The 116,570-nt window shown below is 37.1% G+C and overlaps 2 protein-coding genes across 3 annotated transcripts; one reads left to right on the top strand and one right to left on the bottom strand.

The window, feature by feature from the left end:
* Positions 1–7,651: 7,651 nt before the first annotated feature.
* BDP1 (BDP1 general transcription factor IIIB subunit) lies at positions 7,652–95,759 on the bottom strand. Of its 2 annotated transcripts, none has more exons than XM_082650246.1 (39): positions 95,342–95,759; positions 92,601–92,877; positions 90,834–90,943; positions 89,547–89,606; positions 87,710–87,838; positions 85,856–85,989; positions 84,773–84,867; positions 76,051–76,105; positions 73,246–73,389; positions 70,574–70,852; positions 69,326–69,473; positions 65,532–65,690; positions 62,292–62,451; positions 60,524–60,615; positions 58,311–58,506; positions 57,256–57,389; positions 53,890–54,934; positions 53,000–53,187; positions 52,325–52,547; positions 49,970–50,148; positions 49,046–49,250; positions 47,613–47,749; positions 45,563–45,764; positions 45,115–45,305; positions 43,896–44,283; positions 39,346–39,471; positions 34,751–34,787; positions 34,175–34,267; positions 32,642–32,864; positions 32,138–32,289; positions 26,552–26,702; positions 26,163–26,343; positions 23,955–24,009; positions 23,386–23,563; positions 22,431–22,635; positions 17,704–17,743; positions 15,971–16,235; positions 13,979–14,225; positions 7,652–10,350 (listed from the first exon to the last, which is right to left on the bottom strand). In XM_082650246.1, the coding sequence occupies exons 1-39, from the start codon at positions 95,551–95,553 to the stop codon at positions 10,219–10,221; spliced, it is 7,227 nt and encodes a 2,408-aa protein (XP_082506372.1). In that variant the 5' UTR covers positions 95,554–95,759; the 3' UTR covers positions 7,652–10,218. The 2 variants fall into 2 exon arrangements, with proteins under 2 accessions (XP_082506372.1, XP_082506373.1); XM_082650247.1 differs by having other exon boundaries at positions 32,642–32,804.
* A 79-nt stretch (positions 95,760–95,838) lies between these two features.
* On the top strand, positions 95,839–103,911 carry LOC309819824 (uncharacterized protein; the record flags this gene model as incomplete). The annotated part of the gene is made up of 5 exons (XM_082650291.1): positions 95,839–95,894; positions 98,499–98,596; positions 99,992–100,234; positions 101,032–101,140; positions 103,399–103,911. 5 exons carry the CDS (start codon positions 95,839–95,841, stop codon positions 103,469–103,471), a joined length of 579 nt encoding a protein of 192 aa, XP_082506417.1. The 3' UTR covers positions 103,472–103,911.
* Between the last annotated feature and the right edge of the window lie 12,659 nt (positions 103,912–116,570).

Below are 116,570 nucleotides of genomic sequence, written 5' to 3'. Positions count from 1 at the left end.
GCTTCCTCACAATTTCTCATCCACTGGACAGTCAGAAAAAAATTAATCTTCTTTTGGTCCACTTAAGTCTTAGATTTAATTTTTGTATATGGTGTTAGGTAAGGGTGTGGCTTCATTCTTTTGTATATAGATATCCAGTTTTCCCAATATCATTTGTTGTAAAGACTGTCCTTTTCCCATTGAATAGTCTTGGCACCCTTGTGAAAAATTATTTCATAAGCAATGATTTATTTCTGGACTCTGTATTCTGTTCCATTGGTCTGTATGTCTGTCTTTATGCCAGTACCACACAGTTTTTTGATTACTGTAGGTTTGTAGTAAGTTTTGAAATCATTAAGTGTGAGTCTTCCAGCTTTGTTCTTTTTCAAGATTTTTTTAGCTATCCAGGATCCCTTGAGATTCCATCTTAATTTTAGGGTAGGTTTTTCTATTTCTGCAAAAAATCCCAGAATTTTTATAGGGGCGGCATTGAATCTGTTGATCATGTTGGGTAGCATTGACATCTTAACAATATTAAGTCTTCCAATCCATGAACATGGGATGTGTTTCCATTTATTTATGTCTTCTTTAATTTCTTTCAGCAGTGTTTTTTCGTTTCCATTGCGCAAGTCTTTCACCTCCTTGGTTAATTCCTATTTTATTCTTTTTGATGCTATTGTAAATGGAATTGTTTTCATAATTTCCTTTTCAGTTTGTTCATTATTAGTGTATAGAAATGCAACTGATTTTTGCATGCTAAGTTAGTATACTGCCAATTTGCTGAATTCATTTATTAATTCTAACAGGTTTTGTGTGTGTGTGTGTGTGTGTGTGTGTGTAATCTTTAGGGCTTTGTAAAAGCCATCTGTGAATAGAGATAATTTTACTTTTTCCTTTCTAATTTAAATGTCTTTTATTTCTCATTCTTACTTAATTGCTCCAGCTAAAACTTCTAGTACTATGTTGAATTGAAGTGGTGAAAGTGAACATCCTTGCCTTTTTCCTGGTCTTAGAGGAACACTTTTCAGCCTTTCACCATTGAGTGTAATGTTTGCTGTGAGTTTTTCACATGTGACTTTTTTTTTTGGCTGCATTGGGTCTTCATTGCTGCGCGCAGGCTTTCTCTAGTTGTGGTGAGCGGGGGCTACTCTTCGTTGCGGTGCACAGGCTTCTCATTGTGGTGGTTTCTCGTTGCGGAGCACGGGCTCCAGGCGCGCGGGCTTCAGTAGTTGCGGAGAGCTGGTTTCAGTAGTTGTGGCTTGCGGGCTCTAGAGCACAGGCTCACTAGTTGTGGCATACAGGCTTAGTTGCTCCGCGGCCTGTGGGATCTTCCTGGACCAGGGCTCGAACCCATGTCCCCTGCGTTGGCAGGGGGATTCTTAACCACTGCGCCACCAGGGAAGTCTCTCACATGTGGCTTTTATGATGTTAAGGAGGTTTCCTTCTATTCCTAGTTTGTTGAATATTTTTATCATGAAAAAGTTTGAATTTTGTCATCTACTTTTTCTGCATCAATTGAGATGATCATGTGAAGTTTGTTCCTTCATTCTGTTAATGTTGTGAACTACATTGATCATTTTTTTCTATGTTGTACCATCCTTGCATTTCAGGAATAAACCTCACTTGGTCATGATATATAATCCTTTTAGTATGCCGCTGAATTCAGTTGCCAGTATTTTATTAAGGATATTTGTATCAGTGTTCATAAGGGATATTGGTCTATAGTTTTTTGGGGGTTTTTTTGTTTTGTTTTGTTTTTTTGTAGCGTCTTTGTCCTGCTTTCACGTCAGGATAATGCTGGCCTTATAGAATGAGTTAGGGAGTGTTCCCTCCTCTCCAAGTTTTTGGAAAAGTTTGAGAAAGATTGGTATTTGTTCTTCTTCAAATGTTTGGTAGAATTCACCAGTGAAGCCGTCATATTCAGTGCTTTTCTTTGTGGGGAGATTTTTTGATTACTGTTTAGTCTTCTTACTAGTTATAGGTCTATTCAGGTTATCTATTTCTTTGTGATGTAGTCTTGGTAGGTTTTGTTTCTAAGAATTTGTCCATTTCATCTAGATAATCCAATTTGTTGGTGTTCAGTTGTCCGTAGTATTCAGATTTACTTTTTACATTTTTCTTTATTAATTTTCATTTTTAAGGGAATACAATAATTCAACTTTTATCATGAAAATAAAGGTATTTTTTACCTCCTTCTCTCAGAAATGATCCCAGAGCAACAAAGGAACACAAAAAATAATTCATATCCCACCTTCAATTAAACTAGGGGATATATAAAGACAATAGGCAAAAATTGGAATAATAAATTTGGCAAAATAAAGGAAGTTGAAATCTAAGTGCTTGCAGTGGAAAATACAAACAAGTAACAAGTCAATTTGCCTCTCAGAATTGGTGGTACCAGGAATTGGTGGTACCAGGTACAGAGAAATATGTGCATAGAAGTGGAGAAAGGTGGTAGAGACCAAGAAATGGTGGAACTACTTGAAAATTTGCAGAAGAAGTAGTTAAAACCCCAGGTTTCCACCCCCCAGTCTGTCCAGGAGATATATATTCCCTGGAGAAACTGAATCTGAAATGTTCCAAATTTAGGGACACTAGGCACTGGTGAAGTGCCAAATTGAGACCAGAGAGATTAAGTGACAGTCTGAAGGCCAAATCAAGAGAGCCCCTCCCCTCAAGTCTCTTTTCCCACCCAGTTCCAAAATGCTGGCTACCAGATTTATATAGAAGGGAGTCTAGAGAAACCTTACCATTTTACAGAAAAGATCTACAAAGTGACATTTGAGGTTCTCCAGTGAAAAAACTCCCTGGAAGATTGATCTACAGGGATTTCCCTGGGGGTCCAGTGGTTAAGACTCCCTGCTCCCAATGCAGGGGGCCCAGGTTCGATCCCAGGCCAGGGAAATAGATACTGCATGCTGCAACTAAGACCCAGTGCAGCCAATTAAAAAAAAAAAAAAGCAACATTTAAAAAAGAAAATTGGGGCTTCCCTGGTGGCGCAGTGGTTGAGAGTCCGCCTGCAGATGCAGGGGACACGGGTTCATACCCCGATCCGGGAAGATCCCACATGCCGCGGAGTGGCTGGGCCCATGAGCCATGGCTGCTGGGCCTGCGCGTCCGGAGCCTGTGCTCCGCAACGGGAGAGGCCACAACGGTGAGAGGCTCCCATACCGCAAAAAAAAAAAAAGAAAAGAAAAAAAACAAAAAAGAAGAAAATTGACCTACAGTGTAACCTACAAACTGACATATCCTACCTACCCTCCAATAAGCTTGTAAAAAGCTCCTAATCAGCTTTTTTAGACTTTCTCTAACATATGCATGGATAGCCAAGGATCAATGGGCATTTGAAGAAAGCTTTCTGTTGCAGTTCCATAATGGTTAACACTCTGGACTCTGAAGAAAGCTTTCAATACGAAAAAAACAAAAAAACAGAAAGGAAGAAATGTTTAAAAGGAAAAGAAAAAGACACCCACTACCACCAAGAAAACAAAAACAAACAAACAAAAAAGAAACCATAAGGGCAAGGAACAGAAGAAACTATAACATCCTTGGAGAAATGAAAATATATTGCATCCATCAAAGACCAGGATTATGAAAAAATTTTAAAAAGCTTTTGAAAAAAATATAAAATCAAGAATTCCTTGGCTGGGGGACTTCCCTGGTGGTAGTGGTTAAGAAAGAGCCTTCCAATGCAGGGGACGCAGGTTCGATCCCTGGTTGGGGAACTAAGATCCCACATGCCACGGGGCAACTAAGCTCGTGTGCCACAACTAAGAAGCTTGTGTGCCACAACTACGGAGACCATGCGCTCTAGAGCCCGCATGCTGCAACGAAGAACCCCATGTGCCGCAACAAAAATCACGTGTGCTGCAACTAAGGCCCAACACAGCCAAATAAATAAATAAATAAATAAGAATTCCTTGTCTAGAAAATGTAGCAAAAGCTAGAAGTTACAGAGTTTAATTAGCCATTTAATGAGAAAGTTCTTTTTCTTTTTTTGGCTGTGCCACGCGGGATGCAGAATCTTAGTTTCCTAACCAAGGACTGAACGTGTGCCCTTTGCAGTGGAAGCAGGGAGTCCTAACCACTGGACTGCCAGGGAATTCCCTAGGGAGAAATTATTAAAAGGATGGGAAAACAGATGTTCTAAGGAGATAAGATACTCTACTAGCCTTTAAATTTATTAAATAAATGAGAGGTTAGCAAATATTTCCCATTGGCATTACATTTTATACTTATTTAATGTTATAGTTACTTAAATTTTTACTTGTTTATATTTATCCTGTTTATCTTATCATCATAATTCAGTTTCTAAGTCTGTTTGCTAAGAACAAAGAGCATTCCTATAATACTTTAAAAAAAAATCTTGCTTTAATAGCTCCAAGGGCCAGGCTGTGAGAGGATGCTAGAGAAAGTACATTTGCGGACTTCCCTGGTGGCACAGTGGTTAAGAATCCTCCTGCCAATGCAGGGAACGTGGGTTGAGCCCTGGTACGGGAAGATAGCACGTGCCGCGGAGCAACCAAGCCCGCAGGCCACAACTACTGAGGCTGCGCTCTAGAGCCCGTGAGCCACAACTACTGAAGCCTGTGCTGCACAATAAGAGAAGCCACCACAATGAGAAGCACGCACACCGCAACAAAGAGTAGCCCCCGCTCGCTGCAACTACAGAAAGCCACGTGCAGCAACGAAGACCCAACGCAGCCAAAAATAAATTAATTTTAAAAAAAGAAAGTATAGGGCTTCCCTGGTGGCACAGTGGTTGAGAGTCCGCCTGCTGATGCAGGGGACACGGGTTCGTGCCCTGGTCCGGGAGGATCCCACATGCCGCGGGGCGGCTGCGCCCGTGAGCCAGGGCTGCTGAGCCTGCGCATCCAGAGCCTGTGCTCCGCAACGGGAGAGGCCACAACAGTGAGAGGCCCGCGTACCGCAAAAAAAAAAAAAAAAGAAGAAGAAGAAGAAAGTACATTTGTTAATTTTTTTTTTTTTTTTTGGCCATGCCGCACGACCTCGGCAGTGAAAGCGTGTGGAGTCCTAACCACTAGACTGCCAGGGCATTCCCCATTTGTTAAAATCTTAACTGCAATACAAAAATCAACTGTTTTTCTATGTTCCATCAATAAACATACAAATGAAAATAAGCATTTAAAAAACACCATTTATAAAGGCATCAGAGAACATCAAGTACTTAAAAAATAAATCTAAAAGATGTGCCTCTCCTAGGCATTTACACAAGAGAAATAAGAACATGTCTACAAAAAGATTTGTACAACAATATTTATAGTATCTTTATTCAAAAGAGCCAAAATTCGGAAACAATCAGTAGGAAAATAGATAGCAATTATGGTATATTCATATGTGGTATATGGATAAAATGGAATACAGCTTAGCAACAAGGAACTACTGATACGCTACGAAAATGGATGAATCCCAAAAATGTGTTGAGCAAAAGTAAACAGATACAAAAGTATACATAATATAAAGTTCATATACTGCATATATATATAAAGCTCAAGATCAGGCAAAACTAATCTGTGGGTGGCAGTGGGGAAAGGGCTTAAAGGAACTTTCTGGGATGATGGAAATGTCTATTTGTCTTGTGGGGTGGTACACAGGTGTATACATTGTCAGTAATCAAACTGAAAGCTTAAGATCTGTGTACTTTATTAAATGTAAATTATGCCTTAAAAACGTTCATTGCAGAAAACTGTGTTGATTTAAAATTATGAACTAAGTCAAAGGATGATTCACATTCTGTGACTTTGATTCTGCACATTTGTTAATCAGAAGCATCAAGATTCTTAGCCTGGGCTTCCCTGGTGGTGCAGTGGCTGGGAGTCCGCCTGCCGATGCAGGGGACACGGGTTCGTGCCCCGGTCCGGGAAGATCCCACATGCCGCGGAGCGGCTGGGCCCGTGAGCCATGGCCGCTGAGCCTGCGCGTCCGGAGCCTGTGCTCCGCAACGGGAGAGGCCACAACAGTGAGAGGCCCGCGTACCGCAAAAAAAAAAAAAAAAAAAAAAAAAAAAAAAAAGATTCTTAGCCTTCTCTCTACGGCTTTTGACTAACAGTTACTTCTAAAAAAGAATTGACACTTGATTTTTCTCCAACAGAAGTAAAAATTGAGAAAATCTCACCCCCGCAAAAAAAGGGGCAAACAAAAAAATGAGGAGAGAGAGAAGGGGGTGGAGAAATGGAAAATAGCAGAGAAAAGATAACTTAGGGAACAAGTAAAGGAGATTTAAAAATCTGATTAATAGGAATTCCAGATATAAGAACAGTGAAAGTGAAAGAGAGAAATTATCAAAGGAATAATGCAAGGACATTTCCCAGAAGGGAAGGAAATGAGTTTCCATATTTAAAAATGCCCATGACATGCCCAGCAGCATGAATGTAGGGGCAGGAAAGGGTGGGTGCACATTACTGAGCAGAATACCAGGGTCAAAGAATATGTAAATAGGCCACATTCGAAGGATAGAGAATCAGAATGGCAAAAGATTTTTAAACACTGAAAACCAGAATATAACCAGAGCATGACTTTGAAATGAAGTGGAAATTATTTTCAAATTATTCAAGAATTCTATTCAGAGCCCAACTAAGTGAGAGAATAGAATAAAGAACTCTCAGACATGTAAAGTCTCAAGTTATGTTATCATTCATGCACCTTTTGCAGTAAACAGTGGAAGATGTGCTTCTCCTCAAGAAAGACAATGACACTGGCTCCAGAATAGGGAATCCAAACCAGAAAAGATGGGTAGGGAATTCAGAGACGTCCCAGCATGGCAGCTGCACTGCACATGGAGACCTGTGAAGCCTCAGTCCAGATTAAAGCAGGAAGGAAGAGCTCCATAAAGTTTTCCAGGAAAAAAGGAGAAGGAAACAGTTTATCTGACAGCTTGACCACGTGAAAAGTATAAACAGAGCATTTATAACTAAGTATAAACAGACTTGCCAGAGGATGTTGAAAGTTAAGCCACAGGTTCAAAAACAAACCCAAAGCAAATGAAAAAGTGAAACACTTCTTAATTCCAAGAAAAACCAAAAGTTGTACCAGAAAGGAAATGTCATCTTAGTTCATTAGGTGGTACAGCAGTGAAAAATTACAATTAAAACAGTACAAATACTGAATATGGATTAACCCCAAATTGTGATTAACATTGGGAGAAAGCAGGAAAAGAGTGAGGAGGAGAATTGTAAGAAAGTAAAATCCTTATATACCATAATAAAAGGTCAACTGACCATATAAAAAGTCCAGGTTTATAGTATATCCATAACTAAAGTTTCCCATTTGTCTTTCTCTACAGAGAAAAAAAAAGTGGGAAGAAAAAAAAGAGTAAAAGAGATTGAGTTCTTTTAGCCAAAAATTCATTGCATAAGGAGCAAATAAACAAAAAAGTAAGCGACTCTTCTTATGTCCCAAATGTGGGGGAAAGTCTATTTTTATTCTTGCAAAATCAAAGTAATATCCTTCAGAGCATGCACGTAAGAAAAAAATTAATTCTCCCAAATATACTATACTCTCATGGAAGGAGGGAAGGAAGGAAGGGTAAGCTGTACTTAAAAAACTATTTTTTGCTCACTAACACATTAATATCTTTATTAAGTCAATTTGAAAAAAAAGGACACAACAGAAATAATATAAAATAACTTTTATTTACATAATTTACATCTATAGAATATAACTGCTTTCTTTAGAACAAGAAAATTTACAATGACAGATATTGCTTTTTGTCAAAGACTTCTTCAAGCAAGATAGTATACATGGTCACTTCTATTTCAAAAAACATGGTGGTAAACAGTGGATATTCATATTTTTATGTGCCTCAATCATTTACCAACAATTAGGCTTTGAAGCCATCATGTTGATCACTTGCTAAGACGTAAGTGTTCAGGAGGAAAAGTCAAGAAAAAAATAAAGACCTTTAATCATATCTCTTTTAAGATTTATAAAATACAAATTCTTCACAACATCATCTTTACATGAGTCAGATTAAACACAGGTGTGAACAAGTCTTTCCACCTTGTAAGGTAAATACACTGATTAAGTTTCTTTTTCCAAGAGTAGTTTTAAGGACATAATAGTAGGATAATATAGTTGTCTGACTTGATTCTCTAACACAATGAATGCCCAAAGACAAAATTATCCTTCATACAGTAAGAAGTTACATCTTCCATAAAATTAGCTCATTGTAGATGAACAAGAGATAGATGTTAACAAAGTTAAAAAGTAATATTAAACAAGGGATAAAATAATAGTTTAGCTATGACAACCAAACACCCAAACTAACATGAACTAAATGAAAGAAGCCTTTTCAGAACATGAGATTTTTAAAATTTATAAAAACAGGGCATTAAAATAGCTATGTGATTTGCTACTATGATTTCTGTGACATATTAACCCCATGAAATAAATAAATGCATATCTATAGAGAATTTCCTTATAGATCCTCCTTTATGACAAAAAAGTTTAAACTGCAAATTTCACTATAAGGCAATGAATAAGAAATGCTCTAATATCAATTGTTTTCATAAATTAGGATTACTGTTATACTCGCCAAGCCAAATCCAATTTTACTAATGAACTTGAAAACTGGCCACCATTTTTTTCAAATTACAAACAGAATTAGACATTAAAATACCTTCCCAACTGAAATACTGATTTCATAATGCAATCAAGGGTTTAAGTGTTAGGCACAACTCACAACTCCAGTGACAAATATCTCATAGGTAATGACATCGGCACCTTAAGGTAAGAAAACTACTCTCTAATGTATGGGTCAAACTAAAAACCCAACCCATCCATGTCCATCATTTAAGTATTGCCTGTAGCTGTTTTCATACTGAAGTGGCAGAGTTAAGTAGTTACCACAGAGGGCATCTGGCCCACAAACTCGAAAATATTTTCCAGAAAATGTTTCTGACTCCTGATCTAATCAACCCAGAAGGCTTTTCAAATAAAAGAGTAAATCTGTTCTTTCAGAAGTTTAATTTGAACCACCAAAGATTTGCTTGGGTGGGTAACAGAATTACCTATGTAAATCACAAAATCTCAAAATTAAAACCAACCCTTAAATTCATATTGATGATAATCACTGACTTAATAAAGTCTTATTATTTTATTTTCTGTTTTTAACATCACAATTATGTTCTGTGCATAAAGGTCTAAGTACTTAGTTCCTCATGGAGAATTTAATGGGGGGAAAAAAAAACTACCAAGAAATTGTTTTTTAAAAAAGGAATGTGTGTATGTGAGCATATGTGTGTGTAATGGAGATGGAGTTTTGTATGGAAATTTGCCTCGTAAATAAATTTAAGGATTTTTTTCCCATACAAATCCTGAGATTATCCAAGAAATAAGAAAACAAAAAATTCACAGTACAAAGTCAATATACTAAACTATGAGAAAAAAATGTATTCAAAAAGTATATACTATCCAAACAATTTAGTTTTATCACTTTAAATACCTTTAAAATTAAAGAGGGGAAGGAGACAAACATAAATTTGTTAATGCTTTCTTTACCCATAATCTCAGGGGTAGAAATAATTAAAACTGAATATTCTTTTAAATAAAAAATTTAAAAATAAATAAGCTTTTTGATGTTTTATCTTTATAAATAGTAAGTTTAAATACTAGTTCTTCAATTAGGACTAATGTTACATCAACATGAATTAGAAAAATACACATTTTTCAGTCAAATAGCTGATAATAGAAAAGTTTTTAACATTTATCATACTAAAGTGGAGTTTCACAATTTCCTTTCACACACTTAGAGGCAACTGAAAAGGCCTTCACCATCCAAAAAAACAAAAAACAAAACCAAAAAACACTAAACAAACAGAAAAAAACCTTCACGAAAGGTTTGCTAAATGTTAACTACAATCCATCTCCAAATACGTCGGCACTGTGATTTATACAGAGACATTTATCCACAACATTCCAAGATGTCCATGTGTATTCAACACAGGAAGAGTCAAAATGTAAACAAGAGCTGTTACTTCTGTCTGAGAAAGCAGTCTTAATTGCTTGGTATTTCCAAAATGCTGAATCAATCAGAAGGAAAGGAACCTCAGCAATGTTTTTCACTGATTACAAAAGCTTCAAATCAAGCCTATTAAATATTCAAAATCAACCTAAAGAAAAATTGCCAGTGAGGCTTTTTGCCAGATACTGCTTTGTTGATATAACTGACTGTGGAAATCCTAGCCTTAGAAAAAATAAAAGAAAAAAAGAGAAGACTTTTATTCTGTTTCATCCACTTCAATAAAGATATCACTAAAGAAATATTCAGAGACTGTCATTGGCTCCTCTTCCGGTAGCCGGTTTTGGACATCTTTACATTCTCCTTTCGGTAAGGGATGATTACAAGAAACCTAAAAAGATAATAAAAATAAGTATGCAGTATAACATTTATATATTGATAGTGGTATTCTAAATCGATATCTGTTTGAAAAGCAATATAGCAATAAATATTAAGAGTTTTAAATGTTTATACTCACTGACCCAATAATTTCATTTCTATGCTGTTATATTAAGGAAATAATCCTAAACATACTAAGAGATAAAATTGTAGCATTCGTTATAATAAAATTAAAATCAACAAATATACAACACAAAACATGATTAGGTTGACTGTAGTGTACACATGATTACTTCACCCTAATTTCTGTGAAAAAAAATAAATACTGAAAAACATAACATTATTAAATCGATAATGAAAACATTTTAATGACCAGAATAGAAGGACCCATGAAACAGAACAGTACGTAAGGAAATAACAGAAATTAAAGCAATCCTATCAAAAATTAGCATACTGGGCTTCCTTGGTGGAGCAGTGGTTGAGAGTCCGCCTGCCGATGCACGGGACGCGGGTTCATGCCCCGGTCCGGGAAGATCCCACATGCCGCGGTGCGGCTGGGCCCGTGAGCCATGGCCGCTGAGCCTGCGCGTCTGGAGCCTGTGCTCCGCAACGGGAGAGGCCACAACAGTGAGAGGCCCACGTACCGCAAAAAAAAAAAAAAATTAGCATACTTATAAATCTAGAAAAAATGAAGACAGCATGGTATTGGCAAAGGAACAGACATACATATCAATGAAATAGAAGACTAGAAATATCCCTAACACATATGGATGGAAATTTAGTATCTGATAAAAGTGATATTTCCAAAAAAATTTGAGAAAAGTTGGATGATCCAATAAATTATGTTGGACAACTGTATAACTATCTCACATAAAGGAAAAGTCAGACCTATACTTCACCAATATATAATAAATTCTAGATGAATCAATAAACTTAAATGTAAAAACATTTTTTAAAAATCTACTATAAAATACCATGGGAAAATGTTTTTATAATCCTAGAGTTGGGGAGAGAGAGTGTGAAGCAATGACATGAAAGCCAGAAGCCATAAAAGATTGATAAATTCACATACGTAAAAATAAAAAATGTCTGCATGGCACAAACCACCATACACAAAATCAAAAGATAAATGCCATAGAGGAAAAAAAATTTACAACCTGTATCACAGACATTATGTGTTCATTAAGTCTATGAAGGATGTCAAAAATGAACACTGATAATACGCTAATGTAAGGAAAAAGGCCCTCTCATATACTGCTGATAAGAATAGAAACTTATATAATCCCTACGCAGGACAATCAGGCAGTGTCTGGCAAAAGAATAATCATTCCTTTAGAACAGCAATTCTATTTCCAGGAATTTAACCTATAAATGTGAAAAATCGTCCATTTATAAGTTAGCTGTTACCACATTATTTGTAGTAAGTAGGAATAACCTAAATGCCTACCAGTGGGAGGCCAGTATCACTCTATGGTACATCCAAACAATGGAATATTATGTAGTCATTAAAAATAATGAGGGCACTTAGTCCTGAAAATAGGAAAATTTATGTCCACGCAAAATGCTGTATACAAAAGTTCACAGCTTTATTCATAAAAGCAAGCACTAGATGTCCTTTGGTGGGTAAATGAATAAACAAAACTGGTACATCCATACTATGGAATACTATTCAGAAATAAAAAGAAACAAACTATTTGATACATAAAATCATCTGGATGACTGTCTAGGGAACTACCGTTGAGTGAAAAGACGCCAATCCCAAATATATGATTCCATTCATATAACATTCTTGCAATGACGAATTTAATGGCAACCAGCTTGCCAGAAGATAGAGAGAGAGTGGGGAGCGGGAGGGAAGTAGGTGTGTCTATAAAAGGGCAACACAAAGGATCTCTGTGGTGATGGAACTGTTCTGTATGTTGACTGCAGCAATGCAATATAGTGGTTGTGATATTACAGGAGAGTTTTGTAAGATGTTACCACTGGGGAAAACTGGGTAAAGGGTAGATGGGATCTCTCTGTATAGTTGTTTACAACTGCATGTGAATCTACAGTTATCTCAAAATAAGAAGTTAATAATTTAAATTTTTTAAAGAGAGCAAGAGAGAGGAGGAAGCCCTTTATCTACTGTTTTGCAAGGTCTCCAAGACATACTATTAGGTGAAAAAAGCAAAGCAGAGACTGATACACTATTATTTATGTAAAAAAGAAGAAAAATGTTTATATTTGTGTATATTAAAATGTCTCTGGAAAAGTAAACCAAAATCTGATAATACCATATACCTGTGGAAAGGAGGAACTAGGAAGCTAAGGGACAGATGTGGGAAACTTTTTCCTATAAACTCTCTTTTGTAGGTTATGAATTTTAAGACATGTGGAATATATTGCTTACTCAAAAAACTGAAGAAGCAATTTGAGGGTAACATTTAGTTTAAATTCTTCCCTCACACTACATACCAAAGTCAATAACCATGAACAGAGTTAAAGTTTTAAAATTTTATACCTCTGGAGAAAAACTTTTCATCATAAAAGCAATTTAACAAATTGCAAAGAAACAAGTAATGGATTTGACTAAACATTTAAAAGTTATGTATAACAAAAATTCCCCCAAATTTAAAAAAGTAAATAAACTTGGAAAAAATACTTGCAGTAAAGAGCTAAAAGGTACGTGGCTTATTTACATACGTAAGGATCTCATACAAATTGGTAAGAAAACCACTAAGATCCCCAAACCTATAAATCAGCAGAAGATGCGAACAAAAAAGAAAAAAAGAAAAAAAATCAGAAAATCTAGTAAATATATGGGAAAGAACACAACTCACCAATAACTGAAGAAATGCAAATTTTAAAAATGAAATGACATTTCCAACACCCCACCACCATTATATTAAATAAGAAAAACAAATGTATTTTAAAGAGTAATATCTCAGACTGGCAAGAATGTGATTAAACCGCACTGTTACACTGCTGGTAATTACAACTATTCTCCAAAGTAATTTGGCAAATAATAATAAAGACTCATAAAATCCTGGTCTCAGAATATAGTTGTAGGAAATAATTTAAAATATTTTTAAAACGTTAAAAATGTTCTTTACAAAAGGACTCCTTCCTTTGAGGCTCATGCTATCCAATAGATGGTCACCAGCCTTTTCCTTGTTGAGATCTGAAGTCACCCCAATGTTCTTCCAAAGTCTTTGATACAAGTTCACAAAATTTTCTGCCCCAGTACCTGCTATTACAGCTTCAGAGTGCACAGAAATGAAACATGCAAACGAATTCTAATTTTACTGTTCCTTGAATTTTTGTAGGTGTCATGACATTTGTCCCAAAGGAAATAAAATGCAAGCACTGCTTTGTTTTGCTTCCACAGGTCAGAAGGGTCTCTGCAGTAAAGGAATGGCAATTAAGTGTCCATTTATGGTTAGTTCAAGGGCTCTATATTAAACTAGCTGTAACTTTCTAATTCAACACCTTATCTTCTTCCAGTACAGTGGGGTAGGATAGGGAGGAGATGGAGTGGAGTTGCTCTGCAATAATTTCTGATATTCAGATGAAAATACAATTGCCATGTTTTTCCAAGTTGAGTCTGATATCCAACCCATTCTACACAAATAAACAAACAAAGAGTAGTTATCACATACCTGAGTTGCTGAACTATCAATATTTTTAGGTTGAGTATTAACAACAACACTTGGAGATGGAAGATCAGAGGACTCTTGAGTTTTTTTCTGGCTTGTATTGAGCGGATTAGATCTTTTCAGATTCTGTCTTGATACAGGTATAAGAGGTTTCAGGCGTTTCTTGCTACGAACCTGAGTAGGTTCATCAGACTCCAAACTATTCTTTGAACATATTAAAGACAAAAATCCCAGGGGTCTTCTGCCAGGTCTAGAAATGCAAATGTAAAGATATTCAACAATATCCAGGAAGACACATTCTTTTTTTTTTTTTTAATATTTATTCACTAAATTTTTCATAGGCAGGATATTGCAGCAAAGAAGCTGAAAGCAGGAATGTGCCAAGTTCTATAGGACATCTATATCTGTATAAACTTTTTTTTTTTTTTTTGGCCACGCCGCCCAGCATGTGGGATCTTAGTTCCCCGACCAGGGATCAAACCCATGCCCCCTGCGTTGGAAGCACACAGTCTTAACCACTGGGCCACCAGGGAAGTCCCAGGAAGACACATTCTTAATGCCAACTTCTTTCCATGAATGCTAAAATGGCAGGTATGATACCACAGGAGTGGCACACCTACTAAATACTGATATACTAAGTACTGATATCACTCTGCCATGACGTATATTTGTGACAAAGGTCAAAGCTTACTCTAGAGCAATACTTCTCAAGCCTGAAAGGCACACAAATCACGTGGGGATCTTATCAAAATGAAGATTCTGACTGAGTTGGTGGGGAAGTGGGGCCTAAGTCCTGTATTTCTACTGAGTTCTCAAATGATGTCCCTGCTGCTGGTGCCAGGACCACACTTTGAGTAGAAGGGCTCTAGAGCAGGGGTCAGCAAGCTATGATCCACAGGCCAAGTGAAGTCCACCACCTGATTCTATAAATAAGTTTACTAGAACACAGCATGCTCATCTGTTTACACATATGGTTACATATTACATATGTGGTATATTATATATATACATACCACATATGTAATATGTAACCATATATGTAAAAAGATGTGATTACATATCTGTTGAGTAGCTGAGTAGTTGCAACAGAGATATATGGCCCACAAAGCCTAAAATATATACTACATGATCTTTTGCCCCCAAAATTTGCTGACCCTTGTTCTAGAATACTGCTTCTCAACTATTTTAACCCAAACCCCCATGATGCTACCCTCATTCTATTTTCAGCACATCTCTATGCCAGAAAAGATGTAGTTTATATAACAAAAACACAGGTTCGTTAAATATGCCTTTTCAAGTTATACATGTCATTTCCCCCCACTTTCCTTTAGTGGAGACTAGTACATGTCCTCCCTCTCCAACTCACCAACTCCACGTTAATGATTTGAATGCTGCCAACAAGCCAATAGTTATCCATAACCCAGAAGACTCACTTCTAGAGTATGAGGAAATAATGTGGGAGAGGCTGGCTTTGGGCTTAAGTTCCACACTTAGTGTTATAGGGAGAAAGCCAGGGTTTACCTCTCTGGTATGCCACAAGAGATAAAAACGCACACAGTATTTGGGACTTCAATAAAACAACCTCCAGAGCTACTTCTGATGTTAGCCCTATGTCTCAGACCATCTACGTCTGCACTGGCAGCTACTGTATGGTAGAATAAATAATTATTAAAATAATAACCATGAACAATCTGGAAAAGAAAGTGTGCAATACTAAATTCTAAAGATTTTCTATCTAAAATCAAAGTTTCAGCACTTAAAGTTAAGCTCTAGTCATATGCAATGTCCTCCAAAAGTGTCTGACCTTACTGTATTTCCTTTGGTGACACCCCATCCCTTTACATTTCTGACAGAGGGGTATGATTATAAAACACCATCCTTAGTACTGGACTTAGTCGTTGTACATGTTACACCTATTCCATATAGGTTATATTTATATACTGAGAGAGAAAAATGGAGAGAGAGAAACATTTATTAAAGATTTTCTCATGATACCTGGATAGTGGGGTTTTTGAAGACGATGTGATGCTATCCATTTGTTCAGACTTAGAAGCAGCACAAGTTCTTTTTTCCTTATCAGACACCCCTATCTCATCCTGAGGTAACTGAGATGTATTCTTTTCTTGTGTATCTGTTATTTTATCAAGAGGTTTAGATCTGATACTCTGAAAAGTTGGTTCAAGTTGCTCTTTCTGAGGTTCTGGAATTGTATGTGTGTTTCCTGAGGTAGGGAAGATACCTCGTCCCTTGTAAGACTCTCCTTCAAAAAAGAAAATAAATGGTAAGCACACATATGGAAATTAATACATCCAATTAAATTGCAATATTTGAAGAAGAAAACCCATGATATTCTATCATGAATCTACCCTAGTAAGAGTAAGCTAAATTAAAAATTAGTGGACTATTAGGAATATTATAATGGGTAAAAGCTATGGTAACAGCTTCTACCTTCAGATGTAAAATAGTCGTATCAATATATTTTGACTTAGAAAAGCTTTCTCCATAAATATTTCTTGAACTAGCAAAATGAAAAAGTGATCACTTTCTAATTAAGGGTAAAGCTAAGGTCAGAATGGCCATCATCACAAAATCTACAGTCAATAAAAGCTGGAGAGGGTGTGGAGAAAAGGGAACCCTCCTGCACTGTTGGTGGGAATATAAATTGACACAGCCACTATGGAGAACAGTATGGAGGTTCCTTAAAAAAAACTAAAAACAGAGCTACCATATGATCCAGCAATACCACTCCTGGGCACCTAACTGGAGAAAACAATAATTCGAAAAGATACATGTACCCCAATGTTCATTGCAGCACTATTTACAGTAGCCGTGACACGGAAGCAACCTCAATATCCATCAACGGAGGAATGGATAAAGAAGATGTGGTACATATATACAATGAAATATTACTCAGCCATAAGAAAGAACGAAAAACGGCGTTTGCAGCAACATGGATGGACCTAGAGATTGTCATACTGAGTGAAGTTAAGTCAGACAAAGAAAAACAAATATCACATGATATCGTTTATATGTGGAATCTAAAAAAATGGTGCAAATGAACCTATTTACAAAACAGAAATAGAGTCACAGATATAGAAAACAAACTTATGGTTACCAAGGGGGAAAGGGCGGGGGTTAGGGAGAGGGATAAATTGGGAGATTGGGATTGACATATACACACTACTATATATAAAATAGATAACTAATAAGAACCTACTGCATAGCACAGGGAGCTCTACTCAATACTCTGTAATGACCTATATGGGAATAAAATCTTAAAAAGAGTGGAGTTATACATATACATATGTATCAGTTATACATATATATAACTGATTCACTTTGCCGTACAGCAGAAACTAACACAACATTGTAAATCAACTATACTCCAACAAAAATTAATTAAAAACAAAAAAGGATAAAGCTAAGGACCTATAAAAACTCCTTAATACCCAGCTTTCTAATTCCTTAAATGTAGTTGTTGAGCTTTTACAGGAAATCCTGGAGCTATATGATTTTCTATTAAATACAGGATGAAAGTAGCTTTTCATGGCCACCAAAGTGCCAAATCTAAGATCTCAGAAGGGAAGAAAAACCTCTAATAATAAAGGCGTGATTCTTAGAGAAAAATGAGCAAGACTCTGCTTCAATCCCAAATTTAAACAAGATACATCAAAAATAATCAGGGGTACTTAGCAAAATGCAACCACATTAAAATTTATTTTACTCACCTGTTTTCTCCAAAACATTTATTAATTCCTTTGAACACACCTGTTTTAAGAAAATTTACAAAAAAAAATTAGAAATCTATTTGTCAAATAAAATTAATTTTATTTCCTTCTTTCCTTCTTAATTTTATTTCCTTCTTTCTTTTTTAAGTAAAGAAAACCTGTGTTTTCCAGAAAGCTAGGGAATTCTACCAAACATTTATGAAAAAGACACTGCAACTATTATTTAAATTATTCCACAGCATAGCAGAAGAGGGAAAGCTTCCAAATGCCTTTTATAAATCAAGCATCATATTGATACCAACTAACCAGTCTCAAATCAGTGCAAAAATATCAAATGAAATATGACAAGCATAATTTAGCAGCACATCGAAAGACTAAAACATCACAATCAAATAGAGTTTGTTTGGGAACTCCCTGGCGGTCCAGTGGTTAGGACTCCACGCTTTCACTGTTGAGGGTGCGGGTTCAATCCCTGGTCAGGGAACTAAGACCCACAAGCTTGGAGGCACAGCCAAAGGAAAAAAAAAAAAAGTTTGTTTCAGGAATACAAAGATGATTTAATATTATAAAACATATTAATAAAAATCAACAGATTTGAGGAGAAAAATAATATCATCTCTCTATTTGCAGGAAAAGTGTCCAATAATATCATTCTTAAAAAAAACCCGTAAAATTGGACAGGCATTTTCTTAACACCGTAAAATACAACTATTGCAATCCGAAAGGCAGCATCCCACTTCATAAACACTGGAAGTATTCCCATTAAAGTCAGGAATAAGAAAAAGTTGTCCACTATCAGGACTATTCTCTGATTTTTTTAAAGTTATATTACCCAATATAATTAGAAAAGAAAGAAATTAAAGGTGTAAAAAGTAGAAGAGAATAATTAAAATTATATTTGCAGATGATATGACTGTTTACTAAGAAAACTCAAGAGAACCAACTGAAAAATTACTACACACAATGAGGGTAATTCAGTAAAGCTCTCTAGATTAAAAAGAACTCAATGATAATAGCAACAAAAAAGATAAAATTCTTAGATATAATCCAATAAGAAATGTACCAGATTTATATGAAGAAGAACTTAAAATACCCCTGAGAGACAGACACAAAAGAAGTCTTAAACAATTGGAAAGACACACTGTGTTTCTGGACAGGAAGATTCAACATCGCATTTATGATGTCAATTTTCTCTATGTTCATCTGTCAACTTAGTATGATCCTAACACAAGTACCAATAGGGTTTTTTTTTTAAGCTCTGAATAAGCTAATTCTGAAATTAATATAAACTTTAAAACACATAAGCAGACTTCTCTGGTGGCACAGTGGTTAAGAATCCGCCTGCCAATGCAGGGGACACAGGTTCTAGCCCTGGTCCAGGAAGATCCCACATGCTGCTGAGCAACTAAGCCCATGTGCCACAACTACTGAGCCTGCGCTCTAGAGCCTGCGAGCCACAGTTACTGAAGCCTGCGCGCCTAGAGCCCGTGCTCCGCAACAAGAGAAGCCACTGTAATGAGAAGCCCGTGCACCACAATGAAGAGTAGCCCCCGCTCGATGCAACTAGAGAAAGTCTGCGCACAGCAACGAAGACCCAACACAGCCAAGAAAAAACGTAAGTGACTAGGAAAAACTTGGAAAAAGAAGAAAATTGTATTGGGGGTTGGGGAGAGGGACAGACTATCCCTTTTTTTTTTTTAATTAATTTACTTTTGGATGCGTTGGGTCTTCGTTGCTGTGCGCGGGCTTTCTCTATTTGTGGAGAGTGGGGGCTACTCTTCTTGCAGAGCACGGGCTCTAGGCATGAGGGCTTCAGTAGTTGTGGCTCGCGGGCTCTAGAACACAGGCTCAGTAGTTGTGGTGCACAGGCTCAGTTGCTCCGCGGCATGTGGGATCTTCCTGGACCAGGGCTTGAACCCGTGTCCCCTGCATTGGCAGGCGGATTCTTAACCACTGCGCCACCAGGGAAACCCCCAGACTATCCCTTTTTAAGATAGTAAAGCACTTAAAAGCTACAATAATTAAAACAGTGTGATACTGGCCCCAGAACAAATAGGTAAATCAATGAAGAAGAAAGGAAAGTTCAGGAATATGCCCAAATATGTATGGGAATTTAATATCTGACAAAAGTGGAATTTCATTTTATTTTTTTAAAAATACACCTTTATTTTATTTTTTGGCCACACCGTGCAGCATGCAGGATCTTAGTTCCCTGACCAGGGATTGAGCCCTTGCCCCCTGTGGTGGAAGCTCTGAGCCTTAACCACTGGACCACCAGGGAAGTCCCCAAAAGTAGAATTTTAAATCAGCGGACAAAAGATGAATTATTCAATAAATGGTGCTGGGACAAACGAATAGGCATCTGGTGAAAATTAAGTTGGTTCCACTGTTCTTAAAACCAAAATAAATTCTATACAAATCAATAATATTAATTAAAAGAATTTATATTAAATTCAAGGTAGACCTTCAATGTATAACACACTCCATAAGCTATACATAAAAAGACTAATAGGGACTTCCCTGGTGGCGCAGTGGTTAAGAATCCGCCTGCCAATGCAGGGGACACGGGTTCGAGCCCTGGTCCAGGAAGATCCCACATGCCGCGGAGCAACTAAGCCTGTGCGCCACAACTACTGAGCCCACGTGCCACAACTGCTGAAGCCCGTGTGCCTAGAGCCCGTGCTCCGCAGCAGGAGAGGCCACCGCAATGAGAGGCCCGTGCGCCACAAGGAGGAGTTGCCCCCGCTCACTGCAACTAGAAAAAGCCCGCGTGCAGCAATGAAGACCCAACGCAGCCAAAAATAAATTAATTTTAAAAAAAAGGCTAATAAAAAAAAATTTTCTTTTTTGGCCATGCTGCACGGCTTGCGAGATCTTAGTTCCCCTACCAGGGATCGAACCCAGGTCCCAGCAGTGAGAGCACCCGAGTCCTAACCACTGGAATGCCAGGGAATTCCCCAAAAGACTGATATATCTGATTACAGAAAAAAAGTATTTGCATGTCTATCTGAGTACAGTGTATATACATTCTAGAATTTAAAATTATAACTTCGGCTATTTATAAGCAATTTTTTATCGTTAAAATGCTGAAAACAGTTTAGAAAATAAAAGCCACAAACAGGCCCAAGAGACACTATACATACTTTTCTTATATATTCAGTCACACCAATGTATATCTATCATTTTTTAAATGGTCTATTTTAAACTGGTGACCTAGTTTTGCATATAATGATGTACTCTGATCTTTTTTCCATGTCATTAAATATACTTTTAAAATAAAATGAAACAGTGTCTGCACGGAATGCTGACAAAATTTTGAAACAGGATGACTGATACATAGGGATACATTATACGTGCCAGTCTACCTTTTTAAATGTTTGAAAACTTTCACATTAAAAAGTTTAGCAAAAAAAGTCTGTATGAGAAAATCACAAAAAGTAGAATTAAAAGACAACAATCCGAGAAAAAAAAATTTGCAACTCATATCACAGACATACAAAACAGAGAGTTCCTCCAAATCTACAAGACAAAGATCAACAAACCCAACTGAAAAATGGGTAAAGAGTATAGAGTCACGTCAAAGGAAATACAACTGGTTCTTAAGCATATGAAAAGATGTTCAACCTTACTCATAATAAGAGAAATTAAAAACTATTCCAGGATACCACTTTTTAACCTATCAGATATGGCAGAATACACCGCCTCTGTTGTCTACTATCATCTAAGGACTATTGGTCTTCAACTGTCCCTTTGAGAATATAGATTCTAATTTTTCCATAGTGTTGTTCTATAGTGTAGTAACTTATGATGATTACCAGAAACAAAAACAAGAGGGTGCTTAAGAAACTTACAACACAGTGGCTGGTAACTGAATCTGCACTGTATTGTCAGGCGTCCCTGAGGTAGTGATGAATGAGCTAAAGAAGTATGTGTTTTGCAAGGGAATGTTTCATAAATGAAGAGACAGCAAAAGAAAAGCCTGGGACATGAGGAATTCGGTCCATTTGAGAAACTGAAAGATGGTCAATATGGCTAGCGGGGCAGAGACCAGCACAAGATGAGATTAGACACAGAAAACAGCCAAACAAAAACAGTGCCTTAGAGGTTCTGGTTTTATTCCTAAGAGCAACGGGAAACTAAGCATTATGATAATGGTAGTGATGATATCACTATTACCATTTTACACAGCAGGGAACTCATTCAGAGAAGTGAAGAATCTTGCCTAAGATCCCACAGCTGTTAAGTGGTACAGCCAAGATCCACATCTGTATGATGCTTTCAGCTTAATTTTTAGCCAATGACACTGAGCTGGGAATGGGTTTTCTGATTAATATCCATCAATTTTCACCTAAAACTGGTTGAAAGTAAAAATCCAAAACTGGTTTTATCTGGATTATTTATGGTAAAACGTATTAGAGCTATCTTTTTTTTTTTTTTTTTTTGCGGTACACGGGCCTCTCACTGTTGTGGCCTCTCCCGTTGCGGAGCACAGGCTCCGGACGCGCAGGCTCAGCGGCCATGGCTCACGGGCCCAGCTGCTCCGCGGCATGTGGGATCTTCCCAGACCGGGGCACGAACCCGTGTCCCCTGCATCGGCAGATGGACTCTCAACCACTACGCCACCAGGGAAGCCCCTAGAGCTATCTTTATATAAAGAGTCTAAAGGAAAAAGAAAAATAGATCCGTTGCAATATGGCCGTCTTACTTGCTTAATGATTCCATCTTACCTCAGAGGTATATTTTTGACAATCATCTCTTAAAGTGAGTGAACTTTTTTTGGCAGGAGGAACATGGTCACTTTCGTCAAGCCTACAATGAAATCTCTTCCTAGATACAAGATCCAAATTAGCAGGAGGCTTTTCGGAATCATCTCTTCCAGAATTAGATAAACACATGTCATCCTGAGCAGCTGAAGTTACTGGAAAACTGATACTGCATAGAAAATACACACACATTAAATTAGTTATTTTATGAGGTTAAAGCCTGAGCTATTCCAATGAAAACTGCCAAAAAACTTCAAAGTAACTAATATATACATGGCCATGGCCACAAAAATGTTAGTTTTGAGCTCCATTCATACTTAAAAACTCACAACTTAAGTTTCATAATATTGAATTAAATCTGAGGCATAAAAATAATGTTTTCTTTGTCAGTAAAGCTAAATTTTAGTCTAAAATGTCTCTTCCTAATATAAAAGGCTTCAATTTCTAATGTTACTTGATAGACAATAAAGCATCTTAACCAATGACTATTAAAATACAACTTAAGAATTCTACAGCAAAGAATTAAAATAAATATCAAAAATATTTTTAAATGTATCCTTTGTACTATTTTTGCAACTTTCTGTGAATGTATATTTATTTCAGAATTTTAAAAATATATAAATGTATACAAAGTAACCTTTAACAGATGCTATTTTATGATTCAGATTGCTAAATTTTTTTAGCTTTCAAAATACTTAAAATACCAAAAGTTTCATACAAAAGTATTATATTATACATTTAAATGGCATCTTTATCAGATATAAAATCAGTAATTTCTTCTCTAATTTACCACATAATTACTAAATAAGATCTCCATGACAATTACAAATAATGTTGGTGAATGGCTTGTTCAATCAACATTATTCAATTCATAAAGCACCCCTTCCCCGTAGCAAAAACAGTTTAGTTGATTCATTACCTCATGTCCCCCCTTTCTTCTGTATTCACTGATTTGACCAATATGGGGGCTGGCAGTAAAGGGTTTGGCATTAACTGCATAGTGGTATCAGCAAATTCTTCTACTGCATTGGTTGGGATTTCCACCAGAGTTAAAATGAATGCTTGTTCATCCTCACCTTCTTGATGTACATTATCAACTAGATTCATTATCAAAGTTTAAAAGTTAGTAATGAAAAGCTGAACCATGAAATGACAGAAAATCATTAATTTATTTCACTTCTAAAAAGTCTCATGACAACTTATCCCGAAGAATAAAAAACTAAATTATACCCCACAAGAAACAAATAAATAAAAATTTTGTAAAGGATAAAGATGATTCACTATGGAGAAGATTTATAATTCCTTTTTTTTTTAAGATTTATAATTCTGAATAACAAAACTTATATACAAAATACTTCAAGTTTTTTTGTTTTTTTAAATATAAGGCCATCATAGACCAACAAAAACTGCTTTGTTTTTCCATAGTCAAATGGGCAATAAAAAACATAATATTAGGTTCTAAGACTCTACTGAAGCAGATTATCATACCTGTTAGGTCTTGAGGATTGTTTATATTCTCTTGTTGGACTTCTGGAATACTACACTGCCATAAAAAAAATAAAATGAAAGAGTGAGGTTGACCAAATCTCAGTTTTAAAAAGTTTTCCTGACAATGTGATACTGTGAACAGTTATTGTTTCAAAAGTCAACAACTTATCTAACCTATATACAGAATTTTTCAAGTGTTTTGAAACTTTTAGTTGTACCAATAGAATTTTGATTCCTTTAAATAAACACATATATATACACAAGGGAATTATGACTAAATTGTTAAATACGTGTAGGCTATGAAATGATTTTTGAAGTAACAGAAAAGGGAGATCCAAACACTTCAACCTTCTCTCTATCCCCATCACAGCAGCCACTGTACCATTAGTAGGTGACATGTATATGGAAGCAAACTGGTCTCCTTGCCCCCAGCATGGCTCCCTCCAATCTGTTTTCCACAAAACTGTAAACATTGTTTTCTCTAAAATGCAATTCCAATTGTAATTCTCTACTACTTAAGATCTTAAAACTTTCACTTTGCAACCAACAATGTCAGTAATTGACTCAGGCAAGAATCATCAATGCATACTAAATTACTTACTAAGTGGAAAAGATGCAATTATAATGGAGAAAACTGGTAGGTACCATTCTACCCAAGTGATCAGTCAGCAACACCAATAATGGGACAAACCAACATTATGTGTCCCCTGATATGATGCAAAAGAAGAGCAAAACATCACCTATGTAGTACTCTTGCAAAAAAACATTTAACCTGAATCTAATAAGGAGGAAGCAGTAAAAGAAATCCAGATTATAGACTAACTTGGACTCTTCTAAAATGTCAAGTACAGAAAAGAGGAAAAAGGGCAAGAGGACTACTCAAGATTAAAAAAGTAAGAAGAAATGACAGTTAAATGCACTGTAAGAGGTTTGATTGCAACTGTATATTACACATTATTATTAAATCAATGCTAGGTAGTATGGTAATACTGAGTGTGGTAATAGTATTGTCATTTTTCTGTAAGAGAACGTCCTTGGTCTTAGATACAAGCTGGAGTATTTGTGGGTGAAGACTCATGTCTACAACTTACTTTCAGATGGTTTAGTTGTTTTAAAGTACCTACCAAGATGGAGAGCAACACAGAGAGAAAATAATGTTTAGAGCTAGGTATGCACGCAAATGAGGCAAAATGTTAACAGATTTCTATGTAAGATTCTTGCAACTTTTCTCTAAATTTGAAATTATTTCAAAATAAAAAGTCAAAATTAAAAAGTTGGGTGGTAGGGGAAAATCCCATAACTTTGGATGTAACCCAAACTCCTTAGCACGCCATAAAAATTCATTTTATGATCTGTCCCCAGGTTACCTAACTTCATCTCTAAGCACTTTCTTCATTTATATTCCACTCATAGCTACTTATACAGTCCCTGAGCATGTCATACTGTTTCACACTTGTTCTTTGTACATGTTCCTCTCCCGGTAACTGGCTAATTCATACTTGTTCTTCCAGATCAAGGATTTGCTCAGTGCTGGATGCACATTAGAATAAGCTGGGGAACTTTAAAAAAAAAAAAAAAAAAAAAAGCTAATGCCTGGGCTCCGCCCACTGCCCCCACCAGATTAGTTTCGCTGGAGTGGGTTGAGGGCCACTCCAACTGAGTCTCACACAACTCTCTTTCATAACACCTATCAGACTGAGTTTAACCATTCATTTACTCACCTGTTCCTCACAAGGTTGTGTTCCAAGTATCTCACATAGTATTGCACACACAACATCTCAATAAACACTTGCTCTGAGAATGAACTTCTCAGATCCAGGGGCTAAGAAGCAAGAGTTCTCTCTGTACAAAACACTTCCTTTTTCAAAGCTTTTACAGCAAAGCTAGGTATTGGTTATTTTATCTCTATGTTCCAGAGAATAAAAACATATTCAATACATTCTTGCAAAGGCAAAATTATAGGGAAAGAAAAAAGATCAATGGTTGTCAGGGGTGGGGGGTGGAGAGAAGGAGTAACTAAAAAGGACCCTGGAAAAGTTGGGGAGTGATGGAATTGTTCATGTATTGGTTATATGATTATAAATGTTTATGAAAATCTGTAGAACTGAACACTAAAAAGGATAAAGTTTATTGTGTGTAAATTAGAACTTAACGTTTTAAATAAGGAATGAACAGCTGGCCACCCCGTTATATTTTACATTCTTTTACCTCTGGCACATGAAGTATAAGCACACTGTCTCCGTTAGAGTCCTTTCCCAGGGGCTCTTCGACAGAACTCTCACCAAGACCCACACCCAAATCAAGTGTGTGGGGCCTTGACTCAGAGGAAACGACAGGAGCAACTGAAGACAGCTGAACCTCTGCAGACCTCCCTTCTTCATCTTCATCTCTGAAAAACAGATTAGTATGCATCTGAAATCAAGGAGACAACCACAGAACTATGTTTAGAGCTAGGTATGTCAAAGTTCATCTAATTTAATGGTTTTCAAACTTTTAAGATAGATTTAATGCAACCGAACAAATTCTTACAGCTACTGCTTATGCCTATAGTTGACAAAGAATATAAATCAAATCCCAGAATATCTTTGCTCTTTTACCTTCCAGTTAGGCGTGCTTCTTGTGAAATACTGGTTTCTTCAATACCGTGTACAGATGCCAATTTGCTCTGCTCCTTACTCTCTGCTGTTGTAACTGATTCAAGGTTTTTATCTTCTAATTCTCTCCCTTTAGAAGCATTTTTCTCAGTTTCTTAAATAAAAAATACATTTAAAATATAGCCCAAAATAGTAAAGTCAAAATCTCCATATTAGAAACATATTCTGTTTTCAAAGATCACTACATAGTGGCTCTTCCAAACTTCCCTTAATCCAAAAAGCAAGCTTATTCACATGGCAAAAAGGTGGTCTGGGTCAATTACACTTTTTAACATAAATGAGATAATTAACGAGTCTGCACTGCACATATTTCACTCCTGGCAGCCACAGCTATTGTATCTCTACTTCACTGTAATAGCAGTATAATCAGAAACCCATATACAGAAGAGGTTTAGAGGTGGGTACACATGAGGCCTGGCTGGTTCCACCTTGGGGGAAGTGTTGGGGAGGGAGCTGTTCTGTAATGAATAATGTCAAAAAGCGGAAGAAAATGACGTCTGTATAAAAGAGGTAACTGGGGTCTGCACACTGAGAGACTTTCCGGGTACCGATCAAGCCAAAGTAATGAATTAACTAATTGAACCACAGGAATTGTTGGCTAAAAGAAAATCCCAGAGATCAAGAACCCCAAAACTGGGAAAAGACGATGCTAACCATCCAGATCTTCTACATATGGGGTTGAATATAATCTAGGCAGCCTACCACTTACACTGCTTTTCCTGCTCCCACTAGTACCCTTGGGACCTTGGCAGGGAGGGGACATGGAAAATATAGTGAGGCTATTGAAAAAATGAAGAGCACTATGCAATCATATGGAAAGATTTTTTTTCAATATAGTAATCTTTAAAAACAGCACTAACATATAAAGAACTCAATAATAAAAAGACAAATAACTCAATTCTAAAATGAGCATAGGGACTTCCCTTGCGGTTCAGTGGTTAAGACTCCGCCTTCTAACACAGGGAGTGCGGGTTTGATCCCTGGTCGGGGAGCTAAGATCCCACATGCCTCACAGCCAAAAAAAAAAAAAAACCAAAACAGAAGCAATACTGTAACAAATTCAATAAAGACTTTTTTTTTTTTTTTTTTTTTTTGCGGTATGCAGGCCTCTCACTGTTGTGGCCTCTCCCGTTGCGGAGCACAGGCTCTGGACACGCAGGCTCAGCGGCCATGGCTCACGGGCCCAGCCGCTCCGTGGCATGCGGGATCCTCCCGGACCGGGGCGAACCCGGGTCCCCTGCATCGGCAGGCGGACTCTCAACCACTGCGCCACCAGGAAAGCCCTCAATAAAGACTTTAAAAATGATCCACATCAAAAAAAAAAAATCTTAAAAAATAAAATAAAATGAGCATAGATCTTGAGAGTCATTTCTCTAAAGAAGATATGCAAATAAGCACATAAAAAGATACTTAACATCATTAGTGAACAGGGAAATGCAAATCAAAACCACAATGAGACACGGCAGAAATACAAAGGATCATAAGAGACTACTACAAACAACTATATGCCAATAAAATGGACAACTTGGAAGAAATGGACAAATTCTTAGAAAGGTACAACCTTCCAAGACTGAACCAGGAAGAAACAGAAAATATAAATAGCCCAATCACAAGTAATGAAATTGAAACTTCAATTAAAAATCTTCCAACAAACAAAAGTCCAGGACCACATGGTTTCACAGGCAAATTCTATCAAACATTTGGAGAAGAGCTAACACCCATCCTTCTCAAACTCTTCCAAAAAATTGCAGAGGAAGGAACACTCCCAAGCTCATTCTACAAAGCCACCATCACCCTGATACTAAAACCAGACAAAGATATCACAAAAAAAGAAAATTACAGGCCAGTATCACTGATGAACATAGACGCAAAAATCCTCAACAAAATACTAGCAGACAGAATCCAACAACACATTAAAAGGATCATCCACCATGATCAGGTGGGATTTATCCCAGGGATGCAAGGATTCTTCAATATATGCAAATAAATCAATGTGATACACCATATTAACAAACTGAAGAATAAAAACCATATGATCATCTCATGAGATACAGAAAAAGCTTTTGACAAAATTCAACACCCATTTATGATAAAAACTCTCCAGAAAGTGGGCATAGAGGGAACCTACCTCAACATAATAAAGGCCATATATGAAAACCCACAGCAAACATCATTCTCAATGAAAAACTGAAAGCATTTCCTCTAAGATCAGGAACAAGACAAGGATGTCCACTCTCACCACTACTATTCAACATAGTTTTGGAAGTCCTAGCCATGGCAATCAGAGAAGAAAAAGAAAGAGAAGGAATCCAAATTGGAAAAGAAGAAGTAAAACTGTCACTGTTTGCAGATGACATGATACTATACATAGAGCATCCTAAAGATGCCACCAGAAAACTACTAGAGCTAATCAATGAATGTGGTAAAGCTGCAGGATACAAAATTAATGCACAGAAATCTCTTGCATTCCTATACACTAACAACAAAAGATCAGAAAGAGAAATTAAGGAAACAATCCCATTTACCACTGCAACGAAAAGAATAAAATACCTAGGAATAAGCCTACCTAAGGAGGTAAAGACCTGTACTCAGAAAACTATTAAGACACTGATGAAAGAAATCAAAAATGACACAAACAGAGAGATATACCATGTTCTTGGATTGGAAGAATAAATATTGTCAAAATAACTATACTACCCAAAGCAATCTACAGATTCAATGCAATCCCTAGCAAATTACCAATGGCATTTTTCAGAGAATTAGAACAAAACATTTTACAATTTATATGGTAACACAAAAGACCCCGAATAGTCAAAGCAATCTTGAAAAAGAAAAACGGAGCTGGAAGAAACAGGCTCCCTGACTTCCGACTATACTACAAAGCTACAATAATCAAGACAGTATGGTACTGGCACAAAAACAGAAATATAGATCAATGGTACAGGATAGAAAGCCCAGAGATGAACCAACACACCTATGGTTACCTAATCTATGACAAAGTAGGCGAGACTATACAATGCAGAAAAGACAGTCTCCTCAATAAGTGGTGCTGGGAAAACTGGACAGATACATGTAAAAGAATGAAATTAGAATACTCCCTAACACCATACACAAAAATAAACTCAAAATGGATTAAAGTCCTAAATGTAAAACCAGACACTATAAAACTCTTAGAGGAAAACACAGGAAGAACACTCTTTGACATAAATCACAGCAAGATCTTTTTTGACCCACCTCCTAGAGTAATGACTATAAAAACAAAAATAAACAAATGGGACCTAATTAAACTTAAAGGCTTTTGCACAGCAAAGGAAACCATAAATGAGACAGAAAGACAACCCTCTGAAAGGGAGAAAATATTTGCAAATGAAGCAACTGACAAGGGATTAATCTCCAAAATATACTAACAGCTCATAAAGCTCAGTATCAAAAAAAAACAAACAACCCAATCAAAAAATGGGCGGAAGACCTAAATAGGCATTTCTCCAAAGAAGACATACAATGGCCAAGAGGCACATAAAAAGATGCTCAACATCACTAATTATTAGAGAAATGCAGATCAAAACTACAATGGGGTATCACCTCACACCGGTCAGAATGGCCATTATCAAAAAATCTACAGACAGTAAATGCTGGAGAGGGTGTGGAGAAAAGGGAACTCTCTTGCTCTGTTGGTGGGAATGTAAATTGATACAGCCACTATGAAGAACAGTATGGAGGTTCCCTAAAAAACTAAAAATAGAACTACAGTACAACCCAACAATCCCACTACTGGACATATACCCTGAGAAAACCATAATCCAAAAAGACACATGCACCCCAATGTTCATTGCAGCACTATTTACAATAGACAGGGCATGGAAGTAACATAAATGCCCATGAACAGATGCATGGATAAAGAAGATGTGGTACATATATACAGTGGAATATTACTCAGCCATAAAAAGGAACGAAATTGGGTCATTTGTAGAGATGTGGGTGGACCCAGAATCTGTCATACAGAGTGAAGTAAGTCAGAAAGAGAAAAATATTGTATAATTTAATGCATATACATGGAATCTAGAAAAATGGTACTGATGAACCTATTTGCAGGGCAGGAATGGAGACACAGATGTAGAGAATGGACGGACGTGTGGACATGGACGGGGGGGCAAGGGGGAGTAGGATGAATTGGGAGATTGGGACTGACATATATACACTACCATGTGTAAAACAGATAGCTAGTGGGAACCTGCTATATAGTGCAGGGAGCTCAGCTCGGTGCTCTGTGGTGACCTAGATGGGTGGGATGGGGGTGGGTGGGTGGGAGGGAGGTCCAAGAGGAAGGGGATATATGTATACATATAGCTGATTCACTTCGTTGTACAACAAAAACTAACACAACATTGTAAAGCAATTATACCCCAATTAAAACACACACACACACACACACACACACACACACAATGAGATAGCACTTCACACCCACTAGGATAGCTATACTCAAAGAGACAAATAATAACAAGTGTCTGGGAGGATGCAGAGAAACTGAAACCCTCACCGATTGTTGGTGAAAATATAAAATGGTGCAGCCACTTTTGTAACAGTTTGGCAGTTCCTCAAAAGGTTAAACACAGAATTACCACATGACCCAACAATTCTACTTGTAGGTATAAACTCAAGAGAAATAAAAATATATGTCCAAACAAAAACTTATAATGACTGTTCTTAGCAGCATTATTTATAATACTCAAAAGTTGAATATACTAACCATTGAATTGTACACTTTTTTTTTCCTTTTTTTTTGGCCACTCAGTACAGTTTATGGGATCTTAGTTCCCTGACCAGGGATCGAACCCGTTTCCCTGCAGTGGAAGCGCGGAGTCCTAACCACCGGACCACCAGGGAAATCCTGATTTGTACACTTTAAATGGGTGAATTCTATGGTATGTGAATTATCTCAATAAAATTGTTATTTTTAAGAAGTGCTGAATAGTATATATGATATAGTATACATATATTTTTGTTCTTGCTGAAAGGAATATACATGTGTATACATATATATGTATGTGTGTATGTATATATATGGGTGCTTGTGTGTATATACACACACCCTTATTTAGATGCATATGTGTATAAAACATTTTTAGAAGTCTACAATAAAAACTGATACTGGAAATGGGATTAGGGGCTGGGAACCAAGGAAGAGGGAGGTTTTAAAATTTTTGACTTTTGGGTACTGTCTTATTTTTTGCCACATGCAATGTATGCCTAAGAGATGTTTGCTTGAGTATTCATGTATAAACACATACAGAAAAAAATATATATGAAGAGAAAGTTTGATCAAGTAAATATAGTGAAAGGGTAATAATTAGTGAAACTAGTTGGCGGGTTTATGGGTATTTATTTTATAGCTCATTCTACTTTCTGTATGTTTTAACTTTTTAATAGTTAAAATAATTGTAACAACTGAATATTCCATTTGAAATGCTAATGAAATTTCTTGGGTCAAAGTAATTTTGTAACTTTCAGGGGAACAATAAAGTTTACCTCTTTGAATTTCCACTTCTTTAGTTACAAACAAACTGGGAACTTCCCGATGAGCACCAAACCTGCTGGTCCCTAAAATTTTCTTAAGATTTGGCTTAGGCTTGGCAAATCTACTTCTCATTCTCAAATTATTGGTCACTTCTGAAGTTGTCCTAGAAAGAGATGGGAAGAAAGAGAAATTAATCAACTGTGTAAGAATTCTCTCAGGATTCTGTTTAAGAATCTGGACCATGTCTGTAAAACTGGGACTATATTTACATAAAACTGTTTCAATAATGCTTAAAACACCCATTGTGGTAATTTTAATATGCAAACCATTAAACTAAAATCAAAATCTGCTAAACCTTACTTTAAAGGGTGAAAAATCAGCACTGCCCACCTTACATTTATTTGTTACTCAAAGCTATTGGTCAAATTGATGGTTGGTTTATATATTTATTAATTGAACACTAATTTATTTTGTAAAACTCAAAAAAAATAATAGTTTAATAAAGCAAAATAAACCTGGATGATATAGAGTTTTCCTTTACTTCTTCCATTAAACCAATTTCTTCTTTAGTACTTTGTTCATCCAATATAATCTTGTTTTCTTCTACTGATGGAGATGCACTACGGATAGGTGAAGAAGGTTCCTGACATTCATGAACAATTTTGAGATTTGTATTATCTGGGCAAAAAGGAATATGGCTTTTATCGCTTGAATGAACATCAGGAAGTACACATACTCCTATTGCAGAAAAAAACAGAAAATTAAAATTGATCAAATACAAACAGATGTCCAAATAAATCCTTCAACATGCAGCAACGGTAAAATTCTATGTTATTTTTATTTTATTTTTATTTTTTTTTCTGGCCGCACCACGTGGCATGCAGGATTTTAGTTCCCCAACCAGGGATTGAACCCGTGCCCTCTTCAGTGGAAGCAGGGAGTCTTAACCACTGGACCGCCAGGGAATTCCCTAATTTTTTTTTTTTTTTTTGAGTAAACAATGTGTTAAAGATTTATTCAATTCATTAGGAGAGGACTAGCAGAATGATAAAATGGGTAAAACACATTTGAGAAACTATGTTATTTTTTAAGTCTGCTCTTTTTGGCTCCAAGTTTAAATTTATGACCTCATATTTCATGCCAGAGATTTGACATGTGCTAAGTTTAATAATTCTTATAGACTGAAACTTTTCTGTTATTATAATTAAAAATAAATCTTTTTGTTACTTTCAGTAACTATATAACCTCAGATGAATTTCCAGATAGGATTATCTTCATTTATAATTTCTTAAAACCTGTATTTTACATTCTAGATATTTGTGACAGGCTACAATGCAATACTCTGCCATTGAAAAAGGAGCCCTATAGGGAATGCAAATCAGAGACTTTCCTGATAAATATATAGTTATGGGCCAAGAAATCTGACACTTAAAACAAATGGCAGGTCACTCATCAGCAGTTAAAATGATTAACAGGATTATAAGTAACATGATTATCCATTTAATGTAAAGTAGAAGGTACTTTGATAGTAAAGGCCATAGCCGAAAATAAAATACTAAGAGTCTGGGTTGACATATTTTTTGGCTCAGTCCAAACTAACAGAATAGTCTAAACTAAATTATCTCAATAACTAATACTGCCCCTTCATACTGTATTTGACTGTCATGTAATTGTGAAGACTATCTAAAGCAGTGGCTCCTTCACTAAAGAAACATGTGTGAAGAGATCAGTGGTCAAGGAGTTCAGTTAGCCAATGATGTTTATGATGATAAAGGTAGAGGATTCACTAGATTAACTATTCTACAAATACAAATTATCCTTAATAAACCCAGTGCACTATATGGAAATGGAGGCCATTAGAGGGCTAAGTAAGTAGTAAGTAGGATGGATCAATGCATACATATTACCTTTTCCAGAAAAATAACACAGTGATGCCAACTTCAAATGTAAAAGGCAGATATTCACTTAATATTCAAATATGGGTATATTTCTTAAAAGTTGGATTTTAAAGGTTTCTTTTTTTGGTAGGACTTATCTTTCATTCTTACCATCACTCTGTTCTGTACTGATCTCTGACTGCAACACCAGACCTCCCATCGTAAGTAAAGTTATGGCAGCTTCAGTGCTTCCATCGTTGGTACCTTGTGAAAAACCAGATCAACATTAAAATAGAAAAATGAATCGGGAAATTTATGTTTGGTTGCTTAGAAAAGAATTTTAATTTAGGTGTTTATCCTCTAGTAACAAGTTTCAAAACCCTCCATACCACTAATCCCTTACTAGGGTAGTGTTTCATTCAGCTTATATACTATAAATAGAGCATCAACTGCTGACTTTTACTCACTGAAAATGCCTCCTTCTCGTTAAATGACTTAATACCTTCAAAGGAAAGACATCTGTGCAAATCAGAGAAAATAAATACTTCTTTATCAAACATTTAATCACTCTCTAAAGTAGCATTCCAAGAACCCAAATTTCTCCTAGAGATAACATATTCAAACTGCTGGATCTTTTCATTCAATTCTCCAGCAAACTGACTCATTTAATAATTACCACCACTATTAAATCACTCTGTTCGTTGGTGTTAACCAAGTATTTTTAGCTGTTTCCTTATTAACAGTTACCTGTTTCAGCTTGGGAATGTTCACCTGTGGTCATTTCCTAAAAGAGGAAAAGAAAAGTAATAGCTTAGGTATTTTCCCAAACACATGTTCCATATCTCAAAGCACTACATTTTACAGGTCTTTCTATGCTTTTGGTTACAGTGGAGTGGAAATTTACAATTATTCATAAAATTTCATAAACAAGAACAGAAATCATTTAAAAGCCAAATATTTTTATCTCTTGCTCCTTCTTTTACCTTTTGCTTATATTATATGCAAATTTTAATTCTGATCATATGCAACAAGCATCTGCCTTTCTTACTTCTTCAATTTCATAATCCTTCAACTTTAGTCACATCTGCTGCTAGTTTTGACTCAATGGAAACCAAGGTCTGAACAATATCACAAATTTTTTACACTACTAGGTGGCTTAAAAATTAAATGAATTTTAATAAATTAAGAAGTTATAGGATCTATGTCCAGCATGACAGCATGAGGAGCTCTGCTGACCCTCTCCCCAATGAAACTGGTAAAATTTATTAAAGAACCACCATTTAAAGCCTCTGGAAATGGTCCTAAGGGCGTAAGATGCACATATATTCGATAAAATTGTTGAAAATTCAGTAACAAAGGTGAAAGTCTGTGGTATTTGAGCTAAGACGGCTCTCTCCCTCCTTCCAGCTCAGTGAGGTAGACTCCACCTCAGACTGCTGCGGCCAGGAAAACAGGGTCCCTTCTCCCTGAAGGCCCCATTTGGAGGGCTTTCAGCTCCTAATACCACAAGAACCTGGTGTCAGATTCATCAGAGATAATAGGCCAGTATCTATTATGAATATGGACAAAAGAATCCTCAATAAAATACTAGCAAACTGAATCCAACAACATATAAAAATTATATGCCATGGGGACTTCCCTGGCGGTCCAGTGGTAAAGAATCCACCTTCCAATGCAGGGGACGGGGGTTCGATCCCTGGCCGGGGAACTAAGATCCCACATTTCGCGGGGCAACTAAGACCGCGTGCCACAACTACTGGGCTCACGTGCCTCAACAAGAGAGTCCCCGCGCCACAAACTATGGAGCCCATGTGCCACAACGAAGACCTGACACAGCCAAAAAAATAAAGAAAATAAATAAATATCCAAAAACAAATTATATGCCATGACTAAGTAGAATTTATCCCAGGAATGCAACTTTTGGTTTAACATCCAAAATTCAATCAATGTAATACACCATATCAATACAATAAAAGACAATTACATGATCATCTCAAGAGATGCAGAAAAAGCATATGACAAATTCCAACACTCTTTCATGATAAAACACTCACACAAACTAGGAACAGAATGGAACTTTTTCAATTTGAAAAAGGGCATCTATGAAAAAAACCACATCTAACATCAAACTTAATGATGAAAGACTGGATGCTTTCCCCTACTTTTATTCAACATTGTACTGGAGTTCTAGACAGGGTAATTAGGCAAGAAAAGAAATAAAAGACATCCAGACTGGAATGTGTTATAAACTGAATTATGTCTTTCAGAAAGATATGTTGAAGTCTTAACCCCCAGTACTGTGAAGGTGACCTTATTTGGAAATAGGGTCTTCCTAGGTGTCATCAAGTGAAGATGAGGTTATAGTGGATTAGAGTTAGCCTTACTCCAATAAGACTGGTGTCCTTATAAGAAAAGAAACACAGACACGCATACAGGGACAACACCATGCGGCAATGGAGGCAAAGGTTAACCTTGTGTTGCCACAAGCCAACGAATGACAAGGAATGCCAGCAAGTGCCAGAAGGTAAGAGAAAGGCCCAAGATGATTTCTACCTTAGAGCCACCAGAAGCACCCATCACCAGGGGCATCTTGATTTTGGAATTCTAGCCTCTAGAACTATGACAGAATAAATTTCTGTGGTTTTAAGCCACCCAGTTCGTGGTACTTTGTTACAGCAGCCCTACAAAAGTAATACAGAAAGACAGAAGTAAAACTATCTCTATTCACATACGCCATGATCTTATATGTAGAAAATCCTAAGGAATCCACTAAACTATTAGAACTAATAAATGAGTCCAGCAAAGTTGCAGGACACAAGACCATATACAAAAATCAAATATATTCCTATAAACTTGCAATAAACAAACCAAAAATGAAATTAAGGAAACAATTCCATTCACAATAGCATCAAAAACAACAATATACTTGAAAATGAAGTTAAGGAAATGCAAAGCTCATACTCTGAAAACTACAAAACACTGTTGAAAGAAATCAAAGAAAAGCTAAGTAAATGGGAAAATATCCCATGTTCATTGACTGAAAGACTCAAACATTGTTAAGAGGGCAACACCTGCTCCCCCAACTGATCTACAGATTCAGTGCAATCCCAACCAGAATCTCAGCTGATGTCTTTGTAGAAACTGACAAGTTGATTTCAAAATTCATATGGAATTGCAAGGGACCCATGATAGCCAAAACAATCCTAAAAACAGAATAAAATAGGATGACTTACACTTATTAATTCCAAAACTTATTACAAAGCAACAAATCTATTGAGTCTCACCAGCATAAAGACAGACAAATAAATCAATGGAATAGAATTGAGAGCCCACGTATCTGCAGCCAACGAATTTTTGACAAAAATAAAAGACAATTCAATAGGGAAAGAACAGTTTTTTCAAAGAAATGGTGCAACAACTAGATAGTCATATGCAAAAGAATGAAGTGGGACTCTAATCTCACACCATATAAAAAATTAACACAAAATGGGGAGAATTCCCTGGCAGTCCAACAGTTGGCGCTTGGTGCTTCCACTGCTGGGAGCCGGGGTTCAATCCCTGGTCGGAGAACTAAGATCCCGCAAGCTGTGTGGCGTGGCCAAAAAAAAAAAAAAAAAATTAACTCAAAATGGATTAAAGACTTAAATGTAAAACAGGAGTAAATCTTCAGGACCTTGGCTTTGGGAAAGGATTCTTAGATATGACAACAAAAGAAAAAAATAGATAAATGAAGTCCAAGTACTCTAAAGCAGTGGTTCGCAACTTTCATGGCACCAGGGACCGGTTTCGTGGAAGACAATTTTTCCATGGATGGGGGAGGAGGGCGGATGGTTCAGGTGGTAATGAAAGTGATGGGGAGCGATGGGGAGCGGCAGGTGAAGCTTCACTCGCTCACCTCCTGCTGTGCGGCCCGGTTCCTAACAGGCCGCGGACCTGTACCAGTCCGCGGACCTGTACCAGTCCACGGCCCAGGGGTTGGGGACCCCTGCTCTAAAGGAAACCATCAAGAAAATGAAAAGACAACCCACAGAATGTGAGAAAATATCTGAAAATCACATATACGATTAGGAGCTTGTATCCAGAATATAAAAAAATTCTTACAACTCAATAAAAAAAAGACAAATAGACCAAAAAATTTTTTAAATGGGCAAAGACTCAAAATAGACGTTTCTCCAAAGAAGACATAAAAATGGCCAATAAAAGCACGTGAAAAGATGCTCAACATCATTAATCAATAGGGAATGCAAATCAAAACCATAATGAGGTACCATTTCACACCTACTAGGATGGTTAGATCCAAAAAATCAAATAAATATTGTCAGGATGTGAAGAAATTGGAACCCTCATACGCTGCTGGTGGAAATATAAAACGGTGCAGCAGCTTTGGAAAGCAGTTTGCTAGTTCCTCAAAGGATTAAACAAAGTTACCATATGACACAGCAATTATACTCCTAGAAATGTACCCAAGAGAAATGAAAACACATGTCCATACAGAAACTTGTACACAAATGTTTATAGCAGCATTACTTATAATGGCCAAAAGATGGAAACAACCTATATGTCCATGAACAGATGAATGAATAAAGGAAATGTAGTATATTCATATGGAATATGATTTGACCACAAAGAGGAATGAAGTACTGATACATGCTACAACATGAATGAACCTTGAAAACACTAGACTAAGTGAAAGAAACCAGGCACAAAGGACCATACTGTGTGTATATCTCCAGAATAGAGAAATCTATAGAGACAAAAAGTAGATCTTTGGTTGCCTAGGCCTGGGGAAGGCTGGAAGCAAAAAGGGGAACAACTGCCACTGGGCATAAGACTTCTTTCTGAGGTGATGGAAATGTTCTAAAATTGTGCATATAGCTGTAAATACACTAAAAGCCATTGAATCATATACTTTAAATGAATTAACTGTATAGTGTATGAACTGTATCTTAATAAAACTGTTTTTGAAAAAGTTGTAACTCTTCATTTACAAAAACAAGATAAATACCAACTAAATAAGGAAGAGTGCCAAGCAAAAGGCAACTAAATATGTTTTAAATAATTTACATTTAGTATATATTTAATGCATCAGAATTTTAACATAAGTCTATGAAGATATTGAGCTACGCCCACACACAGGAATCTATGCTTTTCAAGTCAAATATAAAAATCTATGAATTATTCACTAGTTTCTACCATTCATACTTACAGCTCCTAGAAATAATAGAATAATTTCTATCATACTAGTTAAGAACCATCTGTAAACCTAAAGCTTTCAAAATAAACTTAGTCTTTTAAAAGTAAACAAAGAATTAAAGACAAAACATATTAAAATGGATGCTTACAACTGATAATGCATTCAGATTTTCTTCTTGTTTCATTTCCTCAGTAGTCAAATCTATGTTTGATGAGAGCTGATGTTCAACAACAGCTATGCATCCTACATCTGGGATATTCATGGGTATTTCAAGCTGTCAAAATGAAAAGTTTCATTATTTCATTTTGGCATACCATCACAGAAAAACAAAATGAATCATAAAATAAAATATTAAACTGAAGAAAGAATTCACATTTATACATGATTTAAAAAACCGAAATGTAGTAATTCTTAAACTGATTGACATCAACTTGGCAAAAGTGAAACATTTAATGTTTTTGAGGCGTCTGTGATTCTTACAAACAATAAGCAAAACTTCCAGAGCTAATCTACTTAGTACCTAGCATTGCATTTTCCATTATCCCCAGTTTGTCCCAAATTTCCCACAGTTTCTCTCATCAGTCTGTCAACATTTATGAAATGCTTCCTAAAAACTAGAGGGCTACAGGTACAAGAATACAAAGCTCAATAAGACAAGTCAGTCCCTGCCTGCAAGGAACTCACGATCTAAGAAACACAGACATGTAACCAACCATACACTGCTCCAAGTGCTATCATAGAGATGAGTTGAAAGCACTTAAAAAGATTTATCGTACACATGACCCACCAAGGCAATTACTCTCTCCCACAACCCCAAAACCTGTATGATTCTTCATAGCGATGAATGGCCATGTAAAATAACGAGTCCACTCACATTTACTCTTCATTTAGCAGGCTTATTTCAAAGATCCCTACAGTCTGGGGGTTAAAAACACTAACATTTATCTCCTAGACTATAAACAAGGGAGTCTGGCTTCTATTCCCTTATTAACAGAGAGATGAGTATAAAAGACTGTGATTCAGTAGGAACTGAGCAGTCAAGTTTGAAAATCTTCCTTTGGGACGTTTATTATAGTAACACCTATGTGTTCTGTGTCTGTCTGCTCAGATGCAATCAGAGAAAAATCTTTGCTAATATCCTATAGGCCTGGGATGAATTTTAAAAGTTCGAGTGATTTGAAAAGACAAAATATTTTCTGAAAAGCTGGGATTGGGGGGATAATGGGAATATTCTAGGTAACTGAAAGTTGGTTCTGTAAGCACTACACAGTTTCAAAGCTTTATGTTTTTAACAGCTTTATCTAGATATAATTTACATTCCATACAATTCACCCATTTAAATCGTATAATTCAATGTTTTTTGGTGATGGAAGCACAGATACGTGCAACCATCAACATAGTTACTTTTAGAACATTTTCATCACTTCAAAAAAGAAACCCTATACCTACTCCTTTAACTCCTCATCTCCAAATCCCTAAGCAACCATTGATCTACTTTCTGTCTCTACAGATTTTCCTATTTTGGACATTTCATATTAATGGAATCATATAATATGCGATTTTTTTGTTAACTGGTTTCTTTCACTTAGCATAATGTTTCCAAGGTTCATGTTGAAGTATATATCAATATTTTAGATCCCTTTATGATTTAATAATATGCCATTGCATTTCAACGCTTTTTAAAGGGGACATATTCTAACATATAAACAAATTTCCCTGCCTTAGTAAACTGGCCATTAAGAATACAATTTAAGCTTTCCTTGCTCAATTATTATAATCAATGCTATTTAAGAAGGCATTCTGTGGGGCTTCCCTGGTGGCGTAGTGGCTAAGAATCCGCTTGCCAATGCAGGGGACACGGGTTCAAGCCCTGGTCCGGGAAGATCCCATATGCCGCAGAGCCACTAAGCCCATGTGCCACAACTACTGAGCCTGTGCTCTAGGGTCCATGTGCCACAACTACTGAGGCCACGTGCCACAGCTACTGAAGCCCGTGTGCCTAGAGCCCGTGCTCCACAGCAAGAGAAGCCACTGCAATGAGAAGCCCGCACACCGCAACAAAGAGTAGCTCCCGCTCTCCGCAACTAGAGAAATCCTGCGCACAGCAACGAAGACCCAACACAGCCTAAATAAATAAAATAAATTTTTAAAAAAAGGAAGGCATTCTGTATTAATTCAGGGATATATCCTAGAACCTGATTTTCAGAAGTTAATTTCTAGTATTAGTTTTCACGAGGAATTTGCCTTTCACCCAAAGAAATTGTAAAATACAAAACATATAGCTAAATGAATTTTCATGCAGTGGTAACCAGCCGTGCTTGCACAAAATTAACTTTCCTTTTACCTTTTCTTGGTTTCAACCAAAATTTAAATTCATTATCTTTACTTTGAACTTTAATTACAAGAAACCACTTCACATCATTTTTATTTAGCTTCAACCATTCCAACTAACTTTATAACATTTAGCATGGTATTATTAACAATGAATAAAAAAAGGTGAGTTTGGAATTCTATTTGTAATTCAAATGGCTTTTGAATCTACCATGAATACAAAACTGATTCAGATATGATGCTCTATAACCAAAATAAGTTACTGAAAATTGAGGCAGAACAGAAAACTTTGAAGTTACAAAGTTAGACCAAGAGGCAAAAGAGTAAGGAGCTTTCATAATAAAGTAAGTTGACAGGCTTCCCTGGTGGCGCAGTGGTTGAGAGTCCGCCTGCCGATGCAGGGGACACGGGTTCGTGCCCCGGTCCGGGAAGATCCCACATGCCGCAGAGAGGCTGGGCCCGTGAGCCATGGCCGCTGAGCCTGTGCGTCCGGAGCCTGTGCTCCGCAACGGGAGAGGCCACAACAGTGAGAGGCCCACGTACCGCAAAAAAAAAGTAAGTTGAAGTAATATGTTCCTCTACCTCAAACCCATTAGGATGACTACTATCAAAAAAAAAAAAAAAAAAACCAGAAAAAACAAGTGTTGGTAAGGATGTGGAGACATTAGAACCCTCGTACACTATTGATAAGATGGTAGAATAAGGCAGCTGCTATGGAAAACAGTATGGGGGTTGCTCAAAAAATTAAACATTGATTTACAATTTACTGTATTATCCAGCATTTCCACTTGCAGAATTGACAGCAGGGATTAGAAGAGATATTTGTATACCCATGTACATAGCAGTGTTCTTCATAATAGCAAAAAGTTGGAAGCAACCCAACTGTCCACTGACAGAAGAATAAACAAAATGTGGTACTGTATATACTGAATGGAATATTATTTAGCCCTTAAAAAGGACATCCTGGACTTCCCTGGTGGCACAGTGGTTAAGAATCTGCCTGCCAATGCAGGGGACACAGGTTCAATCCCTGGTCTGGGAAGATTCCACATGCCTCAGAGCAACTAAGCCTGTGCACCACAATTACTGAGCCTGCGCTCTACAGCCCACGAGCCACAACTACTGAGCCCGTGCACTACAACTACTGAAGCCCACACACCCTAGAGCCCACGCACCACAACTGAGCACACGTGCTGCAACTATTGAAGCCTGCGTGCCTAGAGCCCGTGCTCCACAAGAGAAGCCACCGCAATGAGAAGCCCGCACACTGCCACAAGAGTAGCCCCTGCTCACCGCAACTAGAGAAAGCCCGTGTGCAGCCAAAAGAAGACCCAATGCAGCCAGGAAAAAAAAAAAAAAAGAGACATCCTGACATATGCTACAGTGTAGATGAACCTTGAAAGCATTATGCTAAGTGAAATAAGCCAGTCACAAAAAGGACAAACGCTGTGTGATTCCACTTACACGAGGGACCTAGAGTAAGTGGTTGCCACAGGCTAGAGAGGAGGGAATAATCAGAATTATTGTTTAATAGGTACAGAGTTGTAGTTTTTCAAGATGAAAAAAAGTTCTGTGGATGGACGCACTTAATGCCACTGAACTGTAGGCTCTAAAACGGCTAAGACGGTAAATTTTATGTTACCTGTAATTTACCACAATTAAAAAAAGAGAGAGGAAAAAAAAAAAAAAAAAGAGAGAGGGCTTCCCTGGTGGCTCAGTGGTTAAGAATCCACCTGCCAATGCAGGGGACGCAGGTTCAAGACCTGATCCGGGAAGATCCCACATGCCAAGGAGCAACTGGGCCTGTGCACAACAACTACTGAGCCTGCGCTCTAGAGCCCGCGCACCTAGAGCCCGTGCTCCACAAGAGAAGCCACCGCAATGAGAAGCTCATGCACTGCAATGAAGACCCAACGCAGCCAAAAATAAAGTAAACAAAATAAATAAATTTATTTTAAAAAAAGAGACAGAGAGAAAGAGAAAGAAATATGTCCCTTCTACCTTCTCTACCAGAGCTTAACTTGAGCTTACCACAAAGAGTTAATAGAAAACATCTGCCAAGTTTTTTGTTTTTTTAAAAAATTAACCAGAAAGGAAATTAAGTAGCCCCCAGATACAAGTGAAATTAGATTTCTCTCAGTATTGTTATACTGATTACCTTGTGCTGGGCCTGGGTTGGCAGGGGCTGAGTAAACACAGGAGATCACACAAGCCTATTTCTACTGATTTCCTAGGCTATGCAGCAGGCCCCAAACAAATTACTCTAATAATCTTCAAATCCTAATAATCACTAAGAGAAGAGATAATGATCCATTGAAAGCAAAAAACAAGTAAGATAAAGTTCCAAGGATTCAAAATTCAAACTACCTCTTCCATGGTTTCTTCAATCTGAGCAGAAACCGGTTCAGGAGATCTGAGACCAACAGGTACAAACACTGGAGCTTTGTTTACTTCTTCTGGAGCAAGATGATAGCTTTCTTCTTCATAGTCAGACTCAAAGTCTTCCGCATCATCTTCGTCTTCTTCCTGGGAAGCTCGAAGAGTCACCAGCACAGGCTTAGAAGCTCTAGGTTCCTTTTTAGAGGTCTTACTCCGAATTCGTTTTGATCCACGCCCTTTGGGGACGTTTGGTTTAATCTTTCGACGCATTCTCCTTTCACTACGATCTATCTTACATTCAGAGGCAGAAGAGAGAGCTGTTCTTCGATCCACAGCAATTTTAGAATAATTTGATTCTTTTAGCAGTTGTGGAGAGCTGGAGGTTTAATCAAAATAGCAACATAGTCATTACATGCATAAGGATAATTTTAATGAAAACCCAACTTATAAAGTGAAATCTCAATTCAAGCCATTAATATAAAATGCCTGCCACCCATTCTATCAAACACTAATGCTACGACAAGAATGAACAGAATTTACTGTTAGGATTTAGTTTCTCACTCAAAGTTAAATATTAGTTATCTACCTACAAATTTTTCACAGTACGTTTTAAATTCTGAGCCATTTTTCCCCCTTGCTATTTAAGTGGTGATGAAATACAACACTGGAAATTGTTAGAAGAAAATGGGATCAAGAACACTGGACCAATAAATACAGAATATGAGACCAAAAAGTGATACGGTTTATCCTATTGGGTAAACAGATTAGGTCAAAAGAAAAAAGGAGAATGAGGAAATCCAACAGAACAACATTTTTTAGAACTTAGGGTCCCTTCCACTTTCCTTGAAAACTGTGGAAGAAAGGTACCCTTCACTTGTGTTTGTGACTCCAATTTGAATCAGCACCCTAGTTATTTAGGTAATATGTACTACTCTTTCGTCAGGCTTCTGCTCATGTCTAATATACTCAACACCCAGAAATTTTAAATGTAGGAAAGAAAAATCTTTCTGAGAAGATCATAAAAAAAGGAAATTTTAGTAAATAAAAATCAAAAGTGGGAAAGAAACAGACCTGCCAATAAAAAACAACCAATACTTCCGTTAACAAACCATCTTTTTACTCTATCAATAAGTTAGAGTAGGACATCCATTAAGAATAAGTTACTTGTATTTACTATTCTGAAAGTACTTGTTAAATAAAACTTTACCTTGCTGGTTTACTAACATACTGCTCTTCGACAACTGAACACACAGAATTATTGCCTACAGTTTTCTCTCCAACACTTCCTGACGGTCCAACTTCTGATTGAGCATCTTTTTTTGCCAAACCAATCTCCTTGGAACCTACAGAACCTTTTCTTGCTGAAATCTCCAGAGATGTAAGAAACTCAGCTTTTCCCTTAAATTTGAGAAGAAACAATTAATATGACCATGGAAACAATCTGTATGGTAATTTGGTTTGGTAGTTTGGCCTAAAACGCTAAGCTTACACACATATACACAAGTGACTGGTTTCTAAACTTTCACAATATTGGAAAGTCAATCAATTTTCATGAAAATAGTTACAGTACAAAAGGCAAAACTATTTTTTTAATGTTCTCCTTCATGATATTGATAAAATTGAGCCCACTACTAAATTATTTTTTTCAAACTTACTTTTGGAAGAAGCTGGGTGTCAGAATCTCCATGCTGCAGCAAATTATCTTCTGGCTTCCTTGCCTTACTCTGATCTGCTCTGTCTGTTCCTATGCCTGATTCCTCTTTCTTACCTTGTGCTCTTCCCAAATTTGGCTTAGCCTTTTGGAATTGGCTTCTTATCATTTGTGGTGGACTAGAAACATACGTTTTATGTTCATGTCTAGAATGAAATACAAATCATGTTGAAGAACGAAAATCATAATTCCTGTTGATGTATCTGCTGTTAAACAATTTTTGGGCACAAACCAATTCTATGTGCGAAGGACTATATATAAATAGGTTATAAAACTAAACATATAAAATGAAACCACACATGCTGATATGAAAGAAAGAACACAGAAGCTTTTGTAACTTCCGTTTTCTATATAGCCTGGGGAATACTTTCACAATAATATGTAATCTTTTTTTTACTTTCATTCATTGATTCTGGTGTGTCGTTGTATGCTACTTTAAGTAATTTTCAGAGCAATAACTAGATACAAAACAAAAACGTCAGTAGTTGAAGATGGACTTCATAATGACACTTTAAACAAATGCTTCAACTGGGCTCTGAAGCATGAATAAATATACAATGGTCACAACAACCCTGGTCCTTCTTGTTCAAGAGCAGGCTTGAAAGCTAGAGTCTGTTCTCCTACCACATGCCTGTCACTTCATAGAAAAGTGTTTATTGACAACAGTGTCATAAGGATCTCAATATATCTGCCAAATCAGAGAAAGACAAGGTTTGTATCTGCCAAATCAGAGAAAGACAAGGTTTTAACATTCAATACAGTAGCCATAGCTCCCAAGGCAACACAAACAGCTGCCTTAAGGTTTCCTGGAAAATATTTAATAACTGGCAAGGATCTGAATTAGCAAGTTTAAAACTAATATAAATCTGGATACTTATAAAGAAAAATTGGGTCTGTAAGTATCGATCATAAGTTCTCTGAAAGATCTGTATTAAAGACTAATCTTAAGTAATATTTGTAATAAATTACCTACAAGAGAAAGTAGTTAGTTACATTTCCAAACGTTCCAATCCTGCTAAGTTCTTCCAGCAGTGAAATACCAAGGAAGTTCACAGGAAGTTCTAACAAAGTAATGATGCTGGTTAATACATTCCAGTGTAGGCTAATGTATTTGGGAAAACATGTTATATTTAACTTAAGTATAAGCTACTTACAATCAAGTGTGATTCTACAATGGTACTTAAGAATAATATATATATATTATATATATATTATATATATATTATATATATATATATACACACATATATATAAGCTCAATGTGCTACTGGGGTTAAAAGGGGGTAAGAAACTGCTGGACATAAGAATAAGCTAACTTAAAAGTATGCAGAATATATACTCTGAAGGAAGTATCAGTCATGATAAAGCTAAAAGCTTGAATAAACTTCATAAACAGAAAAGATTTTAAAAAGAGCGGTGGGTGAGTAATGGGTTTCTATACAGGAAATTTGAAAGTTAGATCTTGCTCATTAAAAATGCAAAGGCTGAGCATAAAATCTCTTGAAACATGTAAAGTTTCTTTCAGGAAGCTCTGCCTATAAACTATAGGAATTTGCTAGTCTTAAAGTCATAAATCCTGAAAACTTAAGTTTAAAAACTAAACTGCCAATGTTACTTTGAGCAAGCCATTTAAATCCTCCAGATTCATAAAGTCAATTAATTATAAATGAAGGCATTAGGAAATGCTGACCTCAAAGGTCACTGGTCTTTAAAGGCTCAATTAGAGTAAAACTCAAAATCCTTAGAATGATCCTATATAATCTGCGCTACCCCCACTCAGGCTTTACCTGTCATATATCTACGACTCTTCCTCTCTTCCCCTGTTTCACACTGGCCCCCTTTGCTGTTCAGCAGATTTAAACTATTCTAGTTTCATAATTACTTTTTTCTTTCATAAAACTTACTAAATGTGAAATTACATAAAATCGATTATTCAAATATCCAACCTTTATCTTTGAAAAGTTTTATGCTTTTCTGATTAAAAGCAAACTCACCTCGTCTTTTCATCTGAAACATTTATTTTGTTAACATGAAGGTTTTCTAAAAGAACGTGACTCTGGTTTTCATACATTCTGCCTTCTGAAACTTTGGAGGATACAACTTCAATTTCCATTGCAATTTGAGAATTTGGCTGAAATGCAAAACTATATTAGTTTTTTTTTTTTAACAACAGAACATACCTCCTAAAATATTTTAATCATTAAGAAAGGTATTTAGGGACTTCCCTGGTGGCACAGTAGTTAAGAATCCACCTGCCAATGCAGGAGGCACGGGTTCAATCCCTGGTCCAGGAAGATCCCACATGCCGCGGAGCAACTAAGCCCATGTGCCACAACTACTGAGCCTGCACTCTACAGCCTGTGAGCCACAACCACTGAGCCCGCGAGCCACAACTACTGAGCCTGTGTGCCACAACTACTGAAGCCCATGCGCCTAGAGCCCATGCTCCACAACAAGAGAAGCCACCGCAATGAGAAACCCGTGCACAACAACAAAGAGTAGCCCCTGCTCGCTGCAACTAAAGAAAGTCCATGCGCAACAACGAAGACCCAACACAGCGATAAATAAATTAATTAATAATAAAAAAGAAAGCTATTTAGTTTTTTAAAATGAAGTCTCAAACTTGAGTATGCAATGTTCATGTTTTGCTGCCCAAAACAAAATTTCCTATTCACAGAGAAAGTTTCAAAGATTACTGCAGTAATATGTTCACATAATGCTTTAAAAACTACAATAACCATCTGTTGTGAACCTCCCTCCCAAAAAGTTCAATGTGTTTTTTTTAATTTGGGGGGGGGGGTTCAAATAAGGATTACAATCACTTTATTTTAAATGTAGATTTTCCCTTGGTAGAGAAAAGGACAGAAAAACAAGATCTGTTGAAATGGGCATTAAACTACTTAGATTTGTTTCTAATATCAAAAGATCCATCAATAAGAGATTAAACCGTCATTCCAAATAGCAGTATGTTACACAGCAGTTAAAAAGGATGTATCTCCATATTTCATGACATGGAAAGCCACTTAATATAATAAGTGAAAAACAGTAAGTCACAAAATAACATGACTACAATGATTTTATTATTTAAATTTACATGAGTATGCACACATGCATGCATGAAGATATATCCGGTAAGATATGTCAAAAGGTTTTCAGTGGTTACTTCAGAGTGGTGAGACTAAGGGTAATTATTATATTATTTTGTATTGATTGAACATTTTCACAATGAATAGGTTCATTAGTTAGGAAAAAAAAATCTATTTTCATTAAAAAAAATCTACAATGGTAAATCTGAAACAAAACTAGCCACGTTATGTATGAAGTAGAGTAAGTATCAGATGCCTATATTCTAAGCCAAGTCTGAGCTACCATTTGATATTTTAATATGCATTAAAAGGCTTGATTTAATTACATAGCAATAACTCACCACAGTCAGGAATTTTTTAGTTTCATCTTTTTGTAGTGTCCTTTCTTCCTTAATTGTTTCTTTGGCTTCATTTTTTTCTATTACTTGCCTCTGTCCAACCTTTCTTAAGTTTGGACTGGGTCTCTGAAGTCGGCCCCTTACTGGTGGAGCAGTTTGGATAGCACTTTCCTTCATTTCTTGTTCGCAAGTGTTTGTATGATAAGTCCTAGAAAAGGGGACAGGAGAAAAGAGAGAAAGCTTGATTGTAAAAAGATGAAAACTACTATAAAAATATAAAATTTGAATCAAATAAACTCTGTAAAAATATTTTGTACATTAAAGGAAAATTAAATTACTTTCTGATTATACCTCATTTTATAAAAAAATAGTTATTTCAGTTCTCAAAAGGTACTGAACTTATATGAGGTACCTACAATATTCAAATTCATAGTAATAGAAAGCACAATGGTGGCTGCCAGGGACTGGAGGTAGGGGGAATGGGAAGTTATTGTTTAATGGGTACAGAGTTTCAGTTTGGGAAGAAAAATGTTCTGGAGATGAATGGTAGTAATGGTGTACAACGATGTGAATGTACTTAATGCCATTGGACTGTACACTTAAAAATGGTTAAAATAGTAAATTTTATGTTATATGTATCTTACTACAATTTTTAAAAAGGTAATGAATACATACCTTATATACATATATTTTTAAATGCATTGCTTTGTATAAGATCTTAAGCAGCTAACAGTGAATATAAGCAGGCAAGTGTTAAAAGGTGTTGAACTCAACCTGATTTTGTATTTTAGGCCATATGAATAAAAATAAACCAAGTATTCTTGATACTCACTTTCAAAATACATTAACACATTTCTTAAAAAAAAATGAAGAACTATTTGAAATAATTCTCCTATTTTAGATTTTAATAAAACTATCACTGTTTACCCCATAGAGACAACTAACTCCTTTTCCTGGGCTTGTGTAGACTGAGTCTCCTCTATAGGTTCACAAGAACTCGAAGGGGAAAGGTCCTTTTCAGTCTGTACATATGGTAATATCACAGCCTCCTCTTGACTGTGATCTGATTTGTCTTTTTCTGTTGATGCCATTAGGGAAGCCACATCCTAGAAGGTAGATTAGAAAAAAAAAATTTCATCGAGGGTTGGTAAAAGTATAGGGAAATAGAAACTTTAATAAACTGTTAGAAAAATAAACTGATATGGTCTTTGTAGACAACAGGGCACTATCTATCAAGAATTTTAATTTCCAGCAATTCTACTTCTAGAAATATATCTTATAAAAACACTCAAATAACTATCTAGAAAATTATACACAAGGATATTTATTACAGCAATATAATAGCCCCCCAAAAAAGGAAAGAAAAAGAAAAGGAAAAACAAAAAATTGGAAACAAGACAAATCAGTAGGGAACTGAATAAATTATAATTTCTTTACAATGAAACAGTACAGAGTCATTTAAAAGAAGTTTAATTTCTATATACTGATCCAAAAAGATGTTCATGGACTTCCCTGGTAACGCAGTGGTTAAGAATCTGCCTGCCAATGCAGGGGACACGGGTTCGAGCCCTAGTCCGGGAAGATCCCACATGCTGCGGAGCAACTAAGCCCGTGTGCCACAATTACTGAGCCCACAACTACTGAAGCCCATGCGCCTAGAGCCCATGCTCTGCAACAAGAGAAGCAACCGCAATAAGCCCCTGCACCGCAACGAAGAGTAGCCCCCACTCGCCACAACTAGAGAAAGCCCGTGTGCATCGACGAACACCCAGCACAGCCATAAATAAATTATTAAAAAAAAAAAAAAGATGTTCACAATACTGTGTTTAGTAAAAAAAAAGGCAGGATATGATGCCATTTTTGTAAAACAATGAAAATAAATACCCGCACATTTTATTATTTATATAAATAAGTATCTATACAGAAAAGTTTAGGTGGACATATTTAAAATTGCTAACTTGGGAGGGAGAGATGGACTAACTTGGGAGGGAAAGATGGAATATTATAAAGGACTCTAACTTTTTAGATGATATATTTTTCCCAATTTGCAATTTTTATAATCATTTAAAATAATCAATAAAACGTGATTTTGGGTACTTCCCTGGCAGTCCAGTGGTTAAGACTCTGCGCTTAGGACACGGGTTCAATCCCTGGTCCAGGAAAATCCCACATGCCACAGAGCAACTAAGCCCGTGCGCCACAACTACTGAGCCTGCGTGCCACAACTACTGAAGCCTGTGCACCTAGAGCCCGTGCTCCGCAACAAGAGAAGCCACCGCAATGAGAAGCCCACGCACCACAACGAAGAGTAGCCCCTGCTCACCGCAACTAGAGAAAGCCCACACGCAGCAACGAAGACCCAATGCAACCAAAAAAATAAATTTAAAAAAAAAAAAAAAAAGATTGTGCTTCCACCACAGGGGGCACAGGTTCAATCCCTGGTCAGGGAACTAAGACCCCACATGCCACATGGAATGGCCAAAAAATAAATTAATTAAATTAAATTAAATTAAGTTAAATTAAATTAAATAAATAAATGAAAGTGGTGGGTTTTTTGTTTTTGTTTTTTTTGGCCATGCCTCGCAGCTTGTGGGATTTTAGTTCCCCAACCAAGGACTGAACCCAGGCCCTCGGCAGTGAAAGTGCAGAGTCCTAACAACTGGACCACCAGGGAATTCCCATGATTTATCCTTTTTAAACATAAGATTAGGAGGAAAAAGTACAAATGTTCAAGCACAGTAAGAACTGAGCTAAGATGTAAAAGAAGAACTTTAATTCAAAAAGTACTTCGTATGTTTAAACGCTCAACTTATGAGTGTTAACGTTTCATTTCAAGGTTTTTGATGCTGTATCACACATCTTAATCTCTTATAGACCAAGTTAATCAAGTAAATAAAATAATCTCCTTTTAACTCATATAAAGCTTTTAACTTTTTATTTCACCTTCACAACAGAGTGAAATAAAGATAGACTCTCATTCTCATTTTTCCTGTGAAGAAACTAGTTGCATCATTTAGCTATGGTCACATAATGAATAAAGGTCAGGACTTGAACTAGAGCCTGGGCCTCTTAAAATCCTTTCCATGACACATTTGCCCACCATCAGAGATTCAAGATTCTTATACAAACCACATGGAACAATGAGATACATTAAGTACAGCACCAATATCACACACAGCAAAAGTTACATAAGGAAATATTTATGAATTTTTAATTCCAAGTGTTTTACCTTAGTAATTATAATAACTAAAACAGAAAACCTCCATCTTAAATAACACTCACACGTTGAGAAGGGAGAGTTCTCATTTGTTCCCCATTCTGCTGTATCACAACAGTCCCTTTTTTATCAGCTTCCACTTTCTTCCCAAGTGCATGTTTTTCTGCTTCTATAGTCTCTCTTTTTGAAGCTGCTCTTGCTAAGTTTGGTTTTGGTCTTTTGAATCTACTTCTCACAAAAGGTGCTGGTTTCACTTCAAATGGCTTCTGTTCTTGAGGAAGAGATTTGCTTTTGGAACAAGGATTATCAAGCTTTAGGATGAAATGAAGGGGCAGTGGGAGCGGAGTCTTAGCACAACCTTAGAGACTGGCAGTAAATATTTAATTCTAATTCTTAACAGGAAAACAGATCAGACTATTTGGTAGATCCTGAAAAACATGAGTGGTACAATCCAGGTATAAGCCTAGGAATTATATCATCTTCGCACAAAGAAAATACAGGTTTGTCACACCTGCACTGACTTAAAAGTATGTGTTGTACACAATTTTGTATGTTAGTAATTCTCACAATCTACTGTCAGAAGGACCTCAAATCTCTCCCAGTCTTCCCCAAACCAGCTTAAAATTTTCAACACTATGCTATAGATGATATGTCTTAAAACCTTATTTAGTTTAACATAATCTGCAAATATAACTTTATATGCTTCCTCTTTACAAGCACACAGACCTATATACTTGTACCTTAAATTAATATCTGAAAACTGCTCTGGAACATCTGGAGATCGCATCCTCTGGTCTTCTATTTTATCAAGTTCAGAAGTCTGCGAAGAAATGTTCAAATGACTCAACTGACTTGATATTTCCTTTTCAGAATTTCTTTTTTCTTCTACAGATACATCCACCACGGATTGTACTTCACTGCTAATGTCCTGGAAATAAATCAGCACATATAAAATATTCCTTAAGCATGTCATACATTTCAAACAAAAGCCTATATTCTTCACACTGTTTTTAAAAATCCAGAAGTTTGGGGGGTTTTAATTTTTAAGTAAAATAAAATTTAATTTACAAATGCTAAAACACAGAATTTGGAAAACTCTTCTTTCTATATTGCATATTATTATATGTTTTTTCCAAACTACAAATGCCATTACCTATCCAAAAAAAAGTTAGAAAACTGGAAAATGTTAGAATTGCTTCAACTTCAATTAACTGGAAACTTTTAATAAGATGAACTTTTAAAAGTGGAGTGAAGTGGGGTGGAACAGGAAATAAAGAGAAAAACTGATACAGATATGGTCAAAAGAAATAATTCCAGGGTATGTTCATACTAGAATTAGCACAAATTCAGTCCAATCTCTTGTATTTCTTTTATCTAAGAGTAACTTTAAACTGACATTAAGAACAGTAACTTTTCTACAATTATAAAATGTTTTCAATTATTAAAAAAGAAAGAATATATAATTTCTTTAAGGTCCTGAAACACAGAATTTAGGGCTGGGAAAGACATTATGCTTTTAGAGACTTTAAATGTTGTTGGACTTAAGGGCAATAATCCTGGAATTATTTTGATATTTTTCTCTCTGAAAAAGTATTCAAAAAATATTTTTAAAGGACAGAAAAATACATACTTTAATATTTAGTGAAGGCACAGCACTGCAGTCACTACTACCCCTCTGCAATGAATCTGTCTCAGTTTGTCTTGAGGTCCCAGTCTCCTCTGGTTCATTTTCCCTTAGAGAAATGTCTATTTTTCCAGTTTTTTCCAAATCTGCCACCTTTTCCTCAGAAGCACTGATCTCTTCTGATCGGCTTTTCCTAAAGGAAATTTCTCTTCCAGTTTCTTTCAAATCTGCCTCTGTTTCCTCAATGGCAGTCATCTTTCCTGATACCTTTTCCATCAGGGAAATGTCTCTTTTTCCAGTTTCTTCCAAATCAATCTCCCTTTCCCCTGTGGCACTGATCCCCACTAGTACCTTTTCCCTTGGGGAAATTTCTATTCCAATTTTGTTCAAATCTGTCTCCATTTCATCATCTATAGTTTTGAGCTCTGAGGCCTTTTCTTGTGTAGGTATTTCTCTTCTTTCAGTTTCTTCTAAATCTGTCTCTACTTCTTCAGCGGCATCAATCATCTCCGGTATCTTCTCCCTCGGGGAAATCTCTCTTCCAGTTTCTTTCAAACCTGTCTTCACTTCACCAATAGTATCGACCTCCTCTGGGGCATTTTCCTGTAGGGATATTTCTCTTCGTTCAGTCTCTTCCAAATCTGTCTCTCTTTCCTCAGTGGCATCAGTCACCTTTGTTATCTTCTCCCTTGGGAAAATCTCTCTTCCAGTCTCTCTCAAATCTGTCTCCATTTCCACAGTGACATCAATCATTTCTGGTATTTTCTCCCTGGGAGAGATATCTTTCCTTTCAGTTTCTTTTAAATCTGACTCCATTTCCTTAGCAGTATTAGTCTCCACAGGTACCTTTTCCCTTGGTGAGGTTTCCAATCTTGCAGTTTCTCTCAAAGCTGTTGTCATCTCCTCAGAGGCAAGAACCTCCTTTGGTACCTCTTCTTCCTTTGAGAAAATTTCTCTTCTTCCAGTTCTTCTTCTTATATTTGGCTTTGGTTTCTGAAATCGAGTCTTCAGAATTTGAACTTGTTTATTTGCTTTATTATCCTCTTGAATGCTATTTAAAAAAAAAAAAGATACACAATCAAATTGTAAACTAGACTGCCAACTGAAGAGATATGGTTGAGAAGTCACTACTGAAAAACCAGGAATTCTCAAATAAAAAAAAAAAATTAATGAAGCACCAGGAACCTCTGGGCAAAATTTAAAAATTAAAGTAGAGAAAAAATTCTATCCTTGGAAATTACAGTAAATTTTTTAAAAAATTAAGTATATTTATTACATAGAGACATATATACAGAGAAATCTATCAATAAGGTCAGTTAGAGTAGCAGCTAATCAGGCCTAAATAGTCTCTTTCTAATTGTCATCCATATCAACCTTGGCAAATACTGGCTGAGAAAGACTCTCCAAGTCCTCTACATCGGAGCTAGACCAATCTGTGGCTGCTATTCCTACCTTTTTGCTCCTACTCTCCTTTATCCAGACATATGTCTTGCTGAAAGAGTTAAAGAACTCATTTATATGGCCAGAACTAACCAGGATCTCAAATAGCTGGGTGGAGGTATAATTTGAATAAGGTACAGTCTTATGACTAAAAACTAGGTCTGCCCCTCCTCACTTTTTAAAAACAATTAAAAATGAGATTTCCTGTACAGTCACTTCTCTAAAAGCTTGTGATTTCATAATACATTGTGGGAATGAAAGAAAAGAGTAAATAAACAACAACATTTTGCAGTCTGTTGAATGTTACTGGGCACACAACAATCACTATCTAGTATAAGCACCTTGTTCTTCAAAACAGCAGCAGCATGCTCTCCTTTGTGCTTTATCATAATAATAGAAAGTACAACCAATAAAAATATACAAATGAATGAAAGAGCACTTAGTGACTGGTTAAGATTTTGACCTCTGAGGCCCTTTTCTTGTGTAGATATTTCTCTTCTTTCAGTTTCTTACATAGCATCTTGAACAGTTCAAAGTGTTTGAGACTGGGGAGGAGGGAAACTGCCTACTGGATATAAACAGGAATATGATTTGATAAAACACAGAATCTTAGAATTGTTTCTGTGAATACTGGAGATTCAAAGGCCAGAAAGGTCACTGCCTTTGGAGAGGAAAGTTGTTGATATCAGACTGGATATTAGTTATGAACAATCCAGCAGGGTTCTAAAACCCAAAGGCCACTCAGGGAAAACTTGGTTTTCTACTAAGCCACATGAAAATGGAGGCTGGTTTAAACTAAAAAAATACAAACAAAATATCCAAATTGTCAGGTATCTGTAATTAATATTTGTATCAGAGATATGCAACAATGCAGTAATGCAGTTGTACAGGCTTCTACCCAGAGTTTGTGTGGCACAGAAGTAAAATAGGTTGGGGGTGTAGGGAGGGGGTACAAAGGAATAGAGAAAGAAGAGAGGAATAAAGGAATTCTTCTGTCTTCTAATAAAGATCTTTTGAGTAGTTCAGGAAACCTAGCTTTCACTCTCAGGTTGGGTAGTATTTAAACAGGCTCATACAGCTGTAATAAAGTATACAATAGGCCAGACTTTAAATGTAAAGATTGGTTGAGAGTCCGCCTGCCGATGCAGGGGACACGGGTTCGTGCCCCGGTCCGGGAAGATCCCACATGCCGCGGAGCGGCTGGGCCCGTGAGCCATGGCTGCTGAGCCTGCGCGTCCGGAGCCTGTGCTCCGCAACGGGAGAGGCCACAACAGTGAGAGGCCCACATGCCACAAAAAAAAAAAAGAAAATTAAATGTAAAGATTGGTAAAGTATAAATAATTGTTGAAACTAGATAGTAGGTACATGGGAGTCTGTTATTCTGTTCTCAGTACTTTTGTGCATTGAATATTCCCAAAAGGAAAAAAGTTTTAAAAGCACACTAATAATTCCGTTGATCTGGTTTAATATCCTGCAGAGGGGAAACAACAAATTCAGAGAGCTTTGGCTATGCGAAGTATGAGTTTTACTTAAAATTTACATAAACCTTAAATAAAGGTAATATGTGATCAATCTAATCCCAAAGAAACAATCTAATCAATCTAATCCCAAAGAAACAAATATTAAACATTTTCACATCTGGATATGAACATGTAATTTCCTATGCATGTGAAGTGATAATACTACCCATGTTAACTCAAGGTCTAATTTGCGATGGGTAAATCAATTCATCAAAACACCAAAAAGTGAGAAATCAACACGAAGGCAATGACATAAACTGCCTTGAAAGGTGAATTTACACTTGTAAATATTATGTAACTTGATATACAGATAACAAAATCAGTCTGATTTGCTATTTTTAAAAAATGATTAAGAATTTCTAAAACTTTACACATAATTCAACTATTATATCATTAATAAGATGATGCTTACCTCAGACATTCATTAAGCACCTTGGGCTCATCTGACTGCACATTTTGAAAAGAAGAATCTTTTTTTTCAGATTGTGATGTGATGTCTTCACAATCAAAATTTTTAAATGCCTGATCTTCTATTTGTTCAGGAGTCTTAATAACAAACACATTTTTAAAAAAGTTTTAGGTCTCACAATGTAACACACATTTATAAAAGACTTCATTGAAAATTATGTATGACTTGAGTACAAGGAAAATGGTAAACATTTCAAAATTATAAAATGATACTCAAGAGACACTTTTTTTTGACAGGGGTGTGGGGTGGTGCCACGACATGCAGCCTGCGGAATCTTACCCGGGCCCCCTGCAGTGGAAGCACGGAGTCCTAACCACTGGACCACCAAGGAATTCCCTAAGGGGCACTTTTTAATGTTTGTTCTTTAGATATAGGAAATTTCACAAGCCACACCTTTACCTCATCTCAAAGCCCCCATTCTTTTCCTCCTAATCAGAAAGCAAGTAACTGCTTCAGTCTGATCTGTTAAAATTATCCCTTGGGGTCTAACTTTCTAAATCTTTTTGATTATTACAATCACATTATAGACCCTGGGAATCATAATAGAAGAAATTCAAATCTCAAATCATGCCAACTCTTACTCTTATCAGAAAGACCAGTTACTATGTAAATAATCTAAAATTTATCATCTTTGTTGTTGGAATACTTTAGTAGGGAGCTTTTAACATTTTATTTTGTTTAAGTCAGTATTAAAATTCATATACATAGCTATATTTTCAGAAAGGAAGTAGAATTCAAACACCTGCTGAGTGATGGGGGAAGGCAAGTCCAAACATGAGTAAGGTGAAAGCAGATGATTCATCATATAAATGCTTAAAATCCACAGAGCAGAGAGCTAAGTGCCTTCACAATTAGCAAAGCTGCTGGCTATGAGATTTGGGCATTAAATTTAGAGAACAATATACATAATTGTATACAGTATTGCTGTTTAAAACGGGGGATGAAAGGAGGCTTATGTATTTGTTTAACAAAAAACTGGAGGGCATCAGAGTACTTACATCTCTATCGATACAGGACTCATTTTCATTCTTTTCTACACTGGCCCCAATTTTTTCCTGTGATGTAACAGTTTCTTTTCTTTCAGCAGCTTTACCTACATTTGGCTTTGGCCTTTGCAATAAGCCCCTCATTAGGCGTGCAGGTCTGAAAGCCTTTAGTTGATCATCTTCCTGCAGACAAATTTTTTCACTCAAACTAGAGTAATTACAAAGGAATAAAATCAATGGTTATTCTGAAGTCAGATTACTTGTATATCACATACATGCTTGTCTTCAGTATTCTCTTCTCCCAGGTATAAATAAGTAAACCATTTGGAATACAAAATAATTCACAAGACCAAAAGACAACCCTCAGAATGGGAGAAAATATTTGCAAATGAAGCAACTGAAAAAGGATTAATCTCCAAACTTTATAAGCAGCTCATGCAGCTCAATAACAAAAAAACAAACAACCCAATCCAAAAATGGGCAGAAGACCTAAATAGACATTTCTCCAAAGAAGATATACAGACTGCCAACAAACACATGAAAGGATGCTCAACATCACTAATCATTAGAGAAATGCAAATCAAAACTACAATGAAATATCATCTCACACCAGTCAGAATGGCCATCATCAAAAAATCTAGAAACAATAAATGCTGGAGAGGGTGTGGAGAAAAGGGAACACTCTTGCACTCTTGGTGGGAATGTAAATTGGTACAGCCACTATGGAGAACAGTATGGAGGTTCCTTAAAAAACTACAAATAGAACAACCATATGACCCAGCAATCCCACTACTGGGCATATACCCTGAGAAAACCATAATTCAAAAAGAGTCATGTACCAAAATGTTCATTGCAGCTCTATTTACAATAGCCAGGAGATGGAAACAACCTAAGTGTCCATCATCGGATGAATGGATAAAGAAGATGTGGCACATGTATACAATGGAATATTAGCCATAAAAAGAAACGAAATTGAGCTATTTGTAATGAGGTGGATAGACCTAGAGTCTGTCGTACAGAGTGAAGTAAGTCAGAAAGAGAGAGGCAAATACCATATGCTAACACATATATATGGAATTTAAGAAAAAAAAATGTCATGAAGAACCTAGGGGTAAGACAGGAATAAAGACACAGACCTACTAGAGAATGGACTTGAGGATATGGGGAGGGGGAAGGGTAAGCTGTGACAAAGCGAGAGAGAGGCATGGACATATATACACTACCAAACGTAAGGTAGATAGCTAGTGGGAAGCAGCCGCATAGCACAGGGAGATCAGCTTGGTGCTTTGTGACCGCCTAGAGGGGTGGGATAGGGAGGGTGGGAGGGAGGGAGACGCAAGAGGGAAGAGATATGGGAACATATGTATATATATAACTGATTCATTTTGTTGTAAAGCAGAAACTAACACACCATTGTAAAGCAATTATGCTCCAATAAATATGTTTAAAATAATAATAATAATTCACAAGTGTCTTTAAGAACACCCTCAAAGAAACACACACCTCTATACCTTAACCCTCTAGAACAGACATAGTCCTAAAAGCATGACTATAAAAAAAGCATTTTAAAATCAAATTGTCACCACAAAATGGGAAAAATCTATACCTGACAAGCATGGAATACTATTCCCCACTCAGGACACCATTGTGTACATACACCTCCAGGGCACTGGACACAGATTATGGAATAAACATACAGTCCAGAATCCACTGGTTCAGATTTATATTGGAGCAGGCCTATTCTAGATCTCTACTCCAAGTTAAAGATTCCCCACCGCCCTTTTTTCCTGGTCGCACTGCACAGCATGTGAGATCGTAGTTCCCCAACCAGGGATCAAACCTGTGCCCCCAGCAGTAGCAGCATGGAGCACTAACCACTGGACCACTAGGGAATTCCCCTAAATATTCCCTTTGGAAACCCCTTGCTATAAATAAAATTATCCAGAAACATATATCTTAACCAATAATTCATCTAACAAGACTTTGTTAAAATCTTGTTAGTAAGTTGAGGGAGAAATGTAATTGCTCACCAGTGGATCCATACTATAATTTATTTCTACAATACCAAGCATAAAGATCATTATTAAAATGTTTCAACAATCCTTATAGTTAAAAATGGACTTAAATACACTAGCTGAAAATAAAATGCAGACATTAGGTAGAAAATAAGTCATTACAATCATTCCAAAGAGTTACTATTTTTATTCTATTTCCTAAATACTTACTTAGATGCAGTGTCAGCTTCTGGATTCTCTTTCTCTTTAGTCTCCATTGCAGAAATACCAAGTGTATTCATTTTATCCTTTTCCATATGATTCTACGAATTTAATTTTTTATATTTAATCTACTTAACATAAAGTTCAAACTTTGTAATAAATAAATAAATGGAAATTAAAACAATAAAATTTCACTTTTTTGTACTTCTAATTATTAAAAGAGAGTTGTTAAAATCATAAAGGCAGATGAGAACCTTTTAAACATATAATCTCATACGTCACTGATAGAAGCACAAATTGGTATATCCTTTCTGGAAAGCCTTTTGCCAACATGAATCAAGAACTTTAATAATGTTCATATTCTTTGACCCAGTAATATCATTTCTAAGACTCTATTCTAAACAAATATCTAGACAAAGATTTAAGTACAAGGTTGTTCCCTGGAACATTATGCAAAACAGCAAACACTGCAAACTGACAAAATATCCAATAATGAATAAACGGTTAAATAAATTCAGTTATACCCATTGATAGAATATTATGAAGTCACTAAAAACCATGTTTTCAAAAGATATTTAATGATGTGGAAATATATTTATGAAATGTTAAAATACCAGAGAAGGATACAAAAGTGAATTAATACTACTACTCAAGAATGTAAAAGAAAAGCTGGAAGGATATAGTCTAAAAGGTTGGTTGCATATAGATAATAAAATTAACTTTTGTTTTAACTTTTACATGAATCTGTATTTTCCCAATTTTCTAGAATTTAAAAACATCTCATAAGATTATAATAATATAGTTATATTATTAAGATTAAAAAGATTTCACATAAGAGGAAAAAAGACTAAAATTTAAAAAATTATTTTAGCAAAAATAAAACATTTTTAACAATATAATGCTGGCAAGGATATAAGGAAACAGGAACATTCATTTAATGCTTAAAGCAATGTAAACAGATTCTGGTTTTTTTTTTTTTTTTGGTTACGGGGCTTGTGGGATCTTAGTTCCCCGACCAGGGATCGAATCCGGGCCCAGGCAGTAAAAGCGTCCTAACAACTGGACCTCCAGGGAATTCCCAAGATTCCTTTTTTTGACAGTTTGACAATGCCTAACAAGAGCCAAAAAATATTTAAAATACTTTGGCACATTAATCCCACCACCTCTGGAAATTTATTCTTTGCCTATTTACAAAATTGTTTGCTTTTATTTACAAGGGTTAAAAAAATGGAAAAAACCTAAACATTAGAGAAATGGTTAGGTAAATTAATAATAATGTTAACCTGATGCAGCCATTAAAAAGATCAATTAACCCCAAGAAAGGTAAATGGATAGTTTCAGAGAAAAATGTTTTAAATGTTATATATGGCTAAAAACTACAAAAATGTTTACTTCCATAAAAAGAGAAATAAAGTTTATGAAGGACAAACAAAGGAATATTCTGTATATAGATAAGAGGGTTGTGGTTATAATTTTATTATTGCACAGGCTTTATTTATTTAATATAAAATATTTTGAATAAATATTTTATATAAGTAAACAAAAGACATATTTGTTACTGCTAAGGATGTTCGAAATGATATATCCTATATTCTAAAGAAAATGTATACAACATGAGACTAGTAAGACAAATTTAATATTAATGTTTGAAGTTCTCATATCTTGGCTTTACTATTGGTAACATTACTTTGTAATTATAAGTTAAACATTTTTATTCCCAACTATTTAGAAAAAATACTTTATAATTTTAATCTCCATTAAGTCTCTTACTCCATACCTTTTCAACTGAAGTTTCTGTATGTAAACTCTTGTTCTCTGCATCTGTTTTCCCTTGTGAAAGAACTGATTTCTTCCCAACTGCCCTTGATAAATTGGGTTTAGGTCTCTGGAGTCGTCCTCTTGTCTTCGGTTTAATACTTTCTGTTTGATCAGTTTCCCTAGAAAATTAACATTATTTAAATTGTACCAACATGCAGGCATATTCAAAAGAAATTCTGGAAAATTCTTTAAAAATCCATTCACAGCTAGAAAAGAACTCCTTTAAGCTTATTTACAATAAACGTAGCAAAGAAGACTGAACAAGAAGAGCAATGAAGGGTAACTAATTTATCAGATGTTAAAAATATACTACTTAGCAGCAATAATTAAAATATTGTGGTACTAACACATGAATAACAGATAAATGAAACACAAAAGAAAACTGAGATGATGACTCCAAAATACATGATTTTAGTATACAATAAAGCTGTCATTTCAAAATAGAATAAGATGACCACAAAAATAATATATTTTTTAAAATAAATGTTAAATTAAATTAACGGTGATGGGAAAACTAGTAATACTGGGGAATAAAATAAAATTAGCTCCATTCCTTGCACTGTACTCACAATATATTCTAAATGAATCAAAGATTTAAGTGAAACCATAGAGAAAACATGAATGAATTCTTTTGTAACTTTGAGGTAGAGTAAGCCTTTCTAAAACTTGATTAAAAGATCAGGAGCCATAAAAGAAAAAAAAAAAGGAGAGAGATCTGACAACATAAAAATCAAAAACTTTTACATGGCCAAAACATATGTCATAAGTCAAACTACAAACCAAGAAAACATGTTTTACAACTCATATCACAAGGCTAATAACCTCTCTAAAATGTAAAGACCTCCTACAGAACAATACCAGTAACTCATTAGAAAACTGGACAAAGGATATGAACTCACAAAAAAACAAAAAAAAAATAGGTTTTAAATGTGAAGAGATGCTCAGCTTCACTCCCAATAAGAAATGTACAAATTAAAAGTAGAGCGTGGGCTTCCCTGGTGGCGCAGTGGTTGAGAGTCTGCCTGCCGCTGCAGGGGACGCGGGTTCGTGCCCCGGTCCGGGAAGATCCCACATGCCGCGGAGCGGCTGGGCCCATGAGCCATGGCCGATGAGCCTGCGCGTCCGGAGCCTGCGCTCCGCAACGGGAGAGGCCACAACAGTGAGAGGCCCGCATACCGCAAAAAAAAAAAAAAAAAGTAGAGCGAGCTGGACTTCCCTGGCAGTCCAGTGGTTAAGACACTGTGTTTCCAACGCAGTGGGTGCAGGTTCGATCCCTGGTCGGGGAACTAAGATCCCACATGCCGCACAGCACAGCCAAAAAAAAAAAAGAAAAAAAAGATTGAAAAAAAAAAAAGTAGAGTGAGCAAGCACAAATGTGAAAAGATATTAAGAATCAGAGAATCTAAGGGGAATTATATACAGATGTTCATTGTTCTTTTGACTTTTCCTTAGGTTAGAAAATTTTTAAGTAAGCAACTGAAGGGGAAAAAAATAGAATTATCTACCCCTGTCAGAAAAGGAGGACTGGGGTATATATACTATACTGTGATATTATTTTATTTTATAATCTATCAAGACTAGCAAAAATCCAAGTTTGATAACACTGTTGGTAGGGAGCCATTTCTTACATTGTTAGTGGGAATATAAACTAGAGTAACTCCTATGGAGAGCATTTTGGAAGTATCTATCAAAATCATAAATGTATAAATGTACACACACTCACATACAAATGTGTCCTTTGGGCTAGCAATTTCATTTTAGGAACTTTCCCTACAAATAGACTGGCACAAAGGTGATAGATAGAGGTATAAGTTTCTAAGCATTGTTTGTAAAAACAACATATATAGCCATCAACAGGGCACCGATAATATAAAGTGTGATTCATCCATACAACAGAACACTATGCAACTAAAAAAGAATAAAGGTCTTTAAGTAAAGATATGACGATATAAGATAAAAAAATTACAAAATGGTATTATACTATGCTACCATTAGAGTTTTAAAAAGAGTAAGATATATATAAACTTTATGTATTTGTATTAGCTTTAATGTCTTTTTTTTTTTTTAATCTCTGAAAGACTAAGAAATAAATAACACTGGTAACTTGTTAGAGTAAATGGGGACATGACAGGAGGGATACTTCACTCTATACCTTCTTACAATTTTGGATGTTTGAACCACAGGAATATATTGCCTATTCCAAAGACTAGTTTAAATTTTTATTAAAAAAAATAAGTTTGATTCTCTGGGACCTCCCTGGTGGCACAGTGGTTAAGAATCCACCTGCCAATGCAGGGGACACAGGGTCCAAGCCCTGGTCTGGGAAGATCCCACATGCCGCAGAACAACTAAGCCCGTGCTCCACAACTACTGAGCCTGCGCTCTAGAGTCCGCAAGAAACAGCTACTGAGCCCGCGTGCCACAACTACTGAAGCCCACATGCCACAACTACTGAAGCCCACATGCCTAGAGCCTGTGCTCCGCAACAAGAGAAGCCACCACAATGAGAAGCCCGTGCGCCGTAAGGAAGAGTAGTCCCCACTCACTGCAACTAGAGAAAGCCCATGCGCATCAACGAAAACCCAACGCAGCCAAAAATAAATAAATAAATTTAAAAATCATCTTTAAAAAAAAAGTTTGATTCTCAATGTGACTATGCTTTACTGAAAATAAGAATTCATAAACTAAACTTTTAAGCCCACATGAGGAGTTATGAAGGAGATAAAAAGAAAGTCTGAACTTCTGAGATATCTTTTCAAAGGGAGATTCTTGTGGTGCTTCTACTGTTTTTAGTGAAGATATTAATTGAATCAGTATTTTCATACTAGAAAACATAATACATAATCTCTTTAAAGTCATCAATATCAAAATCTACTACTTTGACAACAGGTATGAAAAATAACTCAAACCAAGTAAAAGTTAAATCTCATAGCAAATATTTAGGCTTCCAAATTATTTTAGAATTTTATCGTAAGTTACCAGTTTGCTATAACTCGTATCACTAAGATAATCTTTCCATAATGAAATATAAAGTGAAAAACCTTAATGTCACTAAGACCACAGTACAATTACATATTAAATGGTCTACAGTCCTCTCCTAATTCCTAAAGGAAGCAACATTATTATCATTTTTTAAATGATAATAAATTATCAAAATTTTGAAAACAAATTTTAAAATCCTACCATGTAAAATACTTACAGTGCTTTATCTTTTAGGTCAACATTTCCTTCTTCTGTACAACTACTCTCAGCATTATTCACCTCACACAATGCTCTAATTCCACCTTCTGATGAAGGCAAATATGAAGTGCTTGATTCTGAAGTCTCAGTTGCTACTGATACGGCATCTTGTTGACTACTACGGAAATGAAAATATATCAGGGGAAAAGAACTCTTAGTAATGCACATTTTATACTAATTATTTAAAAGATTTTTTTAAAATATACAAAGCCAAAACTCTGGAAGATGATCCTTCATATCACGGAATAATCAAAATGGATATTTTGGTTTCTCTATGATCCTCCTTGCACCATGTTATTAAAACACTGTATCTTAGGAGATAATAACAGTCACAAATGAACAGGGAAAGTGCTCAAGAAGTCACAAAATGAAAAACTCATAACTACATGGGGTTCACAAATCAAATGTATGTGTAAAATCATAGTAATGTTTAGGAATTATCTTTCATTAAAATTTTGTATTGGCAGTCTTTGCTTTGCATGGTACTGTGTTACTCAAGAGCCATGGAAATCGAAGACACAGCTGCAACATGCACAAGTTGCAGTTAATGCTGTAGCGTGCAAAGAGAGGACTGCTGCATTAGGAAATACTTCAACTAACAATAATATAAATGATGGCCATGTACTAACGAGCACTCAGTTTCAACGCAAATTCACATTCAGCCATGCTTTGTTTTTTTGTTCTTTTTTTCTACTGGGTGTTTGTCTTTTCCCAGCGCTCTTTCTATATTCTTTTTTGGCTAGATGTTACATATAAAACCTCCCAATCAATAGCTTGCCTTTTACTTTCTTCATGGAGCCTTTTGTCAACAGAAGTATTTAATTTTACTGCAGTTGAATTTATCAATTTCATCCTTTAAAGTTTGTGCTTTTTATGTCTTAAGAAATCCTTGACATCACAAAACTATTTTTCTACATTTTCTCCTAAAAGTTTTAAAGATTTGCTTTATATATGTAGCCTTTAATCTATGAGGAGGTTAGTGCATAGGGTAAAATAGGGATCTACTATTATCTTTTTCATATCTAAGCACCATTTAATGAATGGTTAATTCAGTCTTTCCCACTAATTTCTAATGCTACCTCTGCCATCTAAATGATGCCTAAATTTCTCTTCCTAGATTCTACATCCAATTTTCCTCTCAGTCAATTTGTCTGGCCTTTTCCAGTACCACACTCTTTTAATTACTCTAGCTTTAGAATAAGAATCAGCTCACTGTTTTACAAAACCAACTGGTATTTTAACAGTCATTACAGGGTAGCTTTCCCCCCTAAAAAAGTCATCAGTATTGTTTTGTGCATAGTCTATGAAATTAGTTGTGTCTCTGAGGTCAGAATTTAGAGGTCTGTCACCCAGCAAGTTAAGGGCCTGAGGTCTATGGCTTGGCTTCAAAGAAATTATTAATCTTCTGTATTGTATGAATAAATTGGCACAGGTGCATATAGGTATTTTTCTACATGAGAATAAATGGTTTTCATCAAAATTTTCAGAAGAGGGTACATGCCAACCAATGGAACAGAACAGACCCATGCACCCAGTCAAATGATCTTTGACAGGGTGCCAAAACTACACAATATGAAAAGGATAATCTCTTCAGCAAATGATGCTGGGAAAGCTAGATATCCATAAGCAAAAAAAGAGAAACTGGACCTTTACCTTATACCATACACAAAAATCAACTCAAAATGGAATAAAGATTTAAAGGTAACACCTTTTATTTTTTTCTTTTTCAGCTATGCCACGTGGCTTGTGGGATCTTAGTTCCCCAACCAGGGATTGAACCCAGGCCCACCGCATTAAAGGTTATGCCTTAAAGTATAAAATTCCTAAAGGAAAACATGGGGGAAAGCTTCATAAGATTGGTATTGGTAATAATTTCTTGGACATGACACAAAAGGCACAGGCAGGAAAAGTAAAAATAGACAAGTGGGACTATATCAAACCAAAAACCTTCTGTACAGCAAAGGAAACAATCAAGAGTCAAAAGGCAACCTATGAAATGGGAGAAAAGATTTGTAAACCATATAATGGATAAGGGCTTAATATCCAAAATATAAAAGGAACTCCTAGAACTCAGTAACAGAAAAACAAATAACTCAATTAAAAAACTGGAAAAGGAATTGAATAGACATTTCTCCACAAGAAGACATACAAATGGCCAACAAGTAATATTTAAAGATGCTCAAGGGACTTCCCTGGTGGCGCAATGGTTAAGAATCCGCCTGCCAATGCAGGGGACACGAGTTTGAGCCCTGGTCCAGGAAGATCCCACATGCCGTGGAGCAACTAAGCCCGTGTGTCACAACTACTGAGCCTGTGCTCTAGAGCCCACAAGCCATAACTGCTGAGCCCGCGTGCTGCAGCTACTGAAGCTCACACACCTAGGGTCCGTGCTCTGCAACAAGAGAAGCCACTGCAATGAGAAGCCCGCACACCACAACGAAGAGTAGCTCCCACTCGCCGCAACTAAAAAAAGCCCGCGTGCAGCAACGAAGACCCAACGCAGCCAAAAGTAAATAAATAAATAAATAATAAAATAAAATAAAGATGCTCAACATCACAATCATCAGGGAAATGCAAATCAAAACCACAGTGAGGTATCACCTCACACCTGTTAGGAACTGTTATATTATACTAACATTACTTTTTAAAAATATATATGTAATTAAAAATATGTATTAATTAAAATATATATATTAATTTTTTAGAAAAACAGAAAATAATAAATGCTGGCAAGAGTATGGAAAAACTGGAATTCTTATGAACTGTGGGTAGGAATGTAAAACGCAGCCACAACGAAAAACAGTATGGAGGCTCTTCAAAAAATTTAAAACAGAATTATCATATGATCCAGCAATTTCCCTTCTGGGTATCTACCCATAAGAACTGAAAACAGGGTCTCAAAGAAATATCTTCAGTTCCATGTTTACTGCAGCATTATTCATAATAGCCAAGAGATGGAAACCACCCAAATGTCCATTGACAGATAAATGAATAAACAAAATGTGCTATATACTTACAATGGAATATTATTCGACCATAAAAACAGAAATCCTTCATATGCTACAACATGGATGAACTTTGAAAACATCATACTAGGTGAAATAAGCCACTCATAGAAGGATAAATATTTATGATTCCACTTACATGAAGTATCTAAAGTAACCAAACTCATAGAAAGTAGAATGGTGGTTACCAGGGGCTGGGGTAAGGAGGAAATAAAGAGTTACTGTTCAAAAGATATAGAGTTTCAGTCATGCAAGATGAAAATGTTCTAGAGATTTGCTGTACAACACTGTGCTCATAGTTAACAACACTGTACATTTTAAAAACTTGTAAGAAGAGCAGATCTCATGTTATGTGTTTTTTACAAGTAAAAACAAACAAACAAAAAAACCTCAGCAGGATACATCACATTCAAATTGCTGAAAACCAAAAATCAAGAGAAAATCTTTATAGAAAATGATAAACTCATGCAAACATTAACCACAAGAAAACTGTAGTGGCATAGCAATCATCAGAACAAAGAGCAATACCAGAATGATATCACACAAATGGTAAAAGGGTGATTTCACCAAGAAGATACAACAATCCTAGATATGTATACACCTAACAAAAGAGCTTCAAAAGACATGAAGAAAAACAAATAGAACTGAAAAGAGAAATAAGCAAATTCACAATTACAGGTGGAGATTTCCTACTCCTTTGGTAACTGATAGAAGATGTAGACAAAGTGAGTAAAGATACATAAAATACCTTGGTGAAAGAGCAGGGTCAGTTCTTTTCTCAGCCTTTTCATTAGAGGATAGATCCACAATGTCATCTGTGTTCTGTACACAGGGAAGCTTTTGTCCCATATTGCTTTCATCTTCATTTATCTCAGGACTTAAAGACAGGCATTTATCTATTAATACAAAATGCATATTATTATAAAAATGATAGCAAAAACATATATATTTAAAGCACAAAGGAATTTACATATAACACTGTAATGTAATGATTAAGAAATTATCCCAAAGTCCAATTTCTTAAAAGTTGAGCTATTCTGTTTTATATGTAATGTCTTTACTAGTAAGCCACAAAGAGCATATTATGATGCTTATAAATCACACTATGCTATCTAGCAGGATTCACTTATTAAAATCTTATTGGTGAAGTTGAACCACATAAAACTTAAATTCTACAGAAAGGGTGTTCTGAGCTGTTACTATTTTTTCTCCTCTCTTTACTTGGTTATCTGCTTTAAGTAATCTATATGTGAATTCTTCAAGAAAGAGACCGAGACTTCCCTAAACTCTTAGCTCTCATTCCCTAGTGACTCACAAGTGTCAAAATGTCTGTATTCTAGGGAGCTTTAAAAAAGAAAAACGAGGGCTTCCCTGGTGGCGCAGCGGTTGGGGGTCCGCCTGCCGATGCAGGGGACACGGGTTCATGCCCCGGTCCGGGAGGATCCCACATGCCGCGGAGCGGCTGGGCCCGTGAGCCATGGCCGCTGAGCCTGTGCGTCCGGAGCCTGTGCTCCGCAATGGGAGAGGCCACAACAGTGAGAGGCCCGCGTACCACAAAAAAAAAAAAAAAAAAAAGAAAGAAAAATGAGAGGAATACTTATTCTAGTACCTTTTATACAAATTAAACAACTTATTTTGGGTTCATAGAGGTGCTCTGTAGAGGCAGAACATGAAAACCTGTGATTTATTAACAAACACAATACACGTTTAATTATATGCACGTGACTTAGAATAATTGTTAATGTGAACACATAGGAGGTAACACATCTCAGAGACAAACTTGAGAGAAATATCTCCCCATTTCACTTTTTTTAATAAACGTTTTTTCTTTAAATTAAAAGTAAAAGGGTTTAACCCAGTACCATGAATACAGAACCAATTAATAAGCATTATTAGTTGCCACTATCCAGAAGAAAAGTAGTTAAGTTATACATCATATTAGTGTACGTGTCTTCACAAGTAATATAGGGGCTATTAACATATGTAATACACTTACTTTTGTGGTTTTCTCCTTTAGAAGAGCCTGGCTGAACAGTGGCATTTCCTGAAAGATTTACCTCTTGTTCACTACTTTCATCCTGATTCTTTCTTCTCCTTTTCCTTTGATTTATATCTTGTTCTAATGCATTCTGTTCTGAATCCTGTCCTGATAAAGTCAGAGACTGTTCTTCTTCAACTGTCTGAGCATCCTTTTGAGATCCTTCTGTGTCTGAAATTCTAGTGCTCACAGACTCATCTGGATTATCATTCACTCTTTCACTGGAGACTTTTTTCACTTAAAGTAAGAGAAATTGTTATAAATATAGAAACAGTCTACAGAAAAATTCTTAAAGGTGGAGAAGATAAACACGTAAGGATGTCTGAGCGAAAATTTAAAGACAACCCAAACTGTCCAATAGAGAATGACTAAATAAGTTATAATACATTTATGCTATAGAAATCCATGCAGCAAATAACAATGAGGTAGGTTTGTACGTAGTCATGTACAAGATTTCAAAAAATATTGTTGCCTTAAAAAAAAATCAAGTTGCAGAACAATATACACAGTATTACCACACTTTTATTTTAAGAAAAACAATTACATATACTCTAAGACACATACACATTTATAGGCATAGAAAAGAGTTTACTAACAATCATCCCTAAGAAAGCTAAGACTTTGAGGGCAGGGTTCAAGAGAGAGTTCAAGTATTTCATTTTCTGTATCCTTTGTTTTTCAATGAACAACCTTATTAACAAATATTTTTAAACAATTTCTAGTGCCTTTTTTTGAAGGCATATTAATAGTTAACTGTATCAAAAGATGAAAATAATGAATTACATTTTAAAAAACAAAAATAATAAAATGTTACTATTTTTATTCAAAAAAAGTCAAAACAAGATTTTAAAACTAAGAAAATATGCTGGATTTATTCTTTATCAGAATAATAATCAGCAATTTTTAAATTCTGAGACTTGTAACAAAGTACCTGAAAAGTTCTCACATTAAATAAGATACAGTGAGTTACTTATGCTATCACTGTAACATAATAACCACAAGATTAGTGATAGATTAATATATCTATTTTAATTTCCCAGGGCTATGTAAGTTAAAAAATTGACTAAAGAATGAAATAACTTTGCAGTTATCAATACTACTTTTAAAAAGATAGGGGCACTATGCTCTAGAAAAAGAAGTTCTATATTGGCTCTGTGCAGAAGGAGTTAACAAAGCAGACCTCACTGCTCTCCCTTGAAAGGCCTGCTTAAAAGGTTGGCCCTCAGCTTCCCTGGTGGCGCAGTGGTTGGGAGTCCGCCTGCCGATGCAGGGGACACGGGTTCGTGCCCTGGTCCGGGAGGATCCCACTTGTCGCGGAGCGGCTGGGCCCGTGAGCCATGGCCGCTGAGCCTGCGCATCTGGAGCCTGTGCTCCGCAATGGGAGAAGCCATAGCAGTGAGAGGCCCGTGTACAGCAAAAAAAAAAAAAATGTTTAAAAAGGTTGGCCCTTGGGCTGTGTCTGGAAACTTGGGTTTGGGGAGAGTTCCAACCAGCCTAACTGACAAAAGTGGCTCGCTATACCTAAATTGTTTAAATAAACAATGTGGTTTATGCTGAACAAATGCTTTCCTTTTGGGAGTTTTGAATTCTGGTACATTCCAGGAAAAAGGTGTCTACATGACCAACCTCTAATAAAAATCTTGGGTGCTGAGTTTCTAACAAGCTTCCCTGGTAGACAGCTTTTTACATACCTCATTCCTACTTGTTGTTGGGGAATTAAGCACATCCTGTGTGACTCTACTGGGAGAGGACTCTTGGAAGCTTTACTTCTTTTCCCTAGACTTTGACCTATGTGCCTTTCCCTTTGCCAATTTTGCTCTGTATACTTTCATTGTAATAAATCTCGTCGTCTGTACAACTATATGCTGAATCCCGTGAGTCCTAGCAAATAATTGAACCTGGGGGTGCTCTTGGGGTCCCCCTACACAGGCTCTCACAGTCCTAGCTTGAGTCCTGCCTCTACCACTACTAACACTGTGAGACCTTAGGAAAAAATGACTTAGGATCTCTGAGGTTATTTCTGGGTTATTAAAATAAAAGGAAAGGGGCTGGAATGTATAACTAATATATAAGGTTCCCTGTAGTTCAAAGATTCTTTAAATTATGTGATTATAGCTAAACATTGTCCTCAGATCAGAATTCAAATAGTTAAGAAAATATAAGCCTAAAAATAGAAATACTCACATATGAACAATTTCCTACCTGGTACAAGTCAACATTAACCCTCAGAAATAAGGTGTGCTCAAACAATACAGTTGAGTCACAAGCCCAAAGTATTAGAGTTCCATTTTTTTTTTTTTAGACTTTTGTGCCAGATTTGTTTTACAGAGAAAAATGATAATAAGTAACCAAACATGACACCCCAATATTCTGATGCTCCTTTATTAGCTATAGCTATGCCCTCAATGCAAGAAAGATGTTAAATAGCCCAGCCATCCAATTATAAAATGTAAAAGGGAGCTGCTGTTTGGGGCCAGATAACTAGAATATTGAAGAAAAATCAATTCCCTCCAATCGGATGTCCTGATGATCTCAACTACCTGAACTACATATGAACACCCTAAGACTTGAGGGACAATATTGCAAGCCTATTATTAAGTAAAATAACACACTTTCTTTTAAATAAATACCTTTTACATTTTTCCGTGATTTAGAGGACTTCTTCTCCTTTAAAGTCTGATTTTTAACAGATTTTTGTTTTCTTTTCTCTTCTTCAGCAAGAACTTTCTGAAGCAAATGAGCAAAAAAATCGAAGTCAAAAGGGCGCTTTTCCTCTGTTTAAAAAAAAAAAGAAACTTCAAGTTTTTATTTTAAAAAAAGGAAAAGAACTTTCAAGTTTTAATTTTTCTTAAGTGTAATATCAAAAGCGAATGGGCTTAACAGCAGAACAGACAAAGAACTCTAATCACTATAGTACAGTCACACAACAGAACATCACTGAGCAATAAAAAGGAACAAACTATATTAGTTTAAAAAAGAAAGAAAAGGAACTACTGATACAAGCAATAATATAGGTGAATCTCAAAAACATGCTGAGTGAAAGAAGCCAAACACAAATGAGTATATACTGTATGATTCTATGAATAAGACGTTCTAGAACAAGATAAACTAACCTATGATGATTCAAATGAAAATAGTAGCTGCCTGGGTCAGGATTAGGAGTGGAGATTGACTAGAAAGGGAAAGAAGTGGCCTCGCTGGAGTGATGAAAATGTTCCATGGCTTGTTTTGTGTGGTGGTTACACAGGTGTACTCTTTGTCAAAACTCAAACTATAAATTGCACTGTCCATAATTATAAATACACTTTTTAAAAGGCTAGGATGATTAAGAAGTCTGCAAAAGCCTATCCACCACTTTATGTCCTCACTTTATTACAACTCTTTCACTATTAACTCTTACTCTTCCAAATATCAGCGAAGAGGATAGTAAATGAGTATTGATCAGGACCACTCTCACTAAATACCTATTAACAGTATTATATCAGAAAGAGTAATCTATGAACAAACCAGAATGAATCCACTCCAGGAGTCAATCCTTGCCTCAGCTGTGTCTACAAATACAGTGAATACAGAGAAGTGAATACAGGGAAAATGGTGCTCCAAGATTGTTTTGATTACAAGATGGCCTCAGAAAAAGAGGTATATACCAAAACAAAAGTAAATTAGCCTTAGGAAACTAAGCCCAAACCTGAGATTCTTGAAAGCCCTATTTTATTGTGGATCCAGCTTTTCATCTGTTCTGACCTTCCACACAAATGATTCTGAAAACCAGAGCACTAAAATAATCCATAAAGTTCTCAGAGGAATTAAAAATATAAGTTCTAAAAAACACCATTTGGGTTTTTTTGTGTTTGTGGTTTAACAATTTCCACTACAAAGCATCAAACAGTGAATTTTAAAGGTTCTATTATAATGGTTTTAACAATGGCTCCACACCCCATAAAGACTGTTTATAGATTTATGGACTCTTTTCTGATTATAATGCATTAAACATAACGAAAAGTTTCAAGACCACTTCTCTAAAATGGAGAGGGTTGAGGACTAAAATATTCCAGATCTTCCAGAAGCCATTCCTAGAAGTGGTTTTCCTGAGGACTCAATACCACATTTGTAAGGTATAGGGTCCACTCATCCACCTTTGTGTCTACTCATAAAATAAATGTACATGCTATACAATCTAAGTACTTCTCTTTAGAATTTTTTTCTAAGATTAGCACTATGGCAAATGAACACTGAATACACCTATTAATCATGAAACATTGGTAATTATATTCCAAACCAAGAATACAGGAACTACTCTAAATAGTACATTTAATTCTATTTTTCTTTACAGATCCCTTGATGTAGTTCTCTGGACTTAAAAGGAAACAACGTTCATTTTAATGAGGCTATTAGTTAAAAGCTGAAAGTTATACATCATTTCTTCAAATCAGGTCTAAATTCAAACGTCACCTCTTCAGGCACTTCCTGGTGGCACAGCGGTTAAGAATCTGCCTGCCAATGCAGGGGACATGGGTTCGAGCCCTGGTCTGGGAAGATCCCACATGCTGCGGAGCAGCTAAGCCCGTGCACCACAACTACTGAGCCTGTGCTCTAGAGCCCACGAGCCACAACTACTGAGCCTGCGAGCCACAACTACTGAAGCCCATGTGCCTAGAGCCCATGCTCCGCAACAAGAGAAGCGACGGCAGTGAGACGCCAGCACACTGCAACAAAGAGTAGCCCCCACTCGCCGCAACTAGAGAAAAGCCCGTGCACAGCATCGAAGACCCAATGCAGCCAAAAATAAATAAATAAAACAAATAGATTTATTTAAAAAAAAAAATCACGTCTTCAGACAGAACTTCCCTTAATACCCAATCTAAACACCCACCCCCTAACTCCCTCTTTTTTCTTCTTAGAAATTAGTCACTATCTGAAATTATTCTGCTTACCAATTATATTCCTCCTCCACCCAATTAGACTTAAGGCTCTAAAAGCAGGATTCTCCATCTGCCCTGTTCACCATGATATCCTCAATGCCAACAACAGTGACTAGCACACAGCAGGTGGTCTGTATTACTGACTGAATGACAGACTTACCACAGTAGGTAAGGAATCATCTATAGTGTAATATCTTCCAGAAACAATTAACCTCTTCTTCAGTACAATTCCCCCAGAATAAAGAGCACTTAGAAATAGTATCTTCAGTCTCCCTAATTTCTTGGACTCAGAACTCTGCTTACTTGCTTCTTGATGTTTTAGCTATTCCCTTGCCGATAGATCTATATGAACTGCCAGACCTGAACTGCTAAAGAGAAAAATTTCCAGTCTTACTCTTCCTATGACAATATAGGGATGAAACAAATCTAAAACACACTGGAACCAAAGACAAAACATTGGTCATTTTTTAGAATCTCCAAATGATTCCTTGTGAAAGAGGTCTTAATACTTACGGAATGCTTTGTCTATTCTCCATCCATTTGTTTTCTCTTCACGTTTAAATTTATTCTGTTAACAAAACAAAACAAAAACTCTTTGGTAATTTTCTCCCATTAAACAAGTGCAGATTATGTCTTAAAAAAAGCATCAAAATAAAATTCTTATAATAACATATGATTCTCTAATAAATAATACGTCTTTGCTAATAGGCGAGTTACTTAAACCCTTAGCTTTTAAAAAATAGAAATGAAAGATTTATACTGAGCTCTGTGCTCCTCCTTATGATCAATAACATGAATTAGCAATGAAAACTGGATTTACAGAGGATAGAAAAAAAAATAAAGTCAACTAGCGTGGAAACAGATCAAACAGTAATCAATTAAGCTAACCAGTATTAACTCTTTAAAAACTAGTATATTCATATCAGGTTAAACCTCTTACATTATTATTCTATTTTTAATGGCATGGAGGGGAAACTGTAAAGAAACAACTAAGCAAAATTTTGAAGCAGGCCAAGTTTATGTTTAGAAACTTCTTTATATTAAGAACATTTCCTCATGCTTTTCTGAGCACCAAAGAGCCCCATTCCCAATTCCACTCCAGATTACCTCCTTTAAGATGGAGATGGTTAAGGTTTAGGGTTCAATGCATCCTAAGGTCATTAGAAAGTCTGAGGGCATACACATACACAAACACACCCTGCAGGAGGGAACGATCAGCCAATCTCTCCCTTCTACAGATCAGTGGTCTGAAAGCTTTTATTAAAAATACAAAAATTGTTTTATTGAAAAAAAAGAAAAATCACACAAAATAAAGAACCTCTTCATGGCCCCGTTCTTCCCTCCAAAAGAAACTACCCACTAACCTGACTTTATATTTTTTTATTAATTAATTAATTTATTTATTTATTTATTTATTTATTGGCTGTGTTGGGTCTTTGTTGCTGCGCGCAGGCTTTTTCTAGTTGCGGCGAGTGGGGGCTACTCTTCGCTGCAGTGCACAGGCTTCTCCTTGCAGTGGCTTCGTTTGTCGTGGAGCACAGGCTCTAGGCGCTCCAGCTTCAGTAGTTGCAGCACATGGGCTCAGTAGTTGTGGCTCACAGGCTCTAGAGCACAGCCTCAGTAGTTGTGGCACACAGGCTTACTTGCTCCATAGCATGTGGGATCTTCCCAGACCAGGGATCAAACCAGGGACACAGTCCCCTGCATTGGCAGGTGGATTCTTAACCACTGCGCCACCAGGGAAGTCCTAACCTGACTTTAAAGCAATCACTTTCTTACATTTCCTCACTGTTTATCATCCAAGCGTACATCCTTAAGCTCTATAATTTAGCCTTTCCTATTTTTTTAAAACTTCATGTGACTAACATCTTTCAACCTACAGATTATCCCTCTATTCCATTCTTCATTTTTCCTCATAAAACTTATTACCAAGTAGTATAGAAGTTTTCAAGGAAGATCATCTTTCTCCCTTAAAAGATCATATTATTCTTTAAACATTTCCTCAAAAGTTAACAAAAGTCAGGTCCACATGTAACAAAAGTCACATAAAAAGTGACAGACTACAATTACTAAATTAAACATCCTGAGAGAAATAACAGTAGGCTTTAGGCATTATTCAATTCTAAAACATTGCTACATCATATTTTACTTCATTGAGAATATAATCCAGAACAAGTTAAAATATTTTTGAAGAATGTATTGATGTTCATCATTTTTTTTTTCTGGCCACCCCACACAGCTTGTGAGATCTTAGTTCCTGAACCAGGGATCAAATCCAGGCCCTAGCAGTGAAAGTGCAGAATTCTAACCAGTGGACCACCAGGAATTCCCGGATATTAATCATTGAATTCATAGGCAGGAACCACTGTAGGCAAAATTCCACAATTATAAAATAAATCCCATAATTTCCATCTCTGGCCCTGACAAAAACTGGTAACGAGCTTTTTCCACATATCCAACCCAACGTAAATAATTTTAACACCAAACAAAATAAATGCATCAACTATTTTCAAGCACTAGACAATAGGCAGAGCAAGACTACAATCCCACAATCCCAGAGAGAAGGGAAACACAAAAGATGTACCAACGTTCACACTGGCTGTCTGCCTGGGCTAAATTTCCTAACCAATGAAAGAGAGAAAAAGGCCAAATAGAGAACAGAGATCCTACTGAGCTGAGGAAGTAGATAGTCTTTAGGGGCAGGGTTCTACAGAGAAGACAGCTATTTAAAGAGGAGTCTCACAAGCCTGGTAGCAGTATCCCATAGGCTGTTGGTCTGGGTTCCATATGCCCAGAGCATAAGCTCTAGTGGAGAACAGCTACTTCAGGGACAGGAGCAAAAAGACGATACTAGAGGTCACGTAACATAGTGAGATGACAGGGTTCTTCCCACATGAATGGAAAGATTTTGTTAACATCCAAACATTCACCTCAGACACCAGAACAACCACCACTTAGAGACAGGGATCACACCCTAGAGTAGCCTTTCTCAATTGAGGTTCTAGCATGAGAATTAAGCCCTAATGCCCTAAGGGATATACTACATGTAATGAATCACCTTCTTTCCTGTACACCTAGAATGGTGTAATATGACCACCCTTAGAAAAAATTAGAAAACAGTAACACAAATTATTTTCTGTAGTTCAGATGAGAAACCTAGAGTAAGGACCAGTCTTAATAAAGCCTAAAATCAAGCCTTGGGAAGAAGAAGGAGAGTTGGCAATATATTAACTGCCTTCTAGAACTAAACACTCTTTAAAGGAAAAAAATACAAAATAAAAACAAACATAATCCAGACACTGTGCAACATATCCACAATGTCCAACATGCAACTGAAAAAAAAAATTCACAGACATGAGAAAAGACAGGAAAATGTGAGGCAGTCAAGGAAATGAAGAGTCAACAGAAACAGATCCCAATATGACCCTGATGTTGAAATTAGCAGACAAGAAAGTTAAAGCACCTGTTATATGTTCAAGGATTTGAAGGAAAATATGGAATGAGCAGATACAGAAATCTTAGCAGAGGAATGGAAACTAAGAAAAATAACCAAGGTGAAATCACAGAAATGAAAGGTATAATGTTAGAAATGAAACATTCACTGAATGGGCTTAACAGCAGACTGAAGATAGCAGAAGACAGGATCAGTGAACTTATAAACATGATACCAGAAACTAACCAAACTGAAATAAAGAAAAAAGACTGGGAAAAAAAATGGACAGAGCTTTGGTAATCTGTAGTACAATGTCATGCAAACTAACACAGGTAAGCGGAGTACTAGAAGCAGGGAACAAAGCAGAAAAAACATTTTAAAAAACAACTCTTGGGCAAATCATAAACAAACTGCTGAACACCAAAGTTAAAGAAAAAATCTTGAAAGCAGTCATAGAAAAGCAATTCATATATATGTATAACTGAATCACTCTGCTGTACAGCAGAAATTAACACAACACTGCAAATCAACTATACTTGAATAAAATAAATTGAAAAAAAAAGAAAACCGGGCTTCCCTGGTGGCGCAGTGGTTGAGAGTCCGCCTGCTGATGCAGGGGACACAGGTTCGTGCCCCGGTCCGGGAGGATCCCACATGCCTCAGAGCGGCTGGGCCCGTGAGCCATGGCCGCTGAGCCTGCGCATCCAGAGCCTGTGCTCCGCAATGGGAGAGGCCGCGGCAGTGAGAGGCCCGCGTACCGCAAAAAAAAAAAAAAAGAAAAAAAAAGAAAACCTTAAAAACAAAAAAGAAAAGCAATTCATGACATGAATGACATGAGTGATGGCTGACTTTTCATCAGAAACACTGGAGGCCAGTGGACAATGGAATGACATTTTAAAAGCACTGAAAGGAAAAACTATCCAACCAGACTTGTATACCTAGCAAAAATGAGACTCAAAAAAGTCTTTCAGAAAAATGAAAGCTGAAAGAATTTTTCAACAACAGATAGGGTATTCAGAACTACAAGGAGTGAAAAGCATCAGAAATGGTAAACATGTGGCTAAATATTAAAGACTACAGTTGACTCTTGAACAACCAACCTAACTTTGAACTGTGTGGATCCACTTAAATATGTGAATTTTTTTCAATAGTAAATACTACAGTACTACACAATCCGAGTTTGGCTGAATCCATGGATACGTAACTGCAGATACAGAGGAATCGCAGATATGAAAGGCCAACTATAAGTTATACTCAGATTTTTCACTGCAAGGAGGATCGACACTCCTAACCCCTGCATTATTCAAGGGTTAACTGTAGTTTCTTTAATCTACTAAATTTCCGTTAAAAACAAAAGACTCTCTAAGCTAAAATAAGTTCATGGGTAGTGGGGTTTATAAGCAGAAGTAAAACATGTAATAGAATGAAGGATGGAAGGTAAATAGAATTCTTCTTCTAAGAGGATATTATGTAAAGAGTAAAAAGGTACAACAAATAAAATACTAAAAAAGTTTGATTAACCCCATTTAAAGCAGGAAAAGATGAGTAAAAAACAGATGGAATGAATGGGAAATAGTGAGATGGTAGACTTAAACAGAGCCATATCAATTATCACATTAAACATAAATGAACTAAGTTGTTAACAGAAATGTAAAACAGACATTTTGTTTTATTTTTATCGGGGGCAACATAAGAATACAATGAACATTTCCTGTAGATACAATGAACCTATCTACAAAACAGAAACAGACTCATAGACATAGAGAACAGACTTGTGGTTGCCTGGGGGGTTGGAGGGTGGGGAGAGGGATGGACTAGGAGTCTGCGGTTGGTAGATGCAAACTATTACATTTAGAATGGATAAACAACAAGGTCCTACTGTATAGCACAGGGATCTATATTCAATATCCTGTGATAATAAACCATAATGGAAAAGAATATAAAAAAAGAATGTCTCTATGTGTATAACTGAGTCACTGCTGTACACCAAAGATTGGCACAGCGTTGTAAATCAACTATACTTTAATTTAAAAAATAAAAATAAATGATCTGTGCCAAAAAAGAAAAGAAAAGGAAAGGAAAAAAATGGATCAATCTAAAGAGAGAAACACAAATCTGTAATTGTGGTTAGATGTGTCAACTCTTCTCTCAGTAACTGACAGAACTAGATGACCCCACACCCAACAACTGCAGAACATACATTCATTTCAAGTGCACACTGACCAAGGTGAGAGTATGATAGGCTTTACTTATTTATTTTTGGGGGCCATGCGGTGTGTCATGTGGGATCTTATAACCCGACCAGGGATCGAACCCACACCCCCTGCAGTGGAAGTGCAGAATCTTAACCACTGGACCACCAAAGAAGTGCTGCAAGTATGATAGGTTTTAAAATAAATCTCAACAAATTTCAAAAAGCTTGAAATCTTACAGATTATGTCCTTTGACATTCAGAATGTCAAAGAAACAATAACAGTAAGATATTTAGAAATGTCCCAATGTTGGAAATTAAACACACTTCTAAACAATTGACATGTCAAGGAAGAAATCACAAGGGAAGGACTTCCCTGGTGGCTCAGTGGTTAAGAATCCACCTGCCAATGCAGGGGACACAGGTTCAAGCCCTGGCCTGGGAAGATCCCACATGCCGTGGAGCAACTAAGCCCATGCGCCACAACTGCTGAGCCCATGTGCCTGGACCCCATGCCCTGCAACAAGAGAAGCCACCGCAATGAGAAGCAGGTGCACTGCAACGAAGAGTAGCTCCCACTCAACACAACTCGAGAAAGCCCACACGCAGCAACGAAGACCCAATGCAGCCAAAAATAAAATAGTTAATTAATTAAAATTTTTAAAAAAAGAAATCATAAGGGCAACTAGAAAATATTTTTAACAGAATGATAATGAAAACAGTGTATCAATATTATGGGATACATTTACAGCTTAGATGAAAATGTATAGCTTTAAATGTCTACATTAAAAAAGAAGGGTTTAAAATCTATGTTCTAAGTTTTCATCTAAGGAAGCTAGAAAAAACCAGAGAAAATTAAACCCAAAGTAAATACAGGCATACCTTGAGGATATTGCAGGTTCAGTTCCAGACCACTGCAATAAAGTGAATATCGCAATAAAGTAAGTCACACAGGTTTTTTTTTTCTTTTTTTTTTGGCTTCCCAGTGCACACAAGAGTTACATTTACATTACAGTGAAGTAGTCTATTAAGTGTACAATAGTATTATGTCTAAAAAAAGCAATGTACATACTTAATTAAAAAATATTTTATTGTTAAAAAATGCTAACCATCATCTGACAATGCAGATGGTTTGCCACAAACCTTCAATTTGTAAAAAAAAACGCAGTATCTGTGACGTGCAATAAAACGAGGTATGCCTGAAGAAGGAAAGAAATGCTAAAGAGTTTTTTAAAAACCAATGAAAACACACAAACAATTGAAAACTTAACATAGCTAAAAGCTGGCTCATTAAAAGACTTTTGGAAGTCAAAAACCTTTAGCAAGACAAGAAAAAAGAAAAGAGAAAGAAAAATCATTAATCAATGAGATATATCACTATAAATCCTACAAACATTAAAATAGTAAGTGAATAGTATGAAATTTTTATGCCTATAAATTCAACAACTTAGCATCTAAACTGACACAAGAAGAAACTGAAACTATAAATACCCCTGTATGTATTAAAGAAATTGCATTTATAATCAAAACCCTTCCTCCAAAGGAAACCATAGGCCCAGATGGTTTCACTGGTAAATTCTATCAAACATTAAAAGCAGGAATAATACTAATCTTAAACAAATTTTCTCAGATAACAAGAGGGAACACTTTCTAACTCATTTTCTATGACCACCATAACCTTGATACCAAAAACACAAAGACACTAAAAGAAAATTATGAACCAATACTCTCATGAACAAAGATGCAAAAAATCCTCAAGAAAATATAACAAAAATCAGCAACATATAAAAAGAAGAATACAGTATGACTAATTGGGATTTATCACAAGAATACAAGGTTGGTTCAAAATTTGAAAATCAAGGACTTCCCTGGTGGCGCAGTGGTTAAGGATCCGCCTGCCAATGCAGGGGGACATGGGTTCGAGCCCTGGTCCGGGAAGATCCCACATGCCACGGAGCAACTAAGCCCGTGAGCCACAACTACTGAGCCCATGTGCCACAACTACTGAAGCCCGCGCGCCTAGAGCCCGTGCTCCGCAACAAAAGAAGCCACCACAATGAGAAGCCTGTGCACCGCAACGAAGAGTAGCCCCCACTCACCGTAACTAGAGAAAGCCCATGCATAGCAACGAAGACCCAACACAGCCAAAAATAAAATGAATAAATAAATTTTTTTAAAAAAATTGAAAGTCGATGTAATTCACTAGTCCATTTTTACTTTTCTATACTTTGCCCAAAGACCTGCTGGGACTACACTAAACTTTTAATGGAAGAGTCTAAACTGCTTCTAAAAGAAATAGTCTACTGACAAACTTATCATTAGTCACATATGAGGGCTCCCCTATACGATCAACTTCTAGCCTTCACAGAACTTTAACATTCTGTTCTCCTTATATCAGAGATCAACATTTGAAAAGGAACATAAAGAATATAAAAAATCCCTCATCTTTTGCAGAAATAGAATGACTATTACACTGTACACTGGTTCCCAGTAAATCAGTCCATGCCTAGTCTAGTTCAAGAAAAAAAAAAATCTTTCTTAATGGTCCCTTTAATTAATGAAAGAAAAAGCCCATGGTTAGATAAAAATCTCACTATGAATTAGAAATGCACTAGAGCAACATGGTGTGCACTCAAATGCACTCCAACCCAGGAAACTTGTAATGAAGTTTCTCAACAAAAGGAACTATAAGATAGAGAAAGATCATTCTTTTAGGCATATTAAAGCACTAATTGATTAACATCATTGCTGTTGTTAATAGTATCACTGGAAAAAAGAAAAATAGTATCACTGGTTGCCCCCAAAGTTAAGGTGGCCTAGGAAAGCAACGGTTAGACCAGATATTGAGAACTATATAACTCAGCATGTTCTCTTCCTAGGAAATTCAGAGATATATTTTGTGTTCAAAATATACCCTTAACCCAAAAGTTCTGGTACATTTATCTACCTTTTTCATTACTTAACTCTTCTTTTATCTTAGTTTCACTGGCTTTATTGGTACTCCCTTAAATCCATTTTAGAAATAGGAAAATATAAATAAGAAAATATAATACTGAGGTTAAAGAGATTGTACTCATTTTATTTTATTATTTTTTAAAATTTATCTATTTATTTGTTTCTTTTATTTTTGGTTGTGTTGGTGTGCGCCGGCTTTCTCTAGTTGTGGTGAGCAGGGGCTACTCTTTGTTGCGGTGCACGGGCTTCTCATTGCAGTGGCTTCTCTTGTTGCGGAGCACAGGCTCTAGGCATGCAGGATTCAGTAGTTGTGGCACGTAGGCTCAGTAGTTGTGGCTTGCGGGCTCTAGAGCGCAGGCTCAATAGTTGTGGCACACGGGCTTACTTGCTCCGCGGCATGTGGGATCTTCCCAGGCCAGGGCTTGAACCTGTGTCCCTTGCATTGGCAGGCGGATTCTTAACCACTGCGCCACCGGGGAAGCCCTGTACTCATTTTAGAATTGAGAAATACTACATTACTTTTTGAGCTATAAAGAAGGACAGATGTACCAAAAACACAGTAGTGAAAAAGGATGGACTGACATTTCAACCAAAGGTTAAAAAAATAGTAATTTTTAGTCTCTTTTCGATCAACAAACATAATGGGTTTACTTTACCTTAATTTCTATCCTTGCTCTGTGAGGAAAAAGCTGTCCAATCATAGAAAAGTCAGTTCCTACCATGCTGATGGCTAAGAAAAACATATCTGTTTCTGTAAAAGTAAAAGATTTAGAAAGACTGAGAATAATCTTCTAAATATTTCAGAGGAAAAAAATCTTACCGAAGTATATATTTTGAGTTAAAAATAAATTTGACAGTACTTAAGTTTTTTATTAAAGTCCAGTAAATCTTTTATCATAGAAATATATATCTACATACACGTACATAGACATATCTCAATTTTACTGCAAGGAACCTCATGGATCTATAAACACCTTCTTTAAACTTTTATATAGAAACATGGTTTAAGAAATTTACATGTTCAAACCAAAGCAGCTGGAATTTTTAGAAAGACATTCTGCCTATCTGGTCTCAAGTGCCTTGAAGAAAACTGTCAGTCATAACCAGTATAATACTGCTGTTATGTAGGCAACTAAGACGTTCTAAGTAGTATGTGAAAGAAAGTAGCTAGAAAAATACACAAGAAACTGCTAATAGAAGTAACCTCAAGAGAACAGGATTGGGGAAGTCAAAGAAGTGAATCTTTCTTTTCATTCTGTATTATTCTGTTGTGTCTGAATTTTTTCCCAAAATAAACTGTATTATTTTTATAATAAAAGTAAGTACTAAGCAACAGCTTGCAATAGGTAATATATACTTTTCTAACTGTGTACTTTTTATCATTAAGACTGTGTTACACAATACTGAGGTAGAACATTATTAGGAGCATTAAAAATATTGTTCATTTTTCATTAAAATGGTATTTGTTGTACAGGGATTTGACAAAGAATATTCCAGCCAAAATGACCATAATGCTAACTCCTCAAAAGATTTCTAAGATAAAGTCAGAGGTATAGTCCCATCGTGGGGGGCAGGGGAAAGGTGCCAATAAAACTAGCTAGAGAAAAAAATTTGCTAGTTTGTTTTTTTTTTGTTTTTTTTTTTACTTAGGGGAGACCTGGTTTAATTCAGAAACCGAGAAAATAATTCACCTTATTTCCAATAAATAATCTACACAATTTAAAATGAAAATCAGTTACCTTTATTTGACCATGGTTTAGAGTAATAGTTTTTCCTAAAGCTGGAGTATGTAGTTGTAGAACCACGCTCAAATATGGGGTCATTTTCCTCAACAACACAGGGGCCTTTGGTCCTTAAAACTTCTACAGTTAAACTGAAAAACAAGTAAGGAAACAAACAGTGAGATTTTAATAGCTATATTTTGAAATTTACCATGGTAAAATCATATCAAAAGTATAATATACATTTGAAGGACGCATATTTTCCAAGAATCTGCAGATTTTCACTCTAGGAAGCAAAAAGAAATGTCAACTTTTTTTCAAAATCCTTAACAGCAATATAAAATTTACAAAATATCTTTAGGCCACCTAAATAATTGTTTTTTACTGACTTCTGCATGCCCCCTATATTTAATATATATTATCTTATCATGCAATACCCAACAGGGGATACTGCGAAATATAAGCATTTTATATTTACATTTTATATTCCTGCACACAAAGCAGTTAAATATGCTTTTAAGAATTTAATTACCAATAAAATCATCATCACCAAATAGTGGAAACAATATGCAAAAACAATTATCATTAATAGCATTACATTTACGTTTATCATAGAATTTACATAGTATAAAACAATTTATTACTAATAAAACTGTCAGAAGACTTTCCATCCCTCTTTTTTATTTCCTTACTAATTTAACTTTTTTTATTTTTAAAAATATTTATTTGGGGCTTCCCTTGTGGCGCAGTTGTTGAGAGTCCTCCTGCCAATGCAGGGGACACGGGTTCGATCCCTGGTCCGGGAGGATCCTGCATGCTGCGGAACAACTAGGCCCGTGCACCACAACTACTGAGCCTGTGCTCTAGAACCCATAAGCCACAACTACTGAGCCCACGGGCCGCGACCACTGAAGCCCGCACGCCTAGAGCCCACACACCTAGAGCCCGTGCTCTGCAACGAGAGAAGCCACCATGGTGAGAGGCCCACGCACCGCAGCAGGGAGCAGCCCCCGCTCACCACAACTAGAGAAAGCCTGTGTGCAGCAACAAAGGCCCAATACAGCCAAAAACAAATAAATAAATTTATAAATTAAAATATTTATTTATTTGGCTGCACCAGGTCTTAGTTGCAGCACACAGATCTTCGTACCCTCGAACGGGATCTTTAGTTGTGGCACGCAAGAATCTTTTAGTTGCGGCACGCAGGATCTAGTTCCCCGGCCAGGGATTGAACCTGGGCCCCCTGCATTGGGAGCACGGAGTTTTAACTGCTGGTCCACTAGGGAAGTCCCTTATCTTCTTTTTTTAAAAACACACATAAGAAAAAAAAAAAAAAAAACCACATTGGAAAGACAACTAAATTCCACAATGCCAAATTTGAGAAATTTAATGTTATAACTAAGAAATTAAGCCAGAAAGTCAATTAAAAATCATAAAATATGTTAAACCTATGTTTCATTGTATTTTCAATAGTTAACACCACACACCAGAATATGGTATTAGTTAATAATACATAGCTTGAATATTGACATCAAGGCTGAGTCAATCTTCGAAATATATTCTCAGTGGAGGACATCATGTGATTAGTTCAATAGCTCATCTCAATTACCAGTAAAATTAGTAAAACAATGGTAGTAGGTTAGTGGATGGCAGGTCAGTAGTACCATCTTCTCATATAAAGGACAGCATTATAAAAATTTCTGAAAATTATAAATGAATGTAACCCATCTTTCTATTTATAACATCCATTATGCAAATATAAACATTAGAGTCTAAGTGACAGTGACAAATACAGAAACTCAATGTCTCATTAGACAAAGCTCATTTGTTCTCATAAAACCACAATCTCTCTCTCTCTCTTTTTTAACTTACCTTTCTTCATCCAAAATAATAGAACCATCTTCTGCCACTTTTACTCGAGGAACCAGCAATGGCCCATCATCCATCTCCTCTTCTATTTCTTCATTATCTTCACCATCAGGAGTACTCTTACCTTCTTGCCTACCAAATGTAAAGGTAGGTTAATTCATACAGCTATGAGAAATATTCCCTGAACATTATGAACTTCTAAAACAAATTACTGCACTTTCAACCTTCTAGCTATTTCCCACTTTCCCTATAACCTAATTGAAAATACTATGTGTTGTTAAGGCCATGGTTATAAGATTTTCTCAAATTTTATCTAGTAGCATTTAATAGGAGTCTTTACTCTATTGAAGAGAAATAAATGCTCATCTTTTCTATGTCAACAGAGTATAAGAGTAAACCGTCCAATAGCATGGAATTAACAAAAATAACCCTTACAGCATTAGTTTCCAGATCATGTTATTACCTCTTCAGAACAACCCTTGGGGGTTAGTTTTTCATGCCCATTTGAAACTTGGAGAAGATAAATTACTTTTGCTCTAGATTACACAACAGTAAGAACAGACCAAGAAGCCAAACAGTTTTCCAAATAATGACTCCAAATTCCATATACTTTCCATTCAATTACATTATCTCCTTAAGGTCTTATTGAAAGAAACATAACCTATAAATCTGTAAAAACATAACCTATTTCTGAAGCTTGTGAGTTCTGCTTTAAAACAATGTGGATTCTAAGAAAGGGTAATCATTACGGGGAATTTCCTGGCAGTCCAGTGGTTAGGACTTGGCGCTTTCACTGTCGTGGCCCGGGTTCAATCCCTGATTGGGGAACTAAGATCCGGCAAGCCACACGGTGTGGAAAAAAGAAAAAAAGAGTAATCATTACTTAATGATTGTTACTTGAAGCAACAACCAGAAAGTCCCAATGTTTCTGCTAATTTTCCACAATTCCCTACCTTGAATTACAAGTCTACAATAACTTCCTAGGAGGTCTCTTGGAGGGATTTCTTAGGAATAAACTAATATATGACAGTGAAGGCTTGAACACAAAAAGAGACTCTCTAACTGGCATCAAAACTATACCTACTGAAAAAACAAAAAACAAAAAACAAAACTATACCTACTGAAGGAAAGTGTATACAAAATGCTTAAAAAAAAAGAAAAGGAAGGGGAAAGGAGAAAGGAAAGAAAAAGGAGGAAATAGAAAAAAACTATATGTTTGCTTGGATAGACATAGACTAGAATTAGAAAGATAAGTTAAAAATGTGGTAACATTTGTGGCCTCCAGGAAGACGGACTAGACGGCAGAAAAACAAAGTTGGAAAACTTTTCTCAGTACACTTTTGTTCCTTTTGAATTTTGTACCATGTGAATATTATTATTCTGAAACAAAACCCTTTTTAATTCTAAACGCTTTAATTTAAAATCATAACTCTATTTATACATGTAATATACAAGGAGTGTGAGGCTTTTATGTTGACTTAAATCAAGCAGTAACTTTTATTCTTGTGATTCCATTTAAAAATTCCTATCACATGTAATTTAACTAAAACAGGAAGCATCATTTGTTTTTTTTGGGGTTTTTTTTGTGGTACGCGGGCCCCTCACTGCTGTGGCCTCTCCCGTTGCAGAGCACAGGCTCCGGACGCGCAGGCTCAGCGGCCATGGCTCACGGGCCCAGCCGCTCCGCGGCATGTGGGATCCTCCCGGACCGGGGCACGAACCCGCGTCCCCTTCATCGGCAGGCAGACCCTCAACCACTGCGCCACCAGGGAAGCCCTGATTTCATTTTTTTTTTAATTTACCCATAACAGAATATATTCAAAACAGATGAGATGCTTACTCTCTTGTCTGGACTGGTGTCAATGATTTTTCAGTTTTCTTTTCTTGCTCCAGTGAAGAACTATTAAACACAAGTCAAAACATACCTTTTAATAAATAAGTAATTTACATTTTGTCAATTCTATCTGAGGAAGAAGCAAATAATTTTAACTTGCAATTTTTTTATGATATACCATAACGCTACCATTAATGATGGTGTGGTCCAACACTCCATTTTTCAGTCAAAAACTTTTGTCATCAATATAAATAATTTGTTAGGCCCTAAGTAGGGAATACTTTTCCCTCTAATTCCTCAGTGAAGGCATGAAACAACCTAAGTGGCTTGTTTCCAACTCCTAGATGTCAAACAACTCAAAACCTAGGTTTCTGGCTCTTCTCTTAACTAAGCCAAAGATGTACTGAGCCTGAAAAAGACTACACTGAAAATATGCCATTACTCCTACATCCACCTGCTACACCATCAACAACACAGTGAGGAGATTTATTATAAACTCTCTGCCTCCCCAGGCTAACTTTGACTAAAGAAGCTTTGTTCTTGGAGGATTTGTTAATCAAATGTCACTGTACTTAACGAGGAGGTAGGATATAAAAATAAGATCACCCCTTTAGATCACCTTATAGTATGTAAGAAATGTAAATGGCAAACTTGATTAGAGAAAAGTTGTTTAGTTGGTTTTACTGCATCTCGGTAATAAAACAAAAGAAATTTTTTTTTAATCTCAGAGGTAAAGGGCATCTTTACCATCCCAAGAAAACAGTTACTTGAAATAGCACTAATTTTTTTTGTTGTTTTTTTGGGTTTTTTGCCTGTATTGGGTCTTCATTGCTGTGTGCGGGCTTTTTCTAGTTGCGGCGAGTGGGGGCTACTCTTCATTGTGGTGCGCGGGCTTCTCACTGCAGTGGCTTCTCTTGTTGCGGAGCACGGGCTCTAGGCACATGGGCTTCTCTTGTTGTGGCTCACGGGCTCTGAGGCGCAGGCTCACGGGCTCTGGGGCGCAGGCTCATTTGTGGCACACGGGCTTAGCTGCTCCGCGGCATGTGGGATCTTCCTGGACCAGGGATCGAACCTGTGTCCCCTGCATTGGCAGGCGGATTCTTAACCACTGAACCACAGGGAAGTCCGAAATAGCACTAATTTTTGTTATAAAATTCTTATCCAAAGGACATCATATGTGCTATAAATTTTGTCAACATGTTGTTGGAAAACATGAAACCATACTTTAAAAGTGATACTTACTTAAATCACTATATACTCAAAGAAAGTAAAATAGAAATAAAGTTTACTTACGTCATTGGATTGTTATTTGGCAGGTAATATATGAAGTCTCTCATAGTCATTTTGGACCGATCTGGTGGCCTCTGACTTTCATTTACAGCATATTTGTTTTTCCATTGCTTCTAGATACACAAACACACAGAGATACGCTTCTATAAATATAGAAGAATTTTAGGGGAATTCCCTGGCAGTCCAAAATAATAAAAATATTATTTTAAAAAATAAAAATATTTTTAAAAATATTTTATTTTAAAAAATAAAAATAAAAAAATAAAAATAATAAAAATAAATTTTAAAAAATTTTAAAAAAGAAGAATTTTACATGTATATATTTAAGTATACAGCCTACTGCTGTATTCATTGCAAATGCTTGAAGATTATTCCTATCACAATTATGCCTAATTTGAGGAAAAAATTTATAAACTTATATTAAAAAGTTGTAGCACATAAAGGAGTTTTAAAACACTAAAGTGACTGGGACTTGGGACTTCCCTGGTGGTCCAGTCGTTAGGACTCCAGGCTTCCACTGCAGGGGGCCGGGGTTCGATCCCTGGTCAGGTAACTAAGATGCCGTGTGCCACGTGGCACAGCTAAAAAATAATAAATAAATAAATAAAGTGACTGGGACTGCATAAAAGCTCAATGTATAAAATCATGCTTACTGATGCTGACTAACTACAATAGTGTACTGAAAATTTATATATAGCTTTTATTTGCCCTGTAGTGAGTTGGAATTCTGTATATTTTATAAAAATCTTGAAGCAAATGTTTAATTTTTAATTCCCCCAAATAAATCTAACTAAGCAGATTCTAAAAAACAGAGAACATTTTTAGAGGCTTAGATTTTAGAAGATATGAATTCAAATCCCATATCCTCCACTGATGTTTGACACAAAGCAAACAACCTCTCTGAGCTTATTTCCTCCTCCTCCTATGTAAATATTGATAGCCACTTCGCACAGCTGAGATATTTAAACGAGATAACGAATATAAAGCACCAAGGGGGAATTCCCTGGCAGTCCAGTGCTTAGGACTCCATGCTTTACTGCCAAGAAACTAAGATCCTGCAAGCTGTGCGGCACGGCCAAAAAAAAAAGCACCAAGATAAGTGCCTTCCTCTTAGTTAAAAAAAGGAGGGCATTCTATAAATTAATAATAAGAGCTGACATTTGTCGGGCTCTTACTATTTGCTAGACACTAGTCTAAATTTGTCAATTTAGAAAACATCACCAATTCATTTTGCTCAACTACACTTGTCTTAATTCAAATGAATATAACTTGCGTCAATTGGACATCTTCAGGAAAAATCTCACTGAAGGTTTAGTTTATAAATACATCTGTAGGCGTATCTGTATATGTGTGTGCACACATGTAAAACTTCTATTTGTGGCCTCCGCCAAAAACAATGAAAGATATAGATGAAAAAAATATACAAAAATTAATATCGTGGAAAAAATAGCTTATTAACTCTATAGTGCTTCTCAATCGTTCTGTTAACAAAAGGGGATATTCTGGGACTTCCCTGGCAGTCCAGTGGTTAAGACTCTGCGCTTCCATTGCAGGGGGCACGGGTCCAATCCCTGGCTGGGAAAGATCCAGCAGCCAAAAAACAAACAAACAAACAAACAAAAGGGGATATTCTATTACCATGAGGGATGTTACTTGGTTTTGTTTCCCTCATCAAAATGCTACAGATGCTTGTTCTTCCTCCAAATGATGCCTAACATAAAAACAGAAATCTAGCAGGCAACAGTCAAAATTCTGATTTTTCTACCATACCTTCTCTTTCCTCAATTCTTCTTTTAACATTTCTCTCAGTTTCTGGGCTTTATATATTCGGTATCTGTCTGAGCATGGCTGTTTCTCTTTTGTTGGAACAGGGTTTGGCTGTGGAGCTTCTTGATTAACTGTAGATAAAGGATGAGGTTCTGAAGGAACACTGACACTAGGTTTAACCAGACTAAAAGTACTTGATACTCGCTTTCTTCTCTGTGAAACAGTAGAGGAAGATTTACTGGATTCTTCAACATCCTTCCCACCATCAGTCTTTTCATCACTGTTGAAATTTTAAAAGAAAAAAATAAGGACACCATGGATCTTCTTTTAAATATTTGAGCCTTAACAACTAGTCTGACAAAAACCCAAAAGAGCAAAATCTCATTATTAATAATCAATGACTTCAACAGAGGTTGCAATAAAATTTTTGTTCAGTACATCTTTTTAACAGATATGGAATTCTAATGAAGACTGATGATCCTTTTCAAACTTCAAATCCCTAAGAACATTATAGCACATAATTTTATGCTCATGCTAGGTACCTCAAAAAACAAACAAAAAAAACCTAAGTTACAAAACAAAGCTTAATTTGCCTAATTTGAATTATTCGATAACTGAGAGGTTTTTTTCTTTTGATAGTTCTAAAAAAAATTTTTTTAATTGAAGTATATAGTTGATTTACAATATTATATTAGTTTCTGGTGCACAGCATAGTGATTCAGTATTTTTACAGACTGTACACCATTAAATGAGAGTTGTTTTTTAAAATTAAGTTTATAATCCACATTGACACTTTCTAAAGTGATCTAAATTTTTGGCATTTTACTTTAATTATCAACTTGAGATCAGTTAAACCAAACAAAATATCAAACCTCTGAAATATTTGTATTGCAGTATTTGAAGACATTCATTTAGCTACATTAATCAAACCAAATTCTGTTTGAGGCAAAAATCATTTATCTTTTGTCAGGTATAACTCTACTTATTCAGCTATCAAAATAAACTCTTCACTCAAAAAAAGTACTCAGTAGGGACTTCCCTGGTGGCGCAGTGGCTGGGAGTCCGCCTGCCGATGCAGGGGACACGGGTTCGTGCCCCGGTCCGGGAGGATCCCACGTGCCGCGGAGCGGCTGGGCCTGTGGGCCGTGGCTGCTGAGCCTGCGCGTCCGGAGCCTGTGCTCCGCGGCGGGAGAGGCCACAGCAGTGAGAGGCCCGCGTACCGCAAAAAAAAAAAAAAGTACTCAGTCACTTCAAATTACATATCCAAATTCAGATTGGATATAAATATTTCAGGAATGGCCTGAAAGCAAATTAAGAGGGTGTAAGTCAAGAATTAAAAGCAGTCTACTTTTTTCATATGTTATGATTAGTTTTATATAAAAGTGAAAAAATGCCTAAACTATAGAATAACTTTTCCAAAAAGTATCCAATTTAAATTCTTATCTCAGCCCTTATAATGTGATACATGTGCCATTTGCATTTCACCCAATCAACATGAATGCATAAGGACAGAACATATACCCTATGGATTTTTACAATTAGCAAAGACCCACCAAAAAAAAAAGGAAACACATGATAAAAAACCAAGTATAGTCCCTAAATGTCAAGTCTAAGAAAGCAATATCCTTGAGCTTAAATGTCTCAAGACTACAGAATAAGTAATTTACTAAATTATCAATAATCATACATTCACATGAAGTTAACAGGATCTCTGTGAACTTTATTAATTTAACAGTAACTGGTATTTCTATTCCACTGTTGGGAGAAATTCTGAAACAAATTCATGTAAGAAACTTGGAAATTACTAAGCATAATTAAGCTATCAAAATAATACTCTATACTAAGCACCAGCTGAGGTCAACAGAAGCCAAGCCAAAAGAGAAAAGAATAAAATTGTCACCTTCCTGTCACAGTATAAATTTATACCATCTCACTGTTATTTAATAGGGTTGATTTTCATTGGTTTCCTCACATTTATAGTATAAAAACAGAGGCCATTATTAGCTCAACATGTCTTAACTTTAACTACTTTGCTCCATCACCTTTAAACACCTAAAGGTAGGCAACTATTCTGTCATGTCCCGTGCAAGACAGTTTATATCAGTTATTTCTAATCTCCACAATAAAGAGTTACATTATCCCCATTTTGCAGATGAGTACATTCTGCCTGGGCAAAGTCCATAAACTGTTAACTTAAGTAGAAGAATCCTGAATCTAACTGCGGTACATGACACATGCTTTTCTGTTCAGAAAACATGGTCACCATAGTTAAAGGGGCACACCCTCAAATCAAAACAAGTAACCAGTTCCTTTCCATTGACATAAATCAGCAGAATCAAAGTAACACTGCTCTTCTTTTAAAAAAAAAAATGTTTTCAAGATTTAAAAAAAACAACTTACTCCCGTAAAGTACTCCAAAAGAATGAAAACTGCGGTAATCTAAATGCTCTAATGAATAGTACCACGTGTGGATTTTCTTGAAGATTGCTAGACCTGGATTCCTCCCACTACCACTTGAAGACATGGTCGCCTCCCCGAGAATCTACACGCTGTAACAAAATCCACACTTGCCTCACCGTGGTTAGAGGGACCAACTACAGTTGGCAGTGTGTTCCTCGGCCTCAACTGTCAGGCTTAGTACAAGCGAGGGGGTACTTCTACGGTAAAGTTTCTTTGCTCAGCTTCCAGGTGACACGCCCGGAGAGGCGGGGCAGATGAAAATGCTCCCCTCTGCAAGTACTTACCTGCTCTTGGGAGTCTTTTCTCGGAGCTCCTTTTCCCCACAATCCACCGGGGGCACATCTGTGGATTCCGCTGGCTTTGGGACAGAGGCCGCTGCAGGCTCCGGCGGCCTGGGAGCCTCTCGTTCACGCTGTGGATTGGGGGCGGTGGAGCCCCTGGCGCCTGCTCCAGGCCTGACATTGGGCTTCACGCTAAGGCGTGCCCTGCGGAACATGGCGGAGCCAGGGGGCCCGGGGAGGCGACCCCACGGCCGCTCTCAACCCCGAGCCCCGACCGCTGCCTGGAGAGGGCTTTAGGAACTACGCCCTTCCCACAAAGCCACACCAACAGCCCAGCGGGCAGCTACCGCAGTTTTACTCCCCCGCCGCCGCCTCCGATCTCCCGCCGCCGCCTCTTCTTCATGACCCTGCTACACTAATAGCTAAGTTTCCCCCGGTACCTCGTTCCCCCGCCCTCAGAGGGCGCCGGAACTGATTACGTCATCATCCAGCGCCGCGGAATGACGCACAGCACCGGAGCCATGGTAACCGTCAAGTTATGGAGCCTGGGTTACCGGTGAACCGGAAATTGAGACGCCAGACGGTGTACTCTTCCTTCTCCAGGGCTCCTTAGGATTTGTTCAAAAGAGCAGAAGGAGGTAGGCAGTCCTTCAGGCCAAACTTTTACAGGAACTATTAAAATCCCTGGCCGTAGGACTTCCCTGGCTGTCCAGTGGTTAAGACTCCGCGCGTCCACTGGGGGTGGTGCGAATTCCATCCCTGGTTGGGAACTAAGATCCCTCAAGCTGCGCGGCGAGGGGGGGCTGAGGGTGGGGGGGATGAGAATGCAGGCAAAAACAAAAACAAATTGCTGGCTTTTTTTTTTTTTAAGAGGGTCCGGTAGAACGCTGCCTGTTCATCAGCGCATCCCTAAGGCTTAAAAATTCTAAAACGAGGGGCTTACCTGGTGGCGCAGTGGTTAAGAATCTGCCTTCCAATGCAAGGGACACGGGTTCGAGCCCTGAGCCCTGGCGGGGGAAGATCCCTGTGCGCCACAACTACTGAGCCTGAGCTCTAGAGCTCGCGAGCCACAACTACTGAGCCCCTGTGCCACAACTACTGAAGCCCGCGCACCTAGAGCCCGTGCTCCGCAACAAGAGAAGCCCTCACACCACAACGAAGAGTAGACCCCGCTCACCGCCAACTAGAGAAAGCCCAAGCACAGCAACGAAGACCCAACACAGCCATGAATAAATAAATATATATTTTTAAAAATTCTAAAATGAGTAGAACATAGATTAGAAATTAAAGTGTGAAGAAAGTGATAATAGATAACTCCTAGGAAGGGAACTGAGTTCCTGGGAAACACATCGTGGGAAAAAAGAACATTCACTGTATATCCTTGTTTACTTTTTAATGTGAATGTAATACCTGTTCAAAAATTATTATAGTTAATGGGAATTCCCTGGCGGTCCAGTGGCTAGGACTCCGCGCTTTCAGTGCTGAGGGTATGGGTTCCATCCCTGATCAGGAAACAGGTCCCGCAAGCCCTGCGGCACAGCCAAAAGTTTAAAAAGAAGAAAAAAAGGAAAAAAATATGGTTAAAACTTTGTAAATTTTTTAAAAAATATGTTATTAGGCTCATTTTGGGAGAAACATGGAACTTTTTAAATATATATATATATTTCTAATTTATTTTGCTGCACTGGGTCTTAGTTGCTGCACTCGGGATCGTCATTGTGGTATGCGGGATCTTAACTGGTGGCATGCATGCAGCATCTAGTTCCCTGACCAGGGATCGAACCCCGGGCCCCCTGCAGTGGGAGCTCAGAGTCTTACCCACTGGACCACCAGGCTAGTCCCAAAACTTTGTAAATTAACGTGAGCATTCTTAATCTGCTTCAGGAGAGAGCAACTGAGCAATAAGCAAGACATTCTGTGTGGGAAAGGAAAATTCAACAAATGAACAAGATAATTTAAGAATTATTAAATGCCATGAAAGAAATTTATAGGGTGATATGACAGAGGTTAATGGGAGGCTGGTTTACTTTATGTAGGGTGGTTAGGGAAGTCCTCTATGATGAGAGGAAAAATGTCCAGAGATGAGGCTGACTCTAGAGATTATGGGCCAGTGTTTGAACCAGTAGTACAATTCCCCTGATGCATAGAAAACAAAGGCCTGACTTCCTTCTTGGAAGGAGAAGAAAATTCTACAAGAACATCTTGCTACATTAATGACAAAATGTCAAAGGAATAAAATCCCGAACTGATTGAAGAGATTGCTAGGTCCAGAAGAAGAAAGAAGAGAGACAAGTGTTTTTAAGAGTAGGAAAGCAAGGCTGAAAGTACAGAGAGAAAAGATTCTTTCAAGACTGGGAAGGAAATGGAGGTCTGTGGGCTCCCTCCAGTACTCTGGAGAGAGAATAGGACCTCAAACACACCTAAGGAAGCTCAAGGACCTGAGAAAAATAACCCCTGCTGCAGATATCTCAGGAATCTTGGCGCTACTGCCAGAACCGTACAGCTTTGAACAACATATTCCAGTATAGACTGAAGACATAAGGCCTTTCCCCAAACGCTCTGTTTCACCTAAGAGTCTATGGTATTCCCACATTTCTGCAGGTAAAGAAGTAAATAATGACTAGGATTTAATTTCCTATTTGTAAAGGGATGGGAACAGAGTCAGATTCAATTTTACTATTTAACATAAAATCATAAGCTATTTGTTACACATCCCAAGTTTGTACAGTGTTTTTTTCGAATTTTTGAATTTTATTTTATTTACTTTTTTATAGCAGGTTCTTATTAGCCATCAATTTTATACACATCAGTGTATACATGTCAATCCCAATCGCCCAATTCATCATTTTAAAATAATTCTGAGACTCGCGTTTTGATCGTGGCTCAGCTCACGGCTAGCTGTGTGACCTTGGGCGGTCACATAATTCCTCCTAGTTTGTACAGTCTTAACGGCATCATAGTAATTTTAAAAGTCTCTAGTTTTCTCTGGCAGACACACCCAACATTTCTTGTATACATGGGATACATCATGTGTATCCCTACAACTCAAAAACTGTATTTTCGGTTGCAAAGAAAAAGCTCAGTTAGACTCTTAAGACCACGTACAGAAACAACTCTACTTAAGTTCAATCCCAAACTCCTTCCCTCCCTTCCTCTTTAGATGGTCTCTTTATCTCTATAAAGAGCCTGGCCAGAAAGTCAATCTTTCCCCTGCTCAAGTTACTGCAGAAGAGGTCCCTAAGTGGAGACACCTGGCCTGTAAGCAGTATTGAGGAGGAGGGGTGGGACATAGGGAGAGTGATAAGCATGAAAGGCTCTCTGAGGTTGAAAGAATGATGACAAGTATAGCTAGTATGTTTAGTGCTATCCTGTGCTGGGTACTTACTACTTCACATATATTTATTTGATTAATGAAGGAGGTACAGTTACCTCCCCATTTTACTAGTAAGGAAGCTTTAATGCAATGAAATGACATTCCCAAGTTCACACAACTACTCATTGGGAGAGCTGGGCTTTCAACCCAGACATTCCATCTCCAACACCCTCAGGTAATTTTTATGAGATGAAATAAAAATTGTTGAAGCTTGGTCTTATATACTTGGAGGTCCATTATAGTATTTTCTATACTTTTGTATATGTTTGAAATCTTCCAAATTAAAAACTTAAAAAAAAAAGGGTGATTTCAGGGTGTCCAGACTAACTCTACACATTTCTCAGTTTGTAATAATTAACGGAATAGATGAAGAAAATAAGTATCAAGCATCTTTACACGTCTGTTTCTAGCAATGGCAGATGCTCCATAGCTTTTACATAGGTTTAAGGTTATTCTGGGCTATTCTGAATTCGTGGTAAGACTGCATTCCCTAGCATTCTCTCCCCATCACACAACCCAGGCACAGAGCCACAGAACTCCTAAAGTACTGTCGACCGTGACAAGCGCACTGGGATCAAACGGGAAATGAACAGACTTTAGAGTCCGTTTTAAATTTGAATCTTATTTCTACCCGTCCCTACCTATTAGGTCAGCGCTTCTGGTCTCAGAGTCTCAGTCGCCTGTTTCGTAAAATGTGAACAATGAAGTCTACCTTGCAGGCTTGGTGCGTGAATAAAGAAGGAAAATATGGGGCTCCCCTGGTGGCGCAGTGGTTGAGAGTCCGCCTGCCGATGCAGGGGATACGGGTTCTTGCCCCGGTCGGGGAAGATCCCACATGCCGCGGAGCGGCTGGGCCCGTGAGCCATGGCCAATGAGCCTGCGCGTCCGGAGCCTGTGCTCCGCAACGGGAGAGGCCACAACAGTGAAAGGCTCACGTATCGCAAAAAAAAAAAAAAAAAAAAAAAAAGAAGGAAACTATGAAGGGCCAACACTGGCTCTCAAAGAGTTAACCCTCAATCTGTTCTGTCCCCGCCTCTGCAACGGGATGTAAAAAAGCTAACTTTCCTTTTCGAAAAGTTAGATATTGTAGCGTTTAACGTCGTTATCAAAAAAAATAGGGGCTGGCTAAGTCCCAGTGACCGGTATACATAGGGAAAATCCACACACGTCCATGCCTTGCTCAGACACAAGGCTCGCTTTCTCGACTCTAGCAAACTTAAACGGCCGAAACGCCCCGGGGACGGACGACTAACCCCGGAGCTGCGGCTCCTGGGCCCTAGTCGGGCACCGCCCCGCCCCCCCCACCGGCCACGCACGCGCAGTCACTCGCCGGCCACGGCGACTGCTGTTGTCTGGCTTCGTTGGGCTGGGCCGTCCACCGAGCACAGGCGTGTCCCTGCTGAGGGCCCGCGCGGGCTTAGGCTTCCAGATCGACGGGTGGGGACGGCCGCTGAGCGTGCGAACAAGTCTTTGCTTTTCCGAGTCGCTCTTTTCCAGGCTCGGTCCGGTGGTCAACATGGCCCGTGAGTATGCGGACGGGTAGGGGAAGCGGCGGGGAGCGTCCGGCGAGGAAGTCGAGCTCCAAGGCGCGGCGGGCGGGCAGACTGGGGCCAGCTGGTGAAACCCCTTCCGTCCGGCGCGGTGGTGACCCGGTTTTTAGTCAGCAGAGGGAGAGGGACGGTTGGCTCCGGTCCGGCCTGAAAGGTCGGGCAGGTGCCTGCCCCTCGGGTGCGAGTTTACACGGTAAGGAACACCTCCCCGGTGGTGAGGTGTGTGGAGCCCCGGGAGGGATCCTGGTCTGGAGGTGGTTTATAGCTGGTACTTAATACTTAATTAAGGTCGTGAGGCCTAACGAGGACAGGGAACTCTAAGTCTCCTCTCTAGTTCTTTTGTTTGGCCCTCGAAGGTAATGTTTTACAAGCATCTGTAATGCTCGCTTAACAGTTGAATTATGATGGGCCAACGTGTGTGTGCGAGGTGTAATCTGTGGTGTATCTTTCTCTCTTCACCCACACCTCTCAAAAGCCAGAACTTATTTTGGAATACTGGCCCATAGAGACAGACGATTGGAACGCCTCCTTTAAGAGATCTGGTGTTTATAGCCAGGGAACACCTTAACTGGTATCATAATACTGTTAGGAACTTTAGTGTTTACGTTTAAGCTTCCTCCTTGTCGTCAGATCCCTGGAACACCATTCAGTGCAGTACTCTGCTGGCTTATCTCTTAAAAAGCAAACTTCAGATGCATTTAAATAAGACCCTTAGAATGGAATTATTAATTTTGGAGATGGAAAAATAACATCACTATTTCTCTTTGTAGGTGGAAATCAACGAGAACTTGCCCGCCAGAAAAACATGAAGAAATCCCAGGAAATTAGTAAGGGAAAAAGAAAAGAGGATACCTTGACTGCCTCTCAGAGGAAACAGAGGTGAGTTATGCCAAAGGAATTCTCAAGTCACAGAAGTTTTCATTTTGGAGAATGGAAAGCAGTTTTAAAATCCTTAGTAGAACTAGGCCTGCAAGGAAGGGGTAACAGCTGCATATCTGTTGTGTGCCAGGCATACTAAAATTATAAGCGATAGTCATTATCCCAACCCATGGATGAAGAATTTAAAGCTCTCAAGCTATAATTTGTCTTGCAGAGAATCTCATGCAACTCCACCACAACCATAAGAATTTCATTTAGCTTCCATGTGCAAGGCATTGTTAGGTGCTGAGGGTAAACATTTTGCAAGCAGACATCCTACTCATACTACTCTGGGTGACAGGTCACCAATTATATTGATAACTTCTGAAAGAGATACAAAGTATATGTAGTTATACTGACTTCTGAAGATCCATTGGATTGGAGAGAATGCAGGTGCACTGCCTTGACATACAAGTGACAATACAAAACTGCTACAGAAATATCAATACTTTGAGACTACAGCTTAAGTTTTTTTAAAAAAAAGCATTCCTGTTTCTAAAAAAAGTTAGCCAAATTTCATTTTATTCTAAAATCAAATTTTGTTGTTCATGTGAAACTCGGAGGCCAGGTGAAGAATTGACTACACAGGCTCCATCGTGGCTTCTCTGTGGTCCTCAAGGCTGGCTGCACATTAGAACCACCTGGGAAAACTTGATGTCTGCTCAAGCCTGTGCCTTACACCCAGCCCTGAATTAATTGGTGTGGGGCTGCACATTAAAAGGTGCTCTAGGTAAATTTTATTATACTTAAGTTAAACCTGACTTTAAAAGCTCCCCAGGTAATTCTGATATGCAGTCAGAATTTAATGAAGTTGAAGCCCTTCATTACCACTTCACACTGTCTTTCTATTGACATTTATTGTTAAAGTGATAAGCTTTGCTTTAAATTTGTTTACTTACATTGGAGTAGAAGTGAACCAATCAGTGGAATGGTACAGATCAGTAACCCTGAAATAATATTTTTATTGAGAAACTTAGTGTAGTTTGGCTCAGTGATAGTCACTGCTTAATGACTACCCACTGCTTACAAAGCTCTGTGCTAGATGCTCTATATTTATTACCTCTATTCATCATAATTGTGAAAAGTGCTATTAGCCCCAATACATGCAATGAGAGACTGGGGCTCTGAACTTCAATAACATTACTAAGATCACACAGCAAGCACAGCAGAGTTTGGTTACAAACAGAAAAATAACTATTACTGTTTTTATTCAGGACACCTCATTTTTTTTGTAGCTGTCTTGTTTTTCCTTCCTTCTCATTCCTTGTTTTTGCTATTGGCCTCTCAGAAATGTCTTACTAACATGGACAGAGCTACTCATCCTGAATTAAAATCTAATACTAAATATATGCAATAATAACATAGGAAAGAGCCTGGTCTTTGAAATTGGACAGACCTTAGTTTTTTGTGTGATTTGGGGCAAATTATTTAGCTCTAAGCCTTTAACTTTTTTTTAAATCTGAAACATAGGGACAATAACTCAAAGGTGTTGTGGGACTTAATCCAGAGCCAGCAAAGTGCCTGGCACATAGTAGGTGTTGAATACATAGCCATTTAATATATTTTTTAATATGGGCTCATGGACCATCCAGCCCAGGTAATCTGGTTTTAGTTCACAGTATGTGAAGGTTCAGCCAGAGACACAAAGGGTTAAGAAAATGCCCTGAATATCCTGCTTTTTGGCTTGTAAGAAACTGAATAGATTCATAACATCTATGTTCTAACCCTAGGTACCACTTAGGATATCTAGAAGATTTCTGAAATGCCCCTTCATTCACGAAAAAATTTATAGTGAATTAACTTTGTTGACAACCAAGATTAATTGCCATTATTTCTACATATAGCTGCCTCATGTCAGATGGTGTGCTTGTGTGTGTGTGTGTGTGTGTGTGTGTGTGTGTGTGTGTGTGTGTGTGTTCGTGTTCCTCAGAACAACCTGATATGTATTACTCTAATTTTGAAAAGACTTGGAGGTCATTTATCCAAGGTCATGACAACAGTACAGATTGTATTCAAAATAAGATCTGACTTCAAAGCCTTTCCATTCTTCACCTTCTATCTTCACCATTCTATCTCCATCCATGAAAATGGAAAGACATGAAAGTTTATATCTTCTTTTAAATTGTTTTCTAATATACTGAATGGATTATTGTAGAAAACAAATGAGAACATAAAATCAATTTTCCTGTAACAACTTACAGCCTTTTCCCCCCATATAGGGACTCTGAGATCATGCAACAAAAGCAGAAGGCAGCCAATGAGAAGAAGTCTATGCAGACAAGAGAAAAATGATGACTATTTGGAAAAGCTGGGTGCTGCTGCTAACTAAGTGTATCATAAGCTCTATGATCAAGATTTTGTAGAGTGAACAGCCAGTACATATGTTATATCCTTGTAAAACTATTTTAAACTTTACGTTTCAGCCTGACTTATTGTGATGTTTCAGAACCATTCTTCAAAGAATAAAACACTAACCGTGCATGTGACATATTGGTGAACATTGTTTTTTATCACCAGTGAGCATTTATACGATTTATTAGAGAGATAATATCAGGTAATAGGATATTGTATATAAATCTAGAATCTTTGTCATAAACTTTGTTAAAGTATATCTTTAAAGTCAACTTTATTGTATAATAGAATTTAAGATACATTTATCTAATTTTGCTTTGTAATCAACTAGTTTGCTTGAAAAATTTCCAAAAAATAGTAAAACCCACCTGGAATAGCAACTAAATGAACATAAACTAAATGAGGTCTCAGTAAGAGTTCTACTTACAGCTTTAAAATTTTCTGGAATAAGTGCCTTTTTTTAAAAAAGAATTTCTTTTTTATTTTTAAAGAAATTTATTTTATTTTTGGCTGTGTTGGTTCTTCATTGCTGCATGTGGGCTTTCTCTAGTTGCGGCGAATGGGGGCTCCTCTTCGTTGTGGTGCGCCGGCTTTTCATTGCAGTGGCTTCTCTTGTTGCAGAGCATGGGCTCTATGCATGCGGGTTCAGTAGTTGTGGCATGTGGGCTCAGTAGTTATGGCTCGCGGGCCCTAGAGCACAGGCTCAGTAGTTGTGGCACATGGGCTTAGTTGCTCCGCAGCATGTGGGATCTTCCCAGAACAGGGCTCGAATCCATGTCCCCTGAGTTGGCAGGTGGATTCTTAACCACTGCACCACTAGGGGAGCCCCTGCCTTTTTTTTTCTTAATAGAGTTTATTTTATAGAGCAAAATTAGGGTCACAAAAAAATTTAGATTTCTCATCTACCCCCTGGCCCTACTCATACATAGCCTCCCCATTATGAACATCCCCTACCAGAGTAGTACCCTTGCTGTAACTGATGAACCTACATTGACACATCATTATCACCCAAAGTACATAGTTTACATTAGGATTCACTCTTTGCCTTCTAAGAGTGCCTTTTTTGTGTGTGTGTGGATATGTTAATGTTTTTTGTTTTTAGTTGAAGTATAATTGACTTAGAATATTAGTTTCGGGCTTCCCTGGTGGCGCAGTGGTTGAGAGTCCCCCTGCTGGTGCGGGGGACACGGGTTCATGCCCTGGTCCGGGAGGATCCCACATGCCGCGGAGCGGCTAGGCCCGTGGGCCATGGCCGCTGAGCCTGCGCGTCCGGAGCCTGTGCTCAGCGACGGGAGAGGCCATGGCAGTGAGAGGCCCGTGTACCACAAAAAAAAAAAAAAAGAATATTAGTTTCAGGTGTGCAACATAGTGATTCAATGTTTTTATACATTACAAAGTGATCACCACAATGTCTAGTCACCATCACCACAAAAAGTTACTATAGTATTATTGACTATATTCCCTATGCTGTACATTATATCCCCGTGACTTTTTTATTTTATAGCTAAGTTTGTATCTCTTAATCTTTTTCCCTTATTTTGTGCATTTTCCCACCTTCCTCCACTCTGGTGACACCAGTTTGTTCTCTGTACCTGTGAGTGAATTTCTGTTTTGTTTATGTTTGTTCATTTGTTTTGTTTTTTAGATTCCACATGTAAGTGAAACTGTATGGTATTTGTCTTTCTCCGTCTGGCTTATTTCACTTAGCATAATACTCTCTGTGTCCATTCATGTTGTCACAAATGGTAAGATTTCATTCTTTTTTATTGCTGAGTAATATTCCATTGTATATGTGTACATATACACCACAGCTCCTTTATCCATTCATCTCTCAAGGGACAGTTAGGTTGCTTCCATATCTTGGTCATTGTAAGTGCTGCAATGAACATAGGGATAGATAAATCTTTTCAAATTAGTGTGTTTGTTTTCTTCAGATACGTTTAATTTTTTTGAGGAACCTCCATACTGTTTTGCATTGTGACTATACCAATTTACATTCCCACCAACAGTACACAAGAGTTCCCTTTTCTCCACATCCTCACCAACGCTCATTTCTTTTTGATAAAAGTCATTCTGACAAGTGTGAGATGATATCTCATTGTGGTTTTGATTTTCATTTTCCTGATGATTAGTGGTGGTAGGCTTCTTTTCATGGACTGGTTGGCCATCTGTATGTCTTTGGAAAAATATCTATTCAGATCCTCTGACCATTTTTTAATCAGATTGTTTCTTTTTTTTTATATTGAGTTGTGTAAGTTCTCTCTGTATTTTTTATATTAACCCCTTATTGGACATATCATTTGCAAATATCTTCTCCCATTCAGCCTTTCAGGATGTTGCCTTTTGATTTTGTTGATGGTTTCCTTTGCCATGCAAAAGCTTTTTAGTTTGGTGTAGTCCCATTTGTTTATTTTTGTTTTTTGGGGTTTTTTTTGGCTGTGCTATGTGGCTTGTGGGATCTTAGTTCCCCGACCAGGGATTGAACCTACACAGAAAGCACAGAGTCCTAATCACTGGACCGCCAGAGAATTCCCTGTTTATTTTTCCTTTTGTTGCCCTTGTCTGAGGAGACGGATCCAAAAAAGTACTGCTAATTCTGATGTGAAATATCATACATAGTGCCTATATTTTCTTCTAAGAGATTTGTGGTTTCATGTCTTACATTTAAGTCTTTAATCTGTTTTGAGTTTATTTTCATACATGGTGTAAAAAAGTTGTCTAGTTTCATTCTTTTACATATAACTCTACAGTTTTGCCACCACGACTTATTGAAGAGTCTGTCTTTCCCCTATTTTGTATTCTTGCCACCTTTGTTGTACATTAATTGTGCATTTAAGTGTGGGTTCATTTCTGGGCTGTGTATTCTGTTCAGTTGATCTATATGTCTGTTTTTATGCCAGTATCATACTGTTTTGATGACCGGAACTTAGTAGTATAGTTTGAAATCAGGGACCATGATACCTTCAACCTTTCTTTCTCAAGATTGCTTTGGCTATTTGAGGTTAAGATTTGTTCTTTTTCTGTGAAAAATGCAATGGGTGTTTTGATAAGGATTGCACTGAATCTGTAGATTGCTTTCGGTGTTATGGACATTTTGACAATAATAATTCTCCCAATCCATGAACACAGAATAGCTTTCTATTTATTTGAGTTGCCTGCAATTTTATTCATCAGTGTTTTACAGTTTTCAGAGCACAGGTCTTTCACCTCCTTGAGCAAATTAATTCCTAGGTATTTTATTCTTTGTGATGCAATTCCAAATGAATTATTTTCTTAATTTCTCTGTCTGCTGATTCATTATTAAGGTATAAAAACGCAACAGGTTTCTGTATATTCATTCTGTATCCTGAAACTATACTAAATTTTTTTTAGTTCTAATAGTCTTTTTGCTGGTATCTTTAAGGTTTTCTATATATAGTATAATGCCATCTGCAAATAGCGACAGTTTTATTTCTTCCTGTCCAGTTTGGTTGACTTTTTGTTTGTTTTTTGTCTGTGCTGCACAGCATGTGGGATCCTAGTTCCCCAACCAGGGATCAAACCCACACCCCCTGCAGTGGAAGCACAGAGTGTTAACCACTGGACCACCAGGGAGGTCCTTGGATGACTTTTATTTATTTTCTTGTCTGATTGCTCTGACTGGGATGTCTAACTATGTTGAATAACAGTGGCAAGAGTGTCCTTGTCTTGTTCTCAATTTTAGAGGAAAAGCTTTCAGCTTTCCAGTATTGTGTATGAAGTTAGCTATGAGTTTGTCATATATGGCCTTAATTATGTTGAGGTATGTTCCCTCTGTAACCACTTTGTTGCGAGCTTTTATCATAAATGGATGTTGAATTTTTCTTAACAGCTTTTTCTGCAGCTACTTATATGATTTTTATTCTTCAATTTGTTAATATGATATATAACATTGATGGATTTGTAGATATTGAACCACCCTTGCATCCCTGGGGTAAATACCACTTGGTTATAGTGTATAATCCTTTTAATGTATTGTTGAATTCAGTTTGCTAATATTTTGTTGAGGATTTTTGCATCTTTGTTCATCAGTGATATTGGCCTATAATTTTCTTTTTTTATACTGTCTTTGTCTGGCTTGGATCGGTTAATGCTGGACTCGTAGAATGAATTTGGAAGCATTCCTTATTCTTCTGTTTTTCGGAACAGTTTGAGAAGGGTAGGTATTAATTAACTGTTCCTTATATGTTTGGTAGAATTTACCTGTGAAGTTGTCTGATCCTGGACTTCTAGTTGTTGGCAGTTTTTGGTTACTGATTCAATTTCATTACTAGTAAACAGGCTGTTCAGATTTTCTGTTCTTCATGATTCATTCTTGGAAAATTGTACATTTCTAGGAATTTATCCATTTCTTCTGTGCTGTCCAGTTTGTTGGTGTAATTGTGGTAGTCTCATGATTCTTTGTATTTCTGTGGTATTAATTGTAACTTCTGTCCTTTCATTTCTGATTTTATTTGGGGCCCCTCTTTCTCTTGATGAGTCTGGCTAAAGATTTATAAATTTTGTTTATCTTTTCAAAGAACCAGCTCTTAGTTTCACGGATCTTTTTAATTGATTTTTTTAGCCTCTATTTCATTTATTTCTGCTCTAATCTATTATTTCCTGACTTCTACTAACTTTGGGCTTTGTTCTTCTTTTCCTAATTCCTTTAGATGGAAAGTTAAATTGTTTATTTGAGATTTTTCTTGTTCTTGAGGCAGGCCTGTATTGCTATGAACTACCCAATTAGAATTACTATTGCTGTGTCCCATAGATTTTGGAAAATTGTGTTTCCATTTTCATTTGTCTAAAGGTATTTTTTTATTTCCTTTTTCATTTCTTCATTAAACCATTGGTGGTTTACTGAAAAGTTGTTTAGTCGCCACATGTTGTGTGTTTTCCAGTTTTCTTCTTACAACTGATTACTGGTTTCATACTGTTGTGGTTGGAAAAGATGCATGATATGATTTCAGTCTCCTTATATTTATTGAGACTTGTTTTGTGGCCTAACGTGATCTCTCCTAGACAGTGTTTCATGTGCACTTGAAAAGAATGCATGCCCTGCAGTTTTGGGGGGTTTTTTTTGTTTGTTTTTTTTCTTAACATTGTTATTGGAGTGTAATTGCTTTACAGTGTTGTTGTTAGTTTCTGCTGTATAACAAAATGAATCAACTATATGTATACGTATATCCCCATATCCCCTCCCTCTTGCATCTCCCTCCGACCCTCCTTATCCCACCCCTCTAGGTGGTCTCAGAGCACCAAGCTTATCTCCCTGTGCCATGCAGCTGCTTCCTACTAGCTATCTATTTTACATTCAGTAGTGTATATATGTCAATGCTACTCTCACTTCGTCCTAGCTTACCCTTCCCCCTCCCCGTGTCTTCAAGTCCATTCTCTATGTCTGTGTCTTTATTCCTGTCCTGCCCCTAGGTTCATCAGAACCATTTTTTTTTATATTCCATCTATATGTGTTAGCATACAGTATTTGTTTCTCTCTTTCTGACTTACTTCACTCTGTATGACAGACTCTAGGTCCATCCACCTCACTCCAAATAACTGAATTTCATTTCTTTTTATGGCTGAGTAATATTCCATTGTATATATGTGCCACATCTTCTTTATCCATTCATCTGTCGATGGACACTTAGGTTGCTTCCATGTCCTGGCTATTGTAAATAGTGCTGCAATGAACATAGTGGTACATGACTCCTTTTGAATTATGGTTTTCTCAGGGTATATGCCCAATAGTGGGATTTTTGGGTCATATGGTAGTTCTATTTTTAGTTTTTTAAGGAACCTCCATACTGTTCTCCATAGTGGCTGTATCAATTTACATTCCCAGCAACAGTGCAACAGGGTTCCCTTTTCTCCACACCCTCTCCAGCATTTATTGTTTGTAGATTTTTTGTCAGTGGCCACTCTGTCTGGTAGTTTCGATTTGCATTTCTCTAATGATTAGTGATGTTGAGCATTCTTTCATGTGTTTGTTGGCAATCTGTATATCTTTTTTGGAGAAATGTCTAGGCCTTTTGCCCGTTTTTGGATTGGGTTGTTTGTTTTTTTGATATTGAGCTGCATGAGCTTCTTGTATATTTTGGAGATTAATCCTTTGTCAGTTGCTTCATTTGCAAATATTTTCTCGCATTCTGATGGTTGTCTTTTTGTCTTGTTTATGGTTTCCTTTGCTGTGCAAAAGATTTTAAGTTTCATTAGGTCCCATTTGTTTATTTTTCTTTTTATTTCCATTTCTCTAGGAGGTGAGTCAAAAAGGATCTTGCTGTGATTTATGTCATAGAGTGTCTGCCTGTGTTTTCCTCTAAGAGTTTTATAGTGTCTGGCCATACATTTAGGTCTGTAATCCATTTTGAGTTTATTTTGGGGTTTGGTGTTAGGGAGTGTTCTAATTTCATTCTTTTACATGCAGCTGTCCAGTTTTCCCAGCACCACTTATTGAAGAGGCTGTCTTTTCTCCATTGTATATTCTTGCCTCCTTTATCAAAGATAAGATGACCTTAGGTGCGTGGGTTTATCTCTGGGCTTTCTATCCTGTTCCATTGATCTATCTTTCTGTTTTTGTGCCAGTACCATATTGTTTTCATTACTGTAGCCTTGTAGTATAGTCTGAAGTCCAGGAGCCTGATTCCTCCCACTCCATTTTTCTTTCTCAAGATTGTTTTGGCTGTTCGGGGTCTTTTGTGTTTCCATGCAAATTGTGAATATTTTGTTCTGGTTCTGTGAAAAATGCCATTGGTGGTCTGATAGGGATTACATTGAATCTGTAGATTGCTTTGGGTAGTAGAGTCATTTTCACAATGTTGATTCTTCCTCTCCAAGAACATACTATATCTCTTCGTCTGTTTGTATCATCCTTAATTTCTTTCATCAGTATCTTATAGTTTTCTTCATACAGGTCTTTTGTCTCCTTAGGTAGGTTTATTCCTAGGTATTTTATTCTTTTTGTTGTAGTAGTAAATGGGAGTTTTTTCTTAATTTCTTTTTCAGATTTTTCATCATTAGTGTATATGAATGCAAGAGATTTCTGTGCATTACTTTTGTATCCTGCTACTTTACCAAATTCATTGATTAGCTCTAGTAGTTTTCAGGTAGCATATTTAGGGTTCTCTATGTATAGAATCATGTCATCTGCAAACAGTGACAGTTTTACTTCTTCTTTTCTGATTTGGATTCCTTTTATTTCTTTTTCTTCTCTGATTGCTGTTTCTAAAACTTCCAAAACTATGTTGAATAATAGTGGTGAGAGTGGGCAACCTTGTCTTGTTCCTGATCTTAGAGGAAATGGTTTCAGTTTTTCACCATTGAGAATGATGTTGGCTGTGGGTTTGTCATATATGGCCTTTTTTATGTTGAGGTAGGTTCCCTCTATGCCTACTTTCTGGAGAGTTTTTATCATAAATGGGTATTGAATTTTGTCAAAAGCTTTTTCTGCATCTACTGAGATTATCATATGGTTTTTATCCTTCAATTTGTTAATATGGTGTATCATATTGATTGATTTGCATATATTGAAGAATCTTTACATTCCTGGGATAAACCCCACTTGATCATGGTGTATGATCCTTTTAATGTGCCATTGGATTCTGTTTGCTAGTATTTTGTTGAGGATTTTTGCATCTATGTTCATCAGAGATATTGACCTGTAGTTTTCTTTCTTTGTTACATCTTTGTCTGGTTTTGGTATCAGGGTGATGGTGGCCTCATAGAATGAGTTTGGGAGTGTTCTTCGCGCTGAAATATATTGGAAGAATTTGAGAAGGATTGGTGTTGGCCCTTCTCTCAATGTCTGATAGAATTTGCCTGTGAAGCCATCTGGTCCTGGGCTTTTGTTTGTTGAAAGATTTTTAATCGCAGTCTCAATTTCACTGCTTATGATTGGTCTATTTATATTTTCTGTTTCTTCCTGGTTCAGTCTCAGAAGGTTGTGCTTTTCTAAGAATGTGTCCATTTCTTCCAGGTTGTCCATTTTATTGGCATATAGTTGCTTATAGTAATCTCTCATGATCCTTTGTATTTCTGCAGTGTCAGTTGTTACTTCTCCTTTTTCATTTCTAATTCTGTTGATTTGAGTCTCTTCCCTTTTTTCTTGATGAGTCTGGCTAATGGTTTATGGATTTTGTTTATCTTCTCAAAGAACCAGCTTTTAGTTTTATTGACCTTTGCTATTGTTTCTCGTTTCTATTTCATTTATTTCTGCTCTGATCTTTATGATTTCTTTCCTTCAACTGACTTTGGGTTTTCTTTGTTATTCTTTCTCTAGTTGTTTTAAGTATAGGGTTAGATTTTTTGTTTGATATTTTTCTTGTTTCTTGAGTTGAGATTGAACTGCTATAAACTTCCCTCTTAGAACTGCTTTTGCTGCATCCCATAGGTTTTAGGTTGCTGTGTTTTCATTGTCATTTGTTTCTATGTATTTTTAAATTTCTTCTTTGATTTCTTCAGTGATCTCTTGGTTATTTAGTAGTGTATTGTTTAGCCTCCATGTGTTTGTATTTTTTACAGATTTTTTCCTCTAATTGATATCTAGTCTCATAGCATTGTGGTCTGAAAAGATACTTGATACGATTTCAATTTTCTTAAATTTACCAAGGCTCGATTCGTGACCCAAGATATGGTCTATTCTGGAGAATGTTCCATGAGCACTTGAGAAGAAAGTGTATTCTGTTGTTTTTGGATGGAATGTCCTATAAATATCAATTAAGTCCATCTTGTTTAATGTATCCTTTAAAGCTTGTGTTTCCTATTTATTTTCATTTTGGATGATCTGTCGATTGGTGAAAGTGGGGTGTTAAAGTCCCCTACTCTGACGTATTACTGTCTATTTCCCCTTTTATGGCTGTTAGTATTTGCCTTATGTATGGGCTTATGTATTGAGGTGTATTGTATTGAGGTGCTCCTGTGTTGGGTGCATAAGTATTTACAATTGTTATATCTTCTTCTTGGATTGATCCCTTTATCATTATGTAGTGTCCTTCTTTGTCTATTGTAATAGTCTTAATTTTAAAGTCTATTTTGTCTGATATGAGAATTGCTACTCCAGCTTTCTTTTGATTTCCATTTGCATGGAATATCTTTTTCCATTCCCTCACTTTCAGTCTGTATGTGTCCCTAGGTCTGAAGTGGGTCTCTTGTGGACAGCATATGTACGGGTCTTGTTTTTGTATCTGTTCAGCCAGTCTGTGTCTTTTGGTTGGAGCATTTAATCCATTTACATTTAAGGTAATTATTGATATGTATGTTCCTATTACCATTTTCTTAATTGTTTTGGGTTTGTTTTTGTAAGTCATTTCCTTCTCTTGTGTTTCCTACCTAGAGAAGTTCCATTAGCGTTTGTTGTAAAGCTGGTTTGGTGGTGCTGAATTCTATTAACTTTTGCTTATCTGTAAAGGTTTTAATTTCTCCATTGAATCTGAATGAGATCCTTGCTGGGTAGAGTGATCTTGGTTGTAGGTTTTTTCCTTTCATCAGTTTAAATATGTCTTGCCACTCCCTTCTGGCTTGCAGAGTCTCTGCTGAAAGATCAGCTGTTAACCTTATGGGGATTCTCTTGTATGTTATTTGTTGCTTTTCCCTTGCTGCTTTTAATATTTTTTCTTTGTATTTAATTTTTGATAGTTTGATTAATAAGTGTCTCAGTGTGTTTCTCTTTGGGTTTATTCTGTATTGTACTCTCTGTGCTTCCTGGACTCGATTGACTATTTCCCTTCCCATGTTAGGGAAGTTTTCGACTATAATCTCTTCAAATATTTTCTCAGACCCTTTCTTTTTCTCTTCTTCTTCTGGGACCCCTATAATTCAAATGTTAGTGTGTTTCATATTGTCCCAGGGGTCTCTGTGACTGTCCTTAACACTTTTCATTCTTTTCTCTTTATTCTTCTCCCTGGCAGTTATTTCCACCATTTTATCTTCCAGCTTACTTATCCGTTCTTCTGCCTCAGTTATTCTGTTATTGATTCCTTCTAAAGTATTTTTAATTTCAGTAATTGTGTTGTTCATCAGTTTGTTTGCTCTTTAGTTCTTCTAGATCCTTGTTAAATGTTTCTTGTATTTTCTCCAATCTTTTTCTGAGATTTTGGATCATCTTTACTATGATTACCCTGAATTCTTTTTCAGGTAGGTTGTCTATTTCATCTTCATTTATTCGGTCTTGTAGGTTTTTACCTTGCTTCTTCATCTGTAACATATTTTTTTGTCATTTCTTTTTTTTTTTTTTTTTTTTTTGATGGGTGGTGCTGTATTGCTGTCTTACTGGTTGTTTGGCCTGAGATGTCCAGCACTGGAGTTTGCAGGCAGTTGGATAGAGCTGGGTCTTGGTGCTGAGATGAGGACCTCTGGGAGGCCTCACTCTGATTGATATTCCCTGGGGTCTGAGGTTCTTCGTTAGTCCAGCAGTTTGGACTTGGAGCTCCCACCAAAGGAGCCTGGGCCCGACCTCTGGCCTGGGAACCAAGATCACGCAAGCTTTGTGGTGGGGTTAAAAAAAAAAAAAAAAAAGTACAATATCAAAGAGTAAAAAATAAAATAAAATTATAAAGATAAAAAATATATTAGGAAAAATTATAATTGAAACAACTGCAACAAGGTAAAATAAAACCACAACAGAGAAAAGAAAAAAAAAAGGGGGGTGGGAACAAGCCAAAAGGAGAGATCACTAAAAAAGTATAAGGAATAAAATAAAATTAGAAAAATAAAAGATTTACTAAGAAAATTAAAAATATGAAAGAATCAACAGCAGTGAATCAACAAGGCAAAACAGAACCCCAATCTAAGAAAGGAAGAAAGAAAAAGCCTTGGCTCTGCTGGTGAAGTTTAGACGAGGGGTGGCACTTAGGCAGGGGTGGGGTTTAGGGTGGGGCAGACCTAGGCGGGAGGGGTGTGACGTTTGAGCATGTGGCAGGGCCTAGGCGGGGTGCCTCTGCTTAGGACCTGCACAGAAGGGGAGAGGCAGCATGTCTAAAGGAGGGTCTCTAGAGTGTTGAGTTCTGGAGTTTGGGGCCTTGAGTGAGGGTGTGTGGGTGGGGTTTAGGCCCAGCTCGTTGAAGGGGGTCTCCAAGTGTAAAAGTAGGGCCCTGGGTGGGCGTGTAGGGGCGAGGCTTGGGTTCTGCATGGCAGGAGGGAAACTCCGAGGACAGAGGATTAGGCCCAGGGGCCCAACAGGCTCCCCAGTGCCTAAGTGGACAGGGAAAGCACTGGCCGCGTTCCCTTCCTTTCCTTTGTGCCCCTCCCCCACCTTCTCCCCCAGCGTCTACCCCGTTGCCGCTGGACCCCTGACCATGGGTGGGTCCTGCTGGTTGTAGGAACTCCTTCCCTCCCCAGCCACCCCTCAGGGGTGCCAGTCCCGGAGGTCCAGCCTTTACTTTTGCTCCCCCTTCCCTCCCTCCCACTCCCTCAGGGCCCGCATGGCTGGACGGGACCTAGGTGGGCAGAGGATCAGGCCCAGGATCTGAACAGGTTCCTGGGGGTCCAAGTGGGCAGGGGAAACCTGACCACGCTCCCTTTTGATCCTCTGCCCTCCCAATGGTTCCCCAATTTCCCCCTTCAGGCGTGGGATCCCTTCCCCTCCCCCAGCCGCCCCTCAGGGGCACCAGTCCTGTCCCACCTCCACTTCTCCCCTTTCACTCCCCCCACGCCCAACGTGGGGGTTCCTCCCATCCCCTTTGGTGTCCATGGTCCCCCACTGGTGCCTGCTAGGTGCCCTAGTTGTGCAGAGACGCAGATTCCGCGTCCTCCTAGTACGCCATCTTGACTCCACCCCTTCTGCAGTTTTGGAATGTTCGGTATATATGTATTAAGTACATCTGGCTTAATGTGTTGTTTAAAGCCAGTGTTTCCTTATTGATTTGTCCAGATAATCTATCCATTTGATACACATGGGATATGAAAGTCCCCTGCTATTATTGTATTACTATCAATTTCTCCCTTTATGTCAATATTTGCTTTATGTATTTAGGTGCTCCTATGTTGAGTGCATAGGTATTTATGAATGTTATATCCTCTTCTTGGATTGACCCCTTTATCATTATGAAAGGCTCTTCTTAGTCTCTTATTATAAACTTTATTTACAGTCTGTTTTGTTTTATATGTGTATTGCTACTACAGATTTCTTTTTGTTTCTATTTGCATGGCATATCCTTTCCCATTCCTTCATTTTCAGTCAGTGTGTTTTTAAATCTGAAGTGAATCTCCTGTTGGCAGCATATAGATTGGTCTTTTTTTTTTAAATCAATTCAGCCACCCTGTGTCTTTAGTCCATTTACATTTAAAGTGATAAATGATAGTTACATGCTTATTGCCATTTTGTTAATTGTTCTGGTTGTTTTTGTAGTTCTTCTCTGTTTCCTATTTTTCTCTTTGTCTGTTCCCTTGTAGTTTGATGATTTTGTATAGAGTTATATATATTCTATATAACGATATATAAACTATATTTCTTTAGTATTATAGCTTGTGTATCTATTTTAAGTTTTTGGTTTGTGGTTAAGTTTGAACACATTCTAAAAACACTACATTTTTTCTCCCCCTCCCACATTTTGTGTTTTTATTTTTTAATTGCGATATAGTTTATTTACAATATTATATAAATTTGAGGTGTACAACATAGTGATTCACAATTTTTAAAGATTATATTCCATTAATAGTTATTATAGAACTTCCCTGGTGGTCCAGTGCTTAAGACTGTGCTTCCAATGCAGGGGGCAAGTGTTCGATCCCTGGTCAGGGAAGCTCTGCATGCTGCGCAGTGCAGCCAAAAAAAAACTGGTTACTATAAATTATTGGCTATATCCCCTGTGATATATACTTATAGCTTATTCCTTTTATACATAGTAGTTTGTACCTCTTAATCCCCTACCTCCATCTTGCCCCTCCCTCCTTCCCACTCCCTACTGGTAACCACTAGTTTGTTCTCTATATTTGTGAGTCTGTTTCTCCTTTGTTATATTCACTAATTTACTTTATTTTTTAGATTCCACATATAAGTGATAACATAAGTATTTGTCTTTCTCTGTCTGAGTTATTTCACTCAGCA

The sequence above is a fragment of the Grampus griseus genome (genome assembly GCF_964374135.1).
Source record: "Grampus griseus genome assembly, chromosome: 3".
In the NCBI taxonomy this organism is placed as follows: Eukaryota; Metazoa; Chordata; class Mammalia; order Artiodactyla; family Delphinidae; genus Grampus; species Grampus griseus.
Note: the sequence above shows the minus strand (reverse complement) of the source record. Positions and strands in the feature narration are given on the sequence as shown.

Coding starts and splice junctions, on each gene's coding strand:
- BDP1 (XM_082650246.1), bottom strand. CDS start 95,553: ATGTTCCGCAGGGCACGCCTTAGCGTGAAGCCCAATGTCAGGCCTGGA. Junction 73,390..76,050: donor GAGAATAGACAAAGCATTCC/GTAAGTATTAAG, acceptor TTTTTTAAACAG/AGGAAAAGCGCCCTTTTGAC. Junction 26,344..26,551: donor GAAGCACGCCTAACTGGAAG/GTAAAAGAGCAA, acceptor TCTGTTTTTCAG/AGATGAAGATGAAGAAGGGA.